The following is a 114,120-nucleotide window of genomic DNA, read 5'->3' as shown; positions in this document are numbered from 1 at the left end:
GAATGTACTACGGACTGAAGAGACCAATTGCTCTCTGAGAGACAGTGGAGCCCCCTTTTGTTTGCCTGCAAGACCTCCCAATTATTTACCAGCCAAAGGGACATTAGCCCTAGAACTATTTTTGGCTTGAACTTTGTTAGCGGCAATGGCTAACCCTCAAGAAATTACAAAAAGATAATAGCAGGGTAATAAAACCAGCGGACAAGTGGGGAGGGATAGTAGTTATGGACACTAAAAGGTACATTCAGGAGGGCCTGAGATTAGTTGAGGACCCCGATACATACTGCAGACTACCTGGGGACCCAACTAAAGATATAAGCAAAGAATTTGAGGAACTATTTCTAAAAGGTAGAGAAATGGAAATAATAAATGAGAATGAATTTAAATATCTAAATATTAATAGGCCAAAAATTCCAGTGCTATACCATCTCCCCAAAATACATAAAGATCTATTAAATCCACCGGGGAGACCGATAGTCTCGGGGATTGATTCAGTCTCAAGTAGACTTTCAGAATATCTGGATCGGTGTTTGCAACTGGTGGTAAAGAACACACCTAGCTATCTTAAAGATACGCTCAATGTAATTCAGGTTTTAAAAAATATAGAATGGGAACCTCACTTTATTTTAGTTACTGCAGATGTAGGATCTCTGTATACCATTATATCCCACCAAAAAGGGTTAGAAGCAACAGATTTTTTTTCTGAAACAAGCACAGATTTATCCAGAGGAACAGATCCAATTTATCCTCCAAGGGATTCAACTTATCTTAGAGAACAATTATTTTTGGTTTCACAACGATTTCTTCTTACAAAAGTGTGGTACTGCTATGGGGACAAGGTTCGCGCCCAGCTATGCTAATTTGTTTATGGCCTTTTGGGAACACAGCTATATTTTGGAAGACGCTGGCTGGAGCGCGAACCTTGTCACCTATAAGCGTTACATTGAAGATATTTTTTTTTTGTTTGGAGAGGAACGGTAGAGGAGTTACAAAATTGTATCTGCTTTCTGAATAATAACCAGTGGGGAATAGTGCTGACCACGGAATATAGTAAAGAGAAGGTTAATTTTTTAGATTTGACCATTTATGTGGAAAACAACACACTAAAAACTAAAACTTACTTCTAAAAAAGTCGATGTTAACAATTATATCAGTCTTAAAAGCTGTAATTTCTCCCCGTGGTTAAAGAATATTCCAAGATCACAATTTTTAAGAGTTCGGAGAAACTGCACAGATGTAGATACTTTTAAAAGTCAAGTTCATAGAATAAAAAAACTGTTTATAGAGAAAGGTTATGAAAATCTGGTACTACAGAATACTGAGAGAGGGAAGTAGAGAAGATAGATCGCAAATCCCTTCTAGAATATAAGCCTAAGAAGGAGGGAAATTTAAAAGAGATTTCTTTTATTTGCGGTTTTTAACCAGAACAGCAATCAGATTAGGAAAGCTATAAAAAAATATTGGCCTATTCTAAGGAATGACCCTATGCTGTACAGTATAATACCAGACCAGCCTAAAATTGTATATAGAGGTGCACCAAATTTAAAGCGCTTTTTAACCAATAACCACATTAGAGAAAAAAAAACGACTCCTCTTTTTCAGAAGCAAGGTTTTTTTGGGTGTGGACAATGTCTGGCCTGCAGGAGTACTAGTAGTAGCAAGAGACACCTCACATCATTTGAAGACCCTCATAGCAAAAAGGAATACAGATTGAGGACTATGACCACATGTTTTTCCAAAAGGGTTATTTATATCCTACAATGTCCATGTGGTCTGGGGAGAACAAAACGCCCCCTACATATACGTATCAATGAACACGTGAGAAATATCATAAAAGGGTATGAAAAGCACAATGTGTCCCTTCATTTTAAAACACTACATAAGAGTGACCCTAGTCTTTTAAAGTTTTTTGCTATTCAGAAAGTGGAGATAAACTGGAGAAGGGAAGATGTAATTAAAAAACTTGGCCAAACAGAAATGAAATGGATTTTTAATCTCAATACCCTTGCCCCTTTTGGTCTTAATGTTGATTTTGAGTTGTGTCATTTTTTATAACATCTATTTTTATTCAACAATTTTTTTTATGTAAATGTTATAGATATTAACAACTATACGCTTAAAAGCAATAACTTTTATTATATTTACCCTTATTTTATATTTTTTATTGTCTCCTCCACACTTAAAAGTATATTTATTTTTGGTTGAATATGAATGTTTATATTACATCTATACTCTAATATATTCTGATATCATTTTCTGTAGTAATATCTTATATCAGTATGTATGGGTATTATTAAATTATTGGTCTAATATTCTGATACAGACCTAAATGCCTTTCAATATACTAATTATGTTTGTATTTTTTGAGCAATTGTAAAGGACTCTTTTGTTCAGCTCATTTTATCAAGTAAGATATCAGGAGCACAGACTGTAGAAATCGGATGAGAAAACTGAAGCATGCTGGGAGTTGTAGGAACAACTAGAGCCCGGAAGTGATGTATTGGCAAAACAAGCCGCATAACCGGAAATGAAACCCAGCTGTACGACGAACAAAAGGCGCGAGGAGAAGACTTAAAACTGGACACCAGCAGACTTACAAACACAGACTGAGGAAGCCGAAAAGGATGGCGAAACGCGTTTCTGACAGAAGAGGAGAGGGGATATTTAATATTTATGCATGCTATTTTTAAATGTATTTTATTTTCTGTTTAAATAAATTGGAATTTTAAGTTACTTATATTCCATCTCCTCCCTATATTTGGTATCCGGTTGAGGGAAGTGTCACCTCTAATTTGACACTGATGCCTACAGTACTTAGAGCCAGTTTCCAAAAGGCTCTATAAAAGGTGAGCACTGAGTTAATATTTATATTCTGCATCATCTGGTTTAAGATAAATCTGCACCAGGAATCTCTTTTGTGTTTTATTTGGAGATACAATCCACAGACAGAGGGAAGAAAGAAACATCCTCTACCCCTAGGTGTTACTGCCTACCTCAAAAGGCACGTTGGCTGATGTGTTTAGAGCCTATACCCTTATAAAAGGCTCTTTACAATGTGAGTTTCCCTTTTTTATTTATATATTTTCCACTAAAAGATTACTTGACAGTACTACTCTATATATCTTTTTTCTTGTTTACTTTACATGCATACCCCGTGCGCACTGTAAGGGGTAAGTGCATAAGGAATACTAGTATTACACTTTTAGCGCTGCACTTATATCAAGTTGGTTTGAAGTTTGTTGCATTCTGATTCACTGCTTGGTATTTTGTTTTCTTTTGGTTTTAGAGTATCCACTAAAAGTGCACATAGCAGCTACACCAAATAATTTGCACCGAATAATTATTAAGCGCCTTCATTCTAGCCACACCCATTTTGTATCTTTCTATCAATTTTGTTAGCGGCCGGTCTAATCTTTACCACAGTAGTGATTTGTCTGTTCCCCATGGAGCTGAGTGATATTTTGACAACTTGGACGCTCGGATCAGAGCTATCCGGGGATATCATGTGTGGGGATTCCTGTTTGTTTTCATGTGGTATTTGGGGTGCTTTGTGGTGCCCTCCGTGTCTGGGAGATAACCAGCTTAAGCTAACTCAATTATATTCCAGACACAGAGACGCCTGGGTGGGCACTGTATGTATTGAATGGGGAACCCATGCTGAGAGTCTGGGCATACAAAGGTATCATTCAGTTCATTAAAATCTGTTGTACTCCCAGAACAATGTGTCGTCTAGTTAATGGGGGAAAGGGTTATAATCACTAACCAGCGCTTCTTCCAGCTACGAGGAGAATTTGGTGGAAATGCCTTATTCGAGTATTGGAGCTCCGCTACATTACTTTTACCAATTTTATGGAAATTATAAGGATGAATGTTCATGTATTAAAGACACAAACTAAAGCTATAACTGGTGTAAAGATAATAATTAAAATATAATCTTTATTTACAGACATCCACGTAAAAAAAAAAAAAAATCGGTACTTAGTCACAGTAAATATTGATGTCATGAACATAAAATTTTCGGTTCGCGAACCGCGAACGCGAATTTCCGCAAATGTTCGCGAATCAGGCGTACCGTCATAGACTTCAGTAGGCAGGCGAATATTAAAACCCACAGGGACTCTTTCTGGCCACAATAGTGATTGAAGGGGGGGGGGGAGACCTACTCTCCTTCCCCCTCCTGGGCCCCACCCCTCGTGGTGGGTGGGGGCCATAAAGATAATGATGGGGAGGACCTACTGTCCTCCCCCCAGGCCCCCACCCCTGTGTGTCACGTGGGGCCATAAAGATAATGAGGGGGGGAACCTACTGTCCTCCCCCCCAGGCCCCCACCCCTGTGCGGCGGGTGGGGGCCATAATGATAATGAGGGGGGGACCTACTGTCATCCCCCTCTCCAGCCCCCACCCCTGGGTGGCGGATGAGGGCCCTAAAAAAAACAATAAGGGGGGGGATCTACTGCCCCCCCTGGCCCCCACCCCTGGGCGGCAGGTAGGGGCCATTAAGATAATGAGGGGGGACCTACTTTCCTTGACCTCTCTAGGCCCCCACCCCTGTACGACGGGTGTGGGCCCTAAAAAAAAGCAATAAGGGGGGGACCTACTGTCCCCCCCGGCCCCCATCCCTGAGCGGTGGGTGGGGGCCCTAAATACTAATAAGGGGGAGGGACCTAATGTCCTCCCCCTAGCCCCCACCCCTGAGCGGATTTCCGCAAATGTTCGCGAAAATTCAATATTTTTTGGTGCTAAAAAGTACATTTGCGTCCTGTGGTGCACTTCACATCTGAGAGTCAAATAGAACCGTCAAATACTGTGGTTACATCACACTTTGAAAAATTCTAATATTTTTGATGCTAAATAGTACATTTGCGGCCTGCGGTGCACTTCACATCTGAGAGATGTGAACCGTCAAATACTGTGGTTACAGCGCAGTTTTCAAAATTCTAATTTTTTTTGGTGCTAACAGGGCCGGACTGGGAATAAAAAGCAGCCCTGGAAAAATGTTATACCAGCCCCATCATAAATTGTGCCAGCTGTGACAGATATACAGTTACAATTATTTAACCAACAAGAAGGAGCGCACTCACAGGACTTAAAATAAACAAAAGAGCTGTTTTATTCTAATCAGATGTGCAACATCTTACTTCAACGTTTCATCCTTATAATTTTGAAAGGTCCAGTAATGGGAATGAAACATTGACTGAATGCTGCTGCACGTTTGATTTAAATTAATCTTATTTTGGTTAGTCCTCATTCCTATGAGTGCACTCTTCGTTGTATGTAGTTTGATACCAGGGAATGAACGACTGAGAGAAAGGCAGGGTTATCCACTAAACTAATATTTTTGTGAATGAAAATTGCTAAATTTAGGCTACAATAGTCAAGCTGTCACTATACCCAAGTTAACATTTTGTTTCAAATCCGCTATTTTGGTTTAAATTATGAAATTTAGATTTTCACTTTTTAAAATTAAAACTATTAGTAATAACCCTTTGGCAAATGTCAAACCCTTCATACATTATATATGTATATGTGTATATATATATGTGTGTGTGTGTGTAATTTCCAAGTGTATTATGCATGAAAATATTATATATTATAAACATAATAATTATTAAAATTATGCTTGCGATTTATATACATACATATATATATATATATAGTGATATAATACCATTTGTGCATATGTATCTATACAGAATACTTTCACAAATAACATAGATAAAGCAAAGCTATATTTAATTTTTTTTATTCAACATGTCATTTAAAAAAAAAAAAACACGCATAAACACAGATTTTTGATTAATGGATACTCACTGGCACGTACTGATGCCCACACACTCACATACACTGGCGCACAATGATCCATACTCACACACAAACATTGATCCATACTGACACTAACACAGTGATCCATACTGATACATACATTGATCCACACTGACACCCACACACAGTAATCCATACTGATACATACATTGATCCATACTGACACCCACACACAGTAATCCATACTGATACATACATTGATCCATACTGACACCCACACACAGTAATCCATACTGACACTCACACAAACATTGATCTATACTGACACTCACACATACATTGATCCATACTGACACTCACACAAACATTGATACATACTGACACTCACACAAACATTGATCCATACATTGATCTATACTGACACTCACACAAACATTGATCCATACTGACACTCACACAAACATTCATCCATACTGACACTCACACAAACATTGATCCATACTGACACTCACACATACATTGATCCATACTGACACATACATTGATCCATACTGACACTCACACAAACATTGATCCATACTGACACTCACACACACATTGATCCATACATTGACCCGTACTGACACTCACACAAACATTGATCCATACACTGATCCATACTGACACATACATTGACCCATACTGACACTCACACAAACATTGATCCATACATTGATCCATACTGACACATACATTGATCCATACTGACACTCACACAAACATTGATCCATACTGACACTCACACACACATTGATCCATACATTGACCCATACTGACACTCACACAAACATTGATCCATACACTGATCCATACTGACACATACATTGACCCATACTGACACTCACACAAACATTGATCCATACATTGATCCATACTGACACTCACACATACATTGATCCATACTGACACTCACACAAACATTGATCCATACATTGACCCATACATTGACCCATACTGACACTCACACAAACATTGATCCATACATTGACCCATACTGACACTCACACAAACATTGATCCATACATTGACCCATACTGACACTCACACAAACATTGATCCATACATTGACCCATACTGACACTCACACAAACATTGATCCATACATTGACCCATACTACCACTCACACATACATTGATCCATACATTGACCCATACTGACACTCACACAAACATTGATCCATACATTGATCCATACATTGACCCATACTGACACTCACACAAACATTGATCCATACATTGACCCATACATTGACCCATACTGACACTCACACAAACATTGATCCATACATTGACCCATACTGACACTCACACAAACATTGATCCATACATTGACCCATACTGACACTCACACATACATTGATCCATACATTGACCCATACTGACACACACATACATTGATCCATACATTGACCCATACTGACACTCACACATACAGAACTCCATACTGACACTCACATAATATCTTCAAAAACACCTCCCACACACAATTACACACTCAAATATACACACACCCTATGAATCCTACCTTGCTCCGTGCTCGCTCAGCTCCTGGCTGAGAACCAGCCTGCCTGCAGCTCTGTCTGGCCCCACTCCTCTCCCTGCCTGCAGCTCTGTCTGGCCCCACTCCTCTCCCTGCCTTCCAGCACTTTACACACAGGAAGCAAAAGGCAGAGGACCCGCGTGGGCTGCCCTGCTCTGCCTGATTGCCGGGTCACATGCTTCCTTTGTGTGAAGGCTGACAGGCAGGCACAGAACTGCCTCCCTCCCTGCTCCTTATCCTTCACTCCCGAGCAGCATTGACACTTCACTTTGGAGTGCCTGCTGCTCACTGTGTGTACTGTGTGGGGAGAGGAAGGGCTGCTGCACTGTGCGGCCCCAAGTGCACCGGCCCACCGGGAAATTTCCCGGTATCCCGGTGGGCCAGTCCGGCCCTGGGTGCTAAATAGTACATTTGGGGTGTGCACTTCATATGTGAGAGTCAAATAGAACCGTCAAATACTGTGGTTACATCGCACTTTGAAAAATTCTAATTTTTTTGGTACTAAATAGTACATTTGGTGGGTGCACTTCATAACTGAGAGTCAAATAGAACCGTCAAATACTGTGGTTGCATCGCACTTTGAAAAATTCTAATTTTTTTGGTGCTAAATAGTACGTTTGCGGCCTGCGGTGCACTTCATATCTGAGAGTCAAATAGAACCGTCAAATACTGTGGTTACAGTGCAGTTTGAAAAATTAGATTTTTTTTTAATGCTAAATAGTACATTTGGGGTGTGCACTTCATATGTGGTGTATGTGTGCAACACTGGCTAGTTACCGCTTTTTAAGAAAGTCTAAAGATAAATAAATGTTGCCTATGGAGCAGGTAGTATAGAAGGCAAGACTGAGACAAATCATTCGGGTTATGTTTGCCTGATGAAATGTTAATTATCTTAGACCATTAAAATTCAATAATCAATGAAAAAACACACAGTCATACAAAAATATGTATTATAGACAAGTTAAAAACAAGACTACAAGTCATGCTATAACAAAATTAAACAAGTTTTAAAATATGTATGGGCCAACCAGTGGCTGTAAAAACAAATTTTTACTTGTTACATTCATGACTACACACTCTAGTGAACAGGACCTTCATGTAGTGTGTTTTTTGTTTTTTTTAAATCATACAACATCCTTTCATATGTCATATTGTTAATTACCAATTTTTTTTTATCCTGATTTTTTTTTTAAGTGAAAAAAAGTGTTATTGTGATCGCTTCATATACAGAAGCATTAATATACATTTCTATATTGTGTAAAGACAACTACAAAGTTAAAAACCAAACACCAAAACAATGTGCCAGACAATCTACATGTGCATGGCTAGTGTGATACAATAAGTCTACATCTTAAAATGCAATATCCCACAGAAGATGGGCGAGAATTTTTTTTTGCAAATAGGTGCAAAAGTGGAGCGACCATCCCCTAGCGCTTGTCGGCGTGTATTGGCTCTATAATTACCACAGTTATCCAAGTAACAGATGGAGCGATCAAAGGAACTGATAACTGATTTAATTAGCCAATCGCAGTTTCACTGTAGCGGCTGTGCGCGCTTTCGGCGTTCTCACCCTGCTGCTGCTCGCCTGTCTGCGCTGCAGCGTAACTTCGGCCTTCACGCTCACTGCCTCATATGCGACGTGCCCACAAGGTGGAACTCCACCTTGCACATGCTGGAGAGACTGTGCGAGCAGCAGCAGGCGATAGTGGAGTTTTAGATGCAGCACGCACGGGTCAGTCACTCTGCACCAGACTTGCCTTCCAATAGATCCTCGTTAAAGGATTTAAAGTGTACTCATTCCAAGTACAAGGCCTCTAAAGAGTCCTGTATTGTTATTTTTCATTACTACTGTAACGGAGCTCCGTGTACTCCGACCGAGTACCCTCCGTTGATGGATGCTCCTAGCGCTCTCAGAGGACTCCAAGCACTGCAGACGACACCACAACCACCGCAGGCTCCACAACCGCCGTAGCTTAACTGGAGCCGCGCCGTCTTCCTTCCACCCTGGATCGGCTTCTGTCCTCCAGGACCGTGTGGGGAAGACCTCTCCTCCAGGAGAGCGTAACAGGAACAAGCTCTTAAAAGAGCTAAGTGATTAAGAGCTCAGGGGAATATGCAGCGCATAGCAGTCCCCAGTGAGATATAGCAGTTCCCTCCAATAACGAGACACGGCTACGTATTGAGGGTCAGAAGAGGTCTGAGGTGCTGGAACACCCAGCCTGGTTTTTATTACCATTTTGAAAATACAGGACCACCCACAGGGCGGGACAAAACAACCAATCATACACGTACATCATTAAAACCACTCCCAGTAATTACACACAAAATCCTCCCCTATGTCTGTGATATAATTATGCTACACAAGGGATTAACATAATTATCACAGACAGTAAAAATACAGTTTTTACACAACATTCATAACTCCCAAAATATACATCACATTCGCATAAAAATACATATTCACAATCAATCCATTCAGGGGAACAACATACTCAAAAATTATACGAATTGGACCAGGGGTTCAGAAGTTAGTACAAATGTGCATTTGACCTTCTGGAAGCATGGTTTTACAGGGCCCTCTATCCTGGAGACAATGGGGGGAAGTAATTCAATTATCCAGGACTAGAGGCAGACTCCATTAACCACATGGTTGCAAAACAACATAAAACACTTTAAAATACATAAAGTCACATTTTACACATAACACACAGACATTTCACATATCCCCAGATAGCTGGGATCTGAGCGCACAAAACTACCGAATAGCGCGCAGATCCTATTCACACAGTTCAATTGCCATGGAGCTAAAGTCTTTCCCATAGTCTTTCATTATATGAATAGGCTCCATGGCATAGCCATCTGGGGTATCACCGCTCACACAGGGCCATAGTCATAAGGAAGGAGGCTGGCAAATAGGCTTCTCCACAATCCAGGGAAGCAGGGCAATTTCTCATTTAAAGGGCCAGTTACAAATAGCGATTTGTAACAACTACCCCCCACGTCAGGAGTGGGTAATTTGCGCACCTGCTGCCTTCCTTGTATGTGGTAGCCGTTTCTCAGGCTCCCTCTCCAGAATCAAACCATGATTCCCCATTACCAGTTGTCACCATGGTAGGTGCAGAAAGTAACATCGAAAGTTGATAGGGCAGACATCCAAATGCGTCGTCGCCGTCACAGGGACATGCGATCGACCTGAGGTTATCTAGAGTCACCAAAGTGCCTGCGCAATGCCTGTCGAGTTGCCCACATTCTAACTTGTGCTGATTACTGGGTGGCCACCCTGCTGGATGCCCGTTACAAGGACAACGTGCCGTCCTTAATTCCCTCACTGGAGCATGATCGGAAGATGCACGACTACAAGCGCACGCTGGTAGACGCGCTGCTGAGGGCATTCCCAACTGGCTCAGTGGAAGCTCATGTTTATTAAAATGAACCAGGCATGGATCCAACATGGATCCAGACTTGTCTGTACCTTGTGCAGAATAACATTTATACCGGCCTCACCCAGCCATTGTTATACTCAAGTGCACTTATTCTTTGTTTTCTTTTTTTTATATGTCCCAATATTTTGGGGGCTACCCCAATTAAAAAAAACAAACAAAAAAAAACAAATAAAACACAGTGTTGGCTACCTCCTCCACCGCCGCTTCCACCTACACCGCCACGGTCACCGACTCCTCAACCTCCTACTCCACCTCCTCCTCCTAGAGCAGGGTGCAAAAGCAGAGCGGCCATCCCCTAGACAGTACGCATGCTACTCCCCACCGACCCAGGGACCGAGCACACCAAAGGAGTTCCCTGACGTGGCAGTTCTTCAGACAATGTGCTGACGACAAGACACTAGTGGTTTGCACGCTGTGCAATCAGAGCCTGAAGCGAGGCATAAACGTTCTAAACCTGAGCACAACCTCCATGACTAGGCATCTACATGCAAAGTAGTGGAGTAAGCACCTCAAAAACCAAGAAAGATCTCAGGCTCCTCCTGCTTCCTCTTCTGCTGCTGTCTCGGCCTCTTCCTCCACCTATGGAGTGACAACGGCACCTGCCACCCCGCAAACAGAGGATGTGGCAGCAACGCCACCTCGTCCGCCACCGTCCCCAAGCATCTCCACACTGTCCCATGGAAGAATTCAGCTGTTCATCTCCCAAATGCTGGAGAGAAAGAGGAAGTACCCCCTACCCACCCGCAATCCCTGGCCCTGAATGCCAGCATTTCAAAACTCGTGGCCTTTAGAATGCTGTCATTACGTCTGGTGGAGACTGACAGTTTTAAAAACCTGATGGCGTTATTGGACTGCAAGAAATGCACCGCAGGCCGCAAATGTTTCTTTTTTTATATGTCCCAATATTTTTTGTGCTACCCCAATTAAAAAAAAAACAAATAAAAAAAGAGTGTTGGCTACCTCCTCCTCACCGCCTCGTCAACCTCCTACTCCACATCCACCAACTCCTCCTAGTTCAAGATTATTATTTTAAATTTGTATGTGTTTTATGTTATTTTAAGTTATTTCCCTATCCACATTTGTTTGCAGGGCACTTGTCCTACTCTTACCCCCATTTTACTTCCTTTTGCAGCCCTCTAGCCCTTGCCAGGACATTTTTAGAGGCATTTTAGTGCCCAAAGGTTTGGGTCCCCATTGACTTCAATGGGGTTCAGGTTTGGGGTCAAGTTCGGGTCAAGTTCGAGTCCGAACTCAAACTTTTTGCCGATGTCTGGCGAACCCGAACATCCAGGTGTCCGCTCATCTCTACTGACTAGACCTGCCCTCTAGCACTTTTTGTTTGTAAGTGTTATGGATATATGCACATAGCACATGCACATAGCACATGCACATTTTTTTATTTATTTTTTTATTAAATTCTTTATTTTGGGCGTGCACAAATTAAACAAATAGACGGTATGCGCCACAACAGCGACATCCAGTAGAATAGGTAAACATTGGCATTACATGTCATGGCATTCATTATATAGGCACATTTTTATAATATTATTAAGCATAGACAGGCTTAGCAAAATATAAGAAAAGCAACAGTCAGACTATTCATGCTGTCTAAAACGGTTTAACTTGAGATTATATTATTACAGTTGGTCATACGGTATGGTTGTACTTTAACAAGGCTTGGTCATTGTGTAGGCTATATGTAGCACAGATTATGTATATATTCTATGGTGGCTACGTAAACTGACTAGTACAGAACAATGGTGGAGTCGTGGCACATTTAACACTTTACAGGCTAAGTTGTTATGTCTATATATTGAACAGGGCAGATGTAGGCATGTGGAGAAAAATAGCATAGACATGTTGCGTATGTTCTGCTGTTAGGATCAGGCTATGCGAACAGTTGACAGCCACTGTAGCTAAACGAACATGCTAATTCGTACTGCCAACTTAAATGTTACTTACATCTATGACTAGTCGATTGGTAACGGAGAGTGTTAGCTAGTGGTGTGCATTACAGGTCTAGTTCACTGCCCTGTTTATAAACTACACTTTAACATCGAAATATACATGCTTGTGAGACGTGTGGTTGCTGGACATAGGCTAAAACATAAGCTAAAGCATTCCAAGGCAGGCTAGGATGAGGAAGCTAATATGCGTCCAGCTGATATGCCTCTGACGTAATGCTAGTCAGAGCTAAACAATTATGCAGTATACGTTAAACATTTTTAGGGTCCCCATTTTTAGAAAGTTAAGCTTGAACATCAAAACACTCGTGTGGTTAGAATAAAAATAAGCTGAAGCTATGTAATTATCAAGGCAATAGCAGTATGCAGACAGATATTACTTATCACACGGGTGGCACATAGAGAGCATGCAATAGGAGGCACAATAGGTAACTTGAGAGAAGTGAAGTCATGGCTGTTGGGAATATTGGAAATTTGTTCCATATCGAAAGTCAGGGGGAATAAGAAGCAGAAAAGCTTCCGGTTGGTATGTGGCCTGTATGCCAAGTCCCCTTTTGTGCTAAAAAGGTGGACGGTCATTGAGTCCTTGCGGTTTAGGCATCTTCATCCTATGCCCTCCTGAGGGTGTATAGAGTCCCAAAGCCAAGGTGGGAATGGTGGTGGGGTTGGAAGGTACCCAATAGGCCCCCAAGGCGGGTGTCTCCGCGTCCATGGACCTGGGCATTATCGTGGGTATAACTTGTGCGTATAACATCGCAAGATAAATTTTGAACTAAAGTAAAACAGAGTTAAGTTCTGCAGGTGCCCCCTGTCAAGGGCGCTCAGGTAGGGGCCGCAATCCGTGAAGCGCGGGCCGTTCCTTTCGGCACAAAAGTCACTGCCGTGGCCGGATTCCATTCGTGGGTCGTGGATGGCATGCGAGGTTGTTGTAGGGAGTCCGGTGGGAGGCCCAGAGGGACGAGGTGTGCCTTCGCCTCCTGCAAGTTCGTGATAAGGTATGTTTTATCGTTCTGGGTTACCTGGAGCTTGTGTGGGGAGCGCCAGTGGTAAGTTACGTTGTGTGCGCGGAGCAAAGTGGTAAAAGGCCTCAGGGTTGCGCGCCAAGCCACAGTCCCCCTGGAGAGATCAGCGTATAGCGAGAGGGCCATATCTTCGAAGGGAAGGGGTGTGTTACCCCTGGCGGCCGCCATCACTGCCATCTTGTCTTGTCTTTTTTCAAATTTGACGATTAAGTCTATGGGTGCTGCCTGAGGGGCTGTGGGTGGTTTTGCAATTCTGAACATGCCGTCCATCCAGCACCACTCCTTTGGCCTGTTTCGGCGGGAGTAGTTTGCTGATTAGGCGCCGCATGAGGCGGGGAAGTTCGGACTCCGGGACCGTCTCCGCAATGCCTCTTATTTTCAAGTTTTGGGCGCGGCATGAGTCTTCTATTGCCGCCATATGCTGTTCCAGTTGCAGGTGCTTTGTTTGTAGTGTTTTTGCCTCCTGTTGGAGCGTGGCAACGAGCCCCGAGTGGTTGCGGCAGTCCTGTTCCACTGTGTACAAGCGGTGCGTTAGGCCCTGAATACTTTTTTTCATGTCGGCCATGTCTGACTGTAGATTGCCGCGAAGCTCGGCCAGCAGCTCCCTCATTTCTGCCTTGGTGACTGGGGCAGTGTCTGGCTTTGGTTGAGGCTGCGGCGGGCTGCGCATTGCGGGCGGGCATGTTTCTGCAGGATCAGAGAGATCTTCGTCGGAGTCATCTAAGCCTTGCATGTAGGCGTCTAAGTCTGGCTCCATAGCGCCACGTGCTCGCCGCCATAGATCCCCTATGCTAGCACCTGGCCGGGGCACGTCTGATTTTGTTTTTTTGTTTTTTCTGCCCATTAGAGCGTTGTCTGCAGTAGTAGGTTTGCCTTAATGGCCTTTTGGGGTGTAAAATATTCGAATTTTGCTCGTTTTAAGTTTGTAGATCACGGAGCTCTCATGAGATGCGACCAGTCAGTTCGGCTGTTGGCTCCGCCCCCCCAGCACATGCACATTTTTTAGTTTATACAATCTACATTATATGTGTTAATTTTTTGTAGCCTATTAGAGTTTATGAAGATTATTGTATATTCAATTTACTCCTAATTTGGGACATTTTATAGTCCACAACATGTTGGTATTTGTTTATAGTTTTCATATTAATCTATCTACCTCAGTTTTCACTTTCCCCACCACACCAGCAGCTGCTTTTATTTTTATATTTTACTGGGTGTTTTTAAGGCTGAAGTGAAGATGTAGACATTCAATTTATGAATTTTTCACCACTCAGTATTGTTTGTTTTCTACAACATTAAAACCACCTGCCTGATATTGCGTAGGTCACATTTGCTGCCAAAATAGCTTGGATGCATCAATTAATAGTCACCACTATATCTGGCCAAGGAAAGATTTAGACATTATGGAGGGGGATCAGCCAGTGTTTCCATACTAGCCCTTACACATTACTGGCAGGTTGGGCTATTAAAAAAGGCAGTGATTTCCGGTGGTTTCCCCCCAAGCCTCTATTCATCAGTTTGGGTGAACGCATACTAATAACAATAAAAGGGGAACCTGATGACAACCCCATTCTTGCCAATGAAGGCTATCCTCATTTATAAAATACAACTACCCAATAGTACCCGGGGATATCAAATCTGCCTGATACTAATGTGTAAAGTCCCTGCTACCTCCATATGTCCCTATATCCATAAAGACATAGGGGGGTGTACTTCTTATGATTTGCATACCCATAGCTATAGGAGGGGAACATTAAACTTACAAAAAACAATATGTGCTGGCACTCAATTAAGTGTTAGGTGCCGGTATTCGAGGTATAACCCCACAAAAAACCTCCTAATCAATATCATAAACAAATATGAATACCGCACTCAATCAATGATATTAAGTAATAATTAAACCTATGCTTAATTTCATAGTATTTATTGAAAAGCTTATAAGAATAATTCATAAAGATAATGGCATTTCATCAAAGTAACACATAATTCATCCTATATACACCAACTATGTACAAATTTCTATCTAGACACAGTATCTTCCTATGTGCAATGAATAGTTCAAAAAGTGTAAAAAAATGGAAACAATTGGAGAAATGAAAAGAATGAAAAAATATTTGAAAAAAATGAAAAAAATGAGAAAAATGTGAAACAAATACAAAAAATGAGAGAAATGGAAAAAAATGGAAAAAATACAAAATACTAAAGTCCTGATAAATAGCAGTCCAGTATATAGTGCACTATATGTTTGCCCACTATCTGTGGGTTGGTCTCACCAATGTCGTCTATTTCTTTATGTTGTATCCTGTAGGAAGATTCTGTAGTCTGTGAAAGATGGTCTGAATGGAAGGGATGGAACGAATTCCTGATGGTAGAAAAAATGATCGCCACCCTGTATCCGCTGGTGGCTGATCAAACCTGTTGTAATGAATGAAGTCAATCGGCAGTATAAGGCTCTGTTAGAAGTGAATTGAAGTCACTCGTAGGGCTTTCCTTGTGAATGGGCATGGGCTGCGCGCTCGGGACATATGCGTCCCTTCGATGGCCCCAGTGTCCGTGCTGTCAAAAGAGAAACATCAGGGTTTAAATATCCTCAGTTTAGGCGGCAAACACTGCCGCATCCAGTTCACGGTCCTACTTCCGCATTCCAACGCATACGTGCGTCATTGCGTCATGCGTATTTCACACAACTTTATTATTAACGAACATTCTGATAGAATTATTAAGCTAGCGAAAACACTAGCTTATTGAGATGCCACAATGCATTTGCAGATACAATTGTAAATCGGACCTTGTAGTAGGGATAGAGATGTAAATCCCAATGCAAATAAGGATATGAATTGTATATTTAACAGTGGATTAATATGTACACCAACAATAATACACAGGTACTGCATCAATGGATGCATATCTTATAAACAGTCTTGCATACACTTAAAACACAGAATAGTGTACTGTATAGTTATGTTAATGCTCACCTGTAACAGGAGATCAAGAGGGAAAAGTGCAATCTTGATGTGAGAAAGCTAGTTGGGTAACCAGCTGTATGAAAAAGAAAGAACAACTATTATATTCTCCAAGAAAAATTTAGTTAAAATTACAAAAAAAAATTTACAAAAAAATTTACAAAAAAAGATTTACAAAAAAAGGGGGGGGAGGGGGGGGGGAAGAAAAAATATTTTAACACAGGTAACAAGTTAAATGCAACTGACCTGTCTACTATGACCCCATTGTGTCCCTAGACCCTGTCTGTGAGGGACCCTGTAATGGCGACAGGTAGCGGACCCAGGAGAGTCAAATTGTTGGCAGGAAAGAGCCACGGACCACAGTTGGTCACGGGGAGCCTCTGTAAGGAGCACAAAATCACAGAGCAGACAATGGTGAGGATACCGAAATATATATATCATAAAAAATGTTTGAGATCATAATCCTCATTGAGTCCTAGTGGTGACAGAGTCTCCAAGATACTAATCCATTTAGTTTCTCTCTGGAGTAAGAGCTTCTGTCTGTCACCCCCCCTTCGTAGGGGTGGGATTCTGTCTAGGATTTGAAACCTCAATTGGTTCACGTTGTGATTATGCATTTTAAAATGTCTGGGTACCGGAGCTTCCACTTTATTGTGTAATAATGCCGCCCTGATGCTCCTTTTGTGCTCCCCTATCCGCTCTTTCACTGGCCTGATGGTCTCCCCCACATAAAGGAGCCCACAGGGACACTTTAGAGCATACACGACAAAGTCTGAATTGCATGTGTAATAATCCTTAACAAAAATTTTTTTACCTGATCTAGGATGAACGAAATATTCCCCCTTAATGACACTGTTACAATGTGAACAGTTAAGACAAGGAAAGGTGCCCTTCTTGGGTTCTGAGAAAAACCTAGTTTGTTTCTTAGAGGTACCAATATCCGACTTCACTACCATGTCCCTCAAATTGGAGGCCCTCTGATAGGTAAAGAGCGGTGGTTGTTGAAATATCGGGGGTAGTTGGGTATCTCCCTGGAAAAGTTGCCAGTGCTTTAATATAATTTGTCTTATGTCCCTATTGAGTGGGGTATATGGTGTGACAAGTGTAAGTCTTTCTACTTTCTCTGTAGTCCTGGTTCCTGATAGGGTATCTTGTCGGGAAAGGGTATCAACCCTCTGTCGCTGGTTATCAACCACATGTGCAGGATAGCCCCTCTCTATGAATTTTTTGGCCATATAGTCTAAGCCCGTGATCACCTTATCCTCCTGTGAGACTATTCTTTTTACCCTTAGTAATTGGCTATATGGTAACCCATTTTTTAAATGCGTCGGATGGAAGCTGGAATACGTCAGTAGATTATTGCGGTCAGTGGGTTTTATATATAAGTCACTCTGCAGGCGGTTACATGTCCTCTGGACCTGGACATCCAAGAAGGGAACAGTCGTAATGTCACAATACATGGTGAATTTAATGTTAGCATCAAGTGTGTTTAATGAATCAAAAAATTCCTGTAAGTGGGCCCTCGTGCCGCTCCAACATATGAATACGTCGTCTATATATCTTTTCCAGACTAGACATTTGGAGAATAAAGAATGCGGATAGATACAAGTTTCCTCCATATGATTCATGTAAATATTAGCATATGTTGGAGCGACATTCGAGCCCATGGTAGTCCCTTTAATCTGCTTGTAATACTTGTCACCAAATAAAAAGTAGTTCTCTGTTAGAATGAAGGTCAGTAGTTCCCTGATATATTGTCTTGTCTCCCCCTGTTGGGTCAATCGTGGATCTTTGTTTAGTGTCCAGTCTACTGCCTCAATCCCTCTTTCGTGATCGATGGATGTATATAAAGATTGAACATCCATGGTCACTAACCAGAAGTCACCTGGTGGAATCTTTATATCTGCCAAAAGTGTAAGGAACGTGGTTGTGTCCTTAAGGTATGATTTCTGGGATGGGACATATTTAATGAGAAATTTATCCAGTATCTCTGCTGGGTGTTGAAATATGGACCCAGTACCGCTAACTATTGGTCTACCTGGTGGGAAGAGAGGATTTTTGTGAATTTTGGGCAAGGTATAGAATACTGGAATACGTGGATATTTCTCATTCATGTATTTGTATTCTCCCTGTGAAATGATATTTTTAGAGAGGGCCCATTGGTTAAGTCTTTCTAATGTGTGCTTCAGGTTATGTGTGGGATCGTGGCCTATAGGTAGGTAGTTCGTCTTATCCGCTAATTGTGATTCTATTTCTTTTATGTAATATGTGCGGTCCATGATTACCAAAGCTCCCCCCTTGTCCGCCGGTTTGATAATTATCGAATTATCCTTCCTCAAATTGTTGATGTTTAGCCAGTCTTGTTTAGTAAAATTGATATCTTGCCTATGGAAGTTGTGTGTGTGTTGGGATTTTTTCCTAAGTTTGTAAATATCTTTTTTTACTAGATTGGTGAATATATCAATTGAAGCATTGGTGTTCTGCGGTGTAAAGGAACTTTTAGGTTTCAAACCTGTGTCTAGGGGAAGAACGGTACATGGACCAGATTCTGAATCGGTATCTCTCATATCCTCCCTGTTTCCTTCCTCATGTCGATTTCCTGGTGTAGTCTGGGTATTGCTGTTTGTGAATGTTGTTGTGTCCCCAGTATGCTGACCTGTAGAAAAGAATGCACGTAACTTAAGTTGGCGAAATAATTTATACATGCTGACATCATATTGGTGCCACTCCACATGAGGTGTAGGAACGAAAGAGAGTCCCTTATTCAGGGTCCCCTCCTCTGTGGGAGTTAAGGGCCTACCTGAGATATTGTGTATCAGAGATTGCGTCTGGATTGGGTCGATCGGTTTGTTCTTTTCTCTCGTGTGGCTCTTGTTAAAACCCCCCCGCCTGATGATTCTTCCTGTCGTGTATTTCTCTCTAAAAAAGTCATTCCAGAGGATGAGGAGGCAGAGGAGGAGGATGTAGCCCCTTCTGTATCTGAACGCCATCTCTGTGAGGTTGTGTCTCTGTTGGGTCTGAAAGAACGGTTATCTGTTCTGGAGTACCAGGTATAGACCTGATCCCTTTGATAGTCTAATTCGTCTCTATGGAATTTTTTCTTTTTAAACTCCTCAGTTTCTCTCTGGTACTCTTTCAGTTTGTCTTCTATTTGCTTTTTGAGTGTTTCTAAGTCAGTAGATGCAGTAACTGCTGCCAGTTCCTGCTCCGCTGTTGCTATTTCTTTAATCAGTTTAGTTAATTCTTTTTGTAGGGATTCAATGGTTAGTACCATAAGGTCCACAGAGCATTTATTTAAGATTTTAAATAAAAGGTCCGATTTACAATTGTATCTGCAAATGCATTGTGGCATCTCAATAAGCTAGTGTTTTCGCTAGCTTAATAATTCTATCAGAATGTTCGTTAATAATAAAGTTGTGTGAAATACGCATGACGCAATGACGCACGTATGCGTTGGAATGCGGAAGTAGGACCGTGAACTGGATGCGGCAGTGTTTGCCGCCTAAACTGAGGATATTTAAACCCTGATGTTTCTCTTTTGACAGCACGGACACTGGGGCCATCGAAGGGACGCATATGTCCCGAGCGCGCAGCCCATGCCCATTCACAAGGAAAGCCCTACGAGTGACTTCAATTCACTTCTAACAGAGCCTTATACTGCCGATTGACTTCATTCATTACAACAGGTTTGATCAGCCACCAGCGGATACAGGGTGGCGATCATTTTTTCTACCATCAGGAATTCGTTCCATCCCTTCCATTCAGACCATCTTTCACAGACTACAGAATCTTCCTACAGGATACAACATAAAGAAATAGACGACATTGGTGAGACCAACCCACAGATAGTGGGCAAACATATAGTGCACTATATACTGGACTGCTATTTATCAGGACTTTAGTATTTTGTATTTTTTCCATTTTTTTCCATTTCTCTCATTTTTTGTATTTGTTTCACATTTTTCTCATTTTTTTCATTTTTTTCAAATATTTTTTCATTCTTTTCATTTCTCCAATTGTTTCCATTTTTTTACACTTTTTGAACTATTCATTGCACATAGGAAGATACTGTGTCTAGATAGAAATTTGTACATAGTTGGTGTATATAGGATGAATTATGTGTTACTTTGATGAAATACCATTATCTTTATGAATTATTCTTATAAGCTTTTCAATAAATACTATGAAATTAAGCATAGGTTTAATTATTACTTAATATCATTGATTGAGTGCGGTATTCATATTTGTTTAGAACATTAAACTTAAATTACCATACCTTTATCTTCTGTATTTTTGAAATGAGCATACAAAAAAACAAAAACAAAAAACATTCCACAAATTAAAATCATTAACATAGCTACCGGCTAGATGAAACTTGTGATCCAAACTGCCAGATGAACCACGTTGATACCGGAGAAACTGGCGGAAGCCGAGCACAGAGAGATGGACAGGTTTCTTCAGGAAGGAAGAGATTCTTTATTCAATTCACCGACCGGACTCAGAGGGACTAATGTCACCAAAATACAACAAGATCTGAGCCCCGAACAATAGTGTAGGTCCCTTATATAGGCATATAACTCCACCCATAATAAGCTCCACCCACACATACTCTTACCCAATCAACCGAACAAAGACTAACTTCCTGTTTGACCACATGGCTTGTCCAGCACAATGGAGGAAGGGAATACTATATCCTGTATTCTTGCACATGCTCCGTACACTACTGATTGTATCTTTGCCACGTGCAACCAACCGACCGATACATCAGTATATGCACGTACACATACCACGTGGCAATCTCTGCCTACTAAATTTAATTTTACCGAGATTCCACCACATTCCCCCCTTTGATGCTTCTGATATTTCACAATTCCAGATGCATCACTTAACCATAGTTTGCTTACACCTCAAGTTGCCATAAACCAGACCAGACTTTGCGACTCCCTAAAGATATGAATTCCTCAACATTCCTCATCCTGTACTAGTTCTCCTTGATTTAGAGCCTCATACCTATAAATAGCCATTATCTGTGCAGCAGCCTTTCTCTCTGCTATATTCTCTATAATGCTCTGCACAGACCTAACTACCAAAGGAATCAGACACGGCAGGAGAAGGCACAGCATTAAGATTAACATGACTCCACCTACCAATGCCTTGAGTCCTCCAAACTGCTCATACCAGTTACCAAACCAACTACTTGGATTATACCCTTTCCATACCTGAGTAGGTACATGTGCTAATTTAACCATATGGCTAGTAAGCTCAGCTATTGCTTGCCCTTCATCATCTATTTGAAGACAACAATTGCTTAGGTTAAACTTCCCACATACACATCCCTCTACTGCCAATAGGTAATCCAAGGCTAATCTATTTTGGTAAACGGCTGTCCTCATCCTAGTATTATGTTTCGCTAGGAGATTGAGCGCTTGCGATGTCTCATTGGTAATTATCTCAACCACTGCCTGTAACCTTATAATACGGTTGAGCATATATATTGGGGTTATATATCCAAAAGTACCATCCTCTGCCCACGTAGCTGGCTATAATAATCTATAATATGCTGGGGAGGCCACTCATTATCTTCCCATGTACCTATCTCTAGGGGTCCTCTTTTCATATACCTTAACTCCCACAGTCTCTCCTGTTTAAATTGGCAACAAGAAGAAGGATGGTTTGAGCATACCTAACACACATGCCCCTTCCCAAGCCTGTGGTAACTCCGAATAGGCTTTCTTACCACAGATCCAGTACAAATTTGCTTGGGCTTTACAACTAGATGTAGCAGATAAGTCAAACCACACATCCTTTAAATTGGTATAACTTGCAAACGGGTTAGGTGGTTCCGAGACATTTGAAGCTGACCACCAAGTCGTATCTTTTGTATTATCATCATAAGCTTTTTGCCCTAGACAAGTCAATTCTCCTACAGATGTATTAAACATTATTCCTTTCCTTGCTATGCAAACATAACCTATAATGGAGGTCTTTAATCGCCACTCAGATTTACCTCTAACACTCATTTGATAATCAGCTTGAGAAGATGTTATCTATTCAATTGTCTCAGAACCAGAATACATTACCTCCTTTGCTTCCCATGGCCATTGGTCTCCCATATTAGTACCTCCACACACATAGCAGTTGGTTACATTAAGACTACCAGCAATACTCTCGGCTAGATCAATAAACAAGTTCTTAGCATTATGGGGGATCTTATTTTCTACACTCATCTCCTCGTAGAAGGAATGGAAAACCTGATGAGTCTGGGCTGCCACAGTATCGGTCTCTATCCCTATAAATAATATTGTCCCAGGATCCAAACTTGTTCCATATATCTGGACCCCAATTAAGTTTCCGAACCTGTCTATAAACTGTTCTGGGTCATTAATAAGTATATGGACTGGGTTACACTCCATAGACTTACAATATGGTTTGGTAGGCAACTTAGTAACAATCATATCCTTATCTACTGTCTGTCCCCAAGTTGCCCAACCTACACACGACCAATATGGACAATAATTATACTCTTTACTTGGGCATTTTGGATCTATATACTTGTTCTTACTACTGGGGCAAATATACTTATGATTAGACCCATACGTTCATTCCCATTTAAGATCCCCACATACATTCCACGGTTTTCTACCACTTGATATCGCCTTACATGCATCAAATAGCAGAACACCCGAAGAATGTACGGTTTCTAGTATTGTCTTATTTATCAGGGTCCCCTGTGAGTCTCCATTCCGAAGGGTCAACCAAATTGTACGGGGTTGATACTCTGGACTAAAACACTTAGGTTCTCCTGCTCCTAAATGGCACACACTATAATCTATACCTAGGTATCTACACTTCGATACATGTCCTTTACATTCATATTGTGAATGCCAAATAAGGGTCTGGGAAATATGATTACCTGTTTTTGTAGTCTTAATGCAAACCTCACAGCCAGGTGTGTTGGTACCTCTACCTTCCTTAATAATTAAAAACACAAATATACACATTATCAAATACATTTCTCCTGACATCTTCAAGTCCTCTCTTCCCTTCACAGAGGTCCCTTCAAGACACTCTGGCTATGTAATGTGGGTAGGTGGTCAGGCTTTATTATGGCCGTCAAAACACCTACTTGCTGATCTCTTTGATTACTCTTGAAGTCCCAATATCTCCTTGTCACTCCGACTGAGTTACACGCTTCAGCCGGATCTTGCAGGGATTCTCTGGATCTGGTGTAGCTTGCCAAGAATCTACTGCTGCTGGTTTAACCCTGGAGTGATGAATCCACGCAGTCACTTTGGCCACCTTTATAGCTGTTGGTGTAGACAAAAGAACAACAGAGTTGTTGATGCTGGAATAACTATTCTTCCATCTTCTAACTGATACAAATTATTCTCCAGGTACTTCCCAGCTTCAGTCTTTAACCACTCTTCTTCTTGAGCTGTATAAACTGGAGTCCATTGAGACAGAGGGGTCGGTATGAGAGCAGCTATATGTTCCACATACTCCTGTTGTCCTGATTCAGCGGCACGCTTGGCTGCATTATCTGCCATTCGATTTCCTTTAACTACATCACCATCACCTCTCAGATGCGCTCGACAATGTATGATACCAACTTCTTTCGGTTCCCACACGGCTTCCAATAGTTGTAGTATCTCAGCTGCGTACTTGATTTCTTTACCCTCTGAGTTCAGTAGTCCTCTTTCTTTATACAAAGCTCCATGGGCATGAGTTGTTAAAAACGCATACTTGGAGTCCGTATAGATTTTCACCCTTAATCCTTCAGAAAATTGTAACGCTCGTGTGAGTGCAATTAGTTCTGCCTTCTGTGCAAATGTTCCTTTTGACAATGGCCAAGCTTCTATCACCTTGTCTATGGTTGTCACTGCATGTCCTGCATAGCGAATCCCTTCTTTCACATAACTACTGCCGTCCGTATAGTACTGGACATCAGGGTTCTGGATGGGAAAATCACGAAGGTCCGGTCTACTTGAGAACACTTCATCCATCACCTCCAGGCAATCATGTTGACTTTCAGTAGGTTGTGGCAAAAGGGTAACTGGATTCAAGGTATTAACAGTCTCAAGATGCACTCTTGGGTTTTCACATAACATAGCTTGATACTTAGTCATGCGGCTATTACTAAACCAATGATTGCCTTTATAGTCTAGCAACGTCTGTACTGTGTGCGGGACTCGCACGTAGAGTTCCTGACCCATAGTGAGCTTATCAGCTTCGGCTACCAGCAGGGCGGCGGCAGCTACGGCTCTTAGACAAGGTGGAAGACCACTGGCCACTGCATCCAGTTGTTTGGACATATATGCAACAGGTCGTTGCCATGATCCCAAGTACTGTGTCAATACTCCCACAGCCATTCTTCTTTGCTCGTGTACATATAAGTAGAATGGACGTGTATGATCAGGTAGACCTAATGCTGGGGCGCTCATCAATGCCTTCTTAACATCTTCAAATGCCTTTTGCTGTTCAAAGGTCCACAGGAAGGGATCATGTTCTGTACCTTTTATAGCCGCATAAAGAGGTTTCGCCAATATCGCATAACTGGGAATCCATATCCTACAGAAGCCTGCTGCCCCCTAGAATTCTCGCACTTGTCTTCTATTCTTGGGTATTGGTATTTGGCATACAGCTTCTTTTCTCTCTGGCCCCATTATCCTTTGACCTTCAGAGATATGGAATCCCAGATACTTGACAGTTGGTTGACACAACTGGGCTTTCTTCCTGGACACCTTGTATCCTGCCTTCCAAAGAATGTGCAGTAAATTGCGTGTTGCTTGCTGACATATTTCTCTTGTAACTGCCGCTATCAACAAATCATCTACATATTGTAATAGTACACATTCTCCTGGGATGGACTTGAAATCCAGTAAGTCTTGACTTAAAGCTGATCCAAACAGGGTAGGTGATTTTTTTAAACCCTTGGGGCAGTCTTGTCCAAGTCATCTGGCGTTTCGAGCCCGTTACAGCATTTTCCCATTGGAATGCAAAGATACACTGGCTTTCCACAGCAATTCTAAGGCAAAAGAAGGCATCTTTGAGATCCAAAACGGTGAAGTAGGTAGCCCCACCCGGAATTAAAGCAAGCAGGTTATATGGATTGGGTACAACTGGATGTATACTTACTACCGCATCATTGACTGCTCTCAAGTCCTGCACAGGGCGATACTCATCTGTCCTGGGCTTTGGAACAGGCAACAATGGGGTGTTCCAGGGGGAAGTACAGAATTTTAGGATACCATACCTTATGAACTTATCCAAATAAGATTGTATGCTCTTCTTGGCCTTTTGTGGGATATGATATTGTCTCAGGCTCACTGGATAAACCCCTAGCTTTAACTCAATACGAATAGGTGGAATATTTCGAGCAAGTCCTGGTGGGTTATTCTCTGCCCATACTCCTGGTACATTAAACAAGGATTCATCACGCTTAGGGTTTTGGCTGGTCAACACTGTATAAAGTCGCCACTCTTCTTCCTTTGGTACAGATATTGTCATTATACCTGAAGGTCCATTGAACTTCAAAGATGTTGTTCCGTTAGGCAGAAATGTTATCTGTGCTTGTAATTTTGATAACAAATCACGTCCTAGCAGTTGGACTGGACATTCAGGCATGTAAAGTAACTGGTGTTTTACTACGTGGCCTCCCAATGTACAGAGTCGACTTTTAAGAACCGGTTTAGCGGCACTCCTTCCAGTTGCTCCTATTACGGTGATAGTTCTTCCTGAAGGAGGAGCGACTAGGTCAGTCACCACCGAGTGTCAATCATGAATGCACTCCTTTTTTCCCCTATTGCTACATCGACCATAGGCTCCGCTCGGCCAAGGGGGATGGAGCCCGGTCGGTATCAATAATCTTCCATGACAGTGTCAGCCAAACCCACAAAGTCCCTATCCTCTCTCTCTCGGGGTCTCTGCGCTGCTGGGTAATATCTATCTCCACTAACACTTCCTCTATTATTCCCACTATTTCCTCCAGGACCTCCTCTTCCTCTCGCTCTGCCTCTATAATTACTGCTATATCCTGTCCTTGGTCTATCTCTCTCTCTATCCCTCTCATATTGTTCCCTCTGTGGACACTCACTCCTCCAATGCCCTTCTTCCCTACAATATGCGCATTGGTTCCTACTTAACGGCTCCCTATTCCACTTATTCTCGCCTTTCTCCGTTCCCCTATATACTTCCTTTTCCCTTCTATCTATGCCTGCGATAGCTACCGCTAGCATATCTGCTTTCCTTCGCATCTTTCGCTCTTCCTCCTTTTTCGTCTCTGTCTCCCTATTCATATAGACCTTATTTGCTATCTCCATTAGTTGGGTTATAGACATTCCTACAAACCCTTCTAACTTCTGTAGCTTGCGCTTTATATCTCCGTAGGCCTGGCTGACAAAGGCAGAATTAACCATCCGGGAATTCTCAAGAGCCTCTGGATTAAAGGGGGTATACAACCGGTATGCCTCCAGTAATCGATCATAAAAGACACTGGGCAATCACATTTCTGTAATACCTCAGCCGTCTTAGACATATTAATCGCCTTTTTCCCTCCGGCTTTCATGCCAGCAATAATAGCATCTCTGTATGCTTTTAAATGGGCCATGTCTGCTCCATTGACATTCCACTCCGGTTCAGTATTTGGATAATGGGCTGCGGCCCATGATGCCGGGTTGGCCTGATTCTGTGTACGGGCCACTTCTTCCAGCGCTTTAATTGCCGATTGGTTTGTCCGTGTCCTTTCCTCGTTATTAAACAATGTCATAGGCAATTGCTGGCAATCAGCCCAAGTGGGATTATGTGTCTGGATTATGGAGGTAAACAAATCCGTCATGGCTTGAGGTTTATCGGTGTATGAGGAGTTATGGGTCTTCCAGTTAAATAGATCAGTTGTAGTGAAGGGAACATAAATGAATACAGGATCAGCGTGTTGTAATTGGCCTTTGCCATTAATATGTGTCGGGCCCGGTGTCAGTCGGAGAGGCATTTGATAATGTCAGGGTTGGAGGGTACCGGTCAGTTGTTGAGTTAGTATGGGGCTTCGTTTAGAAACGTCAGTTAGGGGTTCCGGTCGAGGGGTAGTAAGACGAGGGGAAGGGGACGCTTTTTCTTTACTGAGGGGGAGGTCAGTAATCAAAATATTCCGGGCCGGGCTGGGAGGAGCCTGACCAGGAACTAGAAATGACATCAAATCTGGATAGGTGGGGTTAACAGAGGTAGGTACCGGAAGGGGAGGGTTTAGAACAAGAGGGCTGGACTCTGAGCTAGAGGAGGGGGTGGGTGGAGACAACGGGGCAAGGGGAGTAGCGTTACCAACAGCACCTCCTCTTCCTCTTCCTGTAGAGGAGGAGTAAGGGGGCGGCATGGGGATCTCGGACTCAGGAGGCGTGTCCAAAATGGGCGTAATTACGGCCTTAGTGGAGTTCTGGCCACCATGAGGCGACATTGTTCCTCGTGGCATACCCGGATCCATTTTGGCAAGTCATTTACGGCCTGCTTCCAACAGTCAATATACGGAAACTGGCCGTAGAGTACAGGCCTACCTGATACAGCCACGTGTACGCGCTGCACCAGATTAGGATCCAAACTGCCACGTGGTGGCCATGCAGCCACCAAAGTAGGCCATTCCCTACTACATAAAATAGTCAGGCGTGTTGGAGACATCTTTACCCCAAAATCACATACATTATATCCCTTTTTAAAGTTTTTCAACATACATCCTAAGGGATCCATAACCGTTGAATCTGACGCACCCATACTTAACAATGAAGCGTTGTCTCCAACAGAAACCAAACAAACACACTTCCAACGGTCACACCGGTTCCCTTGGCAACAGCACCACGTGGTACAGTTACTAGGCGAAACGCACACAACAAAACACACAGGGAATTCCCATACACACACAGCTGTTACACCAGTCACTAAATAACTATTACTGTGCCCTTTGGCGAAACCATACAGTCACCCACGCTATAATTCGCAGTATGTAAATTACCCGTCTATAACATACCCTAGTAACATCGTCTTTACAAACAGTAGTTACAGTACGGTTAGCATTGGTTAGAGTACAATTTAAAGTCACAGTTCAGTTAGTAGTGGTTATGGTGTTAAACATACAACATAAACGACAATTATTAGTAATTATTTACAGTATCAGTAGTTATTATACATGATTATGGTACCGTGCACTATAATACAGTTACACACTATTCACACCCTCGCTAGACGGCAGAGCTCACGCTATCTAGCAAGATATACACTCTACTACAACAATCTTTAACACATTTACAATTCCCAACTATTCTATTGGCCAGTACCTCGATGGACTACCTAAAACTATTTACATCCGTTTTGGTTAGCCACGCTGCCCAAGCACCACATATAGCGAACTAGAGGGCGGAAATTACAACAGTACCCTCTTAGTCTATCTACTCTATCAAAAGTCTAGTGGGTTCCAAATTTACACGCCTTCCCACTTAGCCAAGATAGGTTAAGATTTAGCGAACCGAATTTACACAGGCGCCGCTTAGTATCCCGGTCCCTCCGACCTAGCAAACGTAATATACACCCTAGAACGCTAGTCTGACAAGACACCGGTGTCCGGCTTGGGGGATTTACACAGGACCCAGCCTGACTCCAATGCCAAAATTAAACGGGCTGACTACAGGGCGTTTCATTACGAGCGGTGCGCCTTCGCTCCTTCCCTCCACTGGAGGGGGCCAATTCCATACACAAATAACCCCTTATGGGCCTACCGCACAATCGGTATCCAATACCCCTAGTGGGTCCACCGTCTAAAACAGTAGTCGTCTTACCTCCTCGTTCCTGAACCTGAGTTCACACTCATCGACGGGGACACCCCAGCACTTACTACGTAGAGGCCACCACAACGTCAGTGTGAACAATGTCTGATTTTTCATTTCTGAATTCTGTCAGATAGTACAGGATTAGTTTGAATAACATGTTTTTTTGGCAGACACATCTTGGGTTACAGCATAGATTTTCCAATGCATAATTTACCTAAATATGTTTATTTTAAAGTAAAATGTATTCTTTCAAAATTCAGTTTCTTCCTAACCTTTATGTTCTGTAGTAACACAGTGGGAGGTGGCCTCCCTGTGTATCATTAGACAGGGTGTGTGAAAAAACATCAGACTGTCTCAGAACTTTTATTAGTGGGATATGTTTGCTAGCTGTTAAATGCTGTTATAAAGCTCACTGGAATACAAAACAACAAGCTGTTATAGACATTGGGACATTCAAAATGGATACTACATATTTAATAATACTGGCAATGATATGCATATTAACACTTTTATTTCTTTACAATGTCTTGTGGGACTGGAAACCACCAAATTATCCCCCTGGACCCAAACCTTTACCACTGATTGGAAATCTCAACATTCTGGATATAAAGAGACCATATTTAACACTAATGGAGGCAAGTAATCATGTATAAATATTATGTTAAGGATTTTACAGTGTTATGTAATGTAAGTCTCTGTTTCTGTGGAGAAGGGGAGGGAAAGACAACAGTCTTTTACTGTAGAGGGGAAATAGTTATAAAAATCATAATAAACCTGATGTATAAAAGTTTGACATGGAAGACGAGGAAGACATACAAAAGTGTTTCTATTTATATTATATAGATATTTAAATATATGTATCTGAATAAATATTTACTATCACATGACTGTGTTCACAACTGAGTGTTTATAATGTCATGACTTCTTGAATGTATACAATCAAATAAATGGGCTGCACGTCGGCTGAGTGCACATGGTGTGAGTACACACTGGTACAGTTAAATGAATGGGTAATCATGGAGTGACTACACACTGGTACAGTTATATGAGTGGGGTAATCATGGGATGAGTGCACATTGGTACAGTATTATGAGCGGGGTGATCATGGGGTGAGTGCACATTTGTACAGTTTAAGGAGTGGGGTGTTATGGGATGAGTTGACATCAGCACAGTTATATGAGTGGGGTGATCATGGGGTGAGTGCACACAGGTACAATTATATGAGTGGGGTGATCATGAGGTGAGTGCCCATTGGAACAAGCAGGGGTTTTTAAGTGTAACCTTGTAATCAGTTCAATTTGTTTAAGCATACATTGGAATGATCATTCATTCAGCTGTTTATTCAAGGAGTTTACATCTATTCATGCAAATAAATTGAAAAAAGCAATTATCTAAAGCCATATGTGGGTGCACATCTGGGACACTACGGTAATGTCCCGAACAGAATCCAAAAAAAATCATACAAATGTGAGGTCAGGTTAGCTGAGATCCATAGTTTAGGTCAGTCTGGTCAGATCCCATTAAAGTGAATGTGTCGGTAAATTGGTCTGTCATCTGGACCAAAAATCAACAAACTGTGCACATCAAATAAGGCTCGTATTAATTAACTATCATGGGCTTACATATTTCAAGAAGACTGTAAAAAATAGGTCCCTAATGCTCAAATGGAAATAGGATCTGGATGGACCTCACAATGGAGAGCAATGAAAAAGTGCCTTAATGCCTTACAAGGTATTACAAAATGTGCCAATTACACTGAAATACATAATACTAATTATACTTTTCTACTTGTTTCCTTCTGAATTGTCTCATGGTAGACATGTTGAATGTTCTAATATTTCAGATTTCTAATATTACATTAACCCATCCCTATATTAAACAAATGCATATTTGTGAGATGTGATAAATAAATTCAGATGTAGAAATCAATAGATCTTTATGCTGCACCTGAGCACCTCTATCTTGGCTCCCTGTCAATTATTGATATAAAAACTCTCCTTTGAATCTGGTAGTCGGCATAGAGACAATTTGACTAGGGCAGATAATTTTTTTTTAAATTTAGCTGAATAATGTTTCCCACAATAAAGTGTTTTTTTGCTTTTGGATATCCAATACTCGTTCATGCTCCTGCGTAACATGGCTTATCTAAAATGGCGGACAGCTGTGCACTGCTGCGAACTGTGGCACAGCTGGGAGGAGTGCTTCTACAAGACATTTGATGCAATATGTCAGTGTTTCTGGTGGAGTTTGCTGAGACTGAGACAGCAATCAACACTGCTGGTCCCTGTCCTCAGCTTGCATTCAAAGTACTTGCTCGGAAAATTCCCATAAGATGGAGACCCAGGAAGATAGCCCCCTACAGTCTTATGGACTTTGTCTAGTTGCAGAAGGAGAGGTTTAGAATCATGGGAGAGGGAGTGCTGTGCGAACTGCGGAACCCAGAGGGGCTTCTGTCACTTCTTATACCTGCCTGGGCTTTGTGTGCTATGGGTATTGGTTGAATAAGCATATATTTTGCTTCACCTGCCCAGTCTGGCATTTTTGCTTAGCTTGCATTTTGTGTTGCCTTCATATTGAGTGAGCACAGTAAACAAGCAATTGGTGGTTTCTTTCTGCCATATCTTGTGTAGTTGTTAGCTTAGCCCAGGGGTTCCCAATTAATTTTCCAATGGAACCCTTTGACATCGTGCATCAACATTGTGGAACCTCCCACCCCCCCCCCCCCCCCCCCCAAAAAAAAAACCTTTTAATTAGCAATAGTTTTTTGGTTTTTTTTTATTATATGTACACATAATTTCTACAAATAGTAAACAGATTGTAATACTTAGGAGCAGGAGTGCTTTTGTGTGTAGAGTTGGTGTTTGTATATCATTTTAGCATTTTAATACAGGGGTATGTTTTGTATGTAATGTTTGCTTAGGAGTTTGTTTGGATGTAGTGTTGGCTTTTTCTCCTTGTACTTCAATGGGGTCTGGCTTCCTCAATTGTTCCCTATGAAAGGGATCCGGGATGAAAGATTTTAGGAGTGAAACATGAAAAACAGGATGCAATTTAAGTGATGGAGGAAGTTTCAATTTTACAGCATTTTCATTAACAATGGATTCAATTTAAAAAGGTCCAAGTAAAGGAGGACTTAGTTTCTTAGAAGGACGGTTAGTAGAAATATTTTTTTGAAGAGCCAAACAGTGTCACCAATTTTATATTTAGGAGGAGCTCTCCTTTTAATATCACAATTCTTTGTCCCATTGTAATATTAAAGGTACAGCAAACTGATGAGAACAGGAAGAGGGAAGTGTTTTCAAAATTGAGGTATTAACTTTAAGCTTTCCTTCCTTAGAGCGTTTTAGTAGTTGACATTCTTGTAAAAGATGTTCCTTAGAAGCACAGTACATACAGAGATTTAAATTTCTTCTTCTTGCTTTTTCTTCAATAGATAAAGGTGCCCTAATAAACCCAATTTCCATAGGTTCACTTGGTTGCAGGGGTTTATTAGACATGCGCAAAGGTGGATTGGGTTTTTTAAAAAAAAAAACGGGCGGGGTGCTTAACCCCTAAGGAATCTGGTCTGGATTCCAAATATAATATAAACAGAGAAAGGATAAGGGGCACTCCCGAGACCTGAATTTTGTATGAAAGGTGCTGCCGCTGTGACCAAAACTTCATGAATGAAAGAATAAATAGTTGCAGCGCACTCAGACTACAAAAAAATATAAGAAATAAAGAAGGCTACTAAAATGCCTAACTAAGTATAAATATGATTGTTTATTAGGATCCTCATATAGTAGTGACATTGCTTCAACAAAATTATCCAAAGAATCGAAAATAGGATCTTCATTTTCCAGAAATGTATGTGCCCAGGACATGGGTTCACCCCTTAAATAGGAAATCATTGAACAGACTTTAATCATGCCTGTGGGGTACGCCCTAGGTTTAAGAGTGAACAACATTTTGCATGAATTTTAAAATTCTCTATATTTAGAGCGATCTCCATAAATTTTTTCAGGATTGCAGACAGCAGGGTCACTTGAAGAATGTGTGACTTTATTTTGCATTTCTCTAATATAAGAAAGAAGTCTCTCATTAGCAATTTGCAAATCCTGCATGCCTTGTGTGAGTATATGAACTCCATGGGTTAATGAGGTAATTTGGGAATTCACTTCTACTGGTTCCAATTTTTGGGCTTGGTGATTCTGTTACGCAACTAGGGGTGATTTGGGTTGGAACTCAACTGCAGCTTGTAAACTCCCTAATTACAATAGTGAAGCAATGGAGAATCCTTAAGTATTAATACTGTAGCTTTAAGAAAGAGAGGATCACTGGTAACTTGATTCAACAGAAGTTTTAATAAGTGTTAAACTTAAATGAATTGCATTTAGGCAATAATCCAATAAGAAGAAGTGCAAGTAATCAACAACACAAAGTTCATTATTTAGTATTTCTTCAGAGATGCATTAAGTAACATTCTTTAAGTTCATGAGATTAATCTTCAATAGGAACAATAATCAAGTAGCTAAGAATATTTGCAAAGCAAGAACAGTTCATAGTGATTAAGCATGATGGGAGTTGTCCTTCATGTTAAGCAAGATGGGAGTTGTCCTTCATGAGATTAGTAGTTTGTAGCAATGAAGATTTGAGTAAGCAAGCAATAGTTCATTAATAAATGATATTGTAGACAAATAGCTAAAAAAATATACTTAAGGTTTATATGGTAAAAACAAGAGGAATAGGCGCTCACTAAATAAACTAAAGGTGGGCAGCAGTGAACCGAGCAGGAATTCCCAACGCCTACTCAGAATAGTGATATGGGTAGTCCTCCAGTAGTCCTGACATATGGTCCACTTGTAAAGTAGCAAAGTATCCGTTCTCCTGTAATCCTTTATGGCATGTAGCAATCCTTGCATTTGCTCAGAGGCTGTAACGGCTTGTCTCAGCTTGTGGAAAGGTAAGTCTGGTGGAAGTAGTTCACAGTAACTGAGCCTGTGGAGCCCGCCGTCTCGCAGAGGCAACTCACACGTTAGCTCAAACAATCAAGCACCCTCTCTCTGCTCCAGTCTCCCTAAATACTGTCAGAGCTGTGTCAGTGGGGAGCGGGGTCCGGCTCCTCACAGCTGAGTGCCGAACCCGGAAGTGTTACTCCATGACACACTGCTGGAGCATACACACACTCAGATACACACAGTGACACATACACCGTAACACACAGAAACACATAGAAACATAGACTGTGACGGCAGATAAGAACCATTCGGCCCATCTAGTCTGCCCAATATTTCAAAATCCCTGGCCTCATCTTAAGTCTAGAATAGCCTTATGCCTATCCCACGCATGCTTAAACTCTCTCACTGTGTTAACCTCTACCACTTCAGCTGGAAGGCTATTCCATGCATCTCACTAAAGTAATACTTCCTGATATTATTTTTAAACCTTTGCCCCTCTAATTTAAGACAATGTCCTCTTATTGTGGTAGTTTTTCTTCTTTAAATATAGTCTCCTCATTTACTGTGTTGATTCCCTTTATGTATTTTAAAGTTTCCATCATATTCCCCCGTCTCGTCTTTTCTCCAAGCTATACATGTTAAGATCCTTTAACTTTTCCTGATAAGTTTTATCCTGCAATTCATGAACCAGCTTAGTAGCCCTTCTCTGAACTCTTTCTAGAGTATCAATATTCTTCTGAAGATACGTTCTCCAGTACAGCGTACAATACTCCAAGTGAGGTCTCACCAGTGTTCTGTACAATGGCATGTGCACTTATCTCTTTCTACTGCTAATACCTCTCCCTATAGAACCAAGCATTCTGCTAGCATTTCCAGCTGCTCTATTATATTGTCTTCCTACCTTTAAGTCATCTGAAATAATTACTCCTAAATCTCTTTCCTCAGATGTTGAGGTTAGTAGGGTATCAAATATCCTATACTCTGCCCTTGGGTTTTTACGTTCAAGATGCATTATCTTGCACTTATCTACATTAAATGTGAGGTGCCACAGCTCTGACCATTTTTCTAGTTTACCTAAATCATTTGCCATTTGGCTTATCCCTCCTGGAACATCAACCCTGTTACATATCTCAGTATCATCAGCAAAAAGACATACCTTACCATCAAGACCTTCTGCAATATCACTAATAAATATATTAAAGCAAATGGATCCAAGTACAGATCCCTTAGGTACCCCACTGGTAACTATACCTTGCTTAGAATATACTCCGTTGACAACAACCCTCTGTTGCCTGTCATTTAGCCACTGAGGATCTGTGGAAGACGATTTGGCGAAACGCGTCATCACGCACGACGTTACCACGTGATTTCTCTGAAACCCGGAAGTATTTGCATGCGGCGATCGAGCACGAAAACCGGCAAGTTTGAACTGTTTTTCCTGTGACCGCTTTATTCTGGGGACATCTCCTGCACGGGCCATAAGAGATATATCACTCTGAATAATCATATATATGTACATCTACCAATAAACCACTTTTAAAGGTTGGAACTGCTGTCTTGGATCTTAAAGGTCTCTAAGTCCTGAGAAAAGAGGACTCATGCCAACTAAGTTAGAGCAGACTTTCACTGCTCTACCATTGTGAGTGTTACTCTTTTATATCCGAGTTTTTTAAAATTTATGCTACATGTTATCCTATGAGATTTCTCTTTGTGTTTATTTTATATATCACCCTGAGGGACATACTGAGTTATATGTTCCAGTCGCCATTTGAAAGTGTGCTTTTTCCTTGTTGAAGGTACCCTCACGTGTTGCACATTGCACTTGCACTTTAAGTTATTTATGCACTACTTATATACTTATTTATATTTTTAAAGGTATAGCGCACCTTATTCGTTTTTGTATTGTCATTTAGACACTGCCTATGTGGAACAGGGTCAAAAGTTTTACTGAAATATAGGTAGGCAATGTCTGCTGCACCACCCTTATCTATTATTTTAGTTCCCCAATCAAAAAGATAAATAAGATTAGTTTGGCATGATCTCCCTGAAGTAAACCCATGTTGTCTCTGATCTCGAAATCCATGTAATTTTAGATGTTCAACAATCCTATCCTTTAACATGATTTCCATCACTTTCCCCACTACAGAAGTAAGGCTTACTGGCCTATAGTTGCTCGACTGCTCCCTACTACCTTTCTTCTGAATGGCTACGCACACTGACACACAGATATACACAGTAAAACTTGGATACACACACTCAGATTCACACAATGACACACAGACACACTCAGATACACACAGAGACACACAAACACACTTACACACAGATCCACACTGACACATACACATACACCGGCACATATACACACTCAGATACACAAACACACCTTAACACACAGGTACACAGATACAATGAAAGATACACACATTGATACTCAGAAACACACTGGCCCACAGATAGACACACTGGCACATAGACACAGATACACAACCTGGCACTGACACACAGATACACAAACTCGGATACACACAGTGACACATACACACTGACACATAGACACAAATACTGGCACACACACACACACATACTGAAAGATACACCCAGTGATACTCAGATACACACAGTGACACACACTGTCACATGCACTCAGATACACACTGACATATGCACACAGTGACACTAACACACAGATACACAGTGACACATACACTGACACACAGATACACACAGTGACACATACACACACACTATCAAATATACACACGTCATTTTATATATATGCAGTCACCTACCTGTTGTCTGCAGGAGGGTGACTTGCTGACTGAGGCTGGAGTGTGTGGGGGGAGCTACTCACTCCTGGCTGCTGCTTCTCTTCCTCCAGCGCGGCATTTTCTATATAGAGCTGGGAGGAAGTGACTGTCTGTCACTTTCTCCCAGCATTCCATACCATGGGGACCCAGTCACACTATTCATCGCCATAGTGCTGACCGGGTCCCTGTGCAGCAATGCCCGTCAGGTGGCCCTAAGTGCATGGGCCACCCGATGGGTAAATCACTGCGTACCCCCAATTTTGTTCTTGTGGAACCCTAGGGTTCCGTGGAACATCATATCGGAAACTCTGGCTTAGCCTGACATTTCTCTCCAATATTCTGTTTTACTCTAACACTCATGTATTTTTCTTGTTTTTCCTGTTTTAAAATGTGCATTTTATCTTGCTGTGTCATGTTGGTAACACCTTTCTACACAGAATATGTTTTCTGTTTATACATTATGACAGTGCTCCTTTATATCTGTTTATTACTGCATTTAAAAAAGAAAAGTTGAAAGAACACTTACTATTTGCTTATTTGAGTAATGTGTATTTTAATCTGGGGCAAAGTGTCCTCATGTTGCAGTGTACTTTATATGTGTACTGGTCTGATAAATAAGTTAATGAATAGTGGCATACAATATTCTAAGCTTGCCAAATGTTTACAGTGGTTTACCTAAGATATAATTAACCAAGACTATCAGAACGTAGAATTAAAACCTCCCAAAAAGTTAGCTGCACATTATCCTAAATTCCATTAAGTAACCTGAGGTTTTTTTAGTATGACTCCATTGGCCATTAAAGTGCAAGCTCACCTGCAACATCAAGGCAAAACCTCTTAGATGAGTCCTATGCTCACAATTCACCTTGTTTTCAGCTAATAGGTAAAATTTCTAATGAGACAGAAAAGGCTATTTTTATAAACCACTACTCACTTAATAACCCTTAATAGGGAGCACAGGGTGTGCTATGTATGTTGTAACTGGGGCTACCAGGTCTTGTTTTGCTTGAGAGAACATTGGATGTCCAGATGTTCTCCCTGTCCTTTTCCATTGGAAAATTCAAAGGTAGATTTTCAACATTGCAACATAAAAAAACCAAAGAATGAGAATGGGCAAAAGCTTAGAGAAACTCAGTAGCTTGTCCTTCGATAAATCCCCGCTCAACATTATTTATAAAATATTTTATTTATAAAATATTTTACCAGGATGGATACATTGAGATTGCTCTCGTTTTCAAGTATGTCCTGGGTCCACAAAACATTTCATTGATACAATAGTGTACAAAAAATACAAAAACAATATTAATACACAATATATACAAAATTTAACATAGAACGGGTAGGAAATATATAATCAACCATGACAGGTGCATTCTGTTTTGAGGTATGTAGAGAGGGATCTCTTAAAAGACTTTAGGCCTGGGGAAGATTTGAAAGTGTGCAGGAGGTCATTCCATAAATGCAGTGCTTTGTAGGAAGCACCTCTCTGTTAATGCGTCTGTTGTTTGATGCAGGCTTTTGAAAGTCTATGGTAATGTGTTTCTATGATTTTAACTACCTGGACATAATAACAATCATCTGTTCCTTAGCAGGTCTTAAAATTAGGTAAATACAACCTCAGATGAACAACAACACATAACATATTACACTATGTCATTATTTATTTAACAAAAATAAAGCCAAAATGGAGAAGCCAACAAGTGAAAATCTGCTTCCATAGGAATTAAGAGGTTAAGTAGCAGACATGTGCTGCTAATCAAATGCCATTGATTAATTAAACATCAGTAAGTGTGACCACCTCTATAAAAGCCAAAATATTAGCAGTTTGCTGGTCTGGAGCATTCAAGTGTGTGTTGACACAATGCCAAGAAGGAAAGACATCTTAGAGAAGCAATAGTTGCTGCCCATCAAACTTGGAAGGGATATAAGGCAATTTGGAAGCAGTTTAAAGGATCAATATAGGGTCAGGAACACAAACATGTATTCCTGACCCTATAGTGTTAAAACCACCATCGAGATCCCCTGGGCCCCTCATGCCTCCATAAATATGGTAAAAATCTTACTGTATTCAAGCCTTAAGCTGTAACTCTGCATGCTGTTAGACTCAGAAAAACAAACAGTCTGCTGACATCATCAGAAGTGGTAGCCTGATCCAATCACAATGCTTCCCTATAGGATTGGCTGAGACTGACAAAGAGGCAGATCAGGGGCAGAGCCAGCATGATTCAAACACAGTCCTGGCCAATCAGCATCTCCTCATTGAATCAATTGAATCAATGCATGTCTACAGGGAGTGCAGAATTATTAGGCAAGTTGTATTTTTGAGGATTAATTTTATTATTGAACAACAACCATGTTCTCAATGAACCCAAAAAACTCATTAATATCAAAGCTGAATATTTTTGGAAGTAGTTTTTAGTTTGTTTTTAGTTATAGCTATTTTAGGGTGATATCTGTGTGTGCAGGTGACTATTACTGTGCATAATTATTAGGCAACTTAACAAAAAACAAATATATACCCATTTCAATTATTTATTTTTACCAGTGAAACCAATATAACATCTCAACATTCACAAATATACATTTCTGACATTCAAAAACAGAACAAAAACAAATCAGTGACCAATATAGCCACCTTTCTTTGCAAGGACACTCAAAAGCCTGCCATCCATGGATTCTGTCAGTGTTTTGATCTGTTCACCATCAACATTGCGTGCAGCAGCAACCACAGCCTCCCAGACACTGTTCAGAGAGGTGTACTGTTTTCCCTCCTTGTAAATCTCACATTTGATGATGGACCACAGGTTCTCAATGGGGTTCAGATCAGGTGAACAAGGAGGCCATGTCATTAGATTTTCTTCTTTTATACCCTTTCTTGACAGCCACGCTGTGGAGTACTTGGACGCGTGTGATGGAGCATTGTCCTGCATGAAAATCATGTTTTTCTTGAAGGATGCAGACTTCTTCCTGTACCACTGCTTGAAGAAGGTGTCTTCCAGAAACTGGGAGTTGAGCTTGACTCCATCCTCAACCCGAAAAGGCCCCACAAGCTCATCTTTGATGATACCAGCCCAAACCAGTACTCCACCTCCACCTTGCTGGCGTCTGAGTCGGACTGGAGCTCTCTGCCCTTTACCAATCCATCCATCTGGCCCATCAAGACTCACTCTCATTTCATCAGTCCATAAAACCTTAGAAAAATCAGTCTTGAGATATTTCTTGGCCCAGTCTTGACGTTTCAGCTTGTGTGTCTTGTTCAGTGGTGGTCGTCTTTCAGCCTTTCTTACCTTGGCCATGTCTCTGAGTATTGCACACCTTGTGCTTTCGGGCACTCCAGTGATGTTGCAGCTCTGAAATATGGCCAGACTGGTGGCAAGTGGCATCTTGGCAGCTGCACGCTTGACTTTTCTCAGTTCATGGGCCGTTATTTTGAGCCTTGGTTTCTCCACACGCTTCTTGCGACCCTGTTGACTATTTTGAATGAAACGCTTGATTGTTCGATGATCACGCTTCAGAAGCTTTGCAATTTTAAGAGTGCTGCATCCCTCTGCAAGATATCTCACTATTTTTAACTTTTCTGAGCCTGTCAAGTCCTTCTTTTGACCCATTTTGCCAAAGGAAAGGAGGTTGCCTAATAATTATGCACACCTGATATAGGGTGTTGATGTAATTAGACCACACCCCTTCTCATTACAGAGATGCACATCACCTAATATGCTTAATTGGTAGTAGGCTTTCGAGCCTATACAGCTTGGAGTAAGACAACATGCATAAAGAGGATGATGTGGTCAAAATACTCATTTGCCTAATAATTCTGCACGCAGTGTATGAGGAAAGTTCAGTGTCTGCATACAGAGGGAGGAGATACTGAATGTTTGGATGCATTTTAGGCAGCCACGACCCAGGAAGGATCTCTAACAGCCATCTGAGGAGTGGCCAGTGAAATTATCCCTAAGCTGTAATGTAAACACTGCATTTTCTCCGAAAAGAAAGTGTTTACAGCAAAAAGCTGGTAACAAATTCAAAAAGCTATAGTTGTTCTGGTGACTATAGTTTCCCTTTAAAGTCTATAATTCTACATTGACAACGAGTATTCAAAAATGGAAAACATTTAAGACAGTTGCCAATCTTCCCATAATTGGATCTCACAGCAAATTCATCCCAAGGTCAGACGTCAGACCATGGAATGCTCAACGAAGTTGCAAAAAAACGAAAAGCTACTTAGACTCTACAGGACTCAGATAACATGGTAAATGTTAAAGTTCATGATAGTACAATTAGAAAAAGACTGAACAAGTATGGTTTGCTATGAAGGATTGCCAGGAGAAAGTCTCTTCTCTCTAAAAATAAAACACATGGCAGCATGGCTTAGGCTTGCAAAGTTGCATCTGAGCAAACCACAAGACTTCTGAAACCAATGAGCAGGTGGTGGTAAGTCGAAGAGCTGTGCCTAAGCAATCATACACTGCTTCCTGTTGCTGGTTTCACAGTAACAGGTAGTGGGTACCAATATATCACTTTGCATTATGTCACTCTGGTATTTACCAATGCTGTTAAAACTATAGGTCCTTAAAACTAGCACCAGGAGTGAATTCTATCCTGTGTACTCCATTAACTGCATTGGGTACAGTACGTAATCTAGGTTTGTTGGCATCTCTAAGACAAGCAGCTGCTCTTGGAAGGAGCTGCTGTATGTCACTTTTCTTAATTTTTATTTTTAATTCAATGTGTTTTCAATATTAAAAAATCCAGTGAATCCTGCCCTCCATTATACAACTTTAGCTGCTATGTCTAAATGCATCCGCATGTTTAAGGGACTCAAATTCAATGAAAGTTCAGGAAGTTCCTCTAGTGGCTGTCTGGTAGACATAAACTATAGGCAGGCTTAACCTTGCAATGTTAACAGCTGTCAAAGTTAAAATGACAGGGACATTGCACCCAGACCACTACAATGAGATGAAGTGCTCGGGGATCCTATAGTCTTCATTTAATTGTATGAATTTGTGTTTGTAAACATGATTTAACATAATAAAAAACAGAATTTGAAAAATGAATAGAGATTTCTAAAATACAACTCAAACTAAATAATTGGGATTGTAAGAGATAGGGTACTCACTGCCACATTTATCTCAATGGTAGCAACCTATTTTAATGGTGAACAATGAAATCTTACATATTTAAAGAGGTTCTATCCACAATTACTAGAAGTCTGTAAAGCCAATATTGTATTTTTTGGTTATGTTATCTCATTAACTTGCTCTATCTAAAAGTGGGGAATATAGCACAATGTACTAAGAGCTCTCTCAAGGTTTCCTTTAAAAATGGTAGCTCAGTTGGAGGGGGGTAACTTATAATTAGCCTAATAAGGAAGTGCAATCAATCAACACTATATGAATACAGACTTGTTCTAAACTGGTTTTGTCTTAATGCATGATAATGTGTTTTTCACTTAATGTTATGTCTCAACAAGGGTGTATTCTGGCTTTGTTCCATAATCTGGTATTTTTTCTCAGAACAAAACACAATCACTGCATTGCTCCTTTGTCATGTGCTTTAATTGTCATATTTTTTTTAAGCTGAAGGTTTTTGTTTTTTTAAAACAAACAAGCCTTCAATGTTTATCCTTGCATAAACATATACATGTATAACTTTTTTGAAAACTCAAGTCTTTGCATATATACAACATTTTTATATACCTGATTTTGGAGTCATATAATAAATATAGAGTAAATAGAACAACACAGGTATGAGTGCATTTCATGAGTTTGGGTAAGTCCTCCCACCCTCTATATTCAGAGAAGCCTGCCAACGGAGCTCTGGAGATGCCCCCCTACCTGCTATGGCTGATTGTATCTATAGACAAATGCAAAAAGCAAAATTATACTGACACTATTGAATAGACGTCTCAGCCTCTTGCTTTCTACACACACAACTCAACCATACATAACACCTATTCCCGACTAGACTGTTCTTATTCACAACTACTTTCTTCCGGGCATGCAACTAGTAAAAATTGGTATGATATTGTAGTCAGACCACGACCCTATTCTGCTGTCATTAACAGAACCCCATGCAAAAAAAGGTTTTAGGATTTTAGTGCATGGATAATAAACAAACACCTATTAAAAGATTCCAAAATAGTGGTGGACATTTCCTCTTATTTATCTATAAATTCCACACTAGAATAATCCATTGGATTGATTTGGCTGGCTCACAAGGCCTTTGTTAGAAGAATTTTTCATAAAATATGCGTTATGGAAAAAAGAAACACCAACTAAAATACATTTCTCTATTACAACAGATTACTAAATTAACACAGATAAACAATCAAAACCCATCACTGCAACTTCACTCTCAATTACTGTCCCTTCTAATTAATTAGAATGGAGAACTCGAGACAAAAAAAACTGCCTACCTGAACAAAGCTTAAACATGAGCCTTAAACCTATTTCACAAAAGGAAACAGAGCAAGTGCAATACTTGCAGCTAAACTGAAAATCAAAACAGTCACCCCAGAATTGCCTTTCTCCAAAACCCAGAACAAACTTAAATATTAGACCCCCAAAAATTGTAGATGATTTTGGGAAATACTATGGTACACTTTCCAATCGTAAGGATAAACCCTATATCCTGGAACCATCTGATCAAGATATTAGAGCAGTGGTTCTCAAACCAGTCCTCATGGCCCACCAACAGTCCAAGATTTATGTATTCCCCTGTTTTATTCCAATGGAGATACTAATGAAACCTGGACTATTGATGGGTCTTGAAGACTGGTTTGAGAACCACTGTATTAGAGCCTTTTTTAACCACATGGCTCTACCTACCCTCTATAATTCAGATATTAAATTGCTTACATGTCCTTTGAAAGAAGAAGAGATACGTAGAGGCATAACAGTAAGAACAATAAGGATGTGGAATTTTTTGTCTGAAGAGGGGGATCCTATACAAATGTTTAAACAGCAATAGTATAAATACTTTCAAAAAACATAATACTCATGGATTTTTTTTTAATTAGTGGGTTAATAGCTTTTTGATCAAATTAGACATCTGACTGCCAATTTGGGGTCAAGAGGAAACTTTGTATTGCTTCTTGGAAATCCTTCCTTCTTACATAGATAGTTACATAGTTACATAGCTGAAAAAAACTTGCGTCCATCAAATTCAGCCTTCCTCACATATGTTTTTGCTGTTGATCCAAAAGAAGGCAAAAAACCTAGTCTGAAGCGCTTCCAATTTTGCCACAAACTAGGAAAAAATTCCTTCTTGACCCCAAAATAGCAGTCAGATGTCTTCTTGGATCAAGCAACTATTACCCCACTAATTCGAAATAATATCCCTGTATGTTATGTTTTTGCAAGTATTTATCCAATTGCAGTTTAAATATATGTAATGACTCTGACAAAACCACCTCCTTATGGCAGAGAATTCCATATCCTTATTGCTCTTACTGTAAAAAAAAAAATGTCCTTTGCCTTAGATGAAATCTCATTTCTTCCAGCCTAAATGTGTGACCATGTGTCCTATGTATAGCCCTGTTTATGAATAGATTTCCAGATAAAGGTTTGTACTGGCCCTGAATATATTTGTATAATGTTATCATATCCCCTCTCAGGCGCCATTTTTCAAAACTAAACAGATTTAATTTTTTTGAACCTTTCTTCATAACTAAAATGCTCCATTCCTTTTATCAATTTTGTAGCTCGTCTCTGCACTTTTTCTAGTGCCATGATATCTTTCTTTAGAACAGGCGCCCAAAATTGCACAGCATATTCAAGGTGTGGTCATACCAGCGATTTATAAAGAGGCAAAATTATATTTTCAACCCGAGAATTTATACCCCTATTTATACATGACAGAACCTTACTGGCCTTAGCAACTGCAGATTGACATTGCATATTGCTGCCTAATTTGTTGTCTATAACAATTCCCAAATCCTTCTTGTGTGTGGTTATCGCTAGTTCACTACCATTTAGGGTGTAAATTGCTTGTGCATTCTTAACCCCGAAGTGCATAACTTTTGCATTTCTCTACGTTCAATTTAATCTGCCATTTTAGTGCCCAGTCCCCCAAACTATCCAAATCCCTCTGCAGCAAAGCAACATCCTGCTCACATTTTATTACTTTACAAAGTTTTGTGTCATCTGCAAACACTGATACATGGCTTTCAATGCCTATTTCAAGATCATTTATAAATATGTTAAATAGAAGTGGTCCCAAAACAGAACCCTGAAAATGTACCATTAATTACAACTCGTTGTACTCTATCCTTAAGCCAATGTTCTACCCAAGAACAAGAATATTCATCTAGACCAATTTCTTTTAGTTTGAAGACTAACCTATTGTGAGGAACCGTATCAAATGCCTTGGCAAAATCCAAGTAGATTACATCCACTGCAACACCCTGATCTATACTTCTACTTACTTCTTTGTAAAATGCAATTAGGTTAGTTTGACATGACCTATGTTTCATAAAACCATGCTGATTATTGCTAATAACAAAGTTCTTCCCAATGAATTCCTGAATATTATCCATTAATAGCCCTTCAAATATTTCCCCAGTTACAGAAGTTAAGCTCACAGGTCTATAATTTCCAAGCAAGGATTTTGAACCCTTTTTACATATAGGAACAACATCTGCCTTCCTCCAATCCTCTGGTACAATACCTGAAACAAAAGAATCCTTAGCAGTACAGGTGCAACAGAGGACAGCTACACCTGATTAAATGACAAGGGTTGCACCTATGAAATAAGAAAAAAACAAAAAAAAATAGATATTTAATAGGGATAGAGTTGTTAAGAGCTTTGCATCTGAATGTTAGTATGTTTTGATTCTAAATAAGTATAGAAAATATTGGCAAATCGGCAAGGTATTAAATAAGCCAGCAGCATTGTTATTACTACTGCAGCTGCAATCTACTCGTTAGGCATTCAATCTTTTTTTTATGTAGAGCAGTGGCAGGTTTGCTCTATCTGACACATATAGTCCAGAATGGCTACTGTGACAATGGAAATTGAACTTCAACTTCTCTCACTAGCCTTATCAAAATGTTTAGCTTCAGGCCCATGGATTCCTCAAGGTGGGCTGATGGGTGTACCATTAACTTGCAGGGAAAGTGACAGCAGAGTATTAGGGTTATGACTTTAGGAGGTTGTCTTTGGAAAATGTGTTCACTTCTGAATTGTTTTCTCTTCTTCCCTTTGTATGGACTCTGTCCTTTTCTGCCTGACATCATATGGAAGTCTAGCTTCTCTGTTGAGAAGTCCAAATATTTGTGCTTTATGAACTTGCACATTCTGTCATATCAGTCAAGTCAATCTCCTTCCATCACAGAAGTACTTGTGTGAGTGTACATTATGTTATTCTAAACTAGATGAACATTTTGCACAGAATAACATGATTTTGTTTTCTTCTCTTTTAGCTGTCTAAACAATACGGATCAGTGTTCTCCATACAGATGGGAATGAATAAAATGGTAGTTTTGACTGGATACGAGACCGTTAAGGATGCTCTGGTGAACCATGCTGATGAGTTTGGAGAAAGGCCAGAATTTCCTATATTTCACAAGATTGATAATGGAGCAGGCAAGATAAACAATGTATAATTTATTATTCTATGGTTGGGAACAAAGAGTGGAAACATTGTATACTAAATCACAAACTTTCATATTAAAAGAAAGAAAGACCTCTGTATAAATGTTTAACTTAAATTAATGCATTTTCAGCGATCTTTGTGCCGTAGGTAGTCAGATTAACTTAAAATGTAGGTACTTTAACAATGTCCCTGCAGTTCCACTCCCTCCTGCGTTCTAAACAGCAAAACCCTTTATTTTACTAAATAGAAGATTTGGAAACATGACTCGTGAATTACATGTTTGCCTTAGTTTGACAATCCATGTTCTAAACCTCTTAAAGGATGGCACAAGCAATCCATTGAGCATAACCCTCTTATCAAGAAAATTAAATAAACAATAAAGTGACAAAGTGCTTTTTGGGTCCCCAGAATGGTTTTTGCTGGCACTCTCACTTGTAAGTAAGCCACAGGTGGCTCTCACAGATGTCACTGTTACCTATAATTCTGGGTGAATTTAAACAGCCAATGCACCCAGTAGGGCAGCCATTAACAGCAATGTTTAGGGCACATATTCAATAATATCAAGTCCATTTCCATTATTTTTAATTTTTAATATTCCTTTCTTAGCTCTTTGATTTTCATGTGTGCAGCAAAACGTTTTTTTTGTTTTTGTTTTTCTCACATGTATCTTGTATTAGGAAATAATAACAGCTTTCCATGCAGGTTTGATATTTTCTCGTGGAGAGAACTGGAAAGTTATGCGTCGGTTTACTCTTACAACCTTAAGGGATTTTGGAATGGGAAAAAGCAGCATAGAAGAGAAAATCATAGATGAATGTGATCACTTGGTTCTCCGGTTTCAGTCATTCAATGGTACGGTAATATAATCCTGGAATGTTAAAAAAAGTGTGCTATTACAAAGTAATTTAGGTTTAGAAAAAGACTGATGTCTATCAACTTCATCCTCCCTTGGATAAAATGTGCTGACTATTCAAAAAAAAAAAAAAAAAGGAAAGCAATGTTATGTAAGGACATGAAGTCCGAGGAACACAACCAAAGTCCTCTGGGTATGCAAATACACATATTATGGATTAAAAACACATTTTATTGTAGAACATACATTTAAACTAAACTTAAATCGAAAAATGATGAGACGGATATCACCCCTGTAAGGGAAATGGAAATCAGGCTCATAAGAGATACCTCAAAGTTAGTATCAATCAAACAAATAGCCTGAGAGGAACATAAGTCACTCCATTGTGGTGTAAAGTGAAAATAAATACAGAACTGCCGGCAGCCCATTTTATTCCAACTTGTTACTGTGTTATATTTTTTCTAAACGTCTATGCTACATTTGTAACGTGTGGAGTTCATTAGCTACATTAGTGTCAGGGTACCTGAAGTCTCTACCTCTGAGAGAGGTAGAGACTTAGAAGTTTATCCGTCCAGAAGGGCTGTTTCCTCCGTGCCTCGCGGTCCTTCCGGTCATTTACACGCCGGCCGCGAGGGATCCACTTCCTTTTGTAACACAACGCCCAGCAGTCGACGTCATGACGCCAACCCGGACCGACCTGTCACTCAATTGTCTGGAAACTAATCAGGACTCGTCGGAGGCGTGTCTACTCTCCTGAGCCAGGGTATTTAACAGTGCTTCTTCCATTTGCTCATTGCCCTGTCGTGGTTCTAGCCTGTCTAGTCACTCAGCGCTCTTGTATTCCAGTTATCCTTTTGGTTCCGACCCGGCTTGTTTGTATTACTCTGCTTATCTCTGTTACCCTTTGACTCGGCTTGTTCCTCGCTTACCTGTCTTCTCGTTCCCTCAACCTCGGCTTGCCTTTGACCATTCTCTCTATCTCCGTACGTTAGTCCGGCCATTCTAAGGTCCGGTATACGTACCTTTCTACTGTCTGTACTCTGCGTGTTGGATCCCTGTCCCGATCCTGACAATTAGGTAGCAAGAGATAGGAGTCACTCCACCATTTTTCCCTACACTTCACACTTTATCATATTTCTGTGTGTAGTTTGTGTTTTTTCATCCCAATAAAGCTGTTTTTACCTTATATTGATACTAACGTTAAGGTATCTCTTATGAGCCTGATTTCCATTTCCCTTATAGGGAGGATATCAGTCTCATCATTTTTCTCTCATAATTTCTCTATTTATGTACCTAAGGGTTAAACCCTATATACCTCTGTAACCCTCTCTGACCTACAACTTTGATAGGTGTTTTCTCCTATCTCTGACTGTAGGTTTCTCCTTAAACTAAACTTATCTTCTAAGAAAAAAAACAGATAATGGAGGGTGCACAATAGTTAAACAAGTTAAATAATGGACTTATACATGAGGAACCCTTTGATCTGAAACAAATAACACAGAACAATCATAGCATAATACTGTTATATGTGTATACAGAATCTATTACAGAGGTTTGGGTCACTCACACTTTCCAGAGACACATCAAGCAGGCTCTGGCTTAGATGGCAGTGAATAATCAGCTTATTCAGGCTGTGGAGTCTCCATGTGTTTCCTCCTCAAAGATACCCAAAGAAGAATGGCAGGATCCAGAGTTAAAAAAAAAATAAACTTTACTGGATACAACAAGAACAAAGATCATACAGCCTTAATCAACTGCATACAAAAAAATTATAAAAGCAACAAGTCCACTGGCACTAATGTGTTTCGACCTTGGGGTCTTCCTCAGAGTGCATGGTGGACCTTCTCCTTCGATATCTTTTATATGCTTCCTCCATTGTTAAGCTTCGCGCCATTCCCGGTAACTCCCAATCACTTCCAGGTTCGCACACCTCCGGTCACGTGATGTGCATCCGTGCATCACTACAGTTCTTCCTGTTTTCGCCAGATTTGCACACAGTGTCTGACGCTTTCCATACTTGGTGTACTTTGGCCATTAATCATTAGGGCAACTTTGCCCTTATTCATACATATTTAAATTATATCCACAACTTTAAAACATAATAATTCAAATATAATCAATAAATCAAAACAAATAATTCACTCGATAATAAAATTATTGCAACAAATTCCATTCCTCTGTGATATCTTAGAGGGAGGAAAATAGGAGAGTTAGCGAACATCATTAAACATATATTACACTGTCTTCATGAATTATATACACATATACAATATTAGGAGAGATTAATTATAATTATCTTTATTCATAAAGGAATCCCATATATTTTATTTTATTCAATTGGAGAAAAAAATTAAACAGAAAAAAATCATATAAAACACCAATATTGGTTAAAAAAAAAAAAAAACTCAAAAAAGGTCCTTAAAAAGGAGGGAGGGGGAGAAGGGGATTCGGAACAGGGGAGGATAGAAAGGCTAAATCAAGGCCTAGATTTCAAAGTCGACATTGAGACCACTGGTAGAGAGAGTGTCCAAACTGAATATCCACTTCATCTCACAGCGGCTCGTCGTCGACTCCAAGCTGACACCTCTCTAGTGACTATGCAGCATTTGTATGCCAAACAACTGGAGTCCAGTGGGGTCTCCTCCATGCTTTTGCGCAAAGTGAAGTGAAACATTGTTTTAAAAAGCCTCTCCTTATATTGTAAATGTGCTCACGTATCCTTGTTTTTAGACACTTTGAGGTCTTTCCCACATATTGTAGTCCACAAGGACACGTGAGCAAATACACTACATTCTTAGAGTGGCAAGTGATAAGTGATTCTATTTTATATATATCCTCACCCATACAGGATTTAAAATGATCCACCTTTGTACTCCCTTGTTTCCAATTTCTACAACCCATGCATGTACCACAATAAAAAAAAAAAAAACTTTATTTGTTTTCCTATATGATTCCAACAAATTATTCATATTAGGGGCCTCTATATAGCTTGAAGTGAGTATCTGTTTTAAATTCTTGGCCCCTCTGAAAACTATCTTGGGTTTGTCTTCCAAAAATGGTTGAATGTCTTGATCCTGTTGCAGGATATGCCAGTTCCTATTTAGAACCTCCCTAAGTTGAGAATGATCCTTACTATAATTAAAAACAAGGGGTATCTTTTCACTATTCTCCACCCTGGGTTTCTCGCTGTATCTAAGCAAGGAGTCTCGGTCCAAATAATTTCTTTATTTAGGCTATCTATTTGATATCCACGTTCCAAGAATTGTTTCTTGAGGACATCAGACTTATGAATGTGTTGGTGTCCGTGCAGTTCCTCCTCAGCCTAAGGAACTGCCCTTTGGGGATGTTATCTAGCCGTGGACGAAAGTGACAGCTCTCTTTGTTGATATAACTATTGACGTCAACTTTTTTGAAAAATGTCAGAGTTGTAACCTGGTTGGCGTCTATATAGATCTCTAAGTCTAAAAAATTGATTACTTCCTTGCTAATTTCCTGAGTCAAACGGATATTCCACTGGTTACTATTTAAAAAGTTAAGAAAATTTAAAACCTCCCATTCCTCACCCTTCTAAATAAAAAAAGATCTCATCAATATATCTTTTATATAGGACCAGTCATGCTGGGAATAGACAAAAGTCTTCTCCCAATAAGCCATGAAAAGATTTGCATAACTGGGTGTGAACCTGGTCCCCACAGCTGTCCCCCTACGTTGTAAATAATAATCCCCCTCAAACCAAAAAAAATTATTTAGCAAAATAAAAAGTATACCCTCCAAAATGAAGTCAATTTGACTCCCAGGATATAAATTGAAGGTTTCTAAAAAGAAGCGTGTAGCCTCACAGCCCAAACGATGATCAATACAAGTATAAAGACTCGTGACGTCACACGTAACAAGAATAAAATCATCCTCCCATCTAAAATCCTGGAGTGTTTTAAGAAAACTCATAGTCTTTTAAATAAGAGGGGTTCATCTTGACTAAAGGCTGAAGATGGACATCAACATATTTAGATAAATTTGATAGTAATGACCCCACCCCGGAGAAAATAGGTCTACCTGGGGGTCTTCTGAATTTTTGTGTAATATGTGGAGAGTATACATCACTGGTATTTTTGGTGAATTAATGTTTAAAAATGAATATTCTGCCTGTGTTAAAATGCCTCCCATTAATCCTTGATCCAAATATTTTTCAAATTCCTTTTTAATATCACTGTGAGGGTTTTTAGTCAGTTTTATATAAGTTTCTGGATCTCCTAATTGTCTATAAATGTATTTTATACATGTTTCCTTATCCATAACAACTACACCCCCCCCCCCCCCTCCCCTTTAATCTCCTTTATGCTCTACAATAAAAAAATAATTTATTCTATTATATGTGTATTTACATACCCAGACGACTTTGGTTGTGTTCCTCGGACTTCATGTCACTTTAGTGGTTTTTGTTTTAATTTTAAGGGTTACCCCCTGTTAAAGAAGCTCTCTGGACACACTACAGGTCCCCTTTTATAGGGACGTTGTTCCTTTTTTTTTCATTTGTGTAAACAGTGTTATGTGACTGCTAATTCTTCACTTCGTAATGGCAATCAAATTCTGGATGAATAAGCTGTTCCTTTGCATGTTATTATGTCCTTGACTATTAAATAAATTTTCTTATGTTTTAAACATCCAAACATTTCTCAAAAATCTCTGTTAAAATTAATCTTTTAAAAATTTGCAACATCTGATTAAACAACCACTTAAGTCAGAAAATCCACATATTTATTATTCTTACTGTAATAAAACAAACATTTCCTCTTCATTGGGAAATATCTCCTTTCTTCAAATTATAGTTTTGTCAATTATTAGTTGAATGACTTATGTATGATTTCATGTAAATTAAAGGAACACTCTGGGCACTATAACAAATACACTGGAAATAAATTGTGATGATGCCAGAAGGTCCCTGGTATCTACTTACCTTTAGGGGTTAAAGGTTTTAACCCAAAATCTTGAATCCTGCACCATTTACCTCTGTCCCTGTCCTGCTTCTCTGAGATACTTAACCCCTTAGTGACCAGACCATTTTTTAATTTTCTTACCGTTTGGGACTAGAACTGTTTTTACATTTCTGCAGTGTTTGTGTTTAGCTGTAATTTTCCTCTTACTCATTTACTGTACCCACATATATTATATACCCTTTTTCCCTCCATTAATTGGTCTTTCTAAAGATCCCATTATTTGCATCATATCATATCATTTACTATAAAAAAAATATAAAATATCATGAAAAAAAACAAAAACAACTTTTTCTGTCTTTGACCCACAAAATCTGTTATGCATCTTCAACCGCCAATGAATAGTTTCTACATATTGTCATGAGTTTAGAAATACCCAATGTTAACATGTTCTTAGCTTATTTAGGGCAATAAGTGTAGCACTTTGATATTTCCAAACCTTTTTTTTTTTTCAAAATTACACTGTGACACTAATATCTGTCAGGAATCCCTAAATAACTCTTCACATGTATCTTTTATTTTTTAAAAGAAGACAACCTAAGGTATTACCGTCAGGGTATTTTGACTCTTTTCATGCAACCATTTTAAAAATAAATAAATAATTAGTGATTTTTTTTGACACATACAGCAATTTAAGAATACATGCACGGAGAACATTAAGGGTTACTGCCAAAGAACACCCCAATATGTGTTCAGCAACATCTCCTGAGTACAGTAATAACACCAATGTATAGGTGTGTCGGGTTCTCTGGGGCTAAAAGACCTTATTTGGAGGATTCCATTTTTCCAACTTGGAATTTTCACAGCTGGTCATCATGCACCCATGTCCTATTTGGGACATTTACCATATTAAACAATATATATTTTTTAAAGTAGACAATGCATGGTATTCAAAATGGGGTATGTCCACTCTTTTTTAGTTGCCACTTAGTCACAAACCCTGCCCAAACATAGAGTTTATATTAGTTTTTATTTGCATTTTATGACACATAAACTGCCATTTCACCAATTATAGTATCAGTATAATACATTTTACTGCTCTAAAACATTCATATTTGTGTAGAGTAATGTCTCACGATTACAACAGTAACAGTATAGGTTTTATGGTGATTTGGAAAGATACAGGGTCAAACATAAGATTTACCAATTTCTATTTTTGTAATTTGCTATTTGCCAGATTGGCTATGTTGCCTTTGAGACGGTATGGCAGCCCAGAAATGAATATTAATCCCACTATGACCTACCATTTGAAAACGTAGACAACCCAATGTATTACAAATGGGGTATGGCCAGTCTTTTTTAGTAGCCACTTAGTCACAAACACTGACCAAATTTAGCATTTATATTTGTTTGTGTGTGAAAAATTAAAAAAACTAATATGAATGCTAACTTTGGCCAGTGTTTGTGACTAAGTGGCTACTAGAAAAAACTGGACATACTCTATTTACAATGCCTTGGGTTGTTTACTTTTGTAAATGGTATGCCATCATGGGGGTAATTCTTATTCCTGGGCTACCATACAGTTTCAAAGGCAACATAACTAATTTGCCAAATTTCAATGAAAACGATAAAATAGGCAAGCCTTATATTTGACCCTGTAACTTTCAAAAACACTATATAACCAGTACATGGGGGTACTATTATACTCAGGAGACTTCGCAGAGCACAAATATGAGTGGTTCAAAACAGTAAAACGTATCACAACAATGATATTGTCAGTGAAAATGCAGTTTTTGTTTAAAAAAAAAAAAAACGCTAACTTTGGCCAGTGTTTGAGACTAAGTGGCTGCTACAAAAGATTGGACATACCCCATTTTGAATACCATGGGTTGTCTACAATTGCAAATGGTATGCAATGATGGGGTTAATTCACATTCCTGGGCTACATCAAGTCTGAAGCATTGCTGAGCAAGACGACACATAGAATTCAAAGTTGAGTTGTGATTAGTGATGTCCCGAACGGTTCGCTGGCGAAGAGTTCCTGGCGAACATAGCTTGTTCGCGTTCGCCACGGATGGCGAAAATATGCGATGTTCGGTCCGCCCCCTATTCATCATCATTGAGTAAACTTTGACCCTGTACCTCACAGTCAGCAGACACATTCCAGCCAATCAGCAGCAGACCCTCCCTCCTCCTAGACAGCATACAATTTAGATTAATTCTGAAGCTGCATTCTTTTTTTTTGTGTGTGTGTTTGTGTTTAATATACATTATCCTCCATAGCCAGTAACCTGTGTTTATTATACATTATCTCCTCATAGCCAGTAACCTGTGTTTATTATACATTATCCCCCATAGCCAGTAACCTGTGTTTATTATACATTATCCTCCCCATAGCCAGTAACCTGTGTTGATTATACATTATCCTCCCATAGCCAGTAACCTGTGTTTATTATACATTATCCTCCCATAGCCAGTAACCTGTGTTTATTATACATTATCCCCCCATAGCCAGTAACCTGTGCTTATTATACATTATCCCCCCACAACCAGTAACCTGTGTTTATTATACATTATCCCCCCATAGCCAGTAACCTGTGTTTATTATACATTATCCCCCACAACCAGTAACCTGTGTTTATTATACATTATCCCCCCACAACCAGTAACCTGTGTTTATTATACATTATCCCCCCATAGCCAGTAACCTGTGTTTATTATACATTATCCTCCCATAGCCAGTAACCTGTGCTTATTATACATTATCCCCCCATAGCCAGTAACCTGTGCTTATTATACATTGTCCTCCCATAGCCAGTAACCTGTGCTTATTATACATTATCCCCTCACAACCAGTAACCTGTGTTTATTATACATTGTCCCCCCTATAGCCAGTAACCTGTGTTTATTATACATTACCCCCCCTATAGCCAGTAACCTGTGTGTATTATACATTATCCCCCATAGTCATTTATCGTTGGACCTAGGCAGCATGATGTCTTAGGCCGGCCCAGAGAGTGAGTGAATAATATAATATATATGTTCAGAAACATATTAGTAATATATGTAAATCGGGTTCATGCAAAGAGGGTGAAAAGGTATTAAAGAAAAACACACTTATTGCATCAAATTTACAAAGCCAAACTTTTAAAAGCTTTCCTCATTTCTTTCTCGGGATGAGGAATATATCGGTTGTAGACTGAGGATTTCCATCTGCCCAATCTTTTAATAATATGCACTGGAGTGTCAGTGTTGAAGGAGACTGAAGCCGCCCCTATTCTAAATGAAAGACCCGAGACATGGATACAACCCAATCTTAGCAGTAGTGTTCTGATGTAGAAGATGAATTTAGCCGTAGTCAGAGGGATTCAGTGAGAGTAGTGGTGAAATGTGTGTGGCATGACTGAGTGTGGGTAAGGAAGAGTCAAGTATTTTAACTGGGCACTAGTTCTAGGTGGGATAAAGTGGTATAGCGGATGGATGAGTAGTTTGGTTCGTTTTAGAGGTTTGTAGAGAAAGTATATAGTGATCATGATTTTTAGCGATATCCAATATTTTTAAGGTTGTCCCAGTGCCACCACTCATATCTGGTTTCACAATAGCTTGCATAAAAAAAAAAAAAAACTTTTTTGACTGTAATATAATAGCAGTCAGTTTCCTTCACACGTGTGCGTTTCAGGGCCTGCCAGGGCACAGTGTCACACCAGTGCAACTCATATCTGGTGTAACAGTAGTGTACATTTAAAAAAAAAAAAAATACAGGGGGCTTGTTGTCACCTTTCGGGGACCCTTGGTGTTGTCCGTGGCTGGGTGGAGGAAGAGACCTTCAATGACATCAGTGAGGACAAGGAACGGGACATGACTAGCTTGGTATCCAACCTTGTGCAAATGGGGAGTTTGCGGTTGTGCAAATGGACTGTTTGCGGTTGTTTGCGGTGCGTTAAACGGGGAGTTTGGTCTGTCACTGTGAAGCGGGCGTAGCCCTTACACCACCTGATCGATACAACATCATATCTGATGTTTTAAAGCACGTTATTCCAAACAATTTAGGAATGTTGGGTGATTTATGCCCTTTATGGATTAAAACCAGACTCTGCATCAACTATGTAATTTTCCATGGGAGTTTTGCCATGGATCCCCCTCCGGCATGCCACAGTCTAGGTGTTAGTCACCTTGAAACAACTTTTCCATCACTATTGTGGCCAGAAAGAGTCCGTGGGTTTTAAAATTTGCCTGCCTATTGAAGTCTATGGCGGTTCGCCGGGTTTGCCAACATTTGCGGAAGTTCGCGTTCGCCATTCGCCAAAGGAAAATTTTATGTTCACAACATCACTAGTTGTGATACAGGGGTGAAAGCGAGATGAGTGCATATAAGACAGGTTTGATAGAACATAGACACCATTCTTGCAGAGGGTTGTAAATATCTTTTGTAAAGATCACAGTGTGAGGGGGAGAGAGAGAAAAAACAAGCGAACAGTGCAGAAGATGGCGCTAGAATGGGGGAGTATTATTATAAAGAATGCATGAATTCCCATCCAAGAGTTACAGGATATGCATGAAGGTCTATATCCAGCATACACAGACACACTTACACACTCACACACTCACACTCACGTACATATACACAAATAGTGCATATGTACAAGTATACACAAGAACATACACACTATACACAAGTACATACAATATACATATAAATACAACCAAATGCCCAAATATATGTACATGCACACCTACGCATACATCCACACACAAGCACCTACATATATACCAATGTGCCTACACATACATAGACCCATATATATATATATGTACACATGCACCTATTCACATATCCATACATGTATGCATGTATATATATACACAATATATACATACACACACACATACAAATACATACATATATACGCACACACATAAATACATGAACACATATACATATACACCAACACATATACATACATGCACATGAACTCATATACACAAATATAAAGGCACAGTCACATATCAGCATAGGTCTATACATAGTACTTTGTATATTGATAGAATAAACATATTGGAATGCATTTTAATGTAGATACATATGTAGAATGTAGATACATATGACAGAACAGTAAGATAATGTGGGGGAGTGTTCATGAAAAGTGTTGGTAGTGGGACAGGAAACCCAAATAAATATTTAGTCCTCTTGCTGTTAAGCAATTTGATCATTCTGGCTTCAAAAGATTTACTTCTTGGGTATTTTTAAAAACCCCTTTTAGTACTTTGATTGTTAGGCCTAATTCTGATCATGTTGCTATGGTGCCCAAAGTGTTCCTTCAAAATCTAAGCAGGACAATAAATTTGACTTACTAGTATTTTTTTTCCTTTTTTTTTTTTTTAAAGGAAAGTCAATTGATAACACTGTGACCATTATATCAGCTATTGCGAACATAATAGTGTCAATAATCCTTGGACACAGGATGGAATACGATGACAAAGCATTTCTGAAACTTATGAGTCTGACTGTTGAAAACATAAAGCTAGTAGGATCTCCGATGATTTCGGTAATATGCAACTAAAAACATTTACTTATATTGGATAAAATTGACTATTTGCCAAAACTCCTAGGTCTATTTAATAAAAAGCAACAAGTCAAAATGGGAAAACATCCCCTAGTCATGACTGTCTAATGATTGGTAGGTAGCAGGGCAGCAGAGACTAGTGTCCCTTACAGACTGCATATATACACTGATTATCCACTATATTAAAACCACTGACATGTGACATTAAAAATATTGATTATGCTTAAACTCCTTTCCTGTGTTAACCTCTACCACTTCAGCTGAAAGGCTATTCTATGCATCCACTACCCTCTCAGTAAAGTAATACTTCCAGATATTATTTTTAAACACTTGCCCCTCTAATTTAAGACTATGTCCTCTTGTTGTAGTAGGTTTTCTTCTTTTAAATATAGTCTCCTCCTTTACTGTGTTGATTCCCTTTATGTATTTAAATGTTTCTATCATATCCCCCCTGTCCCGTCTTTCCTCCAAGCTATACATGTTCCTTTAACCTTTCCTTGTAAGTTTTATCCTGCAATCCATGAACCAGTTTAGTAGCCCTTCCCTGAACTCTCTCTAAATTATCAATATCCTTCTGGAGATACGGTCTCCAGTACTGTGTACAATACTCCAAGGGAGGTTTCACCAGTGTTCTGTACAACGGCATGATCACTTCCCTCTTTCTACTGCTAATACCTGTCCCTATACAACCAAGGATTCTGCTAGCATTTCATGCTGCTCTATTACAGTGTTTGCCTACCTTTAACCCCTTAAGGACCAAACTTCAGGAATAAAAGGGAATCATGACATGTCACACATGTCATGTGTCCTTAAGGGGTTAAGTCATCAGAAATATTCACAACTAAATCTCAGTGCTGGATTTCAGGTGGAATCCTCCATTCATAGTAAGTTATTTTTGGGTCTTGAATACATGGTGACCCACTCTACTCTTAGCCAGGTTATTATTCCAGCTGGGTTCCTGATGACTGGTAGGGCATATGTGTTGATGGCTTAATTTTTTTGTTCTTGCCAATGAGTTGGCACTTCAGGACCTGTTTGACTCTTTGGTAATACTTGAATGTCGCTATCCTCCTTGCCTCTTGCTCAGGGTTGCCAAACATTTGTAGTACCTCCAGGTACTTGTAGCTGTTCTCTACATCTCCTATTTGGCCTTCTGATATTTGAACTCCTTCTGTCCTGATCATCTTTCCTCTTCCACCCACACCTATCTAGTGCAAACAACATTCTCATGTCCTTGCTGTATAACCTAGTTAGTAGACATGGACAATTTGTTTTGTTCCGAATGGCAATTCGGACATTCAGATACATCCAAATGTCCGAATAGCTAAATTGCCGAATTGCCAAAGTGCCGAGTAGCCAAAGTCCCGAAGCTCCGAAATTGCCAAATTTCCGAAATGTTGAAAGTTCCGAAGTGCCGAAGTGCCGAAGTTCTGCAGTTGCCAAAGTTCCGAAGCACAGTATTGCCTAACTACTAATATACTTACCCAGTGGAAGAATGAAGAATGTTACACTGTATACAAGTTTAAATAAAAAGTATACAAATATAGCCAGGATTCAACTGTAAGCATTTGCAACACTTACAACAATCAAGTAACACACATTCATATAAAATGTAAGTTACTTAGCCTGTCAATGGAATGACAGTAATGAATAAGTAGATAACTCCCTAATTCCCACGGGATTAGGGAGCTATCTACTAAAAGGCTGATCAACCTAAATTCATCTTTCAGCCAAATTTACTGATACTAAGTAAAGATTACTTAGTATTGGGACATTAAACATTGGTTCTTTGAACTCCTGAACAGTCGAAGTGGCCGCCATTCGACATTCGAACACGTGGTGGTGGCCATCTTGTTCGCATGGGCTAAAATCATGAATAGACTTCAGGGGGACTTAGCCGCGAATGCCCTGGAACTATTTTCAGCATGAAAACCTTGCGGTTCCCGGTTGGTTGTGCACCAGCTCAAGTTGAATTGGCTAATACAGCAGAGACCACTAAGATGGTTTTGGGGGGGGGGGGGAGATCAAGAAGGGACTAAGGGGGGGAGAGACCACTTAAGGAAAGATGGGGGGGGGCACTAAGGGAAAGATGGGGAGAGGGGAGGAGAGACCACAAAGAGAAATATAGGTGGATTGGAGAGACCAAGAACCAAGAGGTGGGAGAACTCTAAGGGACAGGGGGGAGGGAGAGCACTATGGGACAGGAGAGGCAGGGGCAATCACTGAGGGACAGGCAGGGAGGGGAGATCACTAAGGGATGGGAGAGCACTAAGGGATATGAGTGCACTAAGGGGCAGGAGGGGATGGGAGAGCACTAAGGGACAGGAAGGAAAGGGGACAACACTAAGACACTACCCACATACACCATGCGTCCTTACACATACACAGAAACACATGATGCATGCCTACACACACGCACAGAAACATACAATGCATCCCTACTCACATACAGACACACCAAAACATACAATGCATCCTACACTTACCCAGAAACACACCATGCATCCATTACACACACATAATGCATACCTCAGAAACACATTCACGATGCAGCCATTGCACACACTGCTTTTTTATATATATATATATATATATATATATATATATATATATATATATATATATATATATATATATATATATATATATATATATATATATAATATAAATATGTTTGGAAGTATTGTGTGTGTGTGTGTGTTGGGGTTCTGTGTGTATGTGTGAGGGGTGCAGGGGGTGTAGTGTGTATGTGAAGAGTGCAGTATGTGTGTGTGATGGATGCTGTGTTTGAGTGGTGCTGTGTGTGAGGGTGCTGTGCGTGAGGATGCTGTGCATGTGTGTGAGGGTGCTGTGTGTGATGTGTTTAAGGGTGCTGGGTGTGATGTGTTTAAGGGTGCTGGGTGTGTGATTTGTGTGTGAGGCTGCTGTGTTTAAGGGTGCAGTACATGTGATTTGTGTGTGAGGGTGCTGTGTGTGATTTGTGTGTGTGGGTGCTGAGTGTGATTTGTGTGTGTGGGTGATGAGTGTGATGTGTGTGAGAGTGCTGAGTGTGATGTGTGTGAGAGTGCTTAGTGTGAGAGTGCTGTGTATATATATATATATATATATATATATAAAATATAAATATGTTTGGAGGTATTGTGTGTGTGTGTGTTGGGGATCTGTGTGTATGTGTGAGGGGTGCAGTGGGTGTCTGTGAGGGGTGTAGTGTGTATGTGAAGGGTGCAGTATGTGTGTGTGATGGATGCTGTGTTTGAGTGGTGCTGTGTGTGAGGGTGCTGTGTATGTGTGTGAGGGTGCTGTGTGTGATGTGTTTAAGGGTGCTGGGTGTGTGATTTGTGTGTGAGGCTGCTGTGTTTAAGGGTGCAGTGTGTGTGATTTGAGTGTGAGGGTGCTGTGTGTGTGGGTGCTGAGTGTGATGTGTGTGTGGGTGCTGAGTGTGATGTGTGTGAGAGTGCTGAGTGTGAGAGTGCTGTGTGTGATGTGTGAGAGTGCTGTGTGTGAGAGTGCTGTGTGTGAGAGTGCTGTGTGTGAGAGTGCTGTGTGTGCTGAGTGCTGTGTGTGCTGAGTGCTGTGGGTGCTGAGTGTGATGTGTGTGAGAGTGATGTGTGTGATGTGTGAAAGTGCTGTGTGTGAAAGTGCGGTGTGTGATGTGTGTGCTGTGTGTGAGAGTGCTGTGTGTGAGAGTGCTGTATGTGATGTGTGTGCTGTGTGTGAGAGTGCTGTGTGTGAGAGTGCTGTGTGTGAGAGTGCGCTGTGTGTGATGTGTGTGCTGTGTGTGATGTGTGTGCTGTGTGTGAGAGTGCTGTGTGTGAGAGTGCTGCGTGTGAGAGTGCTGCGTGTGAGAGTGCTGCGTGTGAGAGTGCTGCGTGTGCTGTGTGTGAGAGTGCTGTGTGTGAGAGTGCTGTGTGTGATGTGTGTAAGAGTGCTGTGTGTGCATGTTAAAAGGGATTTTGTGTTGGGGTAGTAAAAAAAAAAAAAAATGAATAAGAAGGCATTATGTCCCCCCCTCCCTTCTTACCTTTACCCTGGGAGGGGGGGGGCCGGCATGGTGGTACCATGGAGAGGTGGGGGGGGGACCGGCAGTCGCACATCATGCCTGGTGGTCCAGTGGGTGAGTGAACTCTAGCCTGCGGGCTAGAGTTCACTCTCGCGAGATCCGGTCGTTGCCATGGCAACGATCCGGATCTCGCGAGAAGAACCCGGCGGAGCTGCAAGATAGAGCTCCGCCGGGTCCTCTCCCTCCCTCCCCAGCCGCAGGTCTATTAAAGTGGGCCGGTGAGGGAGATCTTTGATCTCCTCACCGGCCCTTCATGGCACACAGCGGGCCGGCGCTCGGATAGTGCCGGCCCTGCATAGACCGGCAGGGGAGATCCTGGGACCTCCCCTGCCGGCCTCGGCCCATGGCCACCGTGGCCCACCGGGCATTTGCCAGTCCGGGCCTGTCCCCTACACACATACACTCCACTCCCTGTGAGCGAACTCATGGGTGGGTCTTGTAGGCATAAGCCTTATCGGCGGGCCTTGTAGGCATACTCACGGTCAGGCCCTGGGGGCCCAGACCATGATCTGTGTAAGAAAATGGAGCTGCTTCCTGTTTTAACACCAGACCAGTGGAACCAGACTGCATCCTGTTCTCATCTGGTGGTAAGTAGGCAATCTAATATATTATTAGTCGCACTAATCTCTAATTTACCTCACATTAAATAGACACTATAGTCACCAGAACCACTACAGCTTAATGTAGTGGTTCTGGTGTATATAGCCTGTCCCTTAGGCTTTTTAATGTAAACACACTGCCTTTTCAGAGAAAAGACACTGTGTGCAGCACTGGCGTTGGCTCATGTACTCAATATCTCCAAAAATGCTCAAGAACTGCTGAACGCTTTTGGAGAAAGGCTCACTGTGCATCTGACTTTCTCCACTATAAATTTATGCTGCGCTCATACAGCTTGGCTCTTTCCTCTGCAAAAGTAAATTGCTTCAATACCCTCATAACCACACTCTCCCACGAACCCAAATGACTATTTCAAACATTTAACTCTCTTCTTCGCCCTATTGTTCCACCTCCACCTACTAACTTGACCGCTTCAGACTTTCACTGACAAGATCTCTACAATCAGGGAAGCGATCTCTCATCTTTATTCTTCCCCTTACAATACGTCCCCTAACCTCTGCTGTGTTAATTCGCACCCCTCTACAGTGGAAAAGGTTTCTGCTCTGCTCCAGTCCTCCAGCCCCACCACCTGCTCCCTAGATCCAATTCCCTCGCATCTCATTCGTACTCTGTCTACTTCTCTTTCTCTACCTCTCACTAACATTCTCAATCTCTGTCACTCCTCTGGCATATTTCCATTGCCCTTCAAACATGCAACTGTAACCCCATTTCTAAAGAAGTCCACCCTTGACACTAACTCCCCGTCCAACTACCATCCTATCTCGCTACTGCCTTTTGCGTCCAAGATCCTTAAAATAGTTGTGTATGCGAGATTGACTGACTTCTTCGAGTCCAACTCTCTGCTAGACCCGCTTCAATATGGATTCCGCGCTCGTCACTGTTGAAACAACTGTAACCAAAGTATCCAATGAGCTACTCTCTGCAAAATCTCGTGGTCACTACTCTATACCAATTCTCCTTGACCTTTCTGCGGCTTTTGACACTGTTGATCATCAACAGCTTCTTCTCATCCTGCGCAATATCGGTCTACAAGATATTGCTCTCCTGGTGCTCCTCCTACCTCTCTCAGCGCTCTTTCAGTGTTTCTTTCTCTGGCTCTGCTTCTTCTCCTCTACTCCTCTTTGTTGGTGTCTCCCAAGGTTCAGTCATTGTTCCCTACAGTTCCCTCTCTATACTGCCTCCCTTGGTAAACTCATTAGATCCTTTGGTTCCAATATCATTTTTATGCGGATGACACGCAAATCTATCTTTCCTCTCCTGATCTCTCCCCGTCCCTCTTGACTAGTGTCTCTGACTGCCTTCCTGCTATTTCTAACTGGATGGCTGCCTACTTCCTTAAACTTAACTTGACCAAAACTGAAATTCTGGTCTTTCCTCCCTCAAGAATTGATATTCCTGTGTCTGTCTCTCTCCAAGTCAACGGTGCTACCATCAGCTCCACCATGCAGGCTCGCTGCCTAGGTGCTCTCTTTGACTCTGACCTCTCCTTCATGCCTCATGTTCAGTCTATCGCCAAATCCTGCCGCTTCCATCTCAAAAACATTGCGCGCATCTGACCCTACTTAACACCAGATGCGACTAAGGTGCTGGTTCATTCCACTGTCCCTTCTCTCCTTGACAACTGTAATCCACTTAGTCGTCTTACGTGCTCCCAACTTGCACCACTACAGTCCATAATGAATGTGGCGGCGAGGCTCATCTTCCTGGTCGCCCGCATCTCCCACGCCTCACCCTTCTGTCAGTCCTTACGTTGACTTCCTGTAAGATACAGGGCTCAATTTAAAATTCTGGTTCTTGCTTTCAAATCTCTACATAACGTTGCTCCCACCTATCTATCCTCCCTAATACACAAGTGTGTCCCGTCTAGGTCCTTACTCTCTGCTGAAAACTTACGGCTTTCTTCGGTCCATACTCCCACCTCTGATACTCGCCTTCAAGACCTCGAGGGCTGCACCATTCCTGTAGAACTCACTTCCCTCCTCCGTTAGATGCTCACCCAGTCTCCACTCCTTAAGAAAAAATCATTAAAAACTCACTTCTTCATAGAAGTGTAAACTGTTAATAGCTCCCAACTGATTCCTCTCTTGCAACTGTCATTAGTCTAATACTATCCTTACCTTTTGTGTCACTTTACACCACTCCCTCAAGCATGACAGCTCATTGAGCAGGACCCACAACCCCTCTGTTGCTATGTGTCCAACATGTCTGGTTACAACTACATGTTTGTTCATCCACCCACTGTAAAGTGCTGCGGAATTTGTTGGCGCTATATAAATAATAATAATAATAATAATAATACTAATAATAATATGGCAGTTCATATGGGTGGGGCATTGTGATATCACATGATGGGCAGAGCAAATGGGGGGGGGCAGCAAATTGTTGTTTTGCCTAGGGCGGCAAAAATCCTTGCACCGGCCCTGTGCAGGTCTAATCAGAAAATACTGGAAAACACTTGGTTGAAGTTATTGCTGCCAAAGGAGGATCAACTGGCTATTAAATCCAAGTGTTCATTTATTTTTTCGAAAGCACTGTGAATGTTTAATGGGATGTGTTTAATAAAGACATGAAGGATTATATTTGTTTGTATGTTGTTAGCTTAAGCTCATTGGGTTTGTCTATACTTGTAATGTTAATGAAGAACTCACACACTTATATACTCGTGTACAGATATATCCATTAGAATTAGGACATTCCTAATAGTTTATTTTAAATAGTGTATTGAAATTCTGTAATACTAAATTACTAAAATATATTGCATTTAAATAGTTTTGTATCTATTTCAGCTATATAATTTATTTCCCAACTTTGTGGGATTATTTCCTGGAAGTCATAAAACAGTTCACAAAAATATAAAAGAACTAAATGATTTCATAACAGAAACATTTGTAACACATCTGAAGGAATTGGATGTGAATGACCAAAGGAGTTTCATAGATGCATTCCTTATACGTCAAAAAGAGGTATGTTGTACATTTTCATTAAACATTATATAATGCACATGAAATTCATACACTGCATCATTTTAAAGAGATCTATCTATTTGGTTATGATGACCAGATAATTAGAGTTCAAGCTTTAGGCCAAAACACTGTAATAGGTGCAATAACATTATTAATATAAAGACAAAACTCATAACTATAAACATGTTTCTCTTAGTTGTAATACAGTTTAAAGCTTGAAGGTAACAAAAGAAAATTCTATGAAACACAAAAACAAAACATGTTGGCACATATTTGCCATATGGGCAGGTGGAATTACCCTCCTAATACCTAACCAAATGTCAGGGTCTTACCTGAGTTGGGAGTCTGTAGCGCAGATATGTTGCTCACCCTTGCACATAGCCACAGGCCAAGGTGGTCAGGTAAGAATTCACCCGGCCTGTGGGTCTGTGCACGGGAGCTGTGCAGGATGCAGTACAAATACGCAGGACAGGCAAGGACTGAACCAGCAGGAATGTCGAGGGATAGCTGAGGTCAAAGGATGCCAGAGGTCAGGAACAACGAAGAGTAGCCGAAGTCAAGGGATGCCAGAGGACAGAATAAACGTAGTCAGAAGCCGGGGTCAATAATACGAAGCAGATGAAACAGGAACACTGGTACGAAACAGGATCACAGGATCAAAGACTTGACACTGAGCACAGGGCGAGGCTGGGTTTAAATACCCTGCTGATGACTGATCAGGATCAGGTGAAACACAGCCAAGTAGCAAGCAGGACCAGGACTGAGAAGTTCCCCGGTTCAAGTCCCCTGTTGAGAACTCCAGGAGCGACCACATCTGGCCGTCTGTCTAACTGGTGAGAACCGTGACAGTACCCCCCCCTTTAAAAACGACCTCCGGGCGTAAATAGGATCTCTGTCAGCATAGTACACCCCTCCAGGGTCACTATCTGAATCCATAGAGTCCCCATAGTCAAAGTCCCCTGTGTGGAATCCCTTAACAGCTTGGGATTTCCCAGCACCAGCTTCTGGTACGGCAGAAGAACTGTCCAGGTCTTTCAGGATCTGGGTACAGGTGGCAAGCACTTCCACAACTTCAGCAGGAGCAGTGTTCGTAGCTAACAATGCTTTTTCGAACATTTCAAGGTCTTCTGGATGGACGGTAGTGCCATTAGAAGCAATGGCACAATCCACAGGTATATCCTTTTCGGGCGGGCAGGAAGTAGTGATGGTATCACAGGAAGCAACTTCGGGAGTAGATGCAGGTGGCTCTGGAGCAGGGGATGTAGTTTTTCCCGTGGAAGCCAAGCATGGGCAAGAACAACGGCTTCTATTTAGCTTTTTAGGCTGGTATGCAGTGTACACAGGGCGAAGGAAAGTAGTACCCAGTCGGAGAGCAGGAGGTCTAGGTGGACAAATAGTACAAAGCGTGATGAAATGCCCCTTTTCTCCACAGTAGTAACATAGGCCATAGCTTCTCCTTCGGTCTCTTTCCTCAGGTGTCACTTTGTAGTGGACAAGTCCTAACTGCATAGGTTCCTCAGGGTCAAGTGGAACACAGGATACCTCTGGAGTTTTCCTGGGAACTGGATCATAAAGGGGCATCACTGGAGTGTAGTGTTGGTACTCGGTTCCTTGGTTACGAAGACTCCGCGTTTTTTTAGTACGTGGAGCTGGCTTGGGCATAGTGGTCTTGCATTGTGAGTCCACAGCAGTAATAAAGGATTCCCAGCTGACAAGGACAGGACTCTTCGCCTGCAACATTTGGTGAGCCCAAACTTTGATGCGTCCAGACAACAGGTTGATAGCCGCTCTGACCCTGATGAATTCTGTGGCATAAGTTCGAGGCTTTAAAGAAAACAACACCTTGCAATCCATCTTGAAGCACTGAAAGGATGTGCGACTACCATCAAAACGGTCGGGCATGATGACAAACGGTTCAGGATAAGCTGGTTCCGGGGCTGGGTGTACTGCGCCTTTAAGAAATTAAATTTCTTGCTGCAGCTCCGAAACAGTCTGGGCCAGGGTGGACACTTGCTGGGACGAGGGTGAGCACATCTCTGCGGACTCCATATTGGTCAAGTCTTTTGTCAGGGTCTTACCTGAGTTGGGAGTCTGTAGCGCAGATATGTTGCTCACCCTTGCAGATAGCCACAGGCCAAGGTGGTCAGGTAAGAATTCACCCAGCCTGTGGGTCTGTGCACGGGGGCTGTGCAGGATGCAGTACAAATACGCAGGACAGGCAAGGACTGAACCAGCAGGAATGTCGAGGGATAGCTGATAATAATAATACGAAGCAGATGAAACAGGAACACTGGTACGAAACAGGATCACAGGATCAAAGACTTGACACTGAGCACAGGGCGAGGCTGGGTTTAAATACCCTGCTGATGACTGATCAGGGTCAGGTGAAACACAGCCAAGTCAAGGGGCAGCCCCCAGAGTAGTAGCCATGCCAGGATGAACAGGACCAGAATCAGTAGTCACTGTATAAAGCTGCTGTGGCTCAGAGGCAGCAAGCAGGACCAGGACTGAGAAGTTCCCCGGTTCAAGTCCCCTGTTGAGAACTCCAGGTGCGACCACGTCTGGCCGTCTGTCTAACTGATGAGAACCGTGACACCAAATAAAACACTAACACTGATGTATGGGTCAAATATGTCCACAGCTTTTATTAATAATAATAACCATAATATAATTAACCAGAAGAACACAAGAAAATGGAAGGGCTGTGTCACAGGTGAACACTAATAGTACAATTTGGCACAAAAGTAGAAATAGATCTGATGCAAAAGTCTTACAAATAAAGTTTTTATAATCCAAAGATGAAAAAGTCAGTGCTTGATAGAATGTATTGTCCTCAATTCAACTTGACCGTAGATAATATGGAAGACAAAAGACAGGGATAGGGGATAGTGTAGCTTGTTGAGTACAGTCTTTTATATAAGGAAAAGGTAACGATGTGACTCTCACATTTGGAAGAGCTATAGCCAGCTCTAGCAGCATAGGAGTACAGCGGTATAATCCCCGCTTTAAAGGATAAACGGCAACTGTCAACCACATTCACACCAAGATGATATGAAAGACAGGGAACAGGGGCAGGTGATATTGCAGACTCTATAATTCAATCAGATAAAAGTATTAGATAACGATGGAACATACATTTACATTTAGAAGAGCTATAGCCAGCTCTAGCAGTATGGGCGTACAGCGGTATAATCCCCGTTTTAAGGGATATTCAGCAAATGTCCACCACGTCCGCACACTCAGGAAAGAATAAAAAAGGCAACTGATAGTGCTCTCAATAAAATAGAGTAATCTCTAATAAAATTAAGTAAAATTATACTTACAAGGATAGAGAAGGCTGACTGCTCTATGAACACAGCGTTGGTGGTATTATCCCCATCTTGGGATTACTTGAAGTATAAAACTTAAAATTACCAGGGAAAGTGCATATAACAAAGGAGATTGGCACAAAAAGGTGACCAAAAAACTTTTGATAAAACAAAATACACAATAGTAAATGCCAATAACGCGTTTCACCTTTACAGGCTTTATCAAATGGAGTAAAAACTATCAACCTGGCTTTAGGAGTTTATATAGGGATAAAAATTGGTGCCAAAATTAGCATTATTCATTCGAAATTCAACATATTTAAAAACATTTTAAAAGTACATAAAAGGTATTAAATTGTATTCTGTAGCGGTACTTACCTTATCCGGGGGCCGGACGCGGTCCTCTCTTCAAGCCGCGCGCGGTCCTGCGGCTGCACGAGCCGCGCGCGGCTCGTCCGACTGTTCAGACAGGAAGGCGGGCAGTGACCGCGAGAAGCGGTCACGTGTCCCGCCTGCAGCTAAGAGCGCGCCGCGAATCTCGGGCGCGCTCTTAAAGAGACAGTGGGAGCCTAAATTGCAAAAAGGCTCCCATTGGCTCCTGTCATGCCAATCACCCCATACACTTACCTGTTGGGGGAGTGGAAGTGACAGGAGCCAATCACATTAGTTTGAAGGCTACTTATACTTACCCTTTTCCCTTAGTTCGTTGCCCTATCGTGGTTTCTGCTACAGTTCCCTTTAGTGCTTGTTGTGTTCAGTTGTGTTTCTCCGTATTTGACCTTGGCTTTGTATTCTGACTTCGTTTTCGCTTTATCCTATTCTGTACTGTTTGCCGGCTTGCTGATTCCTGTGTACCAGTCCCCGGCTAGTTTTCGTTTACGCTGTCTCTTTGTGCCCTTGACCTCGGATCGTTCCTGACTCTGTTTTATCCTATTACGTCGAGTCCGGCCACTCTAAGGTCCGGTAGACGTATCTCTCCTCTGTACTGTCTTCTGTTAGGCTGGATCCTGCGTGTAGGGGTATATACTCGTTACATTACGATAGGGCCATGGACCCCGCAGATTTAGCTCAACAGATGGCGACCCATGAGGCTAGATTTGTAGAGCAGGATCACCGTATGGATCAAATAGCTCAGGCTCTCCAGACGCTCTTAGCTAGAACCATTCCAGCAACCGCACCTAACCCTCCTGCACCCCTGCTTCCTGAAGCATCGACTATGCCTAACGCTACAGCACATTTAACGCCTCCTCCTAGGTATGGAGGGGATTCTAAGACATGCAGAGGGTTCATTAACCAAATAGAGTTTCATTTTGAAATGTATCCACGTTCATTTCCCACAGAGAGGTCTAAAGTTGGGTTCTTTATGCACCAACTTACCGACAAAGCACTTGAATGGGCAAACCCTATTTGGGAGGCTAATGGACCTATGGTGCATAACTTTCACAGTTTCCTAACAGCTTTTCGCAGAACTTTTGATACTATGAAAAGGTCTAAGAATGCCGCTAGAGCATTAATGAGGGTTAAACAGGGTTCTAGGTCTGTGGCTGATTACGCTATACAGTTTCGTACCCTTGCCTCACAGGTCGATTGGACCAATAATGGGTTAACTACGGCCTTCATGGAAGGTTTATCAGACTCTATATTGGATGAGGTAGCAGCTAAGAAGCTTCCTATTGCCTTAGAGGACCTTATTGACTACCTCATCGATATAGATAATAGGATTCGTGACAGGCTCTATACTAAGAACAGGAATAGACGTTTTGTTACACCTATTCAACCCAGAGTTAATATACCGGAGGGTGTTAAAGTATCTGAAGAGGAACCTATGCAATTAGGGGTTGCCAAACTCTCAGATACTGAGAAATTACATAGGAGAAGGGAGGGACTCTGCCTATATTGTGGTAAGAGAGACCATATGGTAAAGGAGTGTCCTCTGCTCCCGGAAAACTCTCGCACCTAAGACCTTATAGGGGACTGGCCTTGGGTGTGATTTCTAAGTCTCCTACATTGCCTCCTAACCGACTGCTTCTCCCTGTTTCTTTACATATGGGAGAGAGTTGTATAGTTGAAAACATAGACGCCCTGGTTGATTCTGGGGCAGCCGAGAACTTTATAGACTCTGGTTTTGTAAAGAGAAACAATATTCCCATCAGAGAGAAGGAGATACCCTTGGCCGTTGAGGCCATAGATGGTAGACCATTGATATCTCCTGTTGTTACTCACGAGACTGCACCGCTACACATGTACACAGGGGTTCTACACTATGAAACCATTCGGTTCCAGGTCATCACCTCTCCCTCTTCACAGTTGGTGTTAGGGTATCCATGGTTACGTGCCCACAATCCCATTTTTGACTGGGAGACAGGGCAGATAAAATCATGGAGTGAAGCCTGCCATGAGTCATGTACTATTGAAGTCACGCCTGTGAATTCTATTAACGTTCCTACTGTTCCTCCTTTATCTACGACAATACCCTCTCAGTATTTAACTTTAAAGACTGTCTTTGATAAAAGAGAGGCTGACAAATTACCGCCTCACAGACCCTACGATTGTGCTATTGATTTGTTGCCTGGTACTATACCTCCTAAGGGCAGGGTGTACCCCCTATCGGTTCAAGAAAACCGTGTCATGGAGGAGTACATTAAAGAGTCATTAGACAAGGGATTTATTAGAAGATCCTCTTCTCCGGCTGGAGCGGGGTTCTTCTTTGTATCAAAGAAAGAAGGTGATTTAAGACCTTGCATTGATTATAGAGGTCTTAACAAGATCACCATCAAAAATGCTTACCCTATACCTCTAATAACAGAATTGTTTGACAGGCTCAAACATGCTACGGTATTCACCAAATTAGATCTTAGAGGAGCATACAATTTGATACGTATTAAAAAGGACCACGAATGGAAGACAGCCTTTAACACTCGGTCAGGTCATTATGAGTATACCGTCATGCCATTTGGGCTTTGCAATGCCCCAGCAGTGTTCCAAGAATTTATTAATGATGTCTTAAGGGACTTTATTCACTCCTTTGTTATTGTGTACTTGGATGACATTTTAATATATTCTACTGACATTCACGCTCATCACAGACATGTTACAACAGTTCTGAAGACCCTTCTTGCTAATGGTCTTTATTGCAAATTAGAAAAATGTCTATTCGACCAGTCCGAGGTCCAGTTTTTAGGGTATTTGATTTCCGCCGAGGGTTTTCGGATGGATCCCCAGAAGCTCGCTGCAGTCATAGAATGGCCTCTGCCGCAAGGTCTGAAAGCCATCCAGCGTTTTCTGGGTTTCTCTAATTATTATAGACGTTTTATCAAAGGTTTTTCGTCTATAGTAGCGCCTATTACTCGTATGACTAAAAAGGATGGCAATACACGTGTCTGGTCTACTGAGGCACTTCAGGCTTTTGACTTTCTTAAAACTACGTTCGCCTCTGCCCCTATTTTACAGCATCCTGTCCCCTCATTGCCATATATACTTGAGGTTGATGCTTCCGATATAGGGGTAGGTGCTGTCTTATCCCAAAGAGAGTCTCCTGGCAAGCCATTGCATCCTTGTGGCTTCTTTTCTAAACAAATGTCCAAGGCAGAGAGGAATTATGATGTGGGTAATCGCGAACTCCTTGCTATCATTTTAGCACTCAAAGAATGGAGACATTTGCTAGAAGGAACTAAGGATCCTATTCTCATATTTACAGATCATAAGAACCTATCCTACCTTAGCGAAGCTAAAAGATTGTCTTCAAGGCAGGCTAGGTGGTCACTGTTCTTGTCTCATTTTAATTATATAATCACCTATAGGCCAGGTGACCGGAACACCAAAGCGGACGCTCTGTCCAGACAATTCGAGACTATTGACAAACAGGAGATTGATGTCACTCCTGTCATTCCCCCAGACAGGATAATAGCAACTACTATATTGTCTATTTCCTCGTCCCTCTTGCAGGCCATACAAGCGAAACAAGGCATGGCACCCAGCGAGAGGCCTAATGATAAATTGTTCGTTGACATTCCCGAGAGACGGGATATTCTGTCACTTTATCACGATACTAAGACTGCTGGACATCCTGGTATTTCCAAAACAGTGTCAGCCGTTTCTCGGTATTTCTGGTGGGATACCTTACGTAAGGATGTTACTGACTATATAAGTGCTTGTACTACTTGTGCATGTATGAAAACCTCTCGTAGAGTTCCTTGTGGGCTGTTGCATCCATTGCCCGTTCCCGAGAGACCTTGGTCTAATCTATCAATGGATTTTATTGTTGAATTACCCCCTTCGAATGGTAACACAGTCATCCTAATGATAGTAGATCGGTTTTCCAAAATGGCTCACTTTGTGTCTCTTCGCAAGTTGCCCACTTCCAAGGAATTGGCTCTTATCTTCGCTAGAGAAGTGTTTCGATTACATGGTATTCCCTTATCTATTGTATCCGATAGGGGTAGCCAATTTATTTCCAGGTTCTGGAAAGCCTTTTGTTCGGAGATGGGTATTTCCCTCTCATTTTCTTCCGCTTACCATCCCCAGTCTAATGGAGCTGCTGAACGTGCCAACCAGTCTCTTGAGCAGTACCTCCGTTGTTTTGTGTCTCACCATCAGGACAATTGGTCTGACCTGCTTCCTTGGGCTGAATTTGCTCGGAATAATGCCACTCATGATTCTTCCGGCAAAAGCCCTTTTTACGTTGTCTATGGCCAGCATCCCGTTGTTCTTCCGGCTGCATTCTCCTCTCAGGGCATGCCAGTTCTGGATGAGCATTTGGCTGGTTTGCGTAATACTTGGGAGCAGGTTCAGCGTTCTTTGGTGGACTCTGCTGCCCGCCAGAAGGCTCAGGCTGACAAGCATCACAGAGCGGCTCCTTCCTATGTTGTGGGGGACAGGGTTTTGCTTTCCACACGGAATATTCGCCTCCGGGTGCCTTCTATGAAATTGGCTCCCCGCTTCATTGGTCCTTATCGCATTATACATAAGGTTAATCCCGTTTCTTATGCCTTGGGTCTGCCTAAGAATCTGCGTATACCCAATGTATTTCACACCTCTTTGTTGAAGCCTTACGTACGCAACCGCTATACCCGGCATACTCCCCCTCCCCCTCCTGTCTCTGTGGAGGGTCATGAGGAGTTCGAAGTATCTGCTGTTATTGACTCTCGTTTTCTTAGGGGTCGGCTTCAGTACTTGGTACATTGGAAGGGTTATGGGCCTGAGGAGCGCAGTTGGATTTCTGCGGATGCTGTTCATGCTCCCCGCCTTGTACGTTCTTTCCATTCGCGTTTTCCTGCCAGGCCTGGTCCTGCCCGCCCGGAGGGCGTGTCCTCAGGGGGGGGTACTGTAGCGGTACTTACCTTATCCGGGGGCCGGACGCGGTCCTCTCTTCAAGCCGCGCGCGGTCCTGCGGCTGCACGAGCCGCGCGCGGCTCGTCTGACTGTTCAGACAGGAAGGCGGGCAGTGACCGCGAGAAGCGGTCACGTGTCCCGCCTGCAGCTAAGAGCGCGCCGCGAATCTCGGGCGCGCTCTTAAAGAGACAGTGGGAGCCTAAATTGCAAAAAGGCTCCCATTGGCTCCTGTCATGCCAATCACCCCATACACTTACCTGTTGGGGGAGTGGAAGTGACAGGAGCCAATCACATTAGTTTGAAGGCTACTTATACTTACCCTTTTCCCTTAGTTCGTTGCCCTATCGTGGTTTCTGCTACAGTTCCCTTTAGTGCTTGTTGTGTTCAGTTGTGTTTCTCCGTATTTGACCTTGGCTTTGTATTCTGACTTCGTTTTCGCTTTATCCTATTCTGTACTGTTTGCCGGCTTGCTGATTCCTGTGTACCAGTCCCCGGCTAGTTTTCGTTTACGCTGTCTCTTTGTGCCCTTGACCTCGGATCGTTCCTGACTCTGTTTTATCCTATTACGTCGAGTCCGGCCACTCTAAGGTCCGGTAGACGTATCTCTCCTCTGTACTGTCTTCTGTTAGGCTGGATCCTGCGTGTAGGGGTATATACTCGTTACATATTCTTAGTGTAGTACTGAGGTTAAATGTCATAAATTTTATACAAAACTAGGATTACATTAATTGAAAATAGCATTGGGAAGTTGGTCACGTGAAGTGGGTGTGTAATTGGTCGCAATGCTACGTGGGATATGTAGTAAATTATTACATAGCCGATGTGGATGCTGTCGGCCATATTGTGAAGGACAAGGGGCAAATTGTGGCGGCCATATTGTGAAGGTCATATAGTAGCTGAAAATCGGAGAGGCCGTGTTGGGGAGGTCTTTTTGACAAGGTTCCTATTAGGTGGAAGATAAACTAGCCGCAAATGACGGTGGCCATATTGGGGAGGGCAAAGGGAGATTACAGCTCCATTGGGGGAGTGGTGCAGACAGAGACAATGAATATATTAATACAGGAATTAATTTACATAAATACAAACAATAAACAGGAATAAATAATAATATAAAAGGAGAGTATTATGATATTAAAATGGATAGATATAAAATAGAAAACTACTGATATTTATAAAAAAATAAACAGATCAAAGTCTGCATTTAGACCACAAGGGGTTAGAGTTTGTAAATTATATACTCATTCCATTTCTGTTTTACCTAAAATATTTCTAATATTTCCTCCTCTCCATGGAATAATTCACTTTTTAATACCTATACATTTTAAACATTTTTGGTCACTGTTATGTTTAATAAATTGTTTAGACACTGAATGGTTTAAGCATTATTTTTTGATATTTCTACAGTGTTCACTTAAACATATTTTAAGACTTCTTGTAGTCATTCCTACATATTGCAGGCCACAAGGGCACTCCAATAGGTAGATTACATTTTTTGAATTACATCCAATAAAGACATTTATTTTATATGTTTTTGTTGTTCTATTGGATGCAAATTGAGTTACTTTAGAAGCTACAGAGGGGTCAGTACTTTTACACACTATGCATCGTTTACATTTGTAAAAACCTTTGGCTTCAGGTAAAAAAAAACAGTTAGTGTCCTAATTTCTCTAGTGAAATTGGAAGTTAAAATAGATTTGAAGTTAGGAGCACCTCTGAATATTATAAGGATCTTGTCTTGTCTTAATAGGTGCCAGTGTTTTTTTTATAATTTTTTTGACATATCTGCTTTTATTATTGAAATAAAAAATGACTGGAGGGGGCAAAGTGTCTTTAGTGCATTTGGTGTTGTATGTTAAAAGTTCATTTCTTTCTCTTTTCTTAATGGTATCAATTGTATTGTTTAAGTCAGAAGATGACTTTTTTCAATGAATTTATGCTTTAAAAAGTCAGCTTGTTGATTAAAATCTTCTAACTGGGAGCAATACCTATGTATTCGTAGAAATTTACTTTTTGGTGCGCTTCCAAGCCAATAGTGATTTCCCGAATGGTTCGCCGGCGAATAGTTCCTGGCGAACATAGCATGTTCGCCACCGCGGGCGAACACATGCAATGTTCGGTCCGCCCACTATTCTTTATCATTGAGTAAACTTTGACCCTGTACCTCACAGTCAGCAGACACATTCCAGCCAATCAGCAGCGCACCCTCCCTAGCAGACCCTCCCACCTACTGGACAGCATCCATTTAAGATTCATTCGGAAGCTGCAACCATTTTTTTTTTCAATTTATTATTATAATTTTTTTTTTCAGTGCATATAAATGTTACAAGCAGATACTCCCCCCAGACACTCTGTATTACTGCAGATACTCCCCCCAGACACTCTGTGTTACTGCAGAAACTCCATCCAGACACCCTGCGTTACTGCAGATACTCCCTCCAGACACCCTGGGTTACTGCAGATACTCCCTCCAGACACTCTGTGTTACTGCAGATACTCCCTCCAGACACTCTGTGATACTGCAGATACTCCCTCCAGGCACTCTGTATTACTGCAGATACTCCCTCCAGACACCCTGTGTTACTGCAGATACTCCATCCAGACACCCTGCGTTACTGCAGATACTCCCTCCAGACACCCTGTGTTACTGCAGATACTCCCTCCAGACACTCTGTGTTACTGCAGATACTCCCTCCAGACACTCTGTATTACTGCAGATACTCCCTCCAGACACCCTGTGTTACTGCAGATACTCCCTCCAGACACCCTGTGTTATTGCAGATACTCCCTCCAGACACTCTGTATTACTGCAGATACTCCCCCCAGACACAGACACAGAGCAGAAAAGGGACTGTTCCCCCTACATAGGGTCACTTGGCATATATGGATTGACACTTATCCTAAGGATCCCTGAAACACACTGACACAGAGCAGAATAGGGACTGTTCCCCCTACATAGGGTCACTTGGCATATATGGATTAACACCTGTCCTCAGGGACCCCTGCGCGGTGGGTGGGGCCATAAAAATAATGAGGGGGGACCTACTGTCCCCCCCTGGCCCCCACCCCTGAGTTGTGGGTGGGGGCCCTAAAAAAAACAATAAGGGGGGGACCTACATTCTACACATATACTTTAATGTGTGGAGATTCTAGTTATTCTAACGCAAGCTAGTTAGTGACTTGAAAGGAAGGTGCCCTTGAAGGCACAGTTAGTATTTACTATTCATCTACCGTGATTTATTTAAATACCTCTCTCCTTCTGTACCTCTCCTTTTCCTGCAGTTAGCTCTCCTATCTGATAGGTGCCCTTGAAGGCACAGAGATATATCTTCTTTTTCTCTGTCTTTTCTCTACATTATATTTGGGGTAACTAACTATCTAGCACCTAAGTAGAGTCTATGGCAGGAATCGAACGCACTATTACTACAGCTTGCAGTTTTTAACTCTAAGACAGCATTCAGACAGCACGGGTCTCCCGGGGTAATTTCGATTACAGTTGATACCTTTTTTCTTTGAAAACTATATCAAGATACTATTGCCTCAATGATAGAGACCCCACTCAGACGACTTAAGTCTCTCGCACCTAGTTTGTGGTTACAGATGTTGTGCAGCAGGACAGACTGCCAAGTGTACCACTTACTATAACGGTGGAGACAGTGTAAGATCTGAGCCAAACTCAGACGTTTCTAGTCTCCCATACCCTGTTTACAGTTACAAATTGTGCAGCAGGACTAACTGCCAAGAGTACTTTTAACTGTAACGGCGGAGATAGTGTAAAATCTGAGAACAGCTGTGATCTAGGTGCTGTCAACTGTCCTTTTTAAACCTTTTATTTCTGCATAGTATCTCTGTAGGCCCCTGTATGCATCTATACAGAAGGCTTAGGAGTAGATGTATGAAGTAATCACCTTGTATCTTGTTCACTAATAAATATATTTTTTATTTTCATTTCTTTCTTCTTTTTTTATATAACGATATATATCCATATATATACACTACAGGCAGTGCTCCTTGTTCTTCATTTGTTCACTAAATAGGCATCCATTTTAGAAAAATACACTTTTAATCTGCTTACCTGGCCTAATTTGTCCCTCCCTCCCATGTTAGCAGGGCATTTGGGGAGGTGCTTAGTTCCCATTTGGTCAGAGCAGCGGGGCTAGAGCACAGACAGTTAAGGGACAAACACACTCTGGTTAAAATAGAATAAGGCAGTTAGGCCACTGGTTAAGAGGTTGGTTAAAATGGTTAATTATGAACTTTGGTAAGTTTTGATCTCAGTGGTCGCTCAGAACCTGGTGGGTTGTAGGGGTATCTGGGTATACCAAACAATGGTTAGTTAACAAAGTTATAGCACTTTAACTTAGAGTCCTTTTGTTGCTCGTGATGGATGGGGAAAACTATAGAGTCCCTAACAACAAATGCAAAGCACCCCAGCACAAAATACACCCACCTACTACCAATCACTATCACATACCTCAAGACAGATGCCGCAAAACCTCATACCAAACACACAACAGACCTACACAGTCACTGAAATACTACAATGTAGCTGGTCCAAGAAACCAATACTCACCCAAACTCCAAAGATCACACTATACTAATAATTACAATGAATATTCAAACTACTCAAAATCATCTACTATCCCAAGTCACCACAACAGATACCAACTGCTATCACTCGACTCAGAAATCAAGAATGAGGACCATTTTTTAGAAATTCAAACTCACCCCAACTCACCAACACACACACCCTATCCATCACGAGCAAAAAAAAGAACTCTAAGCTTAGGAAGATGAAGTGGGGGACGAGAACAAGAGAGAAAGGCTAGAAAGACAATAAGCACTTTATATCCCCCCAGCCGTGGCATTTTTAATCTAAGCCAAACAGCCCAAATATCTGTTCTAAGTAAGGATCTCAAATTTGCCCCCACTAATCCATTCAAACCATTTGAAGCCTTCCTTGATGTCAATAAATGTGTTCGTAAAGCCACCCTGAAGAGATTATTCATAGATAAAAATAATGCAACACAAATCTCACCCCCACTCCCCAACCAAATACTCACACAAATCTCAGAGAAAATCAAAATTCTATCCCTCCAATTTCAAGTCAGCCCCCCTTATAATGTTCGAGAAATCATTATAAAATCTTATTTAAAAGACTCAATGTCACTTTAAATTTTTTTAAACAACTTTAAATGGCAACCTAACTATATTCTAGTCACATATGACATACAATCTCTCTACACAATAATCCCCCATCATATAGGATGTCAGGCCATTAGAGAAACCTTAACAACAGAATCCCTAAAAAACAAATCGATTTTATATTGGAAGCATAAACTTAATTTTAACTAACAACAACTTTTGTTTTTTCAACTCCTTTTATCTTCAGAAAAGAGGCACAGCCATGGGGACTAGGTTTGATTATGCCAACTTGTTTATGGCAGATTGGGAAACTACAGCCATATGGGGTGAGCATAGCTGGCGGGCAAACCTGGTAACCTATTTTAGATATATAGATGATCTCTGTTTTATTTGGGAGGGTTCTGAAGATAATCTTATCTCTTTTATTAACAATCTAAATATTAACAACATAGGTATCATCTTAACACATGAATACAGTAAAGAAATTTACCTTTTTAGATATTAGTATTTTTATTAAAGAAGGGACCCTACACACTAAAATATATTTTTTAAAAAGTCTGTGCAAACACAGCAATAGAACAATCAAGCTGCCACTATTGGCTTGTAGTGATGTCGCGAACATAACATTTTCGGTTAACCGGGTGAACCGCCATTGACTTCAATGGGCAGGCAAATTTTAAAACCCACAGGGACTCTTTCTGGCAACAATAGTGATGGAAAAGTTGTTTCAAGGGGACTAACACCTGGACTGTGGCATCCCGGAGGGGGATCCATGGCAAAACTCCCATGGAAAATTACACAGTTGATGCAGAGTCTGGTTTTAATCCATAAAGGGCATAAATCACCTAACATTCCTAAATCACAATGTATATGGATTGACACCTGACATATGACATATTGGCACCTTGACATATGGATTGACACCTGTCCTCAGAGACCCTGATACACACTGACACAGAGCAGAAAAAGGGACTGTTCCCCCTACATAGGGTCACTTGGTAGATATGGATTGACACCTATCTTAAGGATCCCTGATACACACTGACACAGAGCAGAATAGGGACTGTTCCCCCTACATAGGGCCACTTGGCAGATATGGATTGACACCTATCCTAAGGATCCCTGATACACACTGACCCAGAGCAGAATATGGACTGTTCCCCCTACATAGGGTCACTTGGCAGATATGGATTAACACCTGTTCTCAGAGACCCTGATACACACTGACACAGAGCAGAATAGGGACTGTTCCCCCTACATAGGGTCACTTGGCAGATATGGATTGACACCTATCCTAAGGATCCCTGATACACACTGACACAGAGCAGAATAGGGACGGTTTACCCTACATAGGGTCACTTGGCAGATATGGATTGACACCTATCCTAAGGATCCTTGATACACACTGACACAGAGCAGAAGAGGGACTGTTCCCCCTACATAGGGTCACTTGGCAGATATGGATTGACACCTGTCCTCAGGGACCCTGATACACACTGAGGGGGGACCTACTGTCCTCCCCCCGCCCCCACCCCTGCGTGGTGGGTGGGGGCCATAAAAATAATGAGGGGGGACCTACTGTCCTCCCCCGGCCCCCACCCCTGCACGGTGGGTGGGGGCCATAAATCACAATGGGGCGAGGACCTACTGTCCTCCCCCCGCCCCCACCCCTGCGTGGGTGGTGGGGGCCAAAAAATAAATTCCAAAGAACTTTCCCACACTGTGTAAAATGACACATAGCACTCTGATTGGTTAGATTCCAAGCCCACCAATCACAGTGCTCTGTGTCATTTTACACAGCGTGGGAAAGTTCTTTGGAATTTTCCCATGCTGTGTAAAATGACAAAGAGCACTCTGATTGGTGGGCTTGGAATCTAACCAATCAGAGTGTTCTGTGTCATTTTACACAGCGTGGGAAAGTTCTTTGGAATTTTCCCACGCTGTGTAAAATGACAAAGAGTACTCTGATTGGTGGGCTTGGAATCTATCCAATCAGAGTGTTCTGTGTCATTTTACACAGCGTGGGAAAGTTCTTTGGAATTTTCCCACGCTGTGTAATATGACAAAGAGCACTCTTATTGGCTTAAACTAGCCAATCAGAGTGTTCCTAGCCTAACTGCAGGGCATGGCAAGGCTTTATAAGCCTTCCCTGCCTTGCAGAGCTCAGTCTGCGTGGAGCCCTCCATGGGTGAAGATGGATTATTTTTTTTATTTTTTTTATTGCATAGGTTCTTATGGCTTTTTGGGGTTTTTTCTGGTCTCTCCTAAAGAATTATACCCTCTGCACCAGCAATCAATACTTTATATTATTACGATCTTCGACGATATTCATTTAGGTGTATCGGGAGGGACACCTAGGCTATAGCCACTGACACTTATTGTGGCTATACACTATCATTCTACACATATACTTTAATGTGTGGAGATTCTAGTTATTCTAACGCAAGCTAGTTAGTGACTTGAAAGGAAGGTGCCCTTGAAGGCACAGTTAGTATTTACTATTCATCTACCGTGATTTATTTAAATACCTCTCTCCTTCTGTACCTCTCCTTTTCCTGCAGTTAGCTCTCCTATCTGATAGGTGCCCTTGAAGGCACAGAGATATATCTTCTTTTTCTCTGTCTTTTCTCTACATTATATTTGGGGTAACTAACTATCTAGCACCTAAGTAGAGTCTATGGCAGGAATCGAACGCACTATTACTACAGCTTGCAGTTTTTAACTCTAAGACAGCATTCAGACAGCACGGGTCTCCCGGGGTAATTTCGATTACAGTTGATACCTTTTTTCTTTGAAAACTATATCAAGATACTATTGCCTCAATGATAGAGACCCCACTCAGACGACTTAAGTCTCTCGCACCTAGTTTGTGGTTACAGATGTTGTGCAGCAGGACAGACTGCCAAGTGTACCACTTACTATAACGGTGGAGACAGTGTAAGATCTGAGCCAAACTCAGACGTTTCTAGTCTCCCATACCCTGTTTACAGTTACAAATTGTGCAGCAGGACTAACTGCCAAGAGTACTTTTAACTGTAACGGCGGAGATAGTGTAAAATCTGAGAACAGCTGTGATCTAGGTGCTGTCAACTGTCCTTTTTAAACCTTTTATTTCTGCATAGTATCTCTGTAGGCCCCTGTATGCATCTATACAGAAGGCTTAGGAGTAGATGTATGAAGTAATCACCTTGTATCTTGTTCACTAATAAATATATTTTTTATTTTCATTTCTTTCTTCTTTTTTTATATAACGATATATATCCATATATATACACTACAGGCAGTGCTCCTTGTTCTTCATTTGTTCACTAACTTTCACGTAGGGTTAACCCCTTCACTGCCTCGATACCTTTACACCAGGCTTTCATTTCATGGATGCCTATTTACACTAGGATAGCCCCTAGCAGTCCAACTCCCAATCCCCGGGGGCGTTCTAGCACTGTCAAGGTCCCTTTCCACTAAGCTGTGCATGTTCCAGGAATGTGACCCTCCTTTGTATATCCTCCTGGCAAAGGGCTAACAAGGTTGCTGATCACAGGCAACAGCGGTCCTGTGAGATAACTTTAACAGAGAAGGTGAACCCACAATATTAGTAACGACAGTATACATATTAAACAGCAAATGAATCAAGTTAAATAGCATTGATTTAAGAAATGACAATGGTAACCAGCAATACAATGCAATAATAACACTGAAATATTCACATAATAAAAGTAGAACTTTATGGTGAATCAGTATGCAATACTTGTCCTTATTTAAGTTTTGTAAGAGAAAGGAAACATTGACCTCGATTTCTTTTGATAATGTAACTTTTGATAAAGTAGGATTTGTTTTTTTTTTGGTATTTGGAATTCTGATGTAATCAAGTGTTGCTGATCATCATATATTACATGAAATTGTAGTGAAAGGCTTATTGGAGAGAGAGGAATTTTTATTTATATATATATATATATATATATATATATATATATATATATATATACACACACACACACACACACACTGATCAGCTACAACATTAAACCACTAACAGGTGAAGTTAATAACATTATTTTCTTATAATGGCACCTGTCAAGGGGTGGGATGTATTAGGCAACAAATTAACAGGCAGTTCTTGAATTGCATGTGTTGGAAGCAGGAAAAAGGTGCAAGCAAAAAGATCTGAGTTAATTTTACATAGCTAGATAGCCAAAAAGAGACGTGTCTATCACATTCTCACATCTGTTTTTTGCTGATGATCCAAAAAAAAAGGCAAACCACTCAGTTTAAAGCACTTTCCCGTTTTGCCACAATCAAAGAAAAAATCCTTTGCAACCCCAGATTGGCAGTCAGATCTCCCCCTGGATCAAGAAGCTGTTACCTCACGTATTAAAAATGATATCTCTGAATATTATGTTTTTGCAAGTATTCATCCAATTGCTGTATACATATCCATAAAAACTCTGACAAAGCCACCTATTCAGGCAAGTAATTTGATCCTTATTGCTCTTACTGTAAAAAAAATCCCTTTCCTTTCACTTAAAATAAAACTCCTTTCTTTCACTCCAAATGCATGAACTCATGTCATATGGATAGTCCTGTTTATTAATAGATTTCCATACAGTAGTTTGCATTGGCCAGAAATATATTTGTATAGTGTTATTATATCTCCTCTGAGGTGTTGCCTTTCTAAACTAAACAGATTTGATGGGGGAAAACAGTAATGACTAGAAGCAAGTCTTGTGGGGTGTTTCTGGTATGCAATGGTTAGTATCTATCAAACGTTGTGCAAGGATGGACAACCAATGATCTGCCATCAGTGTTATGAGTGTCCAAGGCTTATTAATGCATGTGGGGAGCAAAGGTTAGCATGTCTGGTCCGATTACACAGAAGAGCTACTGTAGCTTAAATTGCTGAAAAATGCAATGCTGGCCATGGTAGAAAGTTGCCAAAACACACAGTGAATCTCATTTTGCTGTGTATGGTGCTGCATAGCCACTGACTGGACAAAGTGCCCATGATGACCTCTGTCCACCGCCAAAAGTTCCTTCAATGGAGATGAGTGTCAGAACTTGACAATGGAGCAAGGTCTTTTAGATCAATTGGATGATTCGCTATTTCCTGGAAAAGATGACAGCCTGATTCACTATGGACAAAGGCAGGCCGGCAGAGGTAGTGTTATGCTCTGGGCAATGTTCTGCTGGAAAATATTGGATTCTGGCATTCATGTGGATGTTACTTTGATACATACCACCTACCTGATGTTTCAGCAGGATAATCCACCCTGCCACACTGCAAAACATTTTCATGATTTGTTTGAGGAACGTGACAAAGAGTTTAAGGTGTTGTCTTGGCCTCCAAATTCCCCAGATTTCAATCCAATGGAGCATCTTTGGGATGTGCTGACACAACAAATCTGATTCACGGAGTCCCCAGCTCACAACTTGCATGTGGTTTTTTTTTTTTTTTTTCAATGTATGATTTTTATTGAAGAATTTTTCATACAAAAATATTAGTAGGGGGGGGGATACAGAAAGGAAAAAGGGGGGGGGAGGGGGGCAATAGATGTAGCAAAATACACACAGTGAAGCACATTGTTCTCAAATCACAGATTTACAGATGTACAGATAAGGGAGGGAAAGAGACATATAAGCAATCATATAAGCAATCATATAATCGATCACATTACCGCCATGACAGTACAGTAGCATATTTCAACATCAATAGATTAGCATTATACATTATACCTTGCTCTTTTATGACTCACGTTAAAGAAGATCTGCAAGTGGTTCTCAATCAGGTAAGAGTGTCAAGATACTGGCTTGAATTTTATGTGTGGAGCCGATTTATATAAGGGATAAGGAATCCTTGTAGAATTAAGGAGTGAGTGAAACATCACAGTAAACATGTAAGGCAACTGTTAAACATAGAAATTTACAAAACCTTTTTTACTATGCAGGGGTTCAGCCTGCATCATACAACCTTTGTACCTCTGGTGAATAAAATGAAATAACATTCTAATACTAGAAATTAAGTTAAGTCCGTAAATTAAGTGATGTCCGTTAACGAGTACGGATTACCAATGGCTTCCCAGTTATACCACATTGCATTAAAGGAATCCAGGTTTTTTCCCATTGCCCATTTTTTTTCAAAGACATAAATGGAGTTGACTTTGGTTATTACCTCCTGAACTATGGGACATTTTACACTTTTCCAATGAGTGGCTATGCTAATTTTTGCTGCTACCAAAATGTTTAATACCGCTGCTCTTGATGAGAGGTCGCCTAAATCAGGTAGTAAATGGAGCAGGTAATTGGCTGGTTTGAGTGGAATATTGTTGCCACTAACTGATTTGATCAAAAGTCGTATTGAGTCCCAAAACGTGTGTAGAGCTGTACAATCCCAAAATATATGTTTCAACGTACCATTGGGATCAGCACATCTCCAACAGTTAGGGGTTGAGCCTGGATAAATTAATCCTAACCTGGAAGGAGTCAAATACCACCTCATTAATATTTTGAAATAGGCTTCCCAGTGAGTAACACATTGTGAAGATTTTTTAGTGTATGTGATAGCGGTTTCCCAAGTGGATAGGGGAAATATTTCACCTAGGTCTCGTTCCCATCGGACCATGTATGGCAATTTGTTCTCGTTTGGATTGGATGATAGGGACGAGTAGCAAAAGGATAAGGATCTTACAGAGGGTGTGCTTTGGCGGGCCAAGAAGCACAAGTGCCCTAGCCTGCTCCACTCTCGTGGGTTGATGTATTCGATGGATCTGGATTGCAGAATATGTTTCAAACGTAAGTACACAAAAAGGTCTTTTGGTGGCAGCTGGAAGAGTTTTTGTAAGGTAGGAAATGGCATTAAACCTGTCTTTGTATATAAAGAAGACACATGTGAAATACCGCTGGAGATCCAACGTGATAGTGGCAAGTCTGGGGAGATAGCCGTGAGCGCCTGCAAGGGAGCCGCGAAGAGTAGCTCCGTGCAGGGCCCCAGCAATGAGCTCCAAGACCTCCATGATTTCAATAAAAAAGTTGTAGTAGACAGCATGGTTGGTGATGTTGGATGTGTCATTGACCATAAGTTATAACTCAGGGGGAGTGAGGTACCACATTTAACTTCCAGATCTAGCCATACAGGTGTCGACTTGAGTGTCATTATATCTATACCTTGAGCCAGAGCAGACGCTATATAGTAGTTTTTAACGTTAGGAATTTGAAGGCCACCTTTTTTAATGGGGTACCACAGGGAACGGAAGGATACCCTTGGGGGCTTTTTTTTCCATACATGAGCATTTAAGGTCATTTGAAAACGTTTTAGCAGGGCATTAGGAAGGGCTATAGGCAATGTTCTGAATAAATATAGGATATGCGGTAAAGCCATCATTTTTAGGGAGTTAATTCTGCCAATCCAGGAGGCATTTGCCCCATCCCATGATGCAGTTTGTTTTGAGATTTTCGCTAGTACCACTTCGTGATTTTCTAGGATAGTTTGTTTCGTTGTTCGAGCTATTTTGACACCTAGGTAGGAGATAGAAGTTTTGCGCCATTCGAATGAATATTGGGTTTGAAGTGTGTGTAACAGCTGTGTATCCAGGTTAAAGGGAAGAATTTGTGTTTTAACTATATTGTTCTTATAGTACGATATTTTGCCATACTCTAGCAGTTTGTTTATAACATGCGGAATTGAATGAGACGGTTTGGTAAGAAATAACATGATATCATCTGCGAAAAGTGCAGCCTTCTTTTCACCTGCTGGCGTGAGTATGCCAGGTATTAAGGGATCTTGTTTGATCGCTCTGATCAGTGGTTCCAGGCATAGGATAAAAATGTGGGGAGAAAGGGGGCATCCTTGCCTAGTCCCATTAGTTATAGGAAAACTGCGAGAAAGAAAACCAGTGTTGAACACCTTGGCAGAGGGCGCTGAATATAGGGCTTTAATGCTATTAATGAAGGGGCTGGAGAATTGAAATGCCAATAGCGTACTTTCCATGTATGACCAATTTAGGCGATCGAACGCTTTTTCAGCGTCTAATGCCATAAAAACGCCTTGTACTTTTTTCTTCATGGCCCATTCTAATATATCTACGCAATACCTGGTGTTATCTCCCACCTGTTTACCTGGGACGAAACCTGCCTGTTCTTCTGAGACTAGATTGGGCAGTAAAGGTTTCAATCTGTTAGCGATGATCTTGGCATATAATTTAACATCAGCATTTAGGAGTGAAATCGGCCGAAGGTTACTGCAGATCGTAGGGGGTTTGTTTGGTTTGGGTAGAGTTATGATGAATGCCTCCAGCATTTCTTGCGGGAAAGACCCAGATTTTTGGACTGCATTGAACATGTTTGTAATGTGAGGGGACAGAAGTGATGCCATTTTGATGTAATAATAATTGGAGAGGCCGTCAGGGCCAGGGGCTTTATGTTTGGGGAGGGAGCGGATAGCCGTTTCAACCTCTTCGGTCGTGAACGGTGTGCTCAGCAACTCGTTTTGCTGCGATGTGACATGCGGGAGAGTTATATTTGTTAAGAAATGCTTAATTTCTCCTATAGTGGGTGTGTGCGTGTCAGTGTGTTTACCCAGATTGTAGAGGTCTTCGTAGTAGTGGGATAGTTCATTAACAATATCGTTAGGATTAAACAATTTCACTCCATCTTTGGATGTAATATAGGGAATTTTAGTCTGGATGTACTTAGATTTTAATTGGCGCGCCAACAATTTGCCGGCTTTATTGCCCATATGGTAGAAATGTTGTTTCAATTTTCGAGCATGGTTAATATATTCGTCTGCATGTAGATGATGAATGGCCTCTTGTATTTTAGCTATTTGTTTGGATATGGACTTGGAGGGGGAAGTTTTATTGGATTTTTCCAATGTTTCCAGCTGTTGGGTAAGTTTAATCATGGAGTTTTGGATGCGTTTTTTGTTATTTGAGCCCAGTTTTATAAATGCACCCCTAATGACTGCTTTATGGGCAAGCCATTGTGTTTCAACGGAGGTGTGTTCGGTAGAGTTAGTCTGAAAATAGTGGTCTAATTCAGCAGCAATTGTTTTAAGGTTATTCGGACAGTCTAAAAGTGATTCGTTTAACCTCCACTTTCCCCGACCCTTGGCGGGGTACGGGACCTCGATGATGGTTTCAATTGGGGCATGGTCGGACCAGGTGCGCTGGCCTATGGTTTGGCTGACTAGATGTGGTAGAGTAGATTTGTCTATGATACAAAGGTCTATACGCGAGTAAGTTGTGTGGACGTGTGAGAAATAGGAGTAATCTCTGCCCGTAGGATATAAATTTCTCCAGGCATCATATAAATCAGATGTGTGTAGAAGGTGGGTAAATAGTTTGCCATTCTGTATAGATGCCTTAGTGGGGTTTTTTTTATGCGTGCGTTGGGTGTCCAACTGTGGGTCTAAGGCGCAATTGAAGTCACCGCAAATTATTAAATGTCCTTGTTTAAGCTTGGAGATTTTATTAAAGGCTTTTTTTTAAGAAAGGATATTGAGCTTCGTTAGGTGCATATAGGGATACTACTGTAGCTTTTATTCCGTTCATTTCACCCACTTGCATGTGGTTTTAATATGGTGAGTGATTTAAATGGAAAATGGGAAATTGAGATAGAGTGGATGCTAGTAAAAATTCCAAAAAGGCCTTGGTCATAAATGCATGGCAGCTTAAAAAAAGTCTTGGTCATTAATGGGTTAATACACTCATTATTGTGGTGAATGTAAAAGCAAAGTATACAAGGATACTCAAAGGATACTTAGAGACCTTTTTCGTCTCATTACTTTTCAGGAGGAAAATAACCCCAAAACATATTATCATAATGTAAATTTGATGAGTCTTATAAGAAATTTATTTGCGGCTGGAATGGACACAACAGCCATGACCCTGCGCTGGGGTCTTCTTCTGATGCTGAAGCACCCAGACATTCAAGGTAATAACTCACAAAATAAAAAAACATACATTTTAATGATTGAAAATACCGTAGTTTATTCACTGAACAATAGTTTGGAAAATTTAGGCCAAAACAGACAATTTTTGTGAGTTTTGTTTATGTTTGCAATGACTAGTAATATATTATACTTCAAGGGGACCTACTGTCAAAAAATACTTTTTTTTTTAATTTGACAATTTTTATTGTTTTGATCAAGTAAGGGTACAGAAAAGAAAAGAGGGAGGGAGGGGGGGGGGGCTAAACAGATTTCATCAATGCACAGTATCACCATTTATACAGTTGGTAAGTACGTACACGTCATACATGCTAGAAACGTAGCAAACATTAAGTTTCTTTTTCGAAACGAGACAGAGTGTCGTAATCATACATTCGAGATCTACTCCTGTATGTGAACCAACACAATCGTCCATCACACTCGCCTTCCATGTCCTCATGACAGTCTGCTGTTGTCCACCAATTTGGTGGGCACAGTCACATCTTCATTTATACAATACAGGGAGTGCAGAATTATTAGGCAAGTTGTATTTTTGAGGATTAATTTTATTATTGAACAACAACCATGTTCTCAATGAACCCAAAAAACTCATTAATATCAAAGCTGAATATTTTTGGAAGTAGTTTTTAGTTTGTTTTTAGTTATAGCTTTTTTAGGGGGATATCTGTGTGTGCAGGTGACTATTACTGTGCATAATTATTAGGCAACTTAACAAAAAACAAATATATACCCATTTCAATTATTTATTTTTACCAGTGAAACCAATATAACATCTCAACATTCACAAATATACATTTCTGACATTCAAAAACATAACAAAAACAAATCAGTGACCAATATAGCCCCCTTTCTTTGCAAGGACACTCAAAAGCCTGCCATCCATGGATTCTGTCAGTGTTTTGATCTATTCACCATCAACATTGCGTGCAGCAGCAACCACAGCCTCCCAGACACTGTTCAGAGAGGTGTACTGTTTTCCCTCCTTGTAAATCTCACATTTGATGATGGACCACAGGTTCTCAATGGGGTTCAGATCAGGTGAACAAGGAGGCCATGTCATTAGATTTTCTTCTTTTATACCCTTTCTTGCCAGCCACGCTGTGGAGTACTTGGACGCGTGTGATGGAGCATTGTCCTGCATGAAAATCATGTTTTTCTTGAAGGATGTAGACTTCTTCCTGTACCACTGCTTGAAGAAGGTGTCTTCCAAAAACTGGGAGTTGAGCTTGACTCCATCCTCAACCCAAAAAGGCCCCACAAGCTCATCTTTGATGATACCAGCCAAAACCAGTACTCCACCTCCACCTTGCTGGCGTCTGAGTCGGACTGGAGCTCTCTGCCCTTTACCAATCCATCCATCTGGCCCATCAAGACTCACTCTCATTTCATCAGTCCATAAAACCTTAGAAAAATCAGTCTTGAGATATTTCTTGGCCCAGTCTTGACGTTTCAGCTTGTGTGTCTTGTTCAGTGGTGGTCGTCTTTCAGCCTTTCTTACCTTGGCCATGTCTCTGAGTATTGCACACCTTGTGCTTTCGGGCACTCCAGTGATGTTGCAGCTCTGAAATATGGCCAAACTGGTGGCAAGTGGCATCTTGGCAGCTGCACGCTTGACTTTTCTCAGTTCATGGGCAGTTATTTTGCGCCTTTGTTTCTCCACACGCTTCTTGCGACCCTGTTGACTATTTTGAATGAAACGCTTGATTGTTCGATGATCACGCTTCAGAAGCTTTGCAATTTTAAGAGTGCTGCATCCCTCTGCAAGATATCTCACTATTTTTAACTTTTCTGAGCCTGTCAAGTCCTTATTTTGACCCATTTTGCCAAAGGAAAGGAGGTTGCCTAATAATTATGCACACCTGATATAGGGTGTTGGTGTCATTAGACCACACCCCTTCTCATTACAGAGATGCACATCACCTAATATGCTTAATTGGTAGTAGGCTTTCGAGCCTATACAGCTTGGAGTAAGACAACATGCATAAAGAGGATGATGTGGTCAAAATACTCATTTGCCTAATAATTCTGCACGCAGTGTATATACATACACCAGTACTTGTTGAGTTTGTGCCTGAAAGTTTATGCTACTTACGCGATCTCCATGAGTTCCACATGTCCCATGTTTTCAGGGAGGTGTAATTTGGAGGGAACAATGTTTTTAACCCTGTCTCATACGAACGTTGCGTGTCTAGATCTGTAATTACCTGGTGAACACAAGGGGGTGTCGTTTGTTTCCAGTTCAGAGCAATTACTCTCTGCGCTGTCAGAAATATATGTAGCAAGAGTTTTTGTACATCCCTAGGCAATCCTCTCGGGAGGTCAGCTATCAACATTTGTTGGGCTGCTAAGGGGATGGAGCAACCTGTCGTTGCTTGCGCCAACTCATGAACACCCACCCAGAAGGTCTGGATACGGGGGCAAGACCACCAAATGTGTAGGACAGTGCCCTCTGCCTCATTACAGCGCCAGCACACATTGGAGGTGTTGGGGAAGATTCTATGCAGCCTGCTTGGTACCATGTACCATCTATATATCGTTTTGCATAATTGTTCTAACTGGGTGGACGACTTGATCAGGAGGCGAGGCAGGCGGAATATACGTTCCCAATCTTTGTCTAGGAGAGAACATTTTAGGTCGACTTCCCATAGCTGTGCTATTTTAGAGGCAGCAAATGGCAAGTGACGTGAGAGTCGTTTGTAACCCATGGAGATCGGTTTACACGCAGCAGGGAGTGATCCTGAAATACACATTTTTTCCCATACATTTGGTGTTAGGGGTGTTAAGTTGGGTACAGCATCCCTACAGTAATGTTTGGCCAAAAACGATCGTAGTTGGATGTAGGAATAGTGGGACGCCCTAGGTAATGAATATTGTGATTCCAGCTCTTCAAAGCTCAGTAGTTTACCCTGTCTATACAGGTGACTCAGATGTGTGACGCCACTGGCGTGCCACGGCTTGGCGTGGAATGTGGGGATACAGTATGCAAGGGATGTAATCGGTGTTGCCAGCGACAAACCGGAGTGGCCGCTTAGTTGATTGGTGTGCTTGTCCCAGAGTTGCATTAGTAGCTGAATCGTGTGCGGTGCTTGGGGTAGGTGCGGCCTAGATTTTTTGGGTAACCATACCATGTCAGCAATGGTGTGTGGTATCATGAGCTCTCGTTCTAAATATACCCATTGTGGAGGTGGTGCATGGAGGAAATGTGGAAGAGCAGTAGCTATGACAGTTGCACAATAATATGTGTGCATATTGGGTAGCGCCAGACCCCCATCGTGTTTAGTTGCGTTAAGCAATGACTGGGCTACTCTAGGTTTGCCCCCTTTCCATACAAAGTGGTTTATATCCGACTGGACCGTCTTGAGAAAGGAACGTGGGAGTTCTAACGGCAGGTTACAATACAAGTAGAGTAGTCTGGGGAGGATTGACATTTTGGTCGTAATAATCCTCTCTGTCCAGGACAGAAACAGCGGGGACCATTTCTTAAGCAGGGTGCGACAGCTATTCCATACAGCCACATAATTTGCGGCAAATAAATCTGTATGGGCTCTCGTGTATGTAATCCCTAAATATGTGATAGTATCTGTTCTCCAGTCGAACCTGTAGTTTTGTTGGAGCTGTTTGACTAGGATGGCTGGTAGAGATATGCCTAGTGCCTGAGTTTTGGTTGCGTTGAGGGAGTAGTAGGAAACCCTCCCATACTCTTGTATCATCTGCATAACTACGGGGAGTGTGGTATGTGGTTGAGTCAGGTATAATAGTATGTCATCCGCAAAGGCTCCCAATTTAATTACTTTATTGCAGACCCGCACCCCCTGAACCTCATTATTTGTTCTAATCCCCTCCAGCAAGGGCTCCAAAGCCAGAACGTACAACAACGGGGAGAGTGGGCATCCCTGTCTCGTCCCATTTGTTATACGGAACGGGGAGGAGAGGAACCCCGACTGCAGCATCTGCGCCGAGGGACCCGCATAGAGTGCGAATATTTGCTGACTAACTTGTGCAGGGATTCCGTTCGCCTCCAAGACCCCTTTGAGGAAGGGCCAGCCAAGGCGGTCAAACGCTTTTTCGGCATCCAGCGCGAGTAGTAGACCGCCCTGTCTGGCCCCCCGGAGCTGTTGGAGAACCACTGATAATTTGCGGGTGTTGTCCAGGCCCTGCCTTCCTTTTACAAATCCCGTCTGGTCATCTTTAATAAGTGAGGGCAGCAGTGGGGCAAAGCGGTTCGCCAAAATTTTTGCATACAGTTTAGCGTCCGTATTGAGTAGGGAGATGGGGCGGAAGTTCTTACAACTGTCAGTCGGTTTACCAGGCTTCGGCAGGGTCACTATGGTGGCCAGTAGCATTTCCGTCGGTAGTGCTCCCCTCTCCATTGCCTGGTGGAAAGTGTCCAACAGGTACGGAGCTAAGGTCGGGGCATATTTTTTATAATAGAGGTTAGAGAACCCGTCCGCTCCGGGGGATTTGCCGTTAGGCAAGCTCTTAATAGTGTCTAGTACTTCTGTCAATGTGAGGGGGCTCATCAGAGTCTCAATTTGGGTCTGCGAGAGTTTAGGGAGTTCGATGCGGTCAAGAAATGTTTTCACTTCTACCTCAGTTGGGGTGTGTGTATCTGGGTCGTCTTTCAGATTGTATAGCTTTGAGTAAAACTTAGCGAACGTGTCACTAATGTCCTGTGGCCCCATTTTCTTTGTCCCGTCCTCCCCCAGTATGTGTGCTATTCTATTAGTCGATAGTTTGTCTCGCAGTCTTGCCGCCAGGTATTTGTTAGCTTTCCCAGTAGAGTGGTAGGTGGTAGCTTTTAGTCTGTTCAATAAGTATGCAGTTTTCAATGCGTTCAGTGTGTGTAGTTTGCGGTAAGCCTGTTGGAGTTCCTTAGCGAGTTCCCTAGTAGGGTTGGTTTTATTCTTGTCTGATAGCTCAGCAATACGTTTATGACACTGAAGTAGTTCGCCCTGCCTTTGCTTTTTTAGGTATGCGGATCTCTTAATGAATAGGCCCCGGATGACCGCCTTATGGGCCAGCCAAACTGAGGTTTCCGATACCTCTCCCCCACTATTTAGGCGGAAGAAGTGATCTAATTCATCTTTCACTAGGTTGGCAAAGGAGTTATCAGAGAGCAATGATTAATTGAGTTTCCAGTTCCCTCTCCCCCTGAATTGGAAAGTGTGATGTAGACTGGGCAGTGGTCTGACCAAGCAAACGATCCTATTTTACAGTCTGCCATTTGGGCCAGGGATGCGCTGTCTAGTAGGAACGTGTCTATGCGGGAATAAGAGTTATGTACTGCGGAGTGGAACGTATAGTCCCTCTCCGTAGGGTGGATAATTCTCCAGCCATCATATAGACCATGTTTCGAGATTAGGGCGGAGAGGGTTTTGCAGGTATTGGAGAGACGTCTACCTCTATTGCGGGACGGTGTAGCCGATGTGTCCAATTGTGGTGATTGGATAAAGTTAAAGTCTCCGCACAGTATGAGGCCTCCCTGACTGTAGTCCTCTATTATCTGTAGGAGTTTGGTCAAAAAGTTTGCTGAATCAGTGTTGGGGAAGTAGGCTGTAACCAGTGTGTATTGTGTAGCATTAAAGAGGCCCACTAAAATAATAAACTTCCCTTGCGGGTCAATGTACTGTCTCTAGACAGACAGGGCTACATCTCTACTGACGATAATCGACACCCCTTTTGTCTTGTTAGCAGATTTGGCGTGGAATTGAGTGGGAAAGTGTTTGTTAAATAACTTTGGTTCCATTGATGATTTCAAATGAGTCTCTTGGATGCATGCTATATCAATGTGCTGATGTTGCAGAGTCTGAAACAGTAGATTTCTTTTATTTGGGGAATTAAGCCCCTTTACATTATAGGAGATTACTTTCATAAAAGCGTATACAGGTATCGAGTAAATATTGTCTCACGATTCCTAGTGGTATAGAGTACTTGCTGGTGCGTATGATATGAGTTGCGGTACCCATTATTTCTCAACTGGGTAACGTCCGCTATGTTGGGGGTCGCAGCGGTGCGATTGATTGAAATCAAACTTGGTGGGGTTGGGGGGAGGGGGTGAAAATAGGGGAAGGATAGTAGAACATTAAGAACATGTTACGAATCGCTCAATCGTCTTGAGCTATATCGTGCCTAGGTGTGCTGGGCACCGGGTATGGGTGACGTGGCCCTCGGTCAATCAGATGTGGTGATGACCGTATCAAGGGAGGGGAAGGAGCCACAAGTGGGAGACAATGGGTCAGTAAGGAATATATTTGTGCGGGAAATAAATAAACCTCGCTACGTGAAGCCCAACCAAGATGCCATAGCGCCTTTACCTATTTTTTGTCCCGGTCATCGGCAAAGGGTGGCGTGACCTTGAACATGGTTGCTAGTGGGCAGCGTCTATTCTAGCCGGCAACCCATAGGTTGTCGCGGTGACCGTACACGTGAGATATGGATTACATGTTAGATATGGCATGCAATAAACATAAATATACATCCCCTTTACTAATGGCCATAAGACCAGGCTAAGTAAGCAACAAGGCACAACAAATAAACATATTGTAACAGCATAGGAAAGATTGGTCTAGCAACACGCAGCATATACTCAGCCTCAATATCAGGCCGTGGACCAGTCCGCGGACAGTCGTGGTAACTTTGCAGCGGACCATATTGGTATGTCCGGTCCAGGGAGTCCCCAATCCGCCAATTTCCTCACACCCTCCTCCACGGATGTGATGGGGTGGTTAGTGTTGTCATGGTGGACGATAAGCTTAGCCGGGTAGCCCCATCGGTACGGAACTTCTTGCTCTCTCAGGGCGGCGGTGATAGGCGACAAAGATTTGCGGAATTGGAGTGTATGCGCTGACAAGTCTGCGAAGATCTTTAAGCCTTCATATGGAGAAGGAAGGTTGTTGTTTCTGGCAGCTTTAACAATTTTCTCCTTGACGTGGAAAAAATGCACTCTGGTTACGACATCTCTGGCCGCTGATGACGGGAGATGTGGAGGTCTCCTGAGTCTGTGTGTCCTGTCCAGGACCACCTGGTCTGGGTGCACCTCAGGAATCAGTTCCAGGAAAAAGCTTTGGAGGTAGTTGTGTAAGGCTTCATTTGTGACTGATTCAGGTATACCCCTGATACGCAAGTTATTTCTCCTGGATCTGTCCTCCAGATCTGCAATCTTCAGGTTTTGTTCTTTAAGGACCTGCTGCACTTGGTGGAGTTGGTCGGCCATGCTGTTGTGTGCTGAGACGTGTTTGCTAAGTGCATTCTCCATGTGGGATGTGCGCAGGCCCAAGTCCTGTATGTCTCTCCTGAGTTCTCCTGCTAGTGTCTTTATTTGTCCGGTAATGGTGCCCTGGAGTTTTAATGTGAAGTCTGCCATGAAGGATTTCATCGTCGCTATTGTAAGAGGGCTATCCTCTGGTAGTGAGGTAGGTGAGGAGGGGGGGGACGGAGAGCCCTCCCTGGATTCCCGGCCGCCGCCATCTTGGATTCCCTCGCGGACGTCGCGGGGCTTGTTACTCACGGCTTTAGCCATAAAGAAAGACGCTCTGTCAGCTTTCGCCGGCTTCTTGGTGCTCCGGTGAGACATGGCTCAGGTCCCTGCAGGTTTTGTGCGCTGAGCAAGCTATGTAGCCCGGTTATATTTTCTCCCCTGGCTCGTTTCTCCTCGGAGCTCTAAGGAGACACGTCCATGCGGCTCGGGTGTTAGGCCACGCCCCCAAATACTCCTATTTTTAAAGAACTATAAACATAATGCATTAAAAATATATGCTAAAAAGTAAAATAAAAGAATGAAAATAAAATTCCTTTACCTAGTTTCAGACTTTTGTAGCTGTCAAACCATTGGCTAGGATCTCCCTGAAGAGGAAAAGAGATCCTTCCCACATGTGTATGCTATGTTTTGACTCCATAAGCCCATATGGATGAAATAGAGAAAACCCCTTTTGTGTCTAAGTACAAGTTCGGGGGGTTTGTTTACAGCTGTTTACAAAGTAATTCTCAGAGCTGAAAGTGGTTGGATACTATTAACATGACAACCTTTGCAATCTGCAATGTTTGTATTAAACGTATGCACAATGAAGAAATATGGTTCATCCAAATCAATTCTTCCAAAACTAGTTTTGTTATAAGTGATCCCTTTTTTGTCAATGGAATGAATAGGTAGAATTTTCTCTGTGAGATTGTTTTGGTAAAAACTATTCTAACAAACAAAAAGGATGCAAACATGCACCTATCAGTCTACTGAAAAATATATACATAATAGGTACATTTATCCACCATTTGGTTTACAGATCAAGTGACAAAAAGTAAGGGTTGGTGCCATCCACAGATATCCACTGGGATATTATCGACACTATGAGGGAGGTAAGGCTAGGGGGGTACCATATGATTTGCATTAAATATCCCTTTCGTACTACATAAACAAATGTCTGGTGCACAGGGAAGATACCTCTTTGTCAAAGTAGTGATAGGATCTCAAGCTTATACTTTTGTGAATGTATATGCACCAAACACTAATCAGGGATTTTTCTAAGAAAATACATTTTCTGAACTAAATGGTTTTATGAAGGATATCCTTGTTTGTGGTGGTGACGTCAACGTACATTTAGATCCCCATTATATCGGTAGCAAAGCACCTACTCAATTAATTTATACTCAAAAGAAACACATTTTGACTAACTTTTCATATATTTATAATATATGACAAGTAATTACTTTTCATTCAATTAGTTAACTTCCAACTACAAATTACTACATATTTTACACTCACTGGTGTAAATTCCAAAGCAGTGACAATGACATTTATGATCCTTATAATGTTTCTGAAAGAATAAGAGTTTGGTCCACTCAGTCTTTGATTACTGGGTTGATAGAGAGAATGTGTCAGGTTGCTAATGGAATTGGGGGTTAACACCTAGTAATAAATCTGAAAACAAAAACAAGGTGAAGATCAGAGGTATAGACTGTTTCAAACCTCACGAGCCTGACCTATAGAGACAACCCATAAGTAAACAATTCAAAAATAACCTTTAATTAGTATTGTGACAGATCCCTCTGTCTTGTAATTACTTTTATTTTATGCTCATTCGTCTGTTTGTTCGTGCATTTCCCTGTCCGTACGGTTCCTATATTACATAGTTACATAGCTGAAAAGAGACTTGCGTCCATCAAGTTCAGCCTTCCTCACATATGTTTTTTGCTGTTGAACCAAAAGAAGGCAAAAAAAAAACCAGTTTGAAGCACTTCCAATTTTGCAACAAGCTAGGAAAAAAATTCCTTCTTGACCCCAGAATGGCAGTCAGATTTATCCTTGGATCAAGCAGTTATTACCCTACATTGAAAGATGATATCCTTGAATATTCTGTTTTTGCAAGTATGCATCTAGTAGCTGTTTGAACATCTGTATGGACTCTCATAAAACCACTTCTTTAGGCAGAGAATTCCACATCCTGATTGTTCTTACAGTAAAAAAACCTTTCCTTTGCCTTAGACGAAATTTTCTTTCTTCTAGTCTAAACGCATGACCTCGTGTCCTATGTAAAGTCCGGTTTGTGAATAGATTTCCACACAATGGTTTGTATTGGCCTCGAATATATTTGTATAATGTTATCATATCCCCTCTCAGGCGACGTTTTTCTAAAATAGGTTTAAATTTGTTAACCTTTCTTCATAGCTGATATGTTCCATTCCTTTTATTAATTTTGTAGCCCGCCTCTGCACTTTTTGTAGTGTCATAATATCCTTCTTTAGAACAGGTGCCCAAAATTGCACAGCATATTCAATGTGTGGTCTTACCAGTGATTTATAAAGAGGCAAAATGATATTCTCGTCCCGAGAATGAATGCCCTTTTTCATGCATGACAATACCCTACTGGCCTTGGCCACTGCTGATTGACATTGCACATTGTTGCATAGTTTGTTGTCTATAACAATTCCCAAGTCCTTTTCATGTGTTGTTATCCCTAATTCGCTTCCATTAAGGGTATACGTTGCTTGTGTATTCTTTACGCCGAAGTGCATAACTTTGCATTTTTCAACATTAAATTTCATCTGCCATTTGAGTGCCCAGTCCTCCAGTCTATCTAAATCCCTCTGCAGCAAAGTAATATCTTGCTCACATTGTATTAGTTTACAAAGTTTTGTGTCATCTGCAAACACTGAAACATGACTTTCAATGCTGTCTTCAAGATCATTTATAAACATGTTAAATAGAAGGGGTCCCAGAACAGACCCTTGAGGGACACCACTTGCCACCTCTGTCCAGCTTGAAAATTTACCATTAACGACAACTCTTTGTACTCTGTTTTTAAGCCAATGTTCTACCCAAGAACAAGCATTTTCATCTAGACCGATTTCCTTGAGTTTGAACACTAATCTTCTGTGTGAAACTGTATCAAATGCCTTGGAAAAGTCCAAATAGATCACATCCACTGCAACACCCTGATCTATACTTCTATTTACTTCTTCGTAGAATGCAATCAAGTTAGTTTGACACGACCTGTGCTTCATAAAACCGTGCTGATAACCATGTTCTTCTCAAGGAATTGTTGAATATAATCCCTTAATAACCTTTCAAATATTTTACCAGCCACAGAAGTTAAGCTCACAGGTCTATAATTTCCAGGCAAGGATTTTGAACCCTTTTTGAATATAGGAACCACATCTGCCTTCCTCCAATCCTCCGGAACACTTCCTGAAAGAAAAGAATCTTGAAAGATTAAAAACAGAGGTTCACTTATTTCTACACTTAGTTCCTTAAGTACACGTGGATGGATACCGTCAGGCCCTGGAGCTTTGTTTATATTAACTTTCTTTAGTTGCTGCAGCACCTTGTCTTGAGTTAACCAATTACAATTATTCTGCAAGTTTTTAGTAGCAATCATTTGCACATCTATTGCCATGGGTTCTTCCTTAATATATACAGAGGAGAAATAGTTATTTGAAATTCCTGCCTTTTCCTGGTCTTCATTGACTAACACCAATGTTTCAGTTTTTAGTGTACCTACACTTTCATTTTTTTTTTTTTAGAATTTATGTACTTAAAAAATGCTTTAGGGTTGGTTTTCCTCTCTTTAGCTATCATTTTTTCATTTTGAAGTTTAGCAAGTCTAATTGCCTTTTTGCACGCATTATTTGCTTCCTTATATCTTTTATAAGATGCATCTGATTTGTCCGATTTAAATGCTTTAAATGCCCTTTTCTTATTTTTAATCTCTTGTTTTACTTTTCTAGTAAGCCACATTGGTTTTAATTTGTTTCTTTTATATTTATTTCCCAATGGTACATACTGAGAAATGTACCTTTCTAATATTTGTTGGAAGATGATCCATTTATCCTCAGTGTTCTTTTCACTAAAGAGTTTATGCCAGTCAATATATTGTAAAGCTTCCCTTAACTTATTGAAAGTGGCCTTTTTAAAATTATGTTTTAGTATACCCCATGTGCTTTTGTTTTTTTGAGTTTATTTCAAAGGACACTATATTGTGATCACTGTTTCCCAAGTGCTCACCTACTTGAATGTTGGTCAAAAGATCAATGTTGTTTGTTAAAACCAGGTCCAGACCAGCGTCCATTCTAGTGGTGCTTGTACTAGTTGTGACATGAAGGTGTCATTTAACAAGTTTAAAAACCTAATTCCCTTTGCTGAGCTACTAGTCCCTCTGTCCCAATTTATGTCCGGGTAATTCAAATCTCCAATAATGAAAGTGTTACCCAGATTTGCAGCTTTCTCAATTTGCTCAAACAGCTGTTGTTCCTCGTCAATATTAACATTAGGTGGTTTATAACATATCCCAACCAATAATTGGTTTCCCCTATTTTCCCCCAAGCAGATATTTACCCATAAAGCCTCCACATTTTCCTCATCGCATTCCATTTGCTTAAGATTTGGCTTTAAATCATGGTTGACATACAAACATACCCCACCACCCTTCTTGTTTTGCCTATCCTTCCTAAATAACATGTACCCATTTAAGTTAACTGCCCAGTCATGTGTCTCATCCCACCATCTTTCAGTTATGCCTATTATATCATATTGTTTAGTGTATGCTAATGCCTCTAGTTCCCCCATTTTGTTATTTAGGCTCCATGCATTAGTAAGCATACATTTAATATCATGCATCACTTGTATATTTTGTGAATTATCAACATTACATAGCTTCTCTGTTCTAAGCTTGCCCCTCCCCCAGGGCCGGCGCCACCTGTAAGGCGACCTAGGCAGCCGCCTAGGGCGCAACTTAGCAGGGGGCGCCGGATCCCTGCACCCGGTCATCACCGGTGCGTCTCCTCATGCTGCGCCGCCTGAGCGCTTTAACAAGCCCCAGGCGGCGCAGCACTGCTGTGTGGGGGCGGCCGGATTTGAGTGACCGGCAGGAGGGAAGCGCAGAGCGCTCCCTCCTGCCGGTCTCTCAATGTAGCGTGGCCGGGCGGCGCGGAACGCGGGACAGGTACCTCTGTTTCCTGTATCGGCCGCCGGCGGACTGACAGGAAGTGCTCACTTCCTTTCAGTCCGCCGGCGGCCGGGTACAGGAAACAAAGGTTCCTGTCCCGCGTTCCGCGCCGCCCGGCCACGCTACATTGGCAGGAGGGTAAGGACCACTGGGGGAGGAGGGAGGGGGGACACTTAGGACCACTGGAGGGGGGGAAGGAGGGGGAGGGGAACCTAAGCTAAGGACCACAAGGGGGGTGGAGGGGACTAAGGACCACAAGGGGGGTGGAGGGGACACTAAGGATCACTGGGGGAGGAGGGGGAGGGGACACTAAAGATCACTGGGGGTTGAGGGGGGGACTAAGGACCAATGGGGGAGAAGGAGAAGGAGGGGGGACTAAGGACCACTGGGGAAGAGGGGGGGGACTAAGGACCATAAGGGGGAGGGGACTAAGGACCACTGGGGGAGGAGGGTGAGGGGAAACTAAGGATCACTGGGTGAGGAGGGGGGGCACTAAGGAACACTGGGGGAGGAGGGGGGCAGTAAGGACCACTGGGGAAGAGGGGGGGGGAGTAAGGCCCACTGAGGAAGGAGGGGGGAAGGTCCACTAGGGGTTTGCCAGAGGGAGGACCACTAAGGGGGGATGAGGGGAAGGACCACCAAAGGGGGGAGGGAGGACCACTGTGGGAGGGAGGGAGGACCACTAAAAGGGGGAGGGGGAGTGAGAACCACTAAGAGGGGGAGGGGGGAGTGAGAAGACCACCAAGTGGGGACTGCAGAGGGACAGGGGACCAAGGGAGAACACTGAGGGACAGGAGGGAAGGGGAAATCACTAATTGACAGGAGGGGAGAGCACTATGACATTTTTTAAAAAGAAATAAAGAGCTGCTCCCCTCTCAGTCCCTATCCTACCCCACAAACCCTCTCTTTTATACTACACACATACACAATTCAATAAGGACCACTGGGGAAGAGGGGGGGGACTAAGGACCATAAGGGGGAGGGGACTAAGGACCACTGGGGGAGGAGGGTGAGGGGAAACTAAGGATCACTGGGTGAGGAGGGGGGGCACTAAGGAACACTGGGGGAGGAGGGGGGCAGTAAGGACCACTGGGGAAGAGGGGGGGGGGAGTAAGGCCCACTGAGGAAGGAGGGGGGAAGGTCCACTAGGGGTTTGCCAGAGGGAGGACCACTAAGGGGGGATGAGGGGAAGGACCACCAAAGGGGGGAGGGAGGACCACTGTGGGAGGGAGGGAGGACCACTAAAAGGGGGAGGGGGAGTGAGAACCACTAAGAGGGGGAGGGGGGAGTGAGAAGACCACCAAGTGGGGACTGCAGAGGGACAGGGGACCAAGGGAGAACACTGAGGGACAGGAGGGAAGGGGAAATCACTAATTGACAGGAGGGGAGAGCACTATGACATTTTTTAAAAAGAAATAAAGAGCTGCTCCCCTCTCAGTCCCTATCCTACCCCACAAACCCTCTCTTTTATACTACACACATACACAATTCATCCCCCCCACACACACAGAAACATACAATGCATCCTTACACACAGACACACCCGAAACACACAATGCATCCCTTACGCTCACACTTAGGACCACTGGGGGGGGGGGGGAGGGGGAGGGGAACCTAAGCTAAGGACCACAAGGGGGGTGGAGGGGACTAAGAACCACAAGGGGGGGTGGAGGGGACTAAGGACCACTGGGGGAGGAGGGGGGGACTAAGGACCACTGGGGGAGGGGACACTAAGGATCACTGGGGGTTGAGGGGGGGACTAAGGACCAATGGGGGAGAAGGAGAAGGAGGGGGGACTAAGGACCACTGGGGAAGAGGGGGGAACTAAGGACCACTAAAGGGGGAGGGGACTAAGGACCACTGGGGGAGGAGGGGGAGGGGAAACTAAGGATCACTGGGCGAGGAGGGGGGGGCACTAAGGAACACTGGGGGAGGAGGGGGGCAGTAAGGACCACTGGGGAAGAGGGGGGGAGTAAGGACCACTGAGGGAGGGAAAGGACTGAAAGATAGCCAATATCTATGCCCTCGCGGGCCTTCGAGGGCACCCCTTGAAAGAGTCTAAACCTCCAAGCCTCCCAGAGTCCCAGACATGTATAACATGAAATTAAACAAACCTCTTTCCTGCTTACCCACAGCAACAAAAAATATAAAGGAAAATGAATACATGTATATAAGAAATAATCTGTCCAAACGCACGTTTCGCCAAATAGTGGCTCTTTCAAGGTAAATAAATCTAAACATACTGGAGGTTTAAATACCCCGCCCTTAGCTTGGATTGGATGCTGATTTAGCCAATCAGGCTAAGGGACAGGGATAACTAAACATAGCACAGTAGCTCAATTTCCATGAATGCGTAATTAGAGGGATTCTTATTCATTTATGCCCCCGGGTCAAAAAGGATAGAAAAGAATATATCGAAACAATCACTTCCCTCCTAGAAATACAAAATTAATCTGATCTTACCATTGTATATATCCAACAGATCCAAAGTGAAATGGAGTTTACATACAGGGCAACAGAAATGCAAGACTATTGTCTAGGGCTCCTTAACAGAGGTTAAATTAATCATACATTTTTCACATTAAGAGCAAACAAGATACAGAACTCCACTGCACTGCCAAAATAGCTAAAGCATTTCAGCAGTATATACACCTCTGTATAACCTTCCAGGCCCACGACCAGATGGATATTTAAATAGATATTGTGACATTTTTATTTCCTCAGTTAGACTCACACATACTGAATGCTTTTAACTTTCTACAGATCTTCTGCACTAGAAACCACTATCGCCTTTATCCCTAAACCTAATAAAGACCACAGTTTATTACTGACCAATCTCACTATAATTATGTCAAACTATTTTCATGCATATAATTACACATACATAGATTTAAAGAGACATAGAATTAAATAGAAATAGATTTATTTTTTAACACACGCATAGGCAATGGCTAGAGCATGTTAATCTATTTTTTTCTTATTATTTTTAGATTAACCTTACCTTCTCCTAGAAAAATAATCTTAGTGTTTTTAAACTATTGCAAATAATTTTTCCCACATAAAAACTAGTGGTGTGCTGCCCCAGGTGCTCCTATGGATGAACCTCTAGACTCTAACTGTATTATCCAAAAGGAAAAGGTAAATATGCTATGGATCCAAAGTAATGACTTTCTACGTGACTAAAAGTTTACACTATGCAAAATTATATGCAGATTAGAGAATTAAATCCCATTTTGAAAGTCTACATTCTAAGACCGCTTGTGCTAGTCAGTCCTGATCTTGTTGCTACTGTCCTTGTCCTCTTTTTCATTTTTCACTATGGCAATCTTCCCAGACCTGCCACATGCTGAATATGTTACACCTATATCATCTTTTTTCTAACAGAGAACAAAACCAAAGCTTGATCACATATTCAATGTATTATAAATCAAAAGTAAAGAATTACCTGTGCACTTCCCCAAATCCATAGGCATATTGAAATAACAGGAAGGGTTTTTTTTTAAGTATCACTCCAATGGCTATTAAAGTGTAAGCTCACCTGTTATTGAACAATGTGGAAATCATTATAGATTTGAAATGTATTGTAAATTGCCATTACCAATTATCTGTAATCGGTCTGCCTACAGAAAAAGTCCACGATGAGATTTCAAGGGTGATAGGATCCACACAACCAAGATATGACCACCGTTTGCAAATGCCATATACCAATGCGGTGATACATGAAATCCAAAGATTTGCCAATATTGTGCCTATGAATTTGCCCCATGAAACTACGAAAGATGTGAACTTTAAAGGATATTTTATCCCAAAAGTATGTTTTCTCTATATATAATATATATATATTTTGGATTTTTTTTTTTAAAGGTTTATGGTGCAATTATCTAAAGTGAGAATTCAAAGTGAATTTTAAATTTGAGGCATAGCTGACTCAGCAAATGTTTACATTTACTTGAAATTCTCACTTTAGTAAATAACCCTGTTAGTCTTCCAGTTGCATTATAATAAGGACATTTTTAAATATGAATAATACTCTGTGGCATCAACACAATCTGTTTCCTTGTTATTGAATTCATTCCAAGTATAAATTAAAGTTGGAGATGTAAATTCACCATCAATTCACTTTGAACTTACAACAATTCATATTTTAGTGAAAAATAATAATGTGCCTTTTTCATCTCACCTGAATTACCTTCATCTTGAAATCTACACAATGTATAGATTATGCTGTTTCAGTACTAAAAATTATGCCAACTACTTGTACATAACATTAATATTGACATTACATTCTCTAGGGAATTACTATTGTCCCATTACTGTACTCAGTTCTTCGTGATAAGACTCAGTTTGCCGAACCAGAAAAGTTTAATCCGAATCATTTTCTGGATGCACGTGGGAGCTTTGTAAAAAAGGATGCTTTTATGCCATTTTCTGCAGGTATGTAAAAGCTCAGTGAAGTTATTTATTAAGGATGAAAGTTTATATTGCTCAGCATGCAGATAACTACTTTATTCTCGTTTTATATAATATTCACACATTTTTGTTTTGTGGACAACAATTTTGAAAAACATAGTTTAAAAGTGTTATGGAAAAAAGTAAAAACCATTATGGACTGCATTTGTGTCAGTTGTGTTTTTTTTGGAGGGAGGGCGGGCACAAAAATATATGAGTTCAATTAGTAAATACTATTAGTATTTTCTACTGGTATTTTAGACTTGTTGGGTACCCATCTCACTACTATTAGTATGAAAGGGTAGATAAGGAACATTTAGGAGTGGGTGGTTGTTATGGAAATATATGTTGGATAGAGGCAGAAGGAAGGACTGACCGCCAAAGGCTTTTCAAATTGTAGTTTTTTTTGTGATGGCTGGCTAGCAAGAACTGGCTAGTCACACTGCCAAGGTTTTTTTTTTACAACTCAATAGCAGTTGAATTTACTTATTTTCCCGATTTGACTGTCTCTGAAATCTGGAATATGTTTGGTATGTATGCAAGTCTTATTTTCTATATGATTCAAATGGGAAAAATCATTTTAAATGAGACACTGAATAAATTATGCTTATTTGAAATGGCAGAAATTTTGCAGATTTGCCTTTAGTGAATATGAAAATATAAACTCCAGTCGAAATTTTGTCATTTTCACAGAATGTTGTCCACCTTGAAAAATTCAGTGATTAGTGAATAACCCACTCAGGTTGTGTCAGGATTACTAGTTCATCCAGCACGTATAATTGTGTCACACAGAGGACTAATAGGTAATGTATTACCGGGCCTTAGAATGGCCGGACTTAACGTACCAAAGAATAGTCAGGATACTTGCCGAAGTGTCAGGGGATACAGAAAGAGACACAACGATAAGGATAAGCCAGAAGTCAAGGATACCAGAATACAGGGAAGTCAAGATCAAAGCCAAAGTCAAAAACCAGAAGAAACTAGAAGAAACTAGAAGAAACTAGAAGAAACTCAGGGCTCGAGTCCTGCGGGAACGCGTGGGAACGGCGTTCCTGCACTTTTTTCATGGCAGGAACGCCGTTCCCTTTGCTCCTGCAGGACAAAGGCAGGTGCCTTTTGAGCCCAGCCGGTGCTCCTCCTGAGCAGAGCCTTCACTATGCAAGCGGGCGCGGCGTCGCATAGTGAAGGAGTCAGGACTCAGGAGCAGACGGACGACGGAGGACTTACTTCCGGGTTGTTCCTCCTCCGACCTCCCCTGCCCTTTGCGTACGCGGCTACGCGGAGTGATGTGACGTCACGTGGAGGCGGAGTCACGGAGTGTAACGCTAGGAGGAGGGAGAAGAAGCCAACAGCCAAGCCAGCCAGCACCCACCCCTGAGGCCAAGCCAGCCAGCACCCCTGAGGCCAAGCCAGCCCTGAGTCAGAACTGTAAGTATATTTTACTACTATTGGAGGCTGGGTGGTTGGATGGGGGGGGGGTGCAGATGGGGGCTGGGTGGTTGGAGGGGGGGAGGGGGTGGATGCAGATGGGGGCTGGGTGGTTGGAGGGGGGGAGGGGGTGGATGCAGATGGGGGCTGGGTGGTTGGAGGGGGGGATAGGGTGGATGCAGATGGGGGCTGGGTGGTTGGAGGGGGGGGTAGGGTGGATGCAGATGGGGGCTGGGTGGTTGGAGGGGGGGGTAGGGTGGATGCAGATGGAGGCTGGGTGGTTGGAGGGGGGTAGGGTGGATGCAGATGGAGGCTGGGTGGTTGGAGGGGGGGTAGGGTGGATGCAGATGGGGGCTGGGTGGTTGGAGAGGGGGTTGGAGTACACGTACAATGATATTAATTAAATATATATATAATTTTCATTATATATATATATTTATATATAATATAAAATAAGTATGTAAATACGTTAAAAAATAAAATTAAATAAATAAATATATGTGTGTGTAAATAAAATTAATATATATATATATATATATATATATATATATATATATATATATCAAAATACACGTATAACTAAATCATATATATATATATATATATATATATATATATATATACATAACTATATATACCTATATATATAAATAAAAATAATTTGAAAAAATTATATATATATTATTTATTTATTATTTATTTATTTATTAAAAATTCTTAAGAAACGCAGTCTTATTACCCATAGGGTCTCGATGCGCATACCAGCAATAAAAAACAGACAAAACAATATCCAGCAAACAACAGCATTATAATCACATGCATTTGGACCAAGTTAAAAATTTTCATGTCATCCCGTACGCCTGAGCAAATAAAGCTGTTTTTAAGCTCCGGCGGAACTTCAGTAGATCGTTCTCAAGCCTTACTGACAGTTGGTGGCCAGTGGTAGCTTGCTTGTCTAAAGCCTTACTGACAGTTGGTGGCCAGTGATAGCTTGCTTGTCTAAAGCCTTACTGACAGTTGGTGGCCAGTGATAGCTTGCTTGTCTGAAGCCTTACTGACAGTTGGTGGCCAGTGATAGCTTGCTTGTCTGAAGCCTTACTGACAGTTGGTGGCCAGTGATAGCTTGCTTGTCTGGAGCCTTACTGACAGTTGGTGGCCAGTGATAGCTTGCTTGTCTGGAGCCTTACTGACAGTTGGTGGCCAGTGATAGCTTGCTTGTCTGGAGCCTTACTGACAGTTGGTGGCCAGTGATAGCTTGCTTGTCTGGAGCCTTACTGACAGTTGGTGGCCAGTGATAGCTTGCTTGTCTGAAGCCTTATATATATATAAATAATCTACGTATATATTTATGTAATAATTTTACATAATTAGGTATTTTTATTAATTAAAATTTGTGGGACCTGCCTGACAACCCAGGCTGAAAGTCCAGGGAATTTAATTTGTTAGCACTATATTTAACTGTTACTTTCCAAGACACCCTAAAACCTGTACATGGTGGGTACTGTTTTACTCGGAAGACTTTGCTGAACACACATATTAGTGTTTTCAAACAGTAAAATGTATTACAGCGATGATATCGTCAGTGAAAGTGCATTTTTCACACACAAATGGCACTTACACGGACGATATAATTGTTGTGATATGTTTTACTGTTTTTAAACACTAATATTTGTGTTCATCGAAGTCTCCCGTGTATAACAGTACCCCTCATGTACAGGTTTTATGGGGTTTTCAAAAGTTACAGAGTCAAATATAAGGCTTGCTTTTCAGTTTTTTTCTAATTGCAATTTGCCAGGTTGGTTATGTTGCCTTTGAGACTGTACGGTAGCCCAGGAATGAAAATTACCCCCATGATGGCACACCATTTGCAATAGTAGACAACCCAAGGTATTGCAAATGTGGTATGTTCAGTCTTATTTAGTAGCTACTTAGTCACAGTTACTAAAAAAGACTGGACAAACCCCATTGCAATACTTTGGGTTGTCTACTTTTGCAAATGGTATGCCATCATGGGGGTAATTCTTATTCCTGGGCTACCATACGGTCTCAAAGGCAACATAACCAATCTTGTGAATTTCAATGCACTGAAAATTTTCTGCGAAATTTATATTTATTTAGGGGGGAGGGGGGGGTGGCAGTGGATCTTGGGTGAGTTCCCACACTTTTTTCCCCAGGACTTGACCCCTGAAGAAACTAGAAGAAACTAGAAGAAACTAGAAGAAACTAGAATCAGGAACACGCTCTCGGACAACCACAAGTTAAACCACGACATGGCACTGAACAGGATGAGAACTGGGCCTAAATACCCCTCCTCTAGATCTGATAGGCTGTAACTGGCCTTTGACCACAAAGTCAGCTACCAGGTTTCCATTTGCATAATTGCTGTTTAGCATTAACCCTTCTGTGGATTTGGTTGCTGTTTGGCACAACTTTTCCTGTGTGGACAGTAAATGCCATTAACCACATTTTTATAAGCAGATGAATACATGACAGGTTGGGCCCAGATGCAGGGTGATTGTTTTCTTTGTTATTGGATTTTATAAGTGACCAGTGGGTTTGTTTTTTTTCAGCTTTTTGGTGTAATTTTATACTTTGTGCTTTTCCCAATAAAAACACTTATCCATCACTAGTCCTTTTCACTATAAGATTAAATGCAACTGATATAATAGGATACATAGAAATCATGATATATTGTTCTTATCTTTCTTTTTGTTTTATGTTTCTATGGATTGCAGGTCGCAGAGTTTGTGCTGGGGAAAATCTAGCAAGAATGGAGCTGTTTTTGTTTTTTACAAGTCTTCTACAAAAATTTAACTTTTGTCTACCTCCTGGCGTTACTGATGCTGATCTCACCCCTGCAGTTGGAATTCTGACACCTCCTTTGCCATACAAGATGTGTGCAATACCACGAGCTTAACTTTATGAGCTGAAGACATAGTTAAAACTGTAATTGTTTTTTTTTTTAATTTTTACATATGTGTCCTGTGGTCTTAATAAAGGGTCAGTCTAAGTACATAACACCTTTAGTACACTGTAGAGGTTACGGTGCCAGAGGTCCACTGGCTCTGTCTCATTGTAAGTAGTCAATTAGTAGTTTTGACATTTACCTGGGTCACTTGGGTAGCTGTTCTCCATCCGATCGATTTCTCTTCTACTTTAACTATCCAATTAAGTAAATCCAAATAGAAGCAAAATTGATACTGCTAAGGAGAAATTGAAACTTCTACTGATGCAATAATACACAAAACCCTAGAGATTATTAAAAGATTGAAAAAAGTCCAACCCCATGAATGTTTAAAAGGTTACTTTTACTTATCTTTTTCTTCACAGCCCTGGTCTTGCTATAAACACTCTACCTCCCTGGCTGAGATCATCAAGATTTGGCAAATTATCATGCCACACCAATCAAATGCTCTCTAGTAGCAGGATTTAAATGAAAAATAAGTTAGTTCTCACAGGGGAAGCACCTCTAGTAGATGTTAGGAAGAAAGCCACTAGAAGTGTGTTTAGCCCTGCAATCATAACAATACATGACAATGTTTTACATTGCAGGGTTAAAACAAAAGGGCTACGGCACCCAGTCCCCTTCAATGAGATGAAGTGATCTGGTTGCCTTTAGTGGTCTGGAGCCTGCCATGGACCCTGTAATGCTATGTTTGGGAGTTTTAAATGTCTCCCATAACTGGAGTTCTTACCTTTGTAGCAGTACTGGGAGGAAGTGATATCAGATCACTTTTTACCAGTGGAGAAGACAGCCACAAGCGATGGAGGGGAGGCAAAGCTAGCTACACAGCCTGCAGCCTAGAGAAGATCAATTGATGACTGAGAAGTCAGGTAGGCAAAGAGGAGGTTGACTAAAACAGAGCCCAATGTGTGTGTGTGTGTCATTCCCTAAATATGTATGACAGTGTGTATGGCAGTATGTATCTGTTTGTGTATATGTGTCTCTGTGTGTATCTGTTTGTATGTGCGGTGTATATGTGTATGACATATTGCAATATGTATCTGTGTGGAAGTGTGTATCTGCTTATGTATAAGTAGTTCTGTGTATCTTTCTATATGTATGTGACAGTGTGTATGTAACAGTATATATGTAGTGCGTTTGTGTGGCAGCGTGTATTTTCTTGTGTGTCTGCATGTATCTGTTTGTATGTGCTGTGCATATGTCTGTGGCAGTGTGTATGCATGTCTGACATTGTATAACTGTTTGTATATATGTGTGGCAGTGTGTCTATGTGTGTGGGCTCGGCATATCTGTGTTTGCAATGGTGAATCTGTGAGGGTCCAGGGCAATCTTATTCTAACTGTGTGAGTATCTGAGTTTGTGCCTGTGGAAGAGCAGTCTATATATCAATGTGCGTGACTGAATGTGTGTGTCAGTTGTATCTGCTTGGGCCAATCTGTCTAGCAATGTGTATCTGACAATGTATATCTGTGTGTATTTGACAGTGTTTATCTGTATATGAATATGTGCAAAAGGGAATACATATTTGTGTGTATATCCGAATGTGTGTCTAGCAGAGTGTGTGTGTCAGAGCGCCTGGCCAATGTGTTTTTTGTAAGGAGCCCTAAACATGTGACAGTATCTGTACCAGTAAATACCTGGCAACATAAACACAAACTGACCTTTTAATTCAGTGATGACATGCAATAGAGAGCATAGGTTTTAACTCTTTAACAGAGGCTAAAAGCACATATCCTAAGCAATTTTCTAAGTTTTACAGCTACTTAAAAGTGATACATAAATGAAGAATGTATTGCATTTTTGTTTGAGGGATAACCAGCGGATTACCTTGTTAACTTGTGAGCAAATGCTGTGATTGTTTATGCAGATAAAGACAGAAATAAAAAATATAGTGTACACTGCTAAAACCATAAAATATTTTAAAATAAAGTTGGTGGGGTAATCACAAAGGAAGAGTAAAAACAGCCTACCTGAGGTCATCACGCACCTAAGCACCTTATTGAAGAAAAGACCAGTCATCCTTAGGTGAAGATAATACCTCCCAGGCGCAACATAGTAGAGCTACTTAAATTCTACACTCTGTCAGTGCACTTCTTCTTACTCTGAACTATTATATACAGGACATACTATGCTATATTTCATTGTACTCTTTCTCTTTAATATACTCAACTACCATCAGGACTAATTCTACCTCTGAGAACACACCAAGGCACTAGCCCCACCTTCTACCATACGCATTTTCTTTCGGACCAGAATAGAGAAACTCTGGTTTGGGTGTTTGAGCTGCCATCAACATTATGTGCTAAAAACATGTATTGGAAATATTTTATAACCAAATAGATGTCAATCAAATCATATTTATATTAATATAATATAATTACTAATATGTTTCCATTCTTTTTTTAACACATCACATTTTACAGTTATTTTGTCTTGTAAAGTAGAGACCTTTCCTATATAATTGAAATTGCATCTTGGTTGGTACATTACAGTGTGACTTGACTTCCCATATAGATTTCTAAAGTTAGCCAGTGTTCAGGCTACCTGTAGTTTGATTTGTGAAATAAAAGAAACTGTAGAAAATTCATATTTTTAATGCACTTAAGTTTTTCTGAATTATTAATGCACACAGTTTTTCTGAATTATTTTTCTAAGTCTCTAAAATCCAACCTCTACAAATTCTTTAGCTAATCTGACTGACCCTTTTTGCCCAATACTAACGTTCTTGTTCTATTCTCATAGTGAAGCAATGTATACACAATAAGCACATACAAATTATGCATTAAATAGAAATTAGTGAAAAAAACATATATAGCTGTGACAAACACTCCATTCCACGTACGTTTGCCTCGAACTCCTGGAGGAGTGTGGAATCTGGCCTCCTGCCCATCGACTATGATCAAGATCTGAGACACTGTTTGAGAGTTATCCTGCCCAATTGCCATTAACAGCTTTCCCTGGTTTGGCACTTTCCCTTCATTCGAATGAAACCAAACGCTAGCTCCCTGGCGGCCGTTCGCATGAACCAAACCCACAGATAGTCCTCAGCGGTACTTAGCTGTAGCTGCTATGGAACTAATTTTGGCATGAGGTCTTTGTGAGTCCCCAGTCACCTCAGCAGTACTTAGCCACGAATGTTATGGAACTGTTTTCAGCATGAGGTGACCGTGCGGTTCCCGCATAACTTGGTTTTGAATCACTTTGCAACCTGCCAGGAGAGTACTTTTTGGAGGGAAGGAGACTAAGCAGAACAAA

General features: G+C 41.4%; 1 protein-coding gene across 1 annotated transcript; it reads left to right on the top strand.

Moving 5' to 3' along the window:
- Window positions 1-29,908: 29,908 nt before the first annotated feature.
- Window positions 29,909-111,527, top strand: LOC134586527 (cytochrome P450 2K1-like). The gene is made up of 9 exons (XM_063442087.1): window positions 29,909-30,175; window positions 46,710-46,872; window positions 47,585-47,734; window positions 58,052-58,212; window positions 65,695-65,871; window positions 89,432-89,573; window positions 105,650-105,834; window positions 106,316-106,457; window positions 110,636-111,527. The coding sequence occupies exons 1-9, from the start codon at window positions 29,999-30,001 to the stop codon at window positions 110,815-110,817; spliced, it is 1,479 nt and encodes a 492-aa protein (XP_063298157.1). The 5' UTR covers window positions 29,909-29,998; the 3' UTR covers window positions 110,818-111,527.
- Window positions 111,528-114,120: the final 2,593 nt, after the last annotated feature.

Source organism: Pelobates fuscus, chromosome 2, assembly GCF_036172605.1.
Source record: "Pelobates fuscus isolate aPelFus1 chromosome 2, aPelFus1.pri, whole genome shotgun sequence".
NCBI lineage: Eukaryota > Metazoa > Chordata > Amphibia > Anura > Pelobatidae > Pelobates > Pelobates fuscus.
Note: the sequence above shows the minus strand (reverse complement) of the source record. Positions and strands in the feature narration are given on the sequence as shown.

Coding starts and splice junctions, on each gene's coding strand:
- LOC134586527 (XM_063442087.1), top strand. CDS start 29,999: ATGGATACTACATATTTAATAATACTGGCAATGATATGCATATTAACA. Junction 105,835..106,315: donor AAGGATATTTTATCCCAAAA/GTATGTTTTCTC, acceptor TACATTCTCTAG/GGAATTACTATTGTCCCATT. Junction 106,458..110,635: donor TTTTATGCCATTTTCTGCAG/GTATGTAAAAGC, acceptor TATGGATTGCAG/GTCGCAGAGTTTGTGCTGGG.